Here is a 122,481-nt window from a genome sequence, read left to right on the forward strand (position 1 = left end):
CATTTGGGGATCCCTGTTTGGGGGAATGCTGGAGCCAAGGTTTGGAGAGCCCTTCTAGAGTGTGTCTACAGAAGGCTGCTGTTCTTGTCCAAACAATTTCCTGAAAATAATTGAAATAATAACAATCCTATGGCTGGGCCAGGCCCCGATTTCCCTTCCCCAAGAGGCAGCGGCTGCAGCCCGGCCTCACCACCTCCTGTGCTGTCGCAGGCACTTGCCAGCTCGAGCTCAGCAGAGGCGCTCAGCCAAGAGAGGCCCTTTCGAGTCCCCGGGGCTGCTCTGCTGGTGCTCAGTAACCGGCCACGCTGGCCCGGAGGTCCTTCTGCGCCCGCCCCCCACCCCGACCCCGGTTTTGCACGGCCGCCGTTGCACGTGACCAGGCTCCTTTTGCGCCCCTTCCCCAGGAAGGCTTCGCCTCCTCCAGCTCCCGCAACGACGCAAGCCCCCGAGCCGCGTTGCTAAGCGCCGAGCCCCGTTGCTAAGGACCGCGCCTCGTCGTCGCGGAGGCCGGGCGCCGCAGGCTCGCTTCGCCGCTGCCGCCGCCCCGTTGCCGAGCAACCTCCCCCTCCCCTCCGGGCGTTGCCAAGGCTCCGGCGCGCAGCTTCCGGGCGCGGCGGGGTGAGCGAGGGGTCGCGGTTTCCGGCAGCAGGCGGCGGCCCCGGCCCGGCGGGAAGATGGCGGCGGCGCTGGCTCCTCCCGCCCCAGCCGCGGCCCCGGGCCCCGAGGGGGGCCCGTCCCCGCCCCAGCCGGCCCCCCACGAGATCAAGAGCCAGTTCCGGACGCGCGAGGGCTCCTACCGGCTGCTGGGAGGGCCCGAGCCCCGCTCGCGCCCCGCCCCGCCCGGGGCAGCCGCCCCCTCCGCCGCCGCGCCGCCGCCGCCCCCCCTGCCGCCCCCCGGCGCCGCCCCCGGAGGGGCCCCCGCGCCGCCCGCCCCCTCGCTGCCCCCCGTGCGCCTCTCGCTGGTGCGGCTCGGCGTGGCCTCGGCGGCGGCGGCGGCGGGTGGAGGCGACGCCGGCGGGGAGGGCGACCCGGGCGGGCTGGCCGCCGAGCGCAGCCGCGTCTGCTTCAACCTGGGCCGGGAGCTCTACTTCTACTCGGGCTCCGGCGGCGCGCCCGGGCGGGGACGCAGGGTGAGCAACTAGGCGGCGAGGGCCGGGAGGAAGGGGGGCTGGGCCGGACAGCAGGGTCCCCTCTCGGCCTGGGGCCCCCAGATGTACGCCGTCGGACTACAACTCCCATTATCCCCCGTCGCAAGGCCACACCCCTCTGGCTGGGGGTGATGGGAGTTGTAGTCCGACGGCCCCTGGGAGGCCCCAGCTTGTGACCCCCGAGTTGGAATGTTTGCATGCTGCTTTCCGATACAAAGAGCCGCCTCCAAGTGGCTGGCTTTGAGCAAAGGAACCAGGCGAGGGTTCCCTGTCCCGAAGGGGCTCTCGGTCTAGGCAAAGGCACCCCCGTGTGAAGGAGAAGGTGCTGGGCTGAAGAGGGACTGGGGAGACACCTCTCTGACAGGCTGCATGCCACCGGAGGCTCACAGTCTGAAAAGAAACACAAAGGGAGTCCCACATCAGCAGGGCTGAGAAGGATGCTGTGCTGAGCAGGCTCCCTCCCTGCTGAAGATGAGAGCGAGAGCCAGCCACCACTTCAGATGTTGGCAGCAGGAGTCCATGCAAAATGCATGATATGGAATCCACCGCTCTGAGTGGTGCATCACAGCACGACTGCTGGGATGGCCCCTGGTTTTGATGACTCAAACAAGGCAATGGGACAAATTCTTGGAAAGGGAACGGAATGGTGCCTAAACGTGGCAACAAAGTGGGACCTCCATGTGCAGAGGCAGCAAGGCAGCTGGCTGGCCACTGTGGGAAACGGGATGCTGGAACAGAGGTCTGATAGAGTGTGTTGCTGTTGTGATCGACAAAAGACACTGGAAATGAGGGAGAGGAGGGTGGAAGGCAATCGGGCAAAGGGAGGATGCTGAGAATTGGGAGCACAAGGTATGCCAAGGCTAGCAGAGGGAAGTGACGGCTGTGTGCTGAGGACTGGAAGTACAAGTTGAGTACAGATGAAGAGTGTTCAGTGAGGAGGAAGAGATCAATTCAGAGTGTGGTGGGGGGATAGAGGAGGAGGTGGGAGAACAGTCTGGGTGGGGGATTGAGGTATCCACATAAGCTAGATTGGGGTGTTGGACAATCGGTGGGAAGTGGAAGAAGACAGAATAAACTGTGCAAAATGGCTGCACACAAATATGCATGTTGGTGTGGTGTGTGTGGTCTCTCTTGGCAAGTAGGGATTTCCAACCAGGCAGAAAAGCTTGGCAAAAATTCCCTCCACCCACCCCACCTTCAGGCTCCAAGGGTGTGTGTGGCAAGGGGTGTCAGTGACTAGTAACATTTTGTGGCCATATTTGCAAAGCTGATAATCAAGGCTTTTCTTGGTACAGAATTTGGATGTTTATTTTTAGCACAGGGTATATTTGCATCCCATAGAAAATGGATTAAGAACAGTTGCTGAAAGCCAAGAAAGCTGGGCTCTGTGCCCAGTTCTGAGGAGACCGTGTGGGCTTTGTGGCACCTCGCCATGATCCACCCAGCTGTGTGCAGCTCCCACCGTCTGTACGCAACGCCAAGGAGCGCAAATGGTTTTGCCGTCTCCTGAACCCGGTTGCTCTGTCACCTCCCTGGACTTTAACCCTCTTCCCTTTCCTTGCGGCGTTTGCAGTCCATTGACCTGAAGAAGCCCATTGACAAGCGCATCTACAAGGGGACGCAGCCCACTTGCCATGACTTCAACCAGTTCACGGCGGCTTCAGAAAGCATCTCACTGCTGGTTGGCTTCTCAGCTGGGCAGGTGCAGTACCTGGACCTCATCAAGAAGGACACCAGCAAGCTCTTCAATGAGGAGGTGAGTGGAAGTGTTCTGGGGAAGCAACCCTTGACAGTCAGCATGGATCACTCTGTTACTGGTTCTGTCCTCCCAAGTGGATGTGGCTGGGCTGAGGCACGAGTTCTCAAACCTGGGTCCCCAGATCTTGTTGGACTACAACTCCCAATATCCCCAGCCACAATGGCACTGTGGTTGGGGATGATGGGGTAGTCCAACAGCATCTGGGGACCCCGGTTTGAGAACCGTTAGGCTAAGGTGTCCCTTCCAGTCTCCTCATTCCCTAGGTTGCTGATGCTGCCATTTATGTTCTAGGCTGCAGGCTTTGATTGGTGTTAGCGGTCGATGAATTGATTGAAGCAGAGGTTTTCATACTGTCTTCTTGGAAAACCTGGGCTTCCTCAGAAGCTCATGAGGATTCCTCGGTAGGAAGATAAGCAGTCACAGAAACTAGTTGAGCTGGGCACAGAGCATCTTCGCCTCTAGTTTGCCGCAGCTGTTTTCTCTCCCCCCGCCCGCCACCATGGCTGTTTTCTGCCTCCTCCCCCTCCCGCCTGCCATTGCTGTTTTCTCCCCCGTCCCTGTTGCTATCTGGGCAACTGGTTGCAAACTCTCGCGAGAGCTGCCACACACGGGATTAGTGACGGGTACATCTAAGAGAAATATATAGATAGATGCTTCCCTGAAAGGCAACTTGTTCACTGATTTCCCCTGCAGTGCACAGCTACAGGGGACCATGGAGTGTGTGCTAAGCCAGGGAAGCCACAACCCCTTTTTCAGTACAGAGGGTGCTGCGGTGGGGGAAACGGATCACTCCAATGTGATGGTTGAGAGCATTCTCAAAAACACAGCAGGGAAACCTTAAAAATTCATTGTAGAACTGACTGCTTAGATTTCCGGGAATAGAAGCAGAGACATAAGTTTTGGGCGGTATAAAAATATGTTAAATAAATAAATAAATCACTAAAGTTGATGCAGGAGTAGGATGGATCAAGAATATTAAAAGGCACTTCTGAATAGACTATCCAGGGCTGAGAGGTGAAGTGAGACTTTCTTAGAATACCTTCTTTAGGTCTCTCTCCTCTCCCCCCCCCCCCCCGCTTGACCTGGGCTTGATGCTGTGTTAGGGGCCCAAGTTGATGGTCTCCCCCTAGAGATCAGTCATGGCAGTTGCACCCTCTTCTTGCTGGACGTTGATGCAGCAGCTGTGGGATGTGGTTGGTGTTTGTGGGGCATTATATAGCGCGTGTCCATTGGAGGGGCTGGGTGCTGGTGGCTTTTGCTGCCCTGCTTTGGGTTCTGGGAACCCTTCTTATTTCACACTTCTGCTTTTCCTTCCCCCCCCCCTGCCCCCGCCAGAGGCTGATTGACAAGACCAAGGTGACCTTTGTGAAGTGGATCCCTGAGACAGAGAGCCTCTTCCTGGCCTCCCACGCCAGCGGCCACCTGTACCTCTACAACGTGGAACACCCTTGTGGCTCCGCCTCGCCCCAGTACAACCTCCTTAAGCAAGGGGAGGGCTTCACTGTCTACACTTGCAAGAGCAAGAGTGCCCGCAACCCCTTGCTGAAGTGGGCGGTGGGTGAGGGGGCTCTGAACGAGTTTGCCTTCTCCCCCGATGGCCGCTACCTGGCTTGTGTCAGCCAAGACGGCTGCCTGCGCGTCTTCCACTTTGACTCCATGCTGCTGCAAGGGATGATGAAGAGTTACTTTGGGGGTCTGCTGTGCGTCTGCTGGAGCCCTGACGGGCGCTACATCGTCACAGGTGGCGAGGACGACCTGGTGACGGTCTGGTCCTTTGCCGAGGGCCGGGTCATCGCCAGGGGCCACGGCCACAAGTCGTGGGTCAACGCCGTGGCTTTTGACCCCTTCACCACCAGCACGGAGGACGACGAGAGCGGGGAGTTCAGCGGCAGCGACGATGACCTCCAGGACTCGGCCCACTTTGGCAGGGTGCGGACCAGCAGCACCCTGTCCCACCTCTCCAAGCACAGCACCAAAAGCACCCCGTCGGTGACGTACCGCTTTGGCTCTGCCGGCCAGGACACCCAGTTCTGCCTTTGGGACCTGACGGAAGACGTCCTGTACCCTCACCACCCGCTCTCCCGGGCCCGAACACTCACAAACACCTTCAGTGCCAGCATTCCCCCCTCGGGGAGCGGCGGGAGCAACCTGGCCGCCGAGTCAGGCGGAGGTGCCCTGCCCCGCTCGCTGTCGCGCTCCAACAGCCTGCCCCACCCAGCGGTCACCAGTGCCGCCAAGAGCCACCTGGCCGACGGCGCGGTGCCCTTCAGCATCGGCAAGTTTGCCACCCTGACCTTGCAGGAGCGGAAGGATAAGAACGCCGAGAAAGAGCACAAGCGCTACCACAGCCTGGGCAACATCAGCAAGAGCAATGACAAGCTGAACGTGGTGCCCAAGAGCAAGCCGGACACGGCCAAGGTCCTGGGCACGGCCCTGTGCCCCCGCATCAACGAAGTCCCCCTCTTGGAGCCCCTGGTCTGCAAAAAGATCGCCCACGAGAGGCTGACCGTCTTGCTCTTTCTGGAGGACTGCATCATTACCGCTTGCCAGGAGGGTCTCATCTGCACATGGGCCAGGCCAGGGAAAGCGGTAAGTCCAGTGGTGCCCCCTGCTGGCGGGAGGCCTGTGGGTCATTCACTTGCATTCCTAAGGGATGGGTTCTGTCCTCTGGAAAATATTTTGTGGGGGTGTTAGACGTTTGCCCAGCGGGGGGGGGGGGGCACTTGGCAGAGTACTTCCTGCTCACAGACCTTTCATTCAGGTACATTGTTTGCCACATGCAATCTTACTCTTGCAGTTTCCTTGTGTAAAAATTTGGCCCGTCGTTCATGGGGTTAGGAGGAGCCAGAAGGTTACTGAGTCTAACCCTCTGGCCTTCTTCACTTCCCCACCATGAGTTATTTTTTCCTCCATAATCCAGCTGGTGGAAAATAGGCATAGCTAGAGCAAGCGTAGGTGAAGAGAAGAGGTCAGAATCAACAGTACTTGTAACAGATCCCCACCCCCCTGACTTAACCACCCTTAATTTTGATCCAGCCGGACAATTACCCTCAGCAAAGGAGGATGATCTCAGTGTCCGCCCCCCCCCCCCAAAAAAAACACCCCTTCCTGCACTGCTCTTTGTCCCCTGTGAGTGCTTCCTCAGTTGGAGGAAACCTGCCACTGTGCTCTGGTGGCAAATGCTGTTGCCTGCCTGCCCGTCCGTGTCGCCCCCTCCCTGCCCTGGGCAATGGGTGCAGCTGGGCAGCCCACACCCCCAAGCACAGCACAAGGGACAAGGGTCCCGTTTATACGGTAGGTGGAGCCAAGCAGTAAAACCTTTCCTGGACCATTTGGACACTTTCTTATCTGAAACGTCTTCCTCTGTGTAGAAAACTAGCATGTCAAGACAAAGTCAAGCTACAATTTTTCCTGTCTTGACTTTTATATGCAAGCAAAAATCCGTGTGGCTCAGTCTGCAATACTGACTGTCATCTGTGACACTTAAACTCTCCCCACCCCGTGTCTTTCCAGACTCTGAACTCTCAGAATGGCGGCTCTCCAAGTGGCACAGTAGTATAACCCGGCGTTGACTCTCGGTCACTGGCTGATCTCCTCGCAGGTATCTCTGGCTCCTTGCCCTGCCAAGGAGGCCGCTTGGCCAAGACAGCGAAGCTCTCCACCTCCTTACTGTCTGCTGTATGTACAGGTTGTTTCCTTCCTCCTCGCCTACGACACTAACTGTATGCAAAGAGAGACACTAACAGAGTTAATATATTGAGACCTTCTATGTAGCACAGGAACCCTTTGCACTTCTCAGCTATTTAAAGTATTAAATTAACAAACCACATTTCAAGCCGAGAGCCTAGCACAGGCCGCTGGAGAGGCAGATTTTGCACAAGGGTGAACTGGGCCGACCTCCCCGCTCCCATCCCCCCTCCCCAGGATAGGGGTTCCAAGCTGCCTTTCAGCTGTGCTGCCCTGCACTTGACCACGCCTGTCTGGAGTTTCTTCTGCCCCAGCTCAGCTTCTGGAAGAAAGCAGAAGCAATCCATTTTTTGCACAGGGAAAATCATACACACACACACACACACACACACACACACATACACACACACCCCAGTTCACAAAGGAAGGAACCCTGTCTCTTGCCCGCCCCCGCCCCCCACTTCCCTTATTTTTAAACTGTATTTCAGTTTAATTTTTGTCTGTATGTTGCACAAGCTTCCCCAATTCTTCTGCTGACTTGAGGGGACAGAAACACACCCCTGCCCAGCAGGGAGTCTTTCCAGCCTCCAGCAGCACACACGAGCCACGCCGCGCAGCCAACTGGTTCTCCAGCGAGAGAGTGCTCAGCGCTCCAGATCCAACATGACACTGCCCGGGAGTTCCTACCATCCTCATTTGCCGACATCGTTTCTCAGCATTGGGCCCCAGGAAGCTGTCCCTCTGCTTTGCTCTGCTTTCCGCCTCCTCAAGTCATCCAAATACTTCTCTCCAGTTCTCTAAGAAACGAAACGGACTCTTCTCTGAACTGGCTGGTCCTTGAACCTGAAGGCAGTTTGCAGGCAACTGTCCCTCTGGTTCCCCACCGCTTTCTCCCAGGGGTCTGCCTCTTGCCTGGAGCTGCCGGCGGCATTGTGGCCTCCACAGCCCTGGTTAGATTTCCCTGTCCTCTTTCCTTTGTTTCTCCCCTCCAGGTCAGACATAGGCATGTGCTCCGTCTGTCTGACACATCCATGCAAATATTAGATAGCCAGCTAGCCTTGAGCCTGGGTTGCCAGCCCTGGACTGGAAGAATGAAATCGGTTGGCCATTTCTGCCGCTTGTGAACAAAACTTGTAAAGTTTTGAACCCTTGGTTTTGAAGAAACCTTCACGGGTTGAGCTACAGGAACAGCGGCTGGCCCCTTTTCAATATAGGCTTCAGATGGACCCTTCACAGTAAGTAAAACCAGCTGTCGCCATGGGATACTGGGGCAGAATCGCCAGCGTGGCTGCAGAGCTCATCTGCCCAAGACAGATGGTTGCCTGCATTGCTCAGCTTGGGCTCAGTGGCTTTCCTCTCATGGATGTGGCTAGTGGTTGCTGCGAGCAGGAAATGAGGTTCTTAGGATTGGACACCGTCTATATTCGCCAGCAGAGCTTGGACTCCGTGACATAGAAGAGCCACTTCTGCATCTTGGTGGCCTGGCCTGGCCGTGGGGAGCCTCCTGAGTCCATTTCTTAGGTCTGGTCTGGTCAGGTTTGGGCTGTCATGGACTCCGCTTTGACGACGAAGCCTTCAGAAGCTGATTTCCGTAGAAATCGACACAGGGGTCCAGCAGAGTATCAGTCATAGGTGACTTTAATCCAGTAGACGGCCATTTTACGACCCAATGTCCCTATTGGTTTCAAGGGCAGTTTTAAAAGCTGTGAAAACACAAAATACAGGAGTTGCATCAGCTCAGTGGGCAAAGAGTGGTTGGTTTGAGTAGGATTGACAACCGCCAACAAGCTTTTGAGAGGAGCCCTTGACTTCTGCTTTTACTTCTGCTTCTGCATATGCTCACCCCGAGGAAATGCCTCTGCTTGACAGCAGTGGTAGCGAAGAGCAGTTTTGTCTCAGGTGCAGGGTGGGGCGTGCGGAGAGGCCCGGCTGGGCCACGTGGTCACACTGGCCATTCCATTCCTCCCTGTGGGATCTGTGTCCGGCTGCCATTTCTTGCCTCGGCGACCCTTTATTTGGGGCTGGAGGGGAAAGAGCGTGGCTTGACAGGTACACGAAACATTTCGGCGGCAGCAGCCCTGAGACATCCCCTCTTGCCCTCCCCTAGTTGGTGTCTTCCCCAAGGCTGTTGAGGGAAGGAGATCCACGCCCCCAGGGGACTCAGCTGAGCAGCTGCCCGTTGGCTGCCTTGAGGCCTGAGAGCACCCTGTGAGTTTAGCACCCATTCTGGAGCAAAGCTGGGGGTTTGGGGAGACCAACCGTGGGCTGAGCTGGGACGACTGGACTCTTCTGGAGGTTGCCTGCAGCGGCGAATGTCGAAAGCAGGAAGGCTCTCTGGGCTCAGCCGCTGGGTTCAGAAGGCCCCCTCCCTTGAAACGAGAAGCTCTTCCCCGGCATCCCAGGTGCATTTGTAGGCCGGCGCTTTTGGCAGTGGTTTGGGGGAGTGGACCCCCGGTGTGCTCATCAGTGGTGGCGGCGGCGGCAGCGGCGGCAGCAACGCCACATGATGGGGGCTTGAGCCCTGGCATTACCGGAACTTGGTTGTGGCAAGTCCCACTCAGACAAAGCTGTGAGCGCCTGGGCTCCTCACAAGTCTCCATCTTTCCTTCTCCGCCAAGCCTCTGAGAGACAAGACTCTGACACCTGGGACCCATCTGTGTGTCTCCTCCATCTCCCGCTTCTCATCATGCAGAATTTGGCCCCGCTGCCAGAGAGACCCTCCCCCACTGGGGTGTATCAGCGCCTCTCGCAGAGGTGGACTTAACACCATGGGACTGCTCCCTTCCCCCAGGAAAAAAAGCCATACTGGGTCCAGACCCACTGAACACAGCTTGCGTCTGCTTCATCCCAGTCTGGCAAGAGCAACCAGGGGAGCAAGGGAGGAACTGGCTTCGTTTCAGCTCTGCTCGGATCCTTTGTGACGGGACTCCAGCACCTCGGAGAACAGTATTGGATTTTGCTCTGTGCATCTCACACACACACACCCACCCCGCTCCTGCCCTCACCCCAATGCATGTCGCCCTCGCACTCCCTGCGGCCTATGCCTGCCAGCTGGTGTCTGGCAGCCTGACACCCCCCACTGTCTCCCCAAGTCTGCAGAACACCATGCCTGGAAGCTGCCGGTGCGCCTCCCCCCCTGCCCCCCCGTGCCTTCGTCACTTTACTACCTGCTCTAAACATTTGTTACTGTTGTGTCCAAAAAGTGTTTAAATTATAGAATTGTGAACTCTTATTTATACTAAAGAGACTGTTTTCACACCCCAGCCTCCCCTGCGGAATGTTAATTCTTGGGGGTGGGCTGGGGCGGCAGCGTTGGGGCTTGTAGAGGGGTGTCTGCCCAGGTGCCATGGAGAGCCAGAGTTCCGGATGCTTTTAAGAAAATGGAGAAACGTTCTCAGTTCTGCAAAGAGCTAACCGTGGAGGCAGTGGAAGCTTAAACGGTTCTCTCTGTCTTGTGAAAATGAAATTCTGCTCCTTTGGCTGCTGTAGAGTCCGACCTGTTCCCTCCCAGAATTGCACTCCAGAACTTGGAATAGTCTGACTTTATTTCATCTCTAAAGAGGGAGCCTCCTTAACTCACATTTTCACAAATGTACAGTGTTTTCATGCATTAAACCCAATGTACCATATTACACAAGGTGGGGGGAGGAATAATAAATACAGTGGGGGGGAGAAAGGTGGAGAGAGAGAGAGACGCAGACCAAGGGGCACATAGTGCAAAAACCTCAAACTAGCACAATTTGCCCCCCTCCCCAGCCAAATCTTGTCCTGTGTGCTCCTCGTAGGAGCAGGCGCACACACCTTCCACAGGTATCTCTCCTGCTTGAGGGAGCAAGATGAACGCCACCAGCCACCATTCCAAATAAATTACTAAAGAACCAGGTGTGTGTTGCCGTGTGGAGCAAGAAAGGTTTGGTGCTGCCGCCTGGTGTCTGCTGTGTGGAAGTGCAGGTACAAGTCAGTGTTGGCACAAGAGTCGCCCCCCTCCCTAGTCGCTGCCAAGCAAGCGTTTTCACCTCGTCCAAGGCCGTGCCCAGGTCTTGTAGCCCAAACCCTGAGTGGCCCATGCTTCCTCCCACAATGCCGGTTACAGCCCACACCTCCAGTTTATTCTGGGAAGTCCTCCAGGAGGAGGAGGGGGGCCCGGCCCCCCCAGTCTGCAGGCCCTGCCGCTGAGCTGGGCAACCCTTGAGTGGCAGCTCCGGCTTCTGGGGATCTCTGAAGGCTGACGTCAGGAAGCCAGGCCTGGCGGAGGAGCCCTCTTCTGCCGGGCTTCATAGCACAGTGTCTTCCTGCAAAGCAGCCACGGGGCGTCAGGGCCCACGTCCTCCGAGGGGCAGCCTTCCCGCTGGCTCTCCCCCCAGAGGAGACAGCAGCCAGCTCTCGCCCCCAGCAGCCATGGCCTTCAACCCAAACTCCTGGAGAAGCCCCGGAGAGCTGCCATCCTGCTGCAGTTGTCACTTGGAGAACGGTGTGTTGAAAGTCAGTGGTATGTTGGCGCGAAGAGCGTTTTCTTCCCAGCTGGAGCCGGGGAGCGGTTCCCCCCACACACACACACACTCTGAGAAGGGGGGGGCTCATCACAGCTGGGATGCCTGCAGAGGGGTGTGTGGCCTGGGGCTGAAGGGCAGGTGCTAAAAGAAAGAACTGGCTCGACGGGGAGTGGTCTAATAGTGCGCAGGTGGCCGTGGGGACCTCTGCCTGTTTTTCTTGCCAGCTCTGAGCTCTCCACCCCCCCACTAGAGAATCCCTTGAAGTCCGAGAGATGGGGGGGCGGGGTGTGGTTGTGCAGTGGCACCATCTTTCTGCTGTGAAGGCTGCGGGTGAGGAGAGGGCAGGGAGGAGGGAGCCTGGGGAAGAGGCCGGCCAGGAAGCATTCAGTCTGCGATTTGACCGCTGTTCCCTCCGTGTCTGGATGCCAAAGGTCCCTCCTGGCTGCTGGGGACTGGGCTTCTCCCCCTCTCCCAGGCCACGTGCCCAGCAGGGCTCCACCAGAAACGTGGCCTCAGCAGTGGCAGGCATGCCCAGCTGCACGCCCGGCAGCATTCAAACCACTTCCACCAGACTCTGGGCAGAGGCCTCCCGTACAAATCCGCCGGTGCACAGAAGCAGGTATCCCACCTTGACAATGCAGGGCCTATGTACCTGTGAAGGAAAAACAGGCTGGTCACTCCTGGCAGGCAGGCAGGCAGGCGACAACGAAACCCCCGAGCTGTGGGGAGCCAGAAGTGGGCCAGAGGCGCAGCCCTCCGAGAGACGATGGGCTGGCACTCAGGCCAATTGGCATGCAGAGGACCCGGGAGCCTGTCTCGGCCACCACCCAGTTCGAGGCTCATCGCTGGTGCAGAAGATGTGAAGGCTCCTGCCTGACCCGCTGCCCAAGCAGACCGCTAAGCTGCTGCCGAGGGCTAACCTTCTCCTCCAGTGAGCTCCAGGTGGTGCCCCCAGATGGGGCTGCCCCCTTTCCCCTCCCAGCAGCCTTGTGAGATCAGTTAGGCTGCCCGTGACTGGCCCAAGGTCACGGAGCAGGTTCCACGGCCAAGGGGGATTTGAGCCTGGGCCTGACATGCTCATGGCGAAACCACACTGGCCCTGAGAGCAGCTCGTCTGGATAAAAACGGGCACATGGTGCTCGAAAGTGGCTACTTGTACAGGTGTTAGAGGAGGAAAGAACGCGCCTCTGTGCCTACACGGGCCACGGGCCTGGCTGTCTCCCGTGACTGGAAGGCGGCAGAAGAGGCATGCTGGAACTTGGGGAACTCCCCTCAAGAGCGTGCGAGGGGCAAGGCTGAGGAGGAGGAGGAGGCGGCGTCAGCCCTGCAGGCCCTACTCTCCTGGGGGGAGCAATCCTGCGCTTGGGCTGTGGGTGTGGGTGGCGTGGGGGCTCTTGCGATGCACAGGCCTCCTCTGCAGGTGGGAGACGGGCAGGTGCAGCCAGGCCCCTCCCCTCCCCGCCAACAGGCTTGTCTTCTACATGCCAGGAAGCGGAGGGGGTGGGGGGGGTGAGAGACAGAGACACAGAGAGAGAGAAGGGGGAGAATCCGCTGTCCCACGGAGAGGCCAGTCGGAAGCAGCCTAGGCCAGGACTGTCCCTCGGGCAGAGCCCCAGCAGCCGGACTCCCGTGGGTGGCTGCCTTGGGCAGAGAGGAGGAGCCATTTGTGGCAAGAGGCCTGGGCATGACTGGAGCAGAAGAGAGGCGGGGCATGGTTCAGAGGCAGAGCCACTGCTCCAGGAACCCCCACGCCCTGTGCAGGAAGAAAGGACAGTCCTGTGAAACGAATCCCCGGCTCCTCCTCCAAGCCCCAAGCACTCGCCTGGGAAGGAGGGAGCCTGCTGTCACTCTGCCCGAGCAGTGCTTGTGGCTGTGCTGCCTTCCGGCCAGCCTCCACGAGGGCAGCAGCTGCTTCTGCCCCGGAAGGGAGGCTGTCAGAAGCGGGGGGAGAGGCACGCATGGGCAGGAGGCGGCTGGGGGGGGGGGCTGTGCAGAGGAGGGGGCGGCGCAGAGATCGGCCCAAGCAAGCGCCCGCTCCAAGCGCTCAGGTGAAGCGAGCGGAACCAGAGGGAGAGGCGAGGGGCGGGCAGAGGCAGCAGCCGACGTACCCTGGAAAAGAGCAGCAGGTGCCGGTACAGAGGCACCACAAGCGGGTATTCACAGAGCCGAGATGCCATGGTGCCGCCTTGCTGGAAAGAGAAAGCAGAGGTCACCGGTCAGCGGGGCAGAGCACTGGGCAACGGGGTGGCTGGGAAGGACCGGTGGGTGTGCCTGCCACACACACACACACACCCCCGGCAGGCAGCACCGCCTCTATTTGGGCAGGGGGAGCTTTGCGGCCTCAGAACCTTTATGAGACCAGTTGCTCGTCCTCTTGCACAAGAGCATCCCCAGGCCTCCCCCGCCCCCCACCTGCTGCCTGCTTTTAGTCTTCTTGTTAAAACTCGAATCGTGGAAGCAAAACTCGAATCGTGGAAGCAACGTTGTAGGGAATTCTGGAGACGGGGCATAATGTGATCCATTCTGGCCCAGGCAGGGTTGGGGGGAGGGGAGAGGTGGGGGCAGGATCCACAGCGAGCGAGCTAGCCCGGTCACACACCCACGCCCCTCTTATGCCCCAGCTCCGCCTTCTCATTGCCCCCCCTCCCGCCCACCTCCCGGTGGTACGGAAAACTGCAGAGTCAGGCTTACATGAGCCGGGTGCTCCACGCAGCACAAGAAAGGGTGGGTGTGGTTGGGGGGCCAACGAGGGCTCCACCCCAGAGCAGCTGGAAGAAAAAGAAAGATGTGGGGCCAGGTTCTCTTGGGGGGGGGAGTGGGGGTCGGGAAAGAGGAGAGCACAGGCATGGCCCAGGCCAGTTTGCCAGCAGGCAGGAGCAGACGCAGAGAGCGCCAGGCAAGCAAGCACGCCGCTGGGCCATGCTGCCGCCACCCGTAACATGCCACAGGACTGTGCAAAGGCCGGGGGAGCTCTCCCCACACCCACACACACACACACACACACGGGCCTGACACGTCTCTTGTGCTCTCGCGGCCCAGCTCCAGACACCCCAAAGATGCACTAGCGAGCCAAGCAGCTGCCATTCTGGATGGGAGAGGGAGGGAAGGCGGGAGGGTGGAAGGGAGCATCTCATGGGCTGACCCCTGCCCGCCCTCCCTCCCTCCTGCCCTGCTCGGGTCCGAAGCCCAGCTGGGAAGCTGCCGCTGAAAGCCCTGACTGGGGCAGGAGCTGCCTCCTGAACCGCCCCCACCCCCGGAGGAAGAGGAAGGCCCGTTTCTCACCCTTTAGCCTAGCTGTGCCTATAGGGGTTGGCCCTAGAGATCCACACCACACACTCACCCCAGTGCAGCAGCAGCAGCAGCCACCAAGGTGAAGGGCAGCATCAGCCTCCCGTCCTCTCCTGTGCCCCACACAACCCATCACCCAGGCTGTGGTGGGGCTGCAGAATCAGGCCAAGCTCTGCCCCCCTCCCCGGCTTCACTCTGCCCCGTCCCTTGGTCATGCCAGGGCACGACCAAGAGGCATGAAGCCTAGACAGCTCCTCATTGGTTCTTCGGCAGGTTCCCAGATCCAGCTTTGGTTTGTGGCTGCCACAGTCCACTCGCAATCCAGGCGTGAACTTCCTGCGTTCTCCAAGCGGGGGCTGCTCCAGTGCTTGCATTGGGGGGAGAGGCGGCCGTGGGGCTCCTTGACGGAGCATGCACGACTCCCCACAAACCCTCTCCGTTTTAGTCAGATCACGTCCCCTGGGCACAACCTCCTGAAAACAGCAGCTAAGGGGCTTGGCACAGATGATGGGGGGGGGGGATCTGGGCCACTGCTGTGATTCCGCCTCCGCGCTCCCCCAGGCTGGATGGCCAGCAACGGATGTCCCAGGATCTCTCCCCACTTTTAAAAAACAAACGGCACCCCAGCAGTGTCGCCTGTAACGGGGATGCCCAGGTGTTGTTGAGTACAACTCCCAGCATCCCCAACTACAGTGGACTTTGGCTGGGGGTGATGGGAGTTGTAGTCAACACCGCCTGGAAATGCCTGTCACAGGGGACCCCCGCACCCCAGAGCGTGTGGGCGCTCCCTAGGCGGCTTGTGGCTGGCGGTGGGGGGAGACGAGAGAGGAGGCGGCCGAATAGAGAGGGGAGGAGATGAGGCAGGGGTCTGCAGGGAAGAGGGGCCGAGACTTGCCTTCCTCGCCGAGGGGCTTCATCCCTTCAATCTGCTCCTCCAGGCGTTTGATTTGCGCTTCCAGTTCCAAGTTGCGGGTCCCGGCTTCCTCCAGTTGGCTGGGCCGGAAGAGACAAGATCAACCGGGGCCCCCCAGAGAGCCGGGCGGGGCTGCCCCTCCAGCGCCCTCCTCCGGCCCTGGCGCCTCACCTGGCAAAGGTCTGGTTGGCCAGCTTGACCATGCTCAGCTCCTGGCACAGCATCTCCCGGCTCCTCAGCTCTGCTTCCAGCGCCGACTGCAGCTCCAGGAAAGTGGCGAGGTCCGGCTTCTGCCCGTCGGGCAGCTTGCAGGCCTGGTGGGGAGAGAACGGGGCGGGGGGGGGAGCGTCTGTGAAGCCCACTGCTTGGGGGGCTGGGAAGAAGCCCCTCCGGTCCTGGTGGCCCGCTTCCATCCTCCGCCTACCAGCTCCTCGGGGGGGTCTTCAGGCATCTGCTCCCCCGACGGGGTCCTCCTGGGGCAGTCGATGATCTCCATGCTGATGTCGCTGCGGCCTCTTTCCTCCGGCTCATTCTGTCTGAGAGGATGGGAGATTCTCATGGGCCGCGTCTCTGCTGCCCCTCCGCCCAACCTGACCTCCTTGACTGCAGGAAGCAGGCGGCCAGTTCGTTCCGGTGGACCACTAAGCACCTGAGCACTGTCAGATGTTCCCCTTTGGGGATGGGGCCACTCTGGGAAGAAGAGCACCTGCCCACTTGCAGGCAGAAGGTTCCCAGTCCCCACCCTGGCAGCATCTCCAAGATCGGGCTGGGAGAGACTCCTGCCTGCAACCTGGGAGAAGCCGCTGCCAGTCTGTGAAGACAATACTGAGCTAGATAGACCAAGAGTCTGACTCAGTTTATGGCAGCTCCCTATGTTCCTGTGTTCCACCTGAGGCTGCGGAGATTCTTGCAAAGGATGTTGGACTAGGTAGACCTTGGTTAGAGCCAACATTTCTCCTGTTCTTAAGCAAGACAGCAGACCCGGGATCAATTCATATAGGCTAGCTGTGCTTTAAGAGAGGGAGAATGAACTCTTGGCTTCCAATTTTAAATTGAATCAGTGGACTACGAGACGTAGGGGGTGTGTGTGTGTCTTACTGCAGAAAAGAAAACCACACAAGACTGAAGCCTGAGGAATTCACCGCCACAGGAGGTGGTGATGTCCACCAGCTGGGATAATTTCCAAAGGGGGGTTAGATAAATTCAGGGAGGAGGACAGGTGAATTGATGCTATTAGGCACCCTAACTGAAGAGAGCCTCCAGGTTCAGAAGAAAGAAGATGCCACTGGATACAGGCCTGTAACCAGCCTCAAAATTGCCGGGGTGGTGGTGGTGGTGGTGGTGGGTGGGGTGCAGAAATCAGGGGAGGCAGGTTATAAAATGTTTAGTGAAAACAGTCAGCGAGGCTGGGAAGGAAAGAGAATGTGTTGGTGTGGCAGGTACGCCCCATGCCCCCACCAGCTGGGCTACAGGCCTGGCTGGTTATCAGTACTGACGGTTGGGGTGTGCGGAGAGGACGGCAGGGTAAGGGGGGAGGAAAAGCAGCCAGAGGCAATGTGGCACAAGGTTTCCGGGCTCTGCGCTCAGCCTCTGACACCCACGCAGCGCTTCCCCGTGAAGAGCCCCCCCAGCAGCACCCTCCGGGCTCCTTACTTCAGTGCTTCACAAGTGTAGGAATATCCGATGAAGGGCAGGTGCACCCCGAGTGGCGAGCTCTCCATCACGTCCGACAGGGTCTCCTGGGAAAGGGGCACACAGACACACCGAATGGGGGCAAACGGCTCAGGACATCGTGCCACCTGCGCCTCCTCCCCCCGAGCAAGGGCGCCCTCCTTTTCTGACAGGGCTTCTGTGCCTTCAGAGACGCACACGGCAGAATGAAGCCGTCCTCCGCAGTCAATATGCCTCCACTCTGGGGCAGGGAGGACTCCTGTTGGGTTTCTGCCGGAGACCGAGCTGTTAAAAGCACTGGAGCCCAGTGGGGGGCGGGGCGGGGGGGGGGGAGAGAAAGGTGGCCAGCCTGCTTACGTGTGTTGGAGATGAACTCCCAGTGCATCGACCTTTTGCACCAACTGTCCTAATGACCACTAGGGGCACGGGGAGGAGAGACCGTGAGTCAGGGTCTCCCTATCTGTCCCTACTCTAAGACCCCTGAACTGACTCTGCAGCACTTCCTGTGCTGAGTCACAATCTCTCTCCTTACCTATCCACTCTGTAGTCCTTTAGATTAGAGATAGGTCTTTCCTATCGAAGTGTATTTAACCAATAACTATTTAGTGTTTAGGCATACAAGGATCTCCATGTGTTTTCTTTAAATAGCTGCAATATCCGAACCCTCCTCTGCTCCCTACTCTGTCACTGGAGCGTGTGCTCATTCCTTAGTGCTCTGCTGTTTTACCTATCGTGGGTAAAAATCAACAACCTCTAACAATGTGTCCCCCTAAACAACGTCACAGCCCCTGCCCCCGTCCCCAGGTATTATGGCCACACTGCTGCCCAACACACCCAGGCGGCTCCTGAGCTGTTCGGCGCAGCCAATCACATCCTGCCTTTTGCTCACGAACTGGCCCCCACCCCAGGCAGGCGGCCTCAACTATGAGGCATAGAAGCCTCCTCTGCCCCATGAAGGAGAGCTGGTCTTGCAGCAGTGAGCAAGGATTGTCCCCTTTGCTAAGCAGGGTCTGCCCTGGATTGAATTGGGATGGGAGACAACATGTGAGCGCGGTGAGACGCTCCCCGAGGGGATGGGGCCGTCGCTCAGTGGAAGAGTATCCACCTGCCGGCAGGCAGAAGATCCCAGGTTCAGTCCCCTAATGAAATACGATCCTCCCCATCTCTGGCAATTTTTAAAAAGCATTTCAGAACCCACCTCTTCACCCAAGCTTTTTAAATGTTTAGGTTTTAATCTGGGTTTTTAAAATCTGTTTCAATCTGTTTTTAAAATGTTTAAATTGTTTTAAGTTTTGTGTATGGTTTAACTTGTTTTATGTTGTTAACATAAAACAAGAGACGAAAGAGTTTGGGGCGGTGCACAAATTTGATCGATCAGTCAATCAATCAATCAGTCCCTGGAAACCTCTCCAGAAGCCTCTACAGCACAATGGGCTTAGGAACATAGGAAGCTGCCATATACTGAGTCAGACCACGGGTCTATCTCGCTCAGTATTGTCTACACAGATTGGCAGCGGCTTCTCCAAGGTTGCAGGCAGGGATCTCTCTCAGCCCTCTCTTGGAGATGCTGCCAGGGAGGGGACTTGGGACCAAGATGCTCTTCCCAGAGCAGCTCCATCCCTTAAAGGGAAGATCTGACAGTGCTCACAGTTCTAGTCTCCCATTCATATGCAACCAGGGCGGACCCTGCTTAGCTAAGGGGGCAAGTCCTGCTTGCTGCCACACGACCAGTTCTCCACAGCAGCCCTTCAGGGGCTTGCCAGCGGTTAAGTCCCCGTGAGAAAGGGCTCCCCGCAGGCAGAAGGCTTGGAAAACACCGTGGTGAGCCACCAAGGTGTGTGATTATGGGCGAGCCCGGGACGGTTGGGGGGGGGCAAAGGAGAGGGAGGGGAGAGAATAAAAGAAGATGACGTACCCCTCCCCCGCTCACCATGTCAGTGAGACAGTCGTCCACGACATCGAAGTTGCAGGTGTCGGTGGCGTTGACAAATTCGGGCGCGAAGGGTGGCGTGCAGTCCCGCAGGCTCTCCCAGTCCACCCCAATGAAGAAGGGGTGCTCGTGGAAGTCCCGGACCCCACTCCGCCCCAGCCGAGTCTCGCGGGGACTGATCAGCCCTTCGATCAAGGCCTGGGCTTCTGGGGGGATCTCCGGTGCCGACAGCGGGAACTGGAAATGCTCCTTAAAGCAGAGGAGAAGGCAATGGCCCCGTTAGCAACAGGAAATAAGGCCCGCCACGGAGAGGTGGGCAGCAGCAGGGTGGCTCGTGTTCTGTCGATGCACAGTGACATTTTTAGCTTGGTGTTTGGGCTAGACCAGGGTTTCTTAACCTTGGGCCCCCAGATGTTGTTGGACTACAGCTCCCAGAATCCCCAGCCACAAAGGCCATGTCTGGGGGTTCTGGGAGTCGTAGTCCAACAACACCCGGGGGCCTAAGGTTAAGAAACCCTGGGCTAGACCACTTCAGAGTGCGACTTAAAATGTAAAGTGTGCCGTCGAGTTAGTGTCAACTCCTGGTGCCCACAGAGCCCTGTGGTTTTATTTTTGGTAGAATGCAGGAGGGGTTTCCCATTGCCTCCTCCCGCACAGTATGAGATGGTGCCTTTCAGCATCTTCCTAGATCACTGCTGCCCGATAGTGTACCAGCGGGGATTTGAATCGGCAACTTTCTGCTTGTTAGTCAAGCATTTCCCTGCTGCGCCACTTAAGGTGCCTCCCAGGTGGGACTTGCATGATCGGGGTGAGGGGGTGGGGGAACAACTCTACACACAACAATTAGCATGTCCTCCCTGACACACCAGTTTTCTATCTGTAGGGGCTTCTGTACAATAGTAGTGATTCCAACCCCCACAGAGGCAGGAGGGATGCACTGAGGTAGCCGGCACCATCATGAGTGGGCTCAGGAGGACTCTGGAAGCGTAATTAGGGTCCAGAAGGTACTTGATACAGACGTTGTTCCAACTGAGAAATCAGGGCAGAGAGCGTTAACAGCAGGGAGCCGGACCATTAAGAATCTGAGTTCAGTTCTTGTGCCTCAGTATTTTGTTTAACCCTCTGGTTCAGTTCCAGTTCAGACACGAAGGTTTAAAAGTGGTTTGGTAAACGGTTTGGATGCTTTGAACCAGTGTGGTGTCATGGTTAGAGTTTTGGACCAGGACTCAGGAGACCCAAGTTCAAATCGATAAATATAACCACGTACACTATTCTGGGCTCCTTGGAGGAAGAACAGACTATAAATATAAAGATAAAATAAAAGTAAATACAAGTGGCCTCAGAATTTAGAATGAAGACATTGAAGTGGTGGAGAGCTTCTGCTTTTGAGGATCGACCGTCAACAGTCAAGGATCCAGCAGTCAAGAAATATGCCGCAGACTAGCGCTTGGGTAGGGGCTGCAATGAAGGCCTTGGAAAGGAGATTTAGATGCCGTGACGTGCCTATACCTACAAAGATTAGAATCGTTTGGATAATGGTTTTTCCCGTGACACTCTATGGATGCAAAAGCTGGACTTTGAAGAAGCAGGACAGAAAAAGTCTTGATGCTTTTGAACATTGGGGCTGGAGAAGACTTTTGAGGATACCATGGACAGCCAGGAAAATGAACAAATGGATCACAGAACAAATCAATCCAGAATTTTCACGTGAGGCACAAATGACCAGGCTCAAACTCTCATACTTTGGACACATTATGCGAAGACCCAGCTCCCTTGAGAAGTCCATAATGCTGGGGGAGGTTGAAGGAAAGAGAAGAGGACGACCAACAGCAGAGTGCATGGACTCGATTATGACAGCAATGAATGTACCACTGAAAGACCTTAAAGGCCGATTTGACACCAATCTGACAGAAATCAAATACAAGTGGAAGTTGAATGTCCAGTTATTCTGAACTGATTACAACTTGGGTTCAGGGGTTTGGTGCTGGTTCAAGGCAACCAAGAGCTTTGACATCCTGGTCCACAGGAAACTCTCTGAACCGTGTTTTGGATTTGGGTTCCAAATCAGTTCAACTTACTAAGAGTCCCTGTCTGGAAGCAGGAACCGGCCGCCCTCCCCCACATACACGCCCACCCCTCCACCTACTTTGAAATGGATGATCTTGCCGTAGGTTTCCACCACGGAGTCAGCAAAGAAGGGCGTGTGGCCGAAGAACATCTCGTAGGCAAAAACCCCCAGTGACCACCAGTCGCACTCGGTGCCGTAGGAATGAGTTCCATCTTCCACTGCTTGCAAGATCTCAGGGGAGAGGTAATCTGGCGTGCCAACGGCCACAGAAGAGCAGACCTGCCACCGTGGGAGTGGGGAAGAGAAGGGGAGAAAAACCCTGCAGGTCAGACCAAAGGGGCTCCAGCTAAGCCAGCCTCAAGTTTCCCACAGTGACCAAGCAGAGGCCTCCAAGAAGCCTGCAGGCAGGACAGGACAGCAGCCCTTCCCTGCAACTGGTATTCAGCAGCAGACTGTCTCTGATCATGGAAGTTCTATTTAACTATTATGGTGAAGAGGCCTTGATAGATCTGTCCTAAAAATGTTATATGCATGGTCCCCTTGAGAGGAATATCCTTATTTTTAGAAGCTGGTGTGTAAACCACTTCCCAATTAGTCCATGAACCAAGCCCACATATCTTGGCCACCGGTATCATCTCAGGGGCGAAGGCTCACTGTGATTTTTGGCAATGTCTGCCTCTCTAGAGGAGGAAAAATGGTTAGGGTGAAATTGCAGCCATTTTTGCACAGAGGAAAGAGTGAGAGGTCAGGGTAACCATGAACAAACGGTTGTCCTCTCTCCAGGGAGTCGTTTTTGGAGGACATTCCTGCCCGTTTTCATTTCCACCCCTCCGACAACACTGATAACACTGTAGAGCAGTTTTTGTGTTTTTCACACTTTTAAAACACGATTGCAAATTGGGCCGCTGCAGGCCCAATGATCAGGACAAGAAAAGCTTGATAACGCTCTGAAAGCTGAAAGAATGGCAATGCTGTCACCTCTTTGCATCTCTAGGGGTGGAGACCTTGTTAAAGAACACAGTGAGTGAGTTCCCCCTGATGGCACCATCACCCCAGCCAAAATGAAGAATTAAGCAAATAGCACAGTGGATAGTGCTTGGTTCAAATCCTCACTTAGCCAGGAAACCCAAACTATGAGGAGCTGATAATCGGCGGGGCGGGGGGCGGGGTCCCCCCCCCCTTCCATGCTCAGAAGCACTCTTCTTCCTTGTTATTTTACAAGTTGCCAAGTAGGGTCTTCATACTGTGATCGGGTTCCGGAGCTGAGGGCCGCCCCAGCTCACCTCCGCCCTGTTCAAGTCTCACCGTTCCGTCTTCACGGAGCTTGAGGCAGGAGCCAAAGTCCCCGAGTCGGATGTGCCCACATCGGTCAAGTAGGATGTTGTCCGGTTTGATGTCTCTGATGGGGAGGAGAGAGAGAGAGAGAGACGGGCTGGGAGACGGGCAGTGTAACTGCTGGGACTCAGCCCCTTTTGACGGTCACACCCAGTGCCAGATTGAGGCACAAGCTACAGCTTAAGGCCTCACATTAGGAGGGGAGTCTGAATTTAAAAATAAATAAATCACATTATGGAATTTCACATTATGGCATTTCATATAAAGGTATTTCTAATGCAAATAGGCTTCTTGCATGGTAACTGTTGTTGGAAGAGGATTAGTTTTTCATTACATCTTTGCCAAGTAAAAATAGAGCTTTATGATTTCTATTTTCATTGCCCCTTTCTGTTCGAATAATATCTAAATATATTTGCAGTTGCAAGGCTATTAAGCTTGACGTAGCTTAGGGCCCCAACACGTCATAATCCGGCTCTGCTCACACTCCTCTGACCTGCACATTGTTACCTACCTAATCCTGGATATTGAGAGGCGCTACTCATGGCTCCTAAGCAGTGAAGGAGGCGGACTCTGCACGTGCTCAGAGGAACTACTTCACACTTTCTCTACAGCTGACCTCCGAGCAGCCCGGGGCTCCAATGAAAACCCATTGCTTTGGTGTGCCCCCCTGCCCCCCATTCCATACGAGTCAGCCCCCTGGCCCATCTTTCCAGACCCAAGACTCTCTGGTGCCTGCCTCGGGGGTCCTTCCTCTCCCCGGCTGCTGCCAAACCCTTCCGCAGGCCAAGCGGCGGCCCCTGCCAGTGAGCGACAGCCCCCTCCCGACCCCAAAGAGCTTGTCAAACTCGCAGCCATTCGCCCAGCAGTAATGCAGCAAAGTAGGGCAGGAAGAGAGACAGAGAGAACTGGGCACCCCACCAAGATCTCTGGGGGACACTGCGGGACGGCAGGACAGGATGGGCACCAGGGCACTGCTAGCATATCCAGGCACCGTCTGAGCCCCAGAGAAGACAAGCCACTCTTGCTAGACGTGGAAAGGGGGGGGGTGATTTATGGGGATAGCACCATCTATATGCAGAGACACAAGAGAAGAGTCCCTGCCCCGAGGGTCCTACAATTACTTTAGAGAAATCTGCAATTACTTTAGGCCTCCATTTAGCGCCCCCCCCAGCTGTTTTTGGACTACAACTCCCATAATCCCCAGCCAGGGATTGTGGGAGTTGTAGGCCAACATCTGCAAGAGGGCCAAGGTTGAGCAGCCTTGCTTTAGCATGTACAAGAAGCCAGTCCCTGCCCCGAGGGTCTTACAATGACTTTAGAGTGTACAAGAAGAAGCCAGTCCCTGCCCCGAGGGTCTTACGATGACTTTCGAGTGTGCGAGGAAGCCAGTCCCTGCCCAGAGGGTCTTACAATCTCGAATTGTGGCAAAGGGACCACGTTTGGTAGTCACTGCCCCGGTCCCCTCTCCTCCTCAGCCCTGTCTCACCTCACGTGTTCTGTCCCATCATCCCTCCCTCCCTCCCCTGCGCCCCCCCCCATGGCAGCCCCCACGCAGAATCCCCTCCGCATTCCCACGCTTGCTTCAGCTGCTCATGTGGCTTGGAATGAAGCCCAGGCTGTCTTGCTCGGCCTGAGATGAATCAGGCGATTATGAATCTAGGACAACGTCTATGGCTGTTTGGGCTCAGAGAAACAGGCTGTGTGCACGGAGGCCAAGCTCTCCCCCTGGACCCAGCCCTTGGAGGTGGGTGCGGGGATGGAGCAAGGCAAGGCGCATGAGGTTTGGGGATCCCCCTCGCCTCCTTCCTTCTTTCATAACCTCCTCTGGGACACGGTGGCCCCATGGGCGTACACAGGGACACAGGAAGCTGCCATATACTGAGTCAGGCCCTTGGTCTATCTCGCTCAGTATTGTCTACCCAGACTGGCAGCGGCTTCTCCAAGGCTGCTGGCAGGAATCTCTCTCAGCTCTATCCTAGAGATGCTGCCAGGGAGGGAACTTGGGACCTTCTTCTCCTCTTCCCAGAGCGGCTCCATCCCCTAAGAAGGGGAAGATCTTCCAGTGCTCACACCTCTAGTCTCCCATTCATATGCAACCAGGGCAGACCCTGCTTCGCTCAGGGGACAGGTCATGCTTGCTACCACAAGACCAGCTGGATACCTCCCTGTCTCTTTGGAGCAAGCTGGGGTCCAGCAGAAGAGCTTGGGCGGAATCTCAGCTCCCTGCCCCAACCAGCCTGCAAAACCAGGGAGCCCCAAGAGGGTTAGTGTTTTATAGCTGCTTCCCTCACAAACACAAAGTAATCTTATATAGATTGTAATTAGACGTCTGTTCAGCAACAACTAACTTTCTTCTCCTTCTGCTCCCTCCCCTTTCCTTTCTGATTCCACACCCCCACCCCACACTCTCTACAGGATCCCCACTGGGACAAACCTCCAAATAACAAAACATGTAAGATGCTGGATGGACTGCAACCGTCCGCTGGCGAGGAGATGAGTGCAGAGTGTCCAGAGGAAGGGCGGAAGGGGGTGCATCTGGGGCACCGTTAGCCCGCAGAGGCAGAACAGGGCAGAGAAGATGGCGCAGTGAATGGCACTGACTCACTGAGGGGGGGCAGAGGGAGGGGCAGGGGCCGGAACCTGTTCTTTATCCCGGGGGGTGGCAGGCACTGAGCCTCCCCCCAAATCCCAAACCCCACTTGCCCGCTTACCTGTGCACATAGCCCATGCGGTGGATGGAGTCGATGGCCATCACCATCTCAGCCAAGTAGAACCGGGCCATCTCCATAGGGATGCGGTCCCCGAATTTGCTCAGCAGGGTCAAGAGGTCACCCCCAACGTAGTAGTCCATCACCAGATACTACAAGGAGGGGAGAAACATCCAGGGAGGGTGACTCCTGCCATAGGCAAGGGTCCTCTCTCACCTGCACACTTCAAGGTCCAGCAAACCCAGTCTAGTCCCCTCCTTCCACACACACCACTCCGGTCTTATGCCCACAGACTGCCACAAAGAAAGATGGGCTTTGGGTGGGCTCAGGACCTCAATCATGTTTTCCAGAGAGAGAAACTGATGGGAGGTGGATACAGGACAGGACAAAAAGGAAGCCCTCCAGAACTTATAATTAGATTTGTGGAACTCACTGCCACAAGATCTGGCAAAAGTTTTAAGAGGAAGGCAGATAAATTCAGGGGAGAGGAGAGGTCTATCATGCTCTCATGATGGCTCTGTGGAGACCCCATACTCAGAGGAAAACTGTCTCCGAGTACCAGTTGCTGTGGGGCACAAGGGGACTATTGCCTTCTTCATGCCTTGCTTATTGGCATCTTCTTGGCCACTGTAGGAAACAAAATCCAGACCAGAACTCTAGTTTGATCTGGCAGGGCTGCTCTTATGACCTGAGAGAGGACTATTACTTGCTCTCGTGCCTGACCAATGGCTCCCTCTAAAGTCAGAAGGAAGTTCCCTCCAGATAAGGGTTTAAAAAATTAATAATAATGGCGATCATAATTATGATTGCGATTACTGTTTAAGTTTCCAAAGCACCTCAGCTAGGTTTCTGGCACTCCCCACTGCCAGGGGAATGGGCTCGTGGTTCTTAGGCCGATCCCACACGGCATCAATCAGATCTTTATTGCGGCCACTGACCAGTATACACATGGTTTCCCAAAAACCAGAAAACCACAATAAATACAGCAGCCCAAGGAATTTAACATTTCCCCAAAATACTTCCCCTTTGGGGGAAAGCTACAATTGCCTGGTGTGATCTAGAAGCTAAGATACAAAATCTGGCTACATGATAAGAAATATCACCATCTTTATCTGCTAAAAGAAACCAAATGTAAAATGGCACAGCTGTTCCTTGCATTTTAATGGACACATTTCCTACCCTGTACTCACCAGGTAGTTTTCGTCCTGGAAAGCAAAATGCAGCTGCGTGATCCAGCGTTTGTCTCCATTCACCAGAACGTCCCGCTCCTCCCGGAAACAGGCAACCTTGAGGAAGGAGGACTGGGATTTCAGACACACATCCCTCCAGGACTGATTTCTGCACTTTGTACAGTGCCTATACAGCTGTGCCCGTTTTGTATAGCTGCGCCCGTGACTTGAGATGAACAACCTCAAAACAGTGGTACAGCTGCTGGTCGCCTCCAGACTTGACTTCTGCAATGAGCTCTATGTGTGGCAGCCAGGTTGGTCTCTGGGTCATCTTGGAGAGACCACATAACTCATAGGTTTCCGGGCAAAATACAAAGTGCTGGTTATAACCTATAAAGCCCTAAATGGCTTAGGCCCAGGGTATTTAAAAGAACGTCTTCTTCATTATGAGCCCCACTGCCCATTGAGGTCATCTGGAGAGGTCCTTCTCCAGTTGCTGCCAGCTTGGCTGGTGGCCACACAGAGATGGAGACGGGCCTTCTCGGTTGCTGCCCCGAGCCTGTGGAATGCGCTCCCTTCTGAAATACAATCCTCCTTATCTCTGGCAATTTTTAAAAAGCACTTGAAAACCCACCTCTTCACCCAAGCTTTTTAGCTTTATAAATTTTTATGTTTTAATCTGTTTTGATTTTTAGATTATTTATACTGTTTTAAGATTTTTTGTGTATGTTTTAATTTGTTTTATGTTCTTGTTAAGCGCCCAGAGACGAAAGCTTGGGACGTTGTAAAAGTTTGATTGATAAACAAACGAACAAAGAGACAAACAAATAAAAATATACAGTCCAGTCCACACCATCTGGACAGACCTGCGATATTCAGGATTTCTTCCGCAGGGAGGGAGGGGAGACCCAGCAGGGCTATTGACTGGCTTCAGAAGTTTGCAGCACAGTGATTTTATAGCACAATAAAACAAGGATGGAAGCCCAGATATGGATGTCAACAGGTGGTTGTTTTTTAAAGGAACCCCCTCCCCCCACACACACCCCCTCTCAAAAGGCACCTGGTTTTTAATGTTTTGTCCCTCCTTTGCAACAGTGCACACATGTTCACTATAATTTTTAAAAATACTTTTTTAAAAATAGGGAATGCTTTATTGATTCTTTTTCATGTGTTTCCCCACCAGGAGCATAAATGGGGGATTTTGGAAAATCCGTCACAGACATTCCAAAGTGCAGAATTCCTGCTGGAAGGGAAACAGGATGGAAACCAACAGAATGACCACAGAGCAAAACGGAAACTTCTGGGGCCTGCTTTCTGCCCCAGCCGCCAGCAGAGACCAGCTTGGCATGCTTCTTGCCACCTCCATGCCTACCTCACTGCGTTTCAGCATGTCCCACTTGTTCATTATTTTCATGGCGTACACTTGCGACGTCCGCTTCAGCTTCACCACCGCCACCTGTGCAGACAAAACACAGGACGTGGGGTGGCGGAAACCACACAACCAGACTTCCCACCGTGCAAGTTCCACAGATGGGGCTGGACACCTTGGTCCCAAACAGCGTTCTCTGTAACAGGGAATCCCAGATGTTGGCGATAACTCCCAGCATCCTCAGCCAAAGGCCTCTGCAGCTGGGGAGCCTGGGAGTTGTAGTCGACAACATCTGGGATCCCGTGTTACAGGGAACACCACGGGCCAAAGACGTATGAAAAAGAAAATGCAAAGCAGCTAAAACGGTCTCTTTTTATTTCCTCCACCTGGGGTTTCATGGAGGAATAAGCATGGATTCAGTAGCAGGCAGCTCCAGGGAAGTGTCCACACTATCTGGACTGGCCTACAATACTCAGGATTTCTTCCGCAGGGAGGGAGGGGAGACCCACCATGCGGATTGACTTGTTTTAGAAGTTTGCAGCACAGTGGTTTCACAGCACCGCCGAATCAGCACCTCCGAATCATCTCCGAATCCTGATTGTACCGAATCAGGCGATTGGCCCGTCCAGCTCAGTCCTGGCTATCCATCAATTCCCACGCATGGGTCTCCCAAAGTTGCTGGACTACAACTCCCATCATCTCCAGCCACAATGACCTTTAGCCATTGTGGCTGCTGGGGATGATGGGAGTTGTAATCCTACAACATCTGGACCCAGGACTGAGAACTGTTCGTCTCTTCTATCAGGAAGCACGGGTCCTTCCCAGCTGTGCTACCTGAGATACTTTTAAAAAATTGATTAAGTGCTGTCCCGTCGGTGTTGACTCTTAGCGACCACATAGATAGATTCTCTCCAGGAAGATCTGTCTTCAACTTGGCCTTTGGAGCTTTTTACTTCGAATCTCCCCCGGAAGGGAGTGTGTGCTTTCACACTTTGGCCAGATTCTTGCCGAAGTCCCTGTGAGAACTTTGGGAGCATTTCACACACAACATGGATTTTTCCTTTTAAGAGTTTAAGCTTAGCCCGCTTTATGCCTGGGGTAAAAAGAACCCCTGTGCTTCAGTGGCTTTTTCTGGATAACTGAAGTCAAGCTTTTGAGATGCAAATTGAAAGCTGCCTTCTGTAATGCTGCGATTCTGATTTGAAATGGCTTCGCTCCTGGCGTACTCTGAGAGCTGAAGCACTGTGTGAAAAGATGCCAGCCCAGGACTGAATTGGAGACTTTCCATATGCACAGCAGGTGGTCAGTACTGCGCTATGGCCTCCTCCCTTCTGGGGTCTTACGTTCTAGATTAAGCTGCCATATACCGAGTCAGACCCTTGGTCCATCTAACTCAGTATTGCCTACACTGACCGGCAGCAGCTTCTCCAAGGTTTGAGCCAGGAGTCTCTCCCAGCCCTACCTGGAGCTGCTGCTAGGGATTGAACCTGGGACCCTCAGCATGCAGATCCTCTTCCACTGAGCTATGGTAGCATCCCCTCAGGGGAATATCTTCCAGTGCTTACATATCGCCTCCCACCCAAATGCAAACCATGGCAAACCCTGCTTAGCAAAGGGGTCCATTCAGTGCTTGCCACCACAAGACCAGCTCTCCTCCTCCGAGCACATCCTCTTGGCAAAGGGAGAATGAATGACCCTCCGGCCCTGCACAGGTATCCTCCTCACCTCGCTGAAGGCTCCTCGGCCAATCACTTTTAGGATCTCAAAATCGTCCCGTTGCAGCCGCAGCTCTTTCAGTCTGGAGGTCACGGGCTCCGCTGGAAGGGAAGAGAAGCAGATTAATTTGGAGAGGAGGAGGAGAAGGGGGAAAGAATCAGCACTGTCCGGGCTGGAGAAGACAGCAGCAGAAGGTGGAACATCCATGTCCAGGGGCAGCATACCTGAAGACAGAACCACAGGAGCGGGGGCATGGCCTTCCTATCTGACAGGTGCACCCAGCTCTCCCTCTTTACCCTTGAACAGTGGAAACACCCACTGGCATGGGGAGAAAGGCGCACACAGCCAGGCAAGAGGCTATCCAATGGTTCAAAGGGTTGGGAGGCCAGATGGAAAAGAGCCCCCCCCCCCCGCAGGCCCCTGTACCTTTAAAAGATGCACAGAAGAGGGCATCCCAGCAGGTCTGCTTCTCCTGGCCTGTCTCCCCACTGCATGACATGCAGCACCTGCTGCAATTTCCCTGGCAGCCCCTCTCCAAGTGTCCAGCCCTCCTCTTTCCATGGGGCCATCCCAGTGATGGGGTGTGGTGGGGACTGTCCCAGCAACCTAAGGAGAGCTGACGTTTTGTGGGGAGGAGGAGGAAGAGGAGGAGATGCTCCCCCCGCCCCAAGCAGGACTATGTGCCATTGGGGTAGAAGCAGCTGGAATGTCACGGTCTTTTTCTTATTCGATGCAAGCCACCTGGAGGACCCATCTGGATCAAAAGGTGCTACAAGCGTCAGGTTACCCTCTCATCTTTATTGCATAATGATACACCGTCCCCTCTGCCGTGAAATCAAGAGGGAGCCTTGAGGAAGCCACCGTCTCTCACCCTCAACTGCTTTCCCCATCTGCAAAGTACTAGGGGGATAGTCCAGGGCTCGACAAATCCCAGGCACCAGGGAGCCATGGTACCTAGAAATGTGACCTTGGGGCCTAGACTCAGATATTCAGAGGCAGCGTTCTTTATAAAAATCTTTCTTTGTCCCAGGAAGCCCTGTTTCTCTTCTAAAATATGTCACTTGCAAGCCAGATAGAGGCCATTTACTCTCCTGCTCCACAATGCCCATCACTAGATCCAGTAATTTTGTCAAGTATACAAGGTCTGGCTCCTAAGTTTGGAGGATGGCTCCTAGATGTTTTTTAAACTCGTTGCTTATGTTTTTTAAAACCAGTTGTTCACCGCCCAGAGCCTCTGGATGGGGCGGTTTATAAATGTAATACATAAATAAATACATAAATAATAGATCCAAAGAAGAGGGTCATGACAGGACTGTTACAAGAGATTCATGAGACAGCATCTGTGGTGTGCTTTGGAGCACATGAAGTGCGCGATCATCCAGACCCTGGGAGACCGAAATGCAGGGTAGAAATATAAAGGTGATGCATCACAGAAGCATCACCTCCACCCTGTCAGCTGGAGGAAGATGCACTCCTTCTGATTTCCGTGCCTTAACTGCCTTGCGATGGACAGTAATTAGCGATGAGCAAGAAATCCACCAGGTTTCCCCTCCCTGCCCAAGGCCTGAACACATGCCTGGAAATAAACAAGTGGTCAGTTTTGTGGAGGGGGAGGATCACGTGACCCACAGCCAGTAAACGAGTCAGGTGACCTCAGCAGCTGGCGTCAACCCGATGACTCACCCGACAGACTGCATGGCAGTAATTTCTTTGCGATTCGGTGTTTGGAAAAAAGATATCCCAAGGATCTAAACGATTTCCTCACATGGCGACGGAAAGATAAAGATGCTAAAGGCGAGATGCAATCGGCTGGTGTTTGGCAGTGGAAAAGCTTCATGCAGGGAGAGGAACCGTTTATAAATAGCTGAAGGATGTGACCAAGGAGGTTGGAATGGAGCTGGCTCGGGGAGGGAACCTGGGGTCTCAGAAGGCCGGGAACCGAGTGAGGCAGCAAGGGAAAGAATTGGGAAGCAGGGCTCTGCTTCTGCCATTGCCACACACGCTCGCCTCTGGTTCCCAGCCTCTCCTTTCATGGGGCGAGGTGAGGTGGTTGCCTCAGGCAGCAGATTATTGTTTATGGGAGTTGTAAGGCTTGACTAACAAGCAGAAGGTCGCTGGTTCAAATCCCCGCTGGTATGTTTCCCAGAAACACCTCTATCGGGCAGCAGCAATCTAGGAAGATGCTGAAAGGCATCATCTCATACTGCGCGGGAGGAGGCCATGGTCAACCTCTCCTGTATTCCACCAAAGACAACCACAGGGCTCTGTGGGCGCCCGGAGTCGGAATCGACTTGATGGCACACTTTATTTACTTAGTCAACAGCTACTGGGAATTCCTGTTAGAGGGAACACTGGGGAGGACGACACTGGCACCCTTTTCTCCTCCGTGTCCCCCAACACCACTTTAAAGCTGTCAAGAGTCAGTTTTGAAAGGGGGCTGGACCCCCCGCCCCGGGGTTGTGGAGCAAAGCAGCATTTGGCACCACAAGGCCTTGGGCCTCCTCCTCTGGTGAAGAACGTAAGAACAGCCCCTTTCCCACAGTGGCCCACCAGATGCCTTGGGAAGCCGCACTACTGGGAGAGGAAGGCCTGCCCTCTCTCCTGCTGTTGCTCCCCTGCAGCTGGGAGTCGGAGGCATCATGCCCCTGAGGCTGGAGGTTCAACAGACGACGCTGTCTCTTTCACTTCAGCTCCATGCCAGGAAAGCCTGCTAAATTGATGTGGCTCAAGCTGCTGTTTAAAAGGCGTAGGAGCAGGGCCAGAGAGGAAACGGCAAAGCTGGCAACTCTACGTACATAAGCAGAGCTCAGTTTGGATGAGATCAAAGGGCCATGTAGTCCAGCGCTTCATTCCCCACAATGGCCAGCTACATGCCTCTCTCTGGACAGGGCTGTCAACCCTCCAGGAGTCGACAACAATTTCCAGGAGCCGTAGCTTCTGCCTGAAGCCTTGGAGAGCTGCTGCCAGTCAGTGAAAGCAATGCTAAGTTGGACGGACCAGTGGTCTGACTCAGTATAAGGCAGGTTCCTATGTTCCAGGTAACCCTTGGATGCAGTCCTGGAAATTTGCGTGGCTTGTTATTGTGGGGAGAATTTTTGAAATATCATTGGGGGGAAACCTCCAGGAATAGCTGAGTTAGCAATCCTACCTCCGAGAAGCCCATAAAGCAAAGCATGAAGGCATTATTTATTATTACAACAAATATTTATATACTGTTTTTCAAACAAACAAACAAAAAGTATCAAAGCGGTTTACATAGAAAAATAAATAAGATGATTCCCCAGTGACCCAGATAGATCGCAGTCTAAAAAGGAACAGACTATAGACACCAACAACAGCCACTGGGGAAGAGCTGTGCTAGGGATGGCTAGGGAAGTTACTCCCCCTCTTCTAAATATCAGAGAATCACCACTTTTACAAGTGCCTGCTCTTGGTCCTCCCCTGCTGCTGTGCTCCCCCTAGCCACTGGTGTTCAGAGGCAGACTGCCTCTGAACATGGAGGCTCCACACAGCCACCATGGCTGACACAGATGCCTCCGCTCTAGCCCTCCCGGACACAATGGAGGCCAAGTCCCCTGTGCCTTTAAGAGTGGGGCAGCCTTTTAACAGGTGCCGCCTGTCATGTTGGAGGGCGATGACCAGTTGCACCTGCTCAGGGTGTGGACGTGACCTTCTGCGCCTCATTTACGTTGCTGGAATCTACTTTCTGGCTCAACTGTGACAAGCACACAGGCGCTTCCCGCTGAACAGGCCCCACTGGCGATGCATTTTGGCAGGCCGGCTGCTTGCAAGCCTCCCCAACTCTGTGTCCTCCTCTGTCTCTGCAACCCCAGGGAGACAGTAAAACCAGGAGGAGGCTTATCAAGTCCCTGGTGGGCCAGTGCCCTTGGCTGGTGGTGGGGCTGTGTTCGGCTTGGGGTGGGGGGAGAGGCCAAGTGATGTAAGCCCAAGTGGCCGAGATGGCCACTCGCTTCGATGGCTTTAAAAGGGGACGAGGCAAATCCATGGGCAATATTCTATCAGTGGCTGTGTGGAGCCTTCACCTTTAGAGGCAGTCTACCTTTTGCTACCAGATGCAGGAGGGAGAAAGGCCATGGCCATCCAGCTCTGCTTGTGGGCTTCCCAGGGCACCTGGCAGGCCACTATGGTGGGATGCTGGACTTGAGGGACCCATTCTGCTCTGACCCAGCAGGGCTCTTCGGCCTGCCCTAACTTAGGCTCTTGGGCCTGCACGCTTCACGCAGAATCCGTTCCACGGGTTCTGCTGCTGCATCTTAAAATAAGCATCTTGGGTGCCCAGACGCTCTTGGACTACAACTCCCATCATGGCCTGCAGCAATTCTGGATGGGGATCATGGGAGGTGTAGTCCAACATCTGGGGACCTGAGGCTGAGGAGAACCCCTGTCTTAAACCACTGCCAATGGTAGAGTAAAAATGCCTCCAGCCCAAGAACACCACCTGCTGGATTCTCCCATGTCAGGCCTACAGTCAAAAGCCCCAAAACATTGGGCTCGTTCTCATGACGCAATGTAAGGTGCAGGAGCTGTGCGTCCTCCCAAAAACAAATCGCGTGGGAGGAGGCAACGTCAGGCAGGGCCCTGCGGAGTGATCGGTTGGCGGCACAGGCACCCAGCGCCCGTCATCTGACAACCGACGGCGGGGATTGCTTCTGGCACACGATCACTTCCCGGTCCTCCGCCCACACAATCCGTTCTCAGGAGCACGCATGGCTCCCAAATCCCAGCGGGCCGCTCCGCTCCTCCGCCTTCCTTTGGATCGTGAGAACCAGCCCACGAGTTTAAAAAGTGGCAACCCTGGAAATGGAAAGATGGGGACCAGGCCTTCCTTTCGTGGTTGCCTAGCAACAGCAGAAGGCCAGCCGCCACCTTCCCCGTTACCTTGTGGCACCCAGCAGGTGTATCCCAGGGGTTACTAGCCGATCACCGCATACTTCACCCATCCACCCGAAAAGACAAAAATGGCAGACCAGTGGCCCCTACGAAGCCAAGCATGCATCAGAAAAGAAAAGAACAGTAACTCCGGCAACATATTCTCCCAGGTGGCCATTGCAGGTGGCGGGGGCAATTTCTAAAAGAGCCGAAGCGTCCATATTTCAGCAACGGTGCATTTTCGAAGGTGCAACACTCGATACAAATGCACCCACTAATAACACTGAAGAACTATTGTCATCAGAGAGACAATATGTAACTATTATAATGCGGCTTCTGCAAGGCTGCAGGCAGGAATCTCTCTCAGCTCTATCCTGGAGATGCTGCCAGGGAGGGAACTTGGAGCTTAGATGCTCTTCCCAGAGCGGCTCCATCCCCTCAGGGGAATATCTCGCAGTGCTCGCACATCAAGTCTTCCATCCATATGCAACCAGGGCAGACCCTGCTTAGCTCAGGGGACAAGTCGTGCTTGCTGCCACCAGCCCAGTTCTCCTCTCCAGCTTCCTCGTAAACATGGACTGGGCTTCGAAAGTGCCTGTTCTCACCTCTTTCGAGATGGACTCTCCTCCGTTACAAAGCTGTAATGCAGGCAATCTCCTGCTTTGTTGGTGAAGGAGCTAAGGTCTTGCAAGACCTGCTTACAAGATGTCAGGAGGTCTGAGTTATGTATGTGGCTCAGGTTCTTTCCAAGTGTATCTGAACGAAACTGGAAAGGAGATAAACGTACCCTGCTTGGCTCTCACAGCTCGGCCTGCTCCGCCCCAGGCTTTATTTGTATTTGGTTCGCAGTGGAGCTCTAGTAGTGCACAGTGCTTTGCATGGCCTTCCTATCTGACAGGTGCACGGTGGGTCAGATTTTGATCAAAAGGAGAGGAGAGTGCAAAATGGGAGAAGATTGGGGATGGAGTTCTCCTGGGCGTTTCCCAGGTTATGTGCTGCAACGGTCTCGTAACGTGTTCACTAAGTGCCCCTCCATTTTGCCCGTGTTACGACAAGATTAGGGGCAGCAGGAGGGAGAAAGGCTAGGAGGAGACATTTGCCACTTCTCAGCCTGTCTTTCTCTGCCTGCATACAGCCTCATCTGCTTCCAGACTCTGACGGAGGGCTGGGCAGGCCTCTTCTCCAAAGCAACGCATCCAGCACAGCAAGCCAAATATCAGCACGTTCCACGCCTCCCCCCCCCCACAAAAAAGGCAAAAATAATTTTTAAAAACTCCCATGGAAAAATACACCAGAGCCAGCCATGTCTCTTGAGGACAACCTGTCAGCTGAGGGGATGCGGGGATTTTGCCAGCTCTCGCACAGTCGGAACTCATGCACAGCCTAAATATTGCAACAGGATGGTGAGAAACACAACTTTTCAGAGGGCCGTGGACAAAATGTAAAAACGGGCAGAGAGACGTAAATAAACCGGCATACGTTCATGAGCAGTAGCTAGCTGTTGGGCATCTCCTGCTGGAGCCTACAGGGTCTCTAGCCACATCTTCACGGTCACCATCCTGGCGGGTGTCAGGAGCCCCTGGGATTAGAACTGAAGACCCTCACCTCTGCACAACTGCCCTGTGTGTGGCTGGAGCTTGACGCTCCCCACACCTCCGGAGCGTTTGTGTGTGCCAAGATTGCCACATTTGTCAGACAGAGAATTCTTGGACATCGGAGCTGCCGAGCCCCACTGTCAAGGGAGCACTCTTTCCAATCCGAATCAGAAAAGCTGGGTTTTTAGATTTGCTGTTGAGGAAATTAAGAAATTCGGCTTTTTGACCGGGATTGGAAAGAGTGCTCCCTCGACAGCGGTAAAGTGTGCCGTCAAGTCGGTGTCAACTCCTGGCGCCCACAGAGCCCTGTGGTTGTCTTTGGTCGAATGCAGGAGGGGTTGACCATTGCCTCCTCCCACTCAGTATGAGATGATGCCTTTCAGCATCTTCCTATATTGCTACTGCCTGATATAGGTGTTCCCCATAGTCTGGGAAACGTACCAGGGAGGATTCGAACCAGCAACCTCTGGCTTGGTAGTCAAGCCATTTCCCTGCTGCACCATTAGGTGGCCTCAACAGTGGAGCTTGGTGAAATTTCACGCATTCTCCAGCAATGGGAAAATACAGCTATTTTTCTGCCACGGACTTGCAACGTCATAGCACTACATCGCAAAGGCATTGGAAATGTGAACAACACCTTGCTGTCATCGCAGGGGCTGCGGTGTCACAACACAGGAAGTATGGAAGCACACTTTGCCGATCAACTCCTCACGTGTTGGGTGACGGACATGCCGCGATGAATCGGCCTCCTTCGAGTTAAGACCAGCAAAGGCTTCAGGTTCCCTCGCGGGAAAGTAGCACACAGATCTTTGGTTGCTCAAGACACCAGGATATTTTTGGCCATGTTAAACAAACAAATAAATAACAGGCCTGCAGCTGGTGGGGGGGGGGGTTGGCAGTGGGGTGAGGCTCTCTTCCAAGCCGAACTGGGGTGTTCTCCAGACTCTGCCGAAAGCAACCGCCCCGGTCTCCTTCGAGGGGTTCCTATTTCGGGCACAAGGAAGGTTGGGAATCTCGGCTCTCAGCAATTCTCAGATTCCAGCAAAGGTCCTCGGAGACCGTGCGCCTGCCGAGGGGGCGAGGAGGAGGAGGAGGAGGGTGTGTGGCATTCCGCAGCATGGAAACTTTTCAGGACACCAACGGCCAAAGCCAAGGTGGGGCAAACGGGGCTTCGTCTCAGCCTGGCCCAGTCCCAAAGGGTTCTTTGGTGCCGGGCCTCCACCCATTCTGCAGTAGCCCCACAAGAATGGGTGCTTCAGAGCATGCACAGAATGCCGTTTTTACCAGCACGGTGACGACAGCAAGTCTCCAGGCAGCCAGGACGAGCTGTACACTTCTGGGGCAGAGAATGTGATTTGAGACTAAAAGAAGAGTCCCCCAGAATCAGGCCAAAGGTCGTTCTCGTCCAGCATCCTGCTTCCCCAGCAGCCAGCCATATACCATATATCAGGAAGCCCACAAGCAGGACAGGAAGGCAACAGCAGCCACCATGCTTGTCCCCAGCAACTGGCATTCACAGGTACACTGCTTCCAGATATGGAGGTTCCATTTAGCCATCATGATTAATACCCGGTGACAGACTAACAGCCGGCACTTTCTGAGGCCAACTTAACTGAGATGGCAGCTCCTTCTATGGCCACGTGTCCCTCAGTGAGGCCTTCGGCCTTCTTTCTCAGACGTAGGCAGACTCCTCGATGGCCAGTGGGGTTAAAGGCTCACACAGTTGCTGGCTCAGTTAAGTTGGCCTCGGAAGGTTCAGGACTACAAATCATCCAGGAGAGCTGGTCTGGTGGTAGCAAGCATGACTTGTCCCCTTAGCTATGCAGGGTCTGCACTGGTTGCATATGAAAGGGAGACTAGATGCATAAGCACTGGAAGAGATTCCCCTTCTTAGGGGATGGAGCCACTCTGGGAAGAGCAGAAGGTTCCCAGTTCCCTCCCTGTCAGCATCTCCAAGATAGGGCTGAGAGAGATTTCTGCCTGCAGCCTTGGAGAAGCCGCTGCCAGTCTGTGAAGACAATACTGAGCTAGATAGACCAATGGTCTGACTCAGTATATGGCAGCTTCCTATGTTCCTATGAATGGGACCCAGGTTCCCAAGATGGAGTTCTTACCATTCAACCTTTTTACACACACACACACATACTCATTTGGCCTTCTCTTTCCCCACTTCTGCAAAATCCGATCAAGCTGTGAGCCGCTTGAACTGTATGTCCTCACACAACCTCTCGCACAATTAAATCTTGAGGTTGCCTTTGAATGGTGAGAGTCTTAAAGGGGCCTTCCCAGAAGTCACACACAAGGCTGCACAATTCTGTGCTGCAGCCTGCACAAGACGGTTTGCGTTAATGAGGGATAAATCCGGATGGTCTTGGACAAAGAGAGGACGCGCTTTACTGAGTTTTGTAATTTCACCGTTTTGTGTGCGCAAGGCTGTGAAGCTGGTCGGAGCCTAAAATCAAGAGGATGGCGAAAAATGCACTCAAGATTCCCTCCTGCCTTGCTAAGCGCAGGCAAGGCACCGTTATTGTCTGAGTGACAAGCGATCACTCAGTGCACTCCCCAGGGGAGACAGAGGCAGCAAGCTCTGGAGGTGGGTGGGAACAGTTGCCCCAAATGGCTGACTCCTAGCCACATTGTGGAGTGGCTAACCGGACCCACCCAGTTAACAGCTGATCCCTCCCCCACAGGCCCAAGTATGACCCCCTCTTCCTATCCCACGGAAGGAACTGCATAAGAGCATAAGAACAGCCCTGCGGGATCAGGCTCAAGACCTCTCTAGTCCAGCATCCCGTTTCCCACAGTGACCCACCAGACGCCTCCGAGAAGCCCACAGGCAAGAGCGGAGAGGGGCGTGCCCCCTCTCCTGCGGCTGCTCCCCTGCAACTGCTGTTCAGAGGCATCGTGCCTCTGAGGCTGGAGGTGGCATGTAGCCATCAGGACCTGTAGCCAGTGGTAGCCCTGTCCCCCCATGAATTTGCCTAAGCCCCTTCGAAAGCCATCCAAACCAGTGGCCGTGACCACATCACGGTGGGCAGGTCCATCAGTAATCAACAGTGTGATGTGGGGCAGCAGGGAGGGGAAGACAGAGGAGGGGGTGTGGAGATGGGCCCGCCGGGTGGAAAGCAGGCAGCCTTTTAAGGCGTTGTGCAATGTCCCAGCAGCCGAACAACATCACACACAGACCCAACGGTAACAACAACGCAAGGCCAGCTCTCCCTGGGAAGGGGGCGGGCGGGGGGGGGGGGCGGGACGTGCCCATCTTGTCCACAAAAGGCAGCAGCAGTGCACACCGTGGAGGGGTGGGAGTTTTGCACAGGCTTTGTTGTGGGGCTGGTGGCGGCAGCTGTGCTGTTGTGGGAGGAGAAGCTCCTAGAACAGCCGGAGCCCACACTGACTCTGTTGTTCCTGCCGCAGTTAATAACACAGAGCTGGCAAGAGATTTTGCCACCCCCCCAAAAAGAGGAAAAAAATCCCCCCCCGCCCCCAGTTGCTGCCAGTGTTCCTGATTTGCAGAGAGGCCAGCCACGGAGGCTTGTAAAGACTCCTCGCCAAGGCCTGGCCTGCCGTCGTGTCCCAAGGACGGAGGAGTTTGTCAGTCTGTCTGAAACGTGCCGGGGTGCCCCTGCAAGGGCTCACGCCCAGGATTTGGCTGCAGTGCCAGGACTCCGCTCTGGATTCACAGGGCAGGGCAGGGGCTCCTAACCGTGGGGCCCCAGGTGGTGCTGGACTACAACTCCCATCGCCCCCCACGCACTGTTGTGGCAGGGAATGATGGGAGCTGCGGCCCGACACCATCTGGGGTCCCAAGGTTGAGAACCCCTGCCAGAAGGTATTGGCAGTCACCGAAAGCCATCTCCATTCCAGAATTAAACCCGGATAAGTGCCTTGCTAGCCAGGATTTGCTTGGAAGAGAGACCAGTACTAAAACTGTTTCCGTTTGGACCCGACTTCTACCTTTAAGAAACAGAAAACCAAACAATGACTATGCCTGACTACTACGCTTCCCTGCCACTTCAAAGAAACTCTCTCTCCTTCTTCCAGCCAACATGTTTGTACCTGGTTATTCGTGGCTGTTTGAAGACCCGCTGTGCCTCACCCCAGCACCAGTCAGCTCTTAACAAGTTGCCTCTGCTCTGTCTGAACCAACGCTCAAATTTGCAAGCTGTATTTCTGCCTTCAGGCCGATTCCTCCTAACTAAGGGTCCATGTGGTCATGTCAGTCACAAGGAAAACATAGTTTTGAAGATGAAAAAGAGAAACTTGGCCTTTCATTTCTCAGGTCCAGACACGCCTCCCCTACAAGGGACCCACAATGAGAGAAGCAAGGCACCGTAAGGAGAGAGGCAGAACCCCAGGAGGTAGCTATGCCTCCAGCCAGCAAGAAAACCAACAAATCCAAGCTTCCAGGCCTCATGACCTAAAGTGTCCTTATCAGTCTAGAAACAATGGCCAATGTCCTTGTGGACGGAAGGCAAAGATTGTCTCTTGTCACACACTCCTCCCATCACCACAAGAACACACGGTACTTAGGAAGCTGCTGTCTACTGAGTCAGGCCCTTGGTCCATCTAGCTCAGTATTGTCTACACTGACTGGCAGCAGCTCTTCGTGGTTTCAGGCAGGAGGAGTCTTTCCCAGCCCTACCTGGAGATGCTGCCAGGGATTGAACCTGGGACCTTCTGCATGCAAAGCAGGAGATGCTCTATCACAGAGCTACAGCTCCATCCCAGGAGAGATCCCACATGATTGAATGTCGAGGTCTTGATTCGTAATGGGTTATGGCAGTTAACTAAAAAAAACAACCCACTTTGTTCGGTGATCAGTTTAGTGAATGAAATATTTTAGAACTGATGAAATACATTCTCACATTCATATATATGTGAAATGATGGGACATCCCCACGCCCCACAGAGCAAAACTGCATCTTTACAACCAAAATCCTCCCTTTCATTCCGGCAAGTTAAATGATGTGGGGTCTCGTGGGAACTAGATTAGATTCTGACCAAGGAGACAAGTCCAGACTCCAGCCAAAGCCTTGCTAGGTGGCTTTGGACACGTTATTTCTTGGCATCCATTCCCCATCTGTGAAATGGGAATATTCAGAGTCTAGGTTACCCAATGGTTATAACTTCAGAGACAAGCCCCTGGGGGAGTGGTCTATCAGCCACTGTTAGCTATGGCAGCCAAGTGGAGCCTCCAGGGATAGTAGTAGTCTACCCCCCCCAAAAAAATCAAAATTATGGAGACAAACAGCGAGGAAAGGCCATCATGCTTCACTTGTGAGCCACTCCCCACAGCTTCTGAGGGCTGTTGATAGAGACAATAGGGGGCACTAGATGGGACCTTGGTCTTATCCAGTGAAGCAACTCTTCCGAGTGAGTCAGGGAAGGATCACAAGGCACTCTGGGCAAATAGCTAATGTGGATTTATCTTTACGCAAGAAGGTGCCTTAAACTGAGCTAGCCCACTGGTCCATCTAGCTGAGCAGAGTCCGCCCTAAGGGTTTCAGATGAATATTTCCCAGCCTTACCTGGAAGTTTCTCACACCCAGCTTTCCGCTCGCATCCGGAATGGAGGTGTGTCTTCACATACCGGCCCTGCGAGCTATGAGGGAGCCACTTTTCGCGTCGGGTTTGGGGGGCCACCCTCGAACTTGCAGTAAAGCCCCACAGGAAACCCGCGGTAAAGGCTGCTGTCCGGGAAAACTCCAGCAGAGATGCTGCCAGGGACGGAATCTGGGACCTTCTGCATGCCAAGCAGATGCTCTGCCCGGGAGCCAGCCTCACCCACCCCGGACATCTCTGTTTATTCACTTCATATGTTGACATCTCACCCTTCGGTACACTCTGAAACGCAGCACATCGCACAAAACAACACTGCTTAGGAAATGGCCCCAGGAGCCTTGAGTTGAAAGGTTAACAACGAGAAGTGGGTGTAAGAGAGAGTTGGGTGGAGAGCCCTTGCTTTATAAATCCCAACATCAGCCCTGTAAGCCCCCTCAGAACCCTTAAGAAGATAACAGAAGGACAGCCCTGCTGGATCGGGCCCAAGAAGGCCCATCAGCATCCTGTTTCACACAGGGGCCCACCAGATGCCTCTGTGGAGCCCACAAGCAAGAGGTGAGGGCAATACCCTCTCTCCGGCTGTTGCTCCCCTGCAACTGGTACTCAGAAGCATCCTGCCTTGGAGGCTGGAGGTGGCTTATATTAGCCCTCCGACTAGTAGCCGTTGATAGACCTCTCCTCCATGAAGTGATCCAAACCCCTCTTCAAGCCGTCCAGGTTGCTGGCTGTCACCACATCTCGTGGCAGATAATTCCACAAGTGGATTATGCGTTGTGTGAAAAAGTACCTCCATTTGCTGGTCCAAAATTTCCAGGCAACCAATTTCATGGGATGACCCCTGGTTCTAGTGTGATGGGAGAGGGAGAAGAATGTCTCTCTTTCCACTTCCCCCACTCTATGCATGATCTCCACCCATGATCTCCACCCTTGATCTACAATAAGGGAAACTAATGCTGGCCCTAGTGGTGCAGTGGGGAAATGACTTGACTAGCAAGTCAGAAAATGTCCGGTTCGAACCCTCGTTGGTCTGTTTCCCAGACTAGGGAAAACACCTGTATCGGGCAGCAGCAATCTAGGAAGATGCTGGAAGGCATCATCTCACACTGCGCGGGAGGAGGCAATGGGAAACCCCTCCTGTATTCTACCAAAGACAATCACAGGGCTCTGTGGTTGCCAGGAGTCGACACCAACTCGACGACACACTTTACTATCTTTTAGGGCTATTGTGAGAGCCAGCATAGCGTAGTGGTTAAAGTATTGGACTAGGACCGGGAAGACCTGAGTTCGAATCCCCATTCAACCATGAAACTCACTGGGTGACTCTGGGCCAGTCATGAGAAGAGAGCTGGTCTTGTGGTAGCAAGCATGACTTGTCCCCTTAGCTAAGCAGGGTCCGCCCTGGTTGCAAATGAAAGGAGACTTGATGTGTGAGCACTGTAAGTTATTCCCCTCAGGGGATGGAGTCGCTCTGGGAAGAGCAGAAGGTTCCATGTTCCCTCCCTGGCAGCATCTCCAAGAGAGGGCTGAGAGAGACTCCTGCCTGCAACCTTGGAGAAGCCGCTGCTAGTCTGTGAAGGCAGTACTGAGCTGGATAGACCAAGGGTCTGACTCGGTATATGTATCTCTCAGCCTAAACTAAAAGTGGGATATAAACGTAATAAATACATAAATATTGTAAGGGTTACCAAGATAGCATATGTGAGTACCCAGGAAAACTATATCAAATGTCAAGATGCATCAGAGCCCAGGACTAGAGGATGACCCAAGGGACACAGTGTGGAGGAACAGAGTGTCAGCTGCAGATCATCAGGAGAGCAAAGACAAAAAAGATCCTTTATTCCCGACGAATTTCAGAGGCAGTCTGACTCGAGGGGATTCCTCACTAGACTGCTTGGCAAAGACGCTGGTCTCCCAAATGCCTAAGCAGGCTGGCAGGCCAGAGTCTTTCCCGAGAAGTCTTGTAAGGAATCCCCTTGAGAAAGACTGCCTCCGAAGCAGAGCCCCTGGCGAGGAAAGGATCCTTTTCATGCAGCTGTATTCTCTTTGCTTTGGGGAGGACTTAAGGTAGCCCAGGCAGGGTCCAGCCACAGGTTCAGGCAGCCTTGGAAAACCTCTCTGCAAAACTAGTAGCCCGGGGCCATTTTTACTAGCCCGAGTTACCCACACAAGCCAACTGTCGCAATTTGTGGCTCACCAACCACCCAAGAGGAGGGAGCAGCAAGAGGCCGCAGAACCAGTGCCTCTCCAGTTTAGAAATATACTTCCCTGCCCGGTGGCCTGGAGCGAATCTCCACCCCTATGGACAAGCCTCCGTTTGGCACCCACAAAGGAAGGGATCGGAGTGGTGTGCAGACTCACCCCACTGCAAGAACTCCATGATGTATTTTTCCTGGGCCAGAGGAGATGTGCTCAGCTCGTGATGCACGCAGAGCAGAAGGTCCACCAGGCTCTCCAAGCCCACGACTCTCTGGTCCAGCACCATCTCTTCCAGCTTCTTCAGGCGCACCTCGGCGGCCATGGCGGGCAGCACCTGGGGGTCGGCAGCCACCCCAGCGGCTGCGGTGTCTCCGGCCGCATCCAGCGACGGCTGGCTGGAGCCCTCGGGGTCGGAGTCCCCTACGCCAGGCGGGCACCCCCCTGCCCCGTGGGGGGCACGGCCATCTCCTTCCTGGGAGATCAACCCGGCTGCTTTAGGTCCGCAGGCTGCTCCAGAGTGGCGCGGGGACGAAGAGGCCTTGCTGCTGCCTAGCAGCCAGGGGGCATCTGGGCAAACTCCGCCACGCAGCAGCAGGTCAAAAGGTGATTTCAAGACGGGCCCCGGACCAGTGGCACTCTCCTCTGCTGTGTGTAAAAAAGAGAAGCTCCTCGATTCACGCACTCCTTGCCACACTGGTCGCTGGCTTGCAGGCACCCAGGGTCTCAGCCTCCCTCGGGCACGCTCATCCCTGTTTCCGCCACGCTCCTGGCCAGCTGCTCTCCCCTCTCGAGCACCCCTGAGAGTCTGCGGTGCTACACCATGGAGAGGCCAATGGAGAGGACGCTCCTCCTCCTCCTCCTCCTCCTCCCTCCTCCAACCCACCTCCTTCCCCTCTCTGGTGCCCTCTTTCTCTCGCAGGACTCCCGCTCTGGGATGCCTTTCTCTCCCTGGCGAAGGCACAGCCCACCACACGCCCTCTCTCTTGTCCGCAGGCACCTTTCCTTTCCTCCCTCTCGCAGGAGTAGAAACAACCTGTTTCCACACACACACACCCTCTCTCTCTCTCTCTCTCTCTCTCTCTCACTCACACAGGCACCGGCATGTGCACCAATCTGCAGGCAGCTTCCTCCCACTTGTGCAAGGAATCCTTGCACGATCCTTCCACGCACACTTGTCCTCCTCATGGGGAAAGCACCCTCTCCCTCTCCGCCTTCTCCAGCCTGCCACCAACTCACCCAGCAGGGCTCCCAACGGAAACCACTCCCTGGCCTCTGCTGCTGCCGGCCCTTCCTTCGGTTCTGCCCAGCCTGGAATGCCTCCCTGAAGGGCTGGGCATCCAAATGCCCATTTAAAGGCCCCAGGAATGGCGCTGCAGGCCAAGCGGGAGCGAGGGAGCCGACCGCCCGGTTTTAACCCCTCTGCTCCCTCCCTCAGGCCAGAAGCAGACCCAGCCTCCCAGGGGCCTGGCTTTGAGTCGCCCTACCGGGCTGGTGGTGGGGTGCACAAGGAAACTAGCCCTGTGCTGCAGTTCAGGGCGACATCTTTGCCCTCTGTGCGAAACAATCTGGAATAGCAAACTGGTTCTCGAGCCACAACCAGCAGGGACTGAGAGAGCGGAAATACCGACCTTGCTCACCAACATGCATTGAAGCCTGGAAGGAAACTCCACCTCTGGAACAGCCTTTACCCAGAAGTAAGCCTCGCTGATTTCAGTGGGGCTTTCTTCACAAGTAAACAGGGTTAGGACTGCAGCCGTGAATGGGCTGTAACTAATCCATACACAAGGGATCTTCGCTCTGCACCTCCAAATAAAGACATGACTTCAGTGCCTTCTCGGAATTGGCAAATACTGCAAATGTCAATGCAGCAGGCCATTAAGGGAGAGTTAATTAGGGGCAAACATACTTTGAAATGAGAGGCACTTGCTGCGGAGAAGCAAGTGAGGGGACAGGAGACTGAGAAGCTACAACTTGTTACCAAAAAAACCCATACGAGAAATATGTCCACGCAGAAGCTCCAACACAGCCTCCATGTAAATTGTCATGTGTGACCCCCGCTTACACACACCGCATATAAAGAATATATGGCAACCTGAGTGTATGCGAAAACGCCACATGGGAAGAGTGGCCCACAATGCGTGGAGGAGGGTTTTCGGTGTGCCAGGCATTTTGCAATACATGGGGCCGGTTAGGGTTAATGTCTGAAGATCTTGTGCGGCTTTGGGTGGAAATGAATATTTGTAATAGTATAAGAAATAAAACCTCTGTTTCAGGAAGCTAGGGATACAGAACTCAACAAGAACCTTGCTCAGCCTGGGGATATGTTTTCTTGCTCAGGATTCCATCCTGGGACAAGAGTGCCTCTGAACATATGCAGACTGCCAAGCAACACCACTACATATCATTCATATGTGGGATTTGCTGCCACGAGGTGTGGCAATGGCCCCAGCTTAGATAGAGGCCATGCAGGAGAGGTCTACCAATGGCTTTTAGTCATGACAGCTATGTGGAACCTCCATGTCCAGAGGGGGTCTACCTATAAATGCCACCTGCTGGGGAGGGGCAGCAGCAGAGGAGGTTGTGAAAGGCAGACAGGACGGGCCTTCGGTGATCCAGCTAGGCTTTTGTGTATTTAGCAGCCGGGTAAACCAGCCAAGCTCTTCTTATGCATTCAACAGCCAGCTGATATACATTGGGGAGTCGAGGAAAGGGATGCCCGAAACCCGACGACAGCACCTCTCCTTTTGCTCTGCCACAGTATGAACCACGGGCTCATCTCGAAGAATAGCAACACCCTATAAAAATGGGGGAGGCCTGGCTAAAAAAAGGACCTCGATGGAATCTCATGGCTAGCCTCCCAAACAAGGCTTGCTTGAGGTCTGGTCTGCGTGAGTGCCACATGCCAACTGCAGAGGGTGGCCTTCTTCCCCTGGTCCTTCAGGGGTGGGGGTGGGGGGCTGGAAACGGGCTCCCTGGCCCAGAGCAGACGGGGCCCTTACGGGTCAGTAGGGAGCAGCAGAGAGGAAGAAGCCCCCTGCCCGCGCTGACGGGGGCCACCGTCTCGGCGGCTGCTGGAGCACCCCCATCCCGCTCCTGCTGCTGGCCGGTCTCCGCTGAGCTAAGTTTAGAACAACAGAGACATTCCTGGAGCCTCGATGGAGGGAGGCAGGGAGGGAGCCGCCAGGATTTTTGGCTGCCTAGAGACGGCCTGTGTCGGCTCCCTCCCTCTCCTCCTTTGTTCGCCTACATTTATATCCCAGGTCTTCAGGCTATTGGGCCAGGCTTGCTTGACTCTAAACCCGCTGGATTTTGCAAATGGCCTTCCCTCAGAAGGAACCCTTTCCACAAAATCCTGCATAATACTGTGTTGCAGTCTACCAAGGGGATGGACACACACACACACACACACACCCCCCAGAACCTAGAACAAGCCTTACTGGATCAGACCAAAGGTCCATCTAGGCTAGTGTCCTGTGCCCCACAGTGGCCAACGAGATGCCTCCAGGAAATCCACACACAAGATAGGAAGGCAATAGTTTCTCCCATGGTTACTCCCCAGCATGTGATTTTCGGGGATAGACTCCCTCTGAACATGGAGGTTCCATTTAGCTATAACAACAAATAGGCTACTCCATGAATTTCACCCCATCTCCTTGGAAAGCCAGCTGAGCTAGCGGTGATCACTGCACCGCCATATCTTGGGATGCTCATCCTGCCAACCACGGCCGTTTCTTGCCCAGATTAAGAGAAGGGGCTATTGTCAAGTACCAGTCCCCCCATCCTTGCAACAGCTGGTGACCTCCCATCAGCAGGGGTGCTGATGATGGGAGGAGGGAATGGCGGGGTGGGGGTGTCTACCAGTTCACTTGGGCCTCACCTCTGTTTCATTCCAGGGTAAACTATTTCATAGGCAAGATATGGGGTGCTGTCATTGTTGACACAACATTCTGTGGACGATCCCAGCTGCAGTCAAATGGATCTTGATTGCAAGAGCACCTCTGTTCTGACATGCCTCATATCTGCAAACAGGGGTTGTTAACCCCTGAATAACTCCTGTTGAAGGGGACTGCAAAGCAACCCAAAAAAGAGCTCGGTCCACTTCCATGTGCAACACCGACACCTTGTGGCTACTCTGAAAACTGCAGGCAATCAGATTGGGGCAGCAAAAGAGAAAATGTGGTCAGCCACGGGTTCTTCTCACACTTGGGTCCCCAGATGACTTTGGGCTACAACTCCCATCAGCCATTCAGGCGGGGGGTGATGGGAGTTCTAGTCCCACAACATTTGGCAACCCAAATTTGAGGACTTCTGTGTTAGTCTTTAAGGTGCCCTTGGATTCCATCACGCACATTTACTCTGAAGTAAACCCCATTGTGTTCAACAGGGCTTTTTCACTGCTGAATGCATTTGAGTCTTTGTACGTTTTGCTGCAAGAGACTGATGTGGCTAACCCCTTTACTAGAACTGCCTGCTTAAAATATGAATTTGCTTAATCACATGTCTACCCTGTCCTTCCTCAGAATTACATACATATTTCCCCCACCCAACAACCCTGTGAGGTAGGCTGGGCTGAGGGAGAACATAACTGGTGGTCCAAGATCACCCAAGTGAGCTTTCGGGCTAAGTAGCGATGTGAACATTAATCTCTCCAACAGAGACACTCTAGCTGCCAAATGTGCTGGTTTCCGGCTTTATTGTAACCAGAGTCTCATTACACAGGTACCTACTAGTGTTACTCATATGATAACCCATAATTTAATAAACAAAAACTGTCACCCTCTGTTAAAAGGAAATGGCTGTCAACCCCGAGAACAACAGTGCCTTGAAAGCAAATGAGCTTTAGAAAATACAGAATTGCACCTATAATTCACAGTCCCACGGACTGAAGATTTGTTCTTCCTGATTAAAACCAGTTCCCACCAAAGAATCAAATTACATCTTCCAATAAATGCTTATTCCAACCATTCCAGGTTAAAAATACAATTTAGGATGCAAATATCAGAATGTATAATATCAGAAACAAACTTAAAGGCATGGAAATATAACACACCCAGCAAAACTTTGAGTGTAAAATGAGCTCAGCCTAACTTGTGGAACTCACTGCAACAAGATGTGTGCTGCTGCAAGAGCATTTGTGCACCTCCCATTCACTTCAGTGGGGCTTGCACAGAGCAGCTTCCCTACAGCTTGTGCCTGGATGAGGTCAGATCTGTCCCCCACTCACCTTAATGACACCCCAAATCCACCGTCTGAAGCTGAAAAATATACGTTGGCATGGGCATTTGGAAGGTCTTCGGACACAGGCAGGACGTGCGCTGCCTGCAGGTACTGGTCCAGGTTCCAGGTCACATGTGCACAGCAGAGGGGTCCCACACCCAGTCACGAGCCCTAGTCATACATTGCTGATTGTCTGAATATGTACAGATCCTGTACACATGTACGTGTTTGTGTGTGAATGATTCACTGTGCTGGAGGAGAGCTGGTCTTGTGGTAGCGAGCATCGAGTGTCCCCTTTGCTGAGCAGGGTCTGCCCTGGTTTGCATTTGAATGGGAGAATGCATGTGTGAGCACTGCAAAGCATTCCCCTGAGGGGATGGGGCCGCTCTGGGAAGAGCAGAAGGTTCCCAGTTCCCTCCCTGGCAGCATCTCCAGATCCACCTGAAAGAGACTCCTGCCTGCCACCTTGGAGAAGCCGCTGCCAGTCTGGGTAGACAATATTGAGCTAGATGGACCAAGGGTCTGACTTGGTGGGAGGCAGCTTCCTCTGTTCACTCCAAAAGTAAACCTGGATACAGGCTCCCGCAAGCGCAGGGCGACTCCAGATAGGAAATGTACATGCATTGGACACGTGTGAATAACACAAGTACAAAGCTGCACACACCTTGTATGTGTGTTGAACGTAATGTGGGAATTGGAGTACAGAGAGGCCAGTCTCATGACCTATGGCTGCTCTTGCAAAGGGTCATAATCCTAAGCAGAAAAGTCATGGACGGCAAAACTCTTGCGTTTCATGGAGTTTTGACCCCACTGCTGACCTTTTCTTCTCTCCATGCCCCTGTGTGTCTTATCTGCTAACTGAGGCTTCATATATCTGACAAAGTGGACTCTAGTCCACATGAAGTGTATGCCACAATAACATGATCAGTCTTGAAAGTGCCACAGGACTCTCTGTCATTTAGAGTGTGCAAGTCAGAGAAGCCAGCACAGCATGGATTCTTTGCTGAATCCAGGTCAGGGCACAAACCTAGGCAGGCTTCCTGGGGGAGTGAATCACAGGGGGGTGTATCAGGGGGGCTTCAAAGTGTGTGAAGAAGGATTGCAGGTGAAGTTTGGCCAAGAGAGGCAGGAGCACCGGGGGCGGGGGGAGGCCCGTGCAAAGCGCCAGGAAGCCTCCTTTGAGGCGGGTGTCGCTATTCTGTGACTTCTCCCGAGTGTGCGAGAGAGAGAGAGAAAGGGATCTGGCCGCAGAAGGGCGAGGAGGAGAAAAGGAGGAGGAGGAGGAGGAGCCCGGGAGGAAAAGTAGGAAGGGCGAAGGGAGGGGAAGGAAAGTTGGAAAGTGGCGCGGGGGGGGGGAGGCAAAGGAAAAGGTCTGGCGAGGAAAGGAGGGGGGGATCGGGGAGGGGGGTCTGGAGCCTTGGAAAGCGCCGCCGCAGAGTCCCAAGGAGTTGGGCCGGCGCGGGGAGGGCCGGGGGAGTCCCCACCAGGTGCCGGGGGGAAGGGCGAAGCGCCAGGCCCGAAGGACCGTGCCCTCTAGGATGTGGGCAGGGGAGGGCGGCCAAGGGGGAGGAGACCCGCACGGCTAGCGGCGGGGGGGAGGGAGAGCAGCAGGAGGAGAGGCCGAGCCAAAGGGGGAGGGGACCGGGCCGGAGGTAGGGAAGGGGGGGACGGAATCCCGCGCCCGAACATGGCCTCCTTCCCTGCGGATCCCGCAGAGCCTCCCGGCCGAGGCCCGCCTGCAGCAGAGTCGCCGGGGGAGGACGAGGAGGAGGAGGAGGAAGAGGAGGCGGCGGCGTCGCGCAAACTTCTCCAAACTTTGGTCGCCGCCCCGCCGTCGCCAGGCACCCCTCCGCCGCCGCCGCCTCCGCCTCCTCCTCCTGGCGGCGCGGGGGCTGGAGGAGGCGAGCCGGAGGGCTGCAGCGGGTCGGGCTCGGAGGAGGCGGCGGCGGCGGCGCCCTCCCCCGCTGCTGCCCCGCCGGGGGCGGCCCCTCCGCGCTTCTCGGCCGAGCAGGTCTCGTGCGTGTGCGAGGCGCTGCTGCAAGCCGGCGACCCCGGGCGGCTGGGGCGCTTCCTGGGCTCGCTGCCGGCGGACGAGGCGCAGCGGCTGGAGGCTGCGGCGGGCGCGGCGGGCGAGAGCCTGGCCAAGGCGCGGGCGCTGCTGGCCTTCCAGCGCGGGGACTTCGGCGAGCTCTACCGGCTGGTGCAGAGCCGGCCCTTCGGCGCGGCGCACCACCCCTTCCTGCAGGACCTCTACCTGCGCGCCCGCTACCGCGAGGCCGAGGCGGCGCGGGGCCGGGCGCTGGGCGCCGTCGACAAGTACCGCCTGCGCAAGAAGTTCCCGCTGCCCGGCACCATCTGGGACGGCGAGGAGACCGTCTACTGCTTCAAGCGCCGCTCGCGGGCCGCCCTGCGCGACTCCTACGGCCGCAGCCGCTACCCCAGCCCCGAGCAGAAGCGCCGCCTGGCCCGCGACACCGGCCTCTCCCTCACCCAGGTCAGCAACTGGTTCAAGAACCGGCGGCAGCGCGACCGTAGCGGAGGAGCCGGAGGCGGAGGCGGCGCGGGCACGCCCAGCAAGAGGTGAGGAAGGACGGAGGCAGGCGGGAGGCTTGCATGGGCAGCAGCAGCAGCAGGCCCCGGAAAGAGCGCCCTTGAGCCCGTGCAGAGCGCCGCCCGCCCGCTCTGGCTGGCGGGACCCCCCGACGCGCGCTGGCTCAAAGGCGCCCCCAGCCAGCACAGGACGCCAATGCTGGGGTCTGGGAGCTCACGCTGGCTTCTTTTAAACATGTAGGTCCCGGATGGACATCCCAGAGCCAAATGCTTTCAAAGCTTCCCTCCTGGGCCTCCGGGAGATATTTGGCTGGCTGCTGTTGGAAACGGGCTAGCAGCACCCTGTGTGTGCGCAACACAAGGAGAAAGCCCCACAGAAGTCAGTGGGGCTTATTTCAGAATAAACTGGACACCCCTTGGGTTTGACGCAGTAGGCCTGTTCTGCATCAAACCAGGTTACTCCACACCCCCAGCCGACCTCTTCAAGTTCCTTATAGAGCCTGTGGGTGCCTGCCCAGCTTGTGAGATCTGAAAGACAGCCTGATCTTCCAAGACAGGAGCTCCCAACCTGGGGTCAACAGATGTTGGTTGGACTACAACTCCCACCATTCCCAGTTGAAGGGTGTTGTTACATCTGGGGAGCCCAGGTTGGGAAACACTGAACTAGGGTTCCGGATGTTGGGGAGAGAGGGCAGAACCTGAATTCCGGCCAGATTGATAGCCACAGTTCTAGTAGGAGAAGGGAAATGACCCAGTTAGGGATGCTGGATTCTCTGAGTCTCTACCAGAACTCTGATTTACAGAGAAATATGGGAAACACCTATATCGGGCAGCAGCAATATAGGAAGATGCGGAAAGGCATCAACTACTGCACTGGAGATGGCCATGATGAGCCCCTCCTGTATTCTACCAAAGAAAAAACCACAGGGCTCTGTGGTCACCAGGAGTCAACACCAACTCGACAGCACACTTTACTTTACACCAACTTTTAGGCAACCTAGAAAGTTTGCTTCCAGCTGGAGCGAAGGCCAATCTTACAGAGGAGTTTTGAAATTCTGTAGCATTCTGTAAGGAAGGGATTCCCAATCTTGGCTCCCCAGATGTCATTGGAATCCAACCCCCATCCGCAATGGCCAAAGACCATTGTGGACAGGGAATGATGGGAGTTGTAGTCCAACAACATCTGGGGACCCCTGGTGTAAGGGAGTCCTTCAGCTACTGTTCTTTAAGCAGATGGAGAATTCCAAGCATCTGCCCCTTCAACCACCTCCCCATCTATCATTCTAGATTACTACACCTTTCTCAAGAATGTGCAACTTCAGTAAAGGAGCTCGGTCCCGCACATATCCTATAGTTCCCCCCCCCACCCCAAAATAAAAAAAAATTCTACCTGCAGGGTGTGTTTTAAAGCCGAACTCTATCCTGAGTGTGAGAGTCCGGCATAGACACTGTAAGTTCCTGCACAATCCATCCTGGTTCACTAATGCAGAAACCCGGAGTTGGCGATCCACCCGGAAGCCTGCGGGACGATTCCTTGCTCTTCACCCCCTTGTCCTGGGTGACTTGGGAGAGAAGCCCTTACAAGAATGAAATGAAAAGGGTATTAGATGGCTCGAAAGATCCCAAGTCTTGGGTGGGGAGGGGAAACTCTTCTTGCTGCCTTCCTTGGAGATGGAGGAAGCGAGAGTCTGACTTGGCCAGCAAAAGGGAGAAGCCACTTATATTTGAGAAAGTTCCAGCCCGTCTCTGTTTCCAACTGGGGTGGGGGTGGTTCTGGATCAGATGCAAAACAGGCTTCCCCCGATGTCCCTGCAGCTGGAGCCCCTTCTCTTCCCTCCCTGAGCTGCTACCTAGCAGCAGCATGGAGGGGGCATCTCTGAGCTCTTCCCCTTGGTTGTGAAATGTGAATCTCCAGCTTTTCGAGGGGCCCTTCCCGCTGGGAGGGGCTGGGTCTCCTGATAAGGTTTTTGTAGGAAGGGGCTCTTGTTTATGTGAGCCCCAGCTGCAGCCTGAAGGTCTTGGAAAGCAAGGTTGTGCACTTGCCCCCTACTCAATGGGGTTCTGCTCTCTGCTTGTATTTCTTACCTGAAGCTTAATGTAGAGCTGGGGAAGGTGTAGGAGAAAAGGAAAGGGCTGGAGAGTCAATCAGAGTCCCTTCCATACAAGGAAAGGTAAACATACTTGGGACTCTTGGGGGGGGGGGGCGGGGGGGCAGCTTAAGGGGAGACATGATAAGAGGTTTATAAAATCAGGCATAGTGTGGAGAAAGTGCTTGCCCCACACCGCCCTGGCTTCCACAATTTGGGGAGGGGGCCTTCAGTCAGGGGGCAGAATGCCTGCTTTGCATGCGGAAGGTCCCAGGTTCCATCCTTGGCAGAGAGGATGGGAAAGATGCCTGCCTGAAACCCTGGAGGGCTGTTGCCAATCAGGCTAGAAAATACTGCCCAAAGGCAACTTCATATGTTCACCTTTTCCTCCCTCTCTCATAGTACTAGAACTCACGGTCATCCAGTGAAACCAACTAGCAGAAGATTCAGGATAGAAAAAATAAAATAACTTTTCATGTAGGATGTGTGGAACTCACTGCCACAAGATGTGGTGATGACCACAGGCTTGGTTTCTAAAAGGTTTAGACAATTTCTTGGAGGATAAGTCTGTCAGTGGATATTAGCCATGTGCAATCTGCTATAGAATGCCAACTGTTGTGGGGAAGCAGCAGAAGTGAAAGGGATATTGACTTTAAGCCCTGCCTGTGGGCTTCCCAGAGGCATCTGTGCGAAGCAGATGACAGGACTTGGTGGACTTTTCGCCCAGCTAAGCTCTTCCTGCATATACCGCCTGATACATGTATCTCCCGGCTGTCCTCTCTGAGGTGCAAAGGGTCACCCCAGAAGAGGGCAGAGTGGGCCTGAATTTGGTAGCGTTTGCAGGAATAAACAGGGTACACATTGTGCTGGAAAGCAGGGTCGGTCTTCCTGCTCCCTCTCTTTTAGTTTTTCTTTGGACAGTTCAGTTGCACTTTCCTGAATTGCACAATCCAGGGGTCCCCTGCCTCTCAGCTTGCCTTCCACCCCTGAGCAGCCTAGGGGTCCCAGATTACCTCTCTGTGCCAAGTCCATGAGAGTTTGGCTCAGAGGAGGCCACTCTTTGGAGCACCACCAGGGTCTTCACGGGCCACGCCGTCCAGGGCTGGCTGCTGCCTGCGGGAGCGGGTGGCCCACCTGCAGCGAGGCAGATGCTGCTCCAGTTGCTGCTCTCCTCCGCTTGGCCGCTTCCTCCCTTTCTTGCCCAACTGGTGCCTCTTTTGAAGGGCAGGGTCTGTTGGCGCTCTGGCTGCCGCTCTGGCTGCCTCCACTTCCCGTGCAGTTGGGCCAAGTGGAGCCGTGTCACGTGGCCCCTGTGGCAGTGCCGGCACTCTCTCGTTGACCTGGCTAAGCACCCGCCGTGGCCCTTGCCCCTCTGGGTGGAAAGCCCTGCTCTTCGCATTTCACAGACTCCTTGCGGCCGGATTCTTTTTCCGGAATATGTCACCCGACCTCTTCTCTCCGACAGCGAGTCCGACGGGAACCCCAGCACAGAGGATGAGTCCAGCCACGGCCCCGAGGAAACCGAAGCGGCCATGGGGCTTCCGGCGACTCCCGAAGGGGTCCCAAACTCCAGCAGCCTTTTCCTGCCGGCCGCCTGCTCCAGTGCCTCTTCCATCCTTCTGAACGGCAACTTCATCACCGCCAGTTCCCCGACGATGCTTCTCAACGGCGGCTCCGTTATCCAGACCCCCAACGGCGGCGTCATCCTGAACGGGCTGGCTCTCGGGGATAACCCGACGGTCACGCTCAGCCCTGTGGCAGCACCCAGCCCTCCCGTCCTCCTCAACGGCGCCACCACCCTGTTGAGCAGCAAAACGCCAGCGCCCAGCAGCCAAGAGGTCCCCAAAGCTCACCAGGAGTCCCTCCCGCCGGCTGCTGTCATCCTCAGCCCAGCCACTCTCCAAGGGGAGGTGAAGTCGGAAACGGCAGAGCCTTTGTCGTTTGGGGTGGAGGTGAAGTTGGAGGATGGGCCCGGGCCCGTGCCGCCTCTCTTGTCTCTCCCAGATGCCTCCACGCTTCTCTCCGACCACAAGGGGACGCTGCTGACCCCTGTCTCGATGTCTCAAGTGGTCCCATCAAACGAAGAGGCCCCCAAGGCCACTCCGCTGCCCTCTGCCGCTCAGCCAGCAGCCACATCCAGTCCCCAGATGGTCCCCCTTGCCAAACTAGTCCCCGGTACTCAGGCCCTGGCCAGTCCCCAGGTGACTGTGGCCACAGTCGGTGGCCAGGTATCCCTGGCCACGCCCGCTCCAGCCACCACGGCAACACCGCTGCTCTCCATCCCGGCATCTTCTCCAGCCCAGGCTACAGTGCTCCACGTTCCTGCCCCCTCGCTGGTCCCCATGGCCCAAGTGTCGCCCCCCTCCCAGGTGGTCCCTCTGTCCCAGCCAGTTTTGGGGACTCAGGTGCTCTCCCCGTCTCAGCTGGTGCCTATGTCCCCCACGCAGATCTACACGGTGCCACAGGGGGGCCCTGCCTCTCAGCTTGTCTCCCTCCCCCAGGTGGCCCAGGGGTCCCAGATTATCTCCCTGCCCCAGGTGGTTCCCACCTCCCAGGTAGTGACGCTGCAACAGGGCATGGGCAGCCCCATCCAGATCCTGACCAGCGCTGCCCCCATCAAAATGGGACCCGTGGCAGGAGCGCCCCAAGCAACAGTGGCCGGCGGGAACTTCACCCAGGGCAACGTGCATCTCATCAACACGAATGTGGGCATGACGGCCCTGCAGCTTTCAGGATCCCAGCCAGGTATCTGCCGGGAGCAGAAGGCGGTTGGGAGGTGAGGGGCGCCTTAGGAAGTGGAGTGCAGTGATGGACCAGAGACTCCACAAGGAGCACTTGGAGTGGGGTGTGATGCAGTGGCTTTCTGAGTGATGTCACTGTCCTGATTTGTACATTCAGAAAGCCTTGGTTGGGAGGTGGCCTCTGTGCCAAATGCCTGAATCAGGACTGTCGGTATCAGGGCTGCACAACTTTGGCCCTCCTGCAAATGTTGGACTACAGTCCCCATAATCCTTGGCTATTGGCCAAGGGTGGGGGTGATGGGAGTTGTAGTCCAACAGTGGCCAGGGGGCCAAGGTTGTGCAGCCCTGGTCGATACAGAAATAGGCCCCAGGTGTTAAGAAGGGTGTTTATACAGGTACAGTCCAAAACAACAAACTTATCAAGCCATTGTGGCAGGGATGATGGGAGTTGTAGTCCAGAAGAAATAAGGAGACTTACTTTTCTTTGTTGCTCTTCCTTTCTAGAAAAAAGCTTAGACGGTGCTAAAATGGTATTAGACTAGTCTGAGGTTCCCAACCTCCAGTCTCCAGATGATGTTGGACTACAACTCCCATCATCCCCATGCAGGGGCGTAACTACTATTAGGCAAGGGGAGGCAGCTGCCTGGGGGCCCCCACGCCTCAGGCCCCCCTCCCCAAGAGGCAAGTCGCAAGACTATATATTGTGAAGTGTGTGTGTGTGTGTGTGTGTGTGTGTGTGTGTGTGTGTATCAGCGAGGGGCCCATTTTAAAATTTTGTCTCTGGGCCCACTCCAGCCTTGTTACGCCCCTGATCCCCTGCCACAATGGCTTGGCTTAGATCTGGGTGGCAGATGCAGTAGCCAAGCCAGTGTGACAGGGGATGTTGGGAGTTCCAGCAACATCTGGGGACCCATCACCCAAGATTGGGAAAACCTGGACTAGATTGTGAAGAATGTTTCCCATCCTTGCGGGCTTCCCAAAGCCCCTAACAGGGCCGGACCAGTGAATTGACACACAAACAGGGCCGGACCAGTGAATAAGGCCTACCCAACCAACCAGTCCCCTCCTACACTGGTTGGTTGGGTAGGCCTTATTCCCTGGTCCAGCCCTGTTTACTGAGCGGGTGGGCAGGGAGAGGCAGGAAGCCAGGGCTTCAGGACTGCTTTTCTTGCCTGAAATACCAGGGGTGGGTGGGTTCTCTCTCTTCTCTCCCACACAGGGAACATCTTCTTGACCAATCCAGCAACAGGCAGTGGCACCTTCGTCACCGGCATGGCCCTTCAGCAGGGCAAACTCATCCTGACAGCCACCTTCCCAGCTGGCATGCTGATGGCGCCCGTCCTCTCTGCCCCAGCTGCCCAGACCTTGGCCCTCCCTGTCAAGCAGGAAGTGTCGGTGACGGCAGCAGTGGCTCTGGAGGGCAACGAAGGCGGTGGTGGCGGCGGCGGCAGCAGTGTGATGCTTCCGGGGGTTACTTCCATCCTGCCTTCCGGGGTCTCCCCGCTCTCAGCTCCTGACGGCCCTGGGACAGCCAGCTTGGCCTACAGCACAGACACCGGCCAGGCCAGCCTCCTTTCAAACTTCTCCCAGCAAGACAGCCTGGCAATGTCCCAGCAGTCGGTGGTGTGGTCCAGCCCTGTTGGCATGGACCTCCAAGGAGCCGGCTCCGAGGGGCTGTTTGAGATGGACAAGAGCCCCATGGAGGAGCAGAGTGGCCTGCTGCGGCTCCCGGAGGGCGAAGGCCTCTTGCTGGACGCCTCTGGTGGCGACCCCATGGATCCGGAAGCGCTGGACTCGGAGGAGAAGGTGCTGACGCAGCTGCAGTCGGTACCCGTGGAGGAACCGCTGGACTTGTAAAACCAGGAGGGGCTTCAGCAAACCTGGCTGGAGGGGAGGGCCTGGCCTTGCTTGCGGGACAGTCTTTTTTGGAACTCCTCGTAAGCCTTTGGCCCTGCTCCAGCCATCTGGCTGGGAATGTCAGAAGTGCCTTGTTAAGGGAAACCCTTTCCCACATGTGTGAACGCTCACCCCCTGCAGTCAGGGCTCTGTCCTTCAGGAGTGAACAAACACTACAGTACAGAAACGGAGCAATTTCACTCGGAGCAATTTCACTCCCCGCACCTCATAGACTCATACTCTACATTGAGTCATGTATAGCTGCCTGTCCAGCACATGAGCACCACCTTCTGGCTGCCAGTAGAGTAGCAAGCACTATCTTCACTTAGGCCAGGGGCGACCTTCCTTCACAACTGAGCTCGAGGATTAGGGTCGGGATGTTGTTCCTAAATATTCTACCGAATAGAAACTCTTCTAGTACCTTCCAAGTTGTGATGCAGCATAAAAAAGTTAGGCATTTTCCATTAAGTGGGAGATTGGGGAGCACTTATACCACAAGGAGAACTTTCCTTTCCCCTTAACCATGGTGCTAGGGAAAGGGTTTCAGTTGCTGGTCTGATATCCCAAATCCCACTTCTGAGGGGTAGGAGAATATCCTGCTTCCCAGTGCCTGTTCCAGTGACAGAGTTGCTGGGCTTGTACCCTGCTGGGGGAAGAGGTTTTGTGCTTTGTTTCTCGCCTGCTTTTAGTCCTTTATTATCTCTGCAATCCTAGAGAATTAATGTGTGTTTCCGCCAAGCAAATGTATCCCTGTTCTGTATTGGAGCGCTTTAACTCTAGAAAACAATGCAGACAGTCCTGCAGTAGGAACAACTGGTTCTAGTCCTCCAGGGCAGAAAATCCTGGCTAGAGTGGTGTGTTTTTAATGGGCCTATGCTTTGTCTGCAGACAAATGCAGTTGGGAGAACAGAAGAAAGCCAGGACTAATCACATCCGTTGTGCATTAACAGTACAGAAATCAATTTGTTGATCTGAGATTGAAATTAGCAGTTCTACAATTTCGCAGGGGTGGACAGAAGGTAGCGTGGGATTTACTGATAGATCTGTGTGGGGCTTGTAACAGGGTTTCTGATTCCACAGTAACTAAAAGATCACCCCCTGTAGTTAGATTAGGCAGTTGAAACTCAGAATTCTGAGGGGAGGGAACCAGGAGTGGATTTTTGTGTGAAAGGACTATATGAGCTCAGTTCTGGTACTGAAAACAAATTCCTGGGCTAAAATGTTCATAGGCACCCTGGTCCTGAATTCCATCACGCACACAGAAAGACAAGAGTGGCAGGTCTGTATAACCTTTCTGCCTTAACTGCGTGCTGCCCCCTTGAAATCTTGTTAACTTGAGTTCACCCCCAAACTTCTCCAGGGCTAATATTTCGTTTGTAAGCTCCAAATTCTAAAATTAGTGAATGATCTGCCTTTTTTTAGACACGGAAGAAATTCTATATATATATATTTAATAATATGTGAAATAATACCTGTTTTTAGAAGAAGAAAAGTCATTTGAAATCCACTTCCCATAATTTCTGTAACCCGGTGGCAACTCTTATTTTATGTATTTAATGGTCTTCTTTATCATGAGGGATAAAAGAAAAAAAATGAAGTTGTTATATTTAAAAAATGTATAGCGTTTTCTCACACTACATTCAAGTTGGGGGATCTTAAGCACTCTGGCAATGGATAATGTTTTCACAGATGTTGGTGGGACCCTGGAGCAATTGAAGGAGTCGAAAGTATTGGTCCTGTCTCAGTTGTGGATCAAACCTGGAACCTTTTTCAATAAAATTTGGCACCTGCCTCTGTAGGAGGGGCAGGTTGGAAATGGGAAAACATCAGCTTTCACAGAGTGACTGAGGTTCCTGAAATGACCCATCACACCTTTCCCATATTATTTTCTATAAACATCTTACTTTCCCCCCTGCATTCTTTTGAAAGACAAGGCTTCTGCTTCTGATTGCTAACCTGCTCCTATTTCAGAATTGCTCAGTCTGCAGTCCTTCCACAAAGCGTTTCACCAAGGTTGGATGGTCCATCCTATTTGCTCTCCAGCCTGTGCCAATCACTGAGTTCTGTTTTAAATAAATGGGAAGATACTATGGCTGACATCTACATGGAGAGGAATTCCATCACAACTGCAGAATTACGGATTAGCTGTTCCTTCCCTTTGACTGTCTTCTCTATGATGTTATCTACACAGAGCATTTCAGTTGTCGGAATGAGCCCTCCTCTCTCGCTCTCCCTCTTCCCAACCAGGTACTTAAAGCATCACCTCCCCACTCCCACTCCCCCACCCCCACAGTTTGTGAGGAACAATCATTTCTACAAGATATTGTTTATATCTTTTCTTCAATTTTTAATGCATATTTGTGTCTTTTATATATATATATATTTTATATATATAAATATATTTTATCCTAAAGCTCTGTAGGTGTGTGTATTCATCCTATAATTGTATCAAACTGTCGGAAACTCTCCTATTAGGTCAAGTGTGAAAGCTTGGGGAAGGAAGGGGTGGCCGTGGATGCAGCTCGTCTCTAGACCCTTGTCTTAGAGGGGTGCCCAGACAGTTCATGGGCAAGGAATGTTTCATTTCCATTACTTCAATCAAACCTGTGTCCAAGGGTGAAAATGAGCATTGGCCAAGAGAGTCAACATCCTGGGATTTACTCAGTTTAGGGCAGGCCTGCTCAACTTAGGCCCCCCAGATGTTTTTGGACTACAACTCCCATAATCCCCAGCCACAGTAGCCAATAGCCAAGGATTATGGGAGTTGTAGGCCAACATCTGCAGGAGGGCCGAAGTTGAGCAGGCCTGGCTTAGGGTTTTAGGTTTCTAGTCCTTGAGGCTGCATGGGCAGGTCTGAATGTGGGGACTACCATGTGGATAGATAGGAACATGAGAAGCTGCCATATACTGAGTCAGGCCATTGGTCTCTCTAGCTCAGTATTGTCTACACAGACTGGCAGCGGCTTCTCCCAGGTTGCAGGCAGGAGTCTCTCTCAGCCCTCTCTTGGAGATGCTGCCAGGGAGGAAACTTGGCACCTTCTGCTCTTCCCAGAGCGGCTCCGTTCCCTAAGGGGAATAGCTTACTGTGCTCACACATCAGGTCTCCCATTCATGTGCAACCAGGGTGGACCCTACTTAGCTAAGGGGACAAGTTATGCTGACTACCACAAGACCAGCTCTTCTCATAGCCACCAGATCATGCTTGCTGGGAAGTCAAAACCACATAAATATGCAATTGGAAGTAAGGAAAGATACAGAGGTAATGCAGGAGGCTGGCTTGTAAGCAGGTTCAAGGCAGGAGCATTTACAGGGTTTGAATTTAGGTTCAACACTGCTCATGTAAGCTGTGAGCTGGGCCAGATCGCCCCCATGCCCTTTCTCCTGTCCCAAATACCAGCATCTGTCCTGACCACAGCTTCACAGTGGATACAGGTACCCCAGGCACTATATTTCAAGAACTTCGAGATGCAAGAGGCTGCTTTCCACCATTGGCCTGCCTGGCTCAGTACTGACTGGCAGCAGGTCTCCAAGGTTTCAGGCAGGGGTCTTTTCCAGCCGTACCTGGAGATGCTGCCAGGGATTGCACCTGGGACTGCCAGCATGCAAAGCAGAAGAACAGCCCTGCTGGATCAGGCCCAAGGAAGCCTATCTATAGTCCAGCATCCTGTTTCACACAGCACCCCAGATGCCTCTGGAGAGCCCACAGGCAGGAGTTGAGGGCATGCCCTCTCTCCTGCTGTTACTCCCCTGCAACTGGTATTAAAAGCAGGTGCTCTTCCTCTGAGCTACAGCCCTATCCCTTGCTGGACTAGACCACAGCTTCACACTACGTTTCCTTGGAAAACTCTCAAGCAGGGCATGTTGGCCAATTCCCAATAGTTTAGCAAGAAGTAGCCTGCCTCTAAGTGTGGAGGTTCAGTACAGTGTCATGACTAATACGCATAGATAGATCTCTCTGTGAGTTTGTCCTCTCCTCTTTGAAAGCTACCTAAACTAGCAGCCATCACAGTGTGAGTCCCATAGTAGGGAAATGTTGGCAGGGTCTGGAGTTCAGGTGGCCATCAGGAGCAAGAAAGGTAGAGGAGCAACCACAGAAAGGAAGATGAGAGCCCAGGGGCTTCCCACTGAGGAACAAGGGTTTAGGGGATGGGGGGCGGGGTTTAAGATTGCCTAGACAAGGCTTGCTACCACACAAAGCTTTCTGCTGAGAGGCTGCTGTGCTAAGAAGATGTAAGGTGATGCAGGTTGGATAGTAAAACTCAGATGGTTGTGTAAGCAAGGGCTGGGGTGGGGTGGGGAGGGGTCTTGTCTCTTCAATGAGGTAGGGAAAGGTGAGGGTTGGCGCTGGGGAGGCCCCATCCCAAGCAAGATTAACTTTGTAATATCCTAGGGGGAGTTTAAGCCTGCATCTGTGGCAGAAGAGATGCAGCAAGAGGATGCTGGCTTGAACTGCTCTAGAAAGTACAGTAATGGGACGCTTGGGAGCAGGAGGGTGTGGTAACTGAGCAATGAGTAGTCGCAGGGGTGCAGCTATAATTGAGCAAATGGGTTCAAAGAACCTGGGCCCTTGAACTCCCGAGGGTCCCCCCAGCTCCACCCCTCCCTATTTTCATTATCTCCCCTCACTCCTAGGGGCCTCCAGAGAGAGGGGTGAACACGGGCCCCCTCTCCCCTAGCTACACCCCTGGGTAGTGGTACCTAGTGAGGGAAGAGGAGGGTCCAGATTCTGCCCGTATATCTGGAGGCCCAAAGAAGCTGCAAAGCAAGATGACTAAATGCCAGTTTCAGGGGAGCAACAGCAAGAGAGAGGGCATGCCCTCACCTCTTGCCTGTGGGCTTCCTAGAGGCATCTGGTGGGCCACTGTGGGAAACAGGATGCAGGACTAGATAGGCCTTGGGCCTGATCCAGCAGGGCTGTTATTTAGGTGTGGGGTGTACTCCACGGTTGCCTCAGCCACATGCCAAAAGTGGTCATAGGGAGTGCCAGTGTGGTGGGGCAGCTGGAGTGGGGAGAGCCTGCTTCAAGTTTGCACAGTTGTGAAGCTTCTTGCTGTGGTGCCTAGGAGGGAGCCCAGTGCTCTCTGGTGAGGGAAGACAGTGACATGGAGTTGCTGCTGCTACTGACTGGTCTGCCCCTACCCCACCCCCTCTAGGAACATAGGAAGCTGCCATATACTGAGTCAGACCATTGGTCCATCTAGCTTAGTATTGTCTACACAGACTGGCAGCAGCTTCTCCAAAGTTACAGGCAGGAGTCTCTCCCAGCCCTATCTGGAGATGCCAGGTAGGGAGCCTGGGACTTTCTGCACACAAGCATGCAGGTGCTCTTCCCAGAGCGGCCCCATCCCCCCAGGGGAATATCTTACAGTGCTACATGTAGCCTCCTATTCAGATGCAAACCAGGGCAGCAGACCCTGCTTAGCAAAAGGGGCATTTCATACTTGTTACCACAAGACCAGCTCTCCTCTGCAGCAGACTGAGAGAAGGTGCCATCACCACCGATGGCAGTGATGCCTGTCGCATGGTATGCTGCTAAGGGTTTCCCCAAACCGAGCGCAGCTTTGCTCTGGAACCGGGAGGCTGGATTGCAGCCCCTGTTTGCACCTTCTCTCCTGCACTTGGACCCACCAAGAACTTCAGATCCTCCTGCTTTTTCCTGAGAGTTGCCCCCTGGAGCCAAGCTTCTCTTTGCAGCCTTTGCTGGCGTACAAGGAATGCGGCTTTCTCCCAGCCACCATACAAGGCCTCTTGTTGTTTTAACCTGCAGCAGGTTATTTGTCTGGCGAATGGCTGCCAGCTTGTTGGGAAACATGATCTCCACATGCAAAGGGGCAAGGCAAGGAAACAGCCAGGACACTCACTCTGGTGGGGCGAGGTGGGGGTAGGGAGGGAGATTTGTCACCTGGCAGGGCCCAAAACAAAGGAGATAAAAGCATTCACTTCATACATCTTTGCTGCCCTGGGGAAGATGTTAAACGCCTTACAACTGAGGATATGTAATATTAAAACATGAACCAAAGTGTGTTGGCTTTATTCCTCCCTCCAACTGAAGATGTAGAGAAATAAAGAGAGATTAAACCTACACAAGAAAGTCGCCTTCTACAGAGTCAGACTGCTAATCAATCTAGTCAGTGTTGTCCACATGTCACTGACTGGCAGCAGGCCCTCTCCAGGGTTTTAGGCAGGAGTCTCCCCCGGCCTTACCTGGAGATGCCACCAGGGACTGGACCTGGGACCCTTTGCATGTAAACAGGTGCTCTACCATTAAGTTATGGGCCCAACTCTCCAGGTTTCCCAAGCCTAGTTTGAGAAAGCACTGCCCTGAAAATAGTGGGAAAACACGTTAGTATTTTACTACTGCGCTTTCAGATATCAAGAAGTTTCTAGTCCTTATGGGTGTTAAAATAGGCTTGAAGGCATGCCGAGGATGCCTGATGAGATCTCAGATGATGTGGCGGGCAGAATGCTGAGCAGGATTTCAAATTTTGAGGGGAGGTCTTCAGGACCCCACCTATTCCCTTGTCCCTTGCTTGAGATTACAGGTATGGGAGCAACACTCTGCCTTCAAATGAAGCATTGCATAGAGGTGTGCAGACCCACAAGATTTGGATAGCAAACAGGTCAGCTCAGGCAGACTGTGGGGAACAAAAAGAAACGGCAGACGTGGCCAGGAAGCTGGGCCTTTGCTCTCCAGCTTGCTCCCTCATGCCCCCCTCTGAAGGGGGCATCTCACATTTCCACATCCTGACAACCCCTCCGTAGAAAGGTTTACCATCCAAGGGTGATGTGTAAAAAGTCTCCCTTTTCTCTTACTCTTCTTGCGGAGTTGGCCAATGGCTGGCCACAGTTGCAGTCTGTGTGGGTTGGGCCTGTAACCGATACCCCCTAGACATCTACCCTGGGCGACCGTCTCTAGAGCCAGGAGTCAGGCAGCGAGAATGAGAGATAGTCCTAACGGCACAGAGGAGAAGGAAAAGGGGGACATGGCCAGCCCAGAGGGAAACTTGCCAGGAATCAAACATCTCCTCATCTTGGGCGCCCCTGCCTTAGTGGGACAGATCTGATTTCCTCTTCCAAAGAAACAGGAACACCTCCTATTATCTGCAGCAAGGGGCTCTGGAACGGGCTCGTCTCTACCGGCTTTGCCTTCCAGGTGAAACTTCTTGTAGGAGGCATTTCTACATGGACCTTCCTAGGCCAGTTTTGAAAGTCACAGAGTTTAGGAGCTCCCTAGAAAAGGGGAACTCGCTTTTTCCCTCTCCGCCATGAATTTCGGCTTCACTCAGGAGCAAGTGGCTTGCGTCTGTGAGGTCCTGCAGCAAGGGGGCAATGTTGAGCGCTTGGGCCGTTTCCTGTGGTCACTGCCAGCCTGTGACCACCTGCACAAGAACGAGAGTGTCCTGAAAGCCAAAGCTGTGGTGGCCTTCCACCGGGGCAACTTCCGGGAGCTTTACAAGATCTTAGAGGGCTACCAGTTCTCACCAAAAAACCACCCCAAGCTGCAGCAGTTGTGGCTCAAGGCCCACTACATTGAAGCAGAGAAGTTGCGTGGGCGGCCACTGGGGGCTGTGGGGAAATACCGGGTGCGGCGCAAATTCCCCCTGCCTCGAACCATCTGGGATGGAGAGGAGACCAGTTACTGTTTCAAGGTAAGTCTCCTGGGAATGGTGCTTCCCTTGAAGGGTCTCTCAGCTCTCACAGAAATCCTGTTTACAGGCAGGGGACAAAGAAACCTCACATCCACCAACTACTTCATATTTTGCATGCACAAGATTGCAAATTATTCTTGCAAACTTTCATGATTGGGATTAGCAAATTAGAAGTGTGGGCTCTGGCTGAGTTATACTCCTTGGATTATTTCCTAGGCCTATTGTAAACATTTTCTGCTGAAACAGCCTTTGCTAGACTGTCTCTGGCATTGTGTCACTCCTGTCCTGTATCTGCATAAAACTCCCGATTGTTACATTTAATATTTCCCCCACACCCCAAACCTCATATGGATATATAATGACGCTATCCCATACTGCATTAGGTTATTGGCCCATCTAGCTCAGCGTTGTATTCACTGCCTGGCAGCGGCTCTCCCGGGTTTCAGGTAGGGATTTTTCCCAGCCCTGCTTGGAGATGTTGCCAGGGTTTGAACCTGAAACTTTCTGCATGCAAAGGAGGTGCCACTGAGCGACAGGCCTCTGCTCAGCACAAGCCCATCATCTGCCACCCCATCCCTTTGTCTTCTCCACCCCCACCCCCCCGCTGCTGGAGCTCCCCTCCAGACCACCTCCGTGGTGTTAGGACTCTCCCTTCCCTTCAAATCCCTCCTCAAAGTCCACCTTTTCCTTGAAGCCTTAGCCCTCCTCATCCCCAGCTGGAAAAGGTCTAAGCAAAGTACATATAACTGTGTTTGTTCATATTTGCGTCCTGTCACTTTCCCCCTCTTGCAAGTTCCTGGGGGCAACGTTTTACACCAATGCTATAATAAGCAGCAAGAGCAACACAAAGCCTCCCCTCTCGCCATATGAAATAAGAGATTGGAATAATGGTGTGTTCATTGATAGGCTGCAGGATAACTTTTTTGTGAAGTTTTGTTGAGGTTATTTATTACTGTTTTAAAAATATTTTGTAGTTTTTTAAACAAACGGATAGGATTGTTAACATTTAAGACTAGGAGAAGCAGTGTAGAAATGGTCATAACAAACAAATACTTCTTCCACAAAGCTTTTTCTGAACCACCAAAAGCTCCGCCTTTTCTCTGCTCCTTCTCCCTGGCAGTCCTCTGCCCTCCTCTTCCTCTCACTACTATCCCATCCCTTTTACTTATTTATTAAGCCTTGTTCTGGATCCCACCTTTCTCATTTAAATTAAAAGCCTCTTAGGTGGGGATTGGATCACCTGCATAGTACATTATTGGGAACTAAATAAATATCAAGTTGTAACAACAGCAGCAGACTGTTGTCTGAGATTTTAAAAAAATGTGTGTGACCTTTGATTGATAGTGATATGGAAAGGGGAAACTGGTTTGGAACAGGGATGGGGAACATGAAGAGAAGAAAAACAATCAATCAGAGTGCTATCATCATTTCCCCCCACTGGCAGGGCTCTCCTGTGCCTTTAAACAGCAGAAATTCACCCATAGCAGCATTTCTCACTGATGTACCTGGGGACACTGCACCTAATGAATTTCTGCTGATTATTAAAAAAAATGCTGTTAAAAGCATAGCCAGAGGCGCTCTTACCCCTGGACTTTGGGGTCAAAGTCCAGGGCCTCCACACCCCCTGGGGGCCTCCAAATCCACCTTAGTCTGTCCTGGGTGGCGCTGGGGGGAGTGGGGAAAGAAATATGTGGAATGGGAATATGTTAAATTGCGTGCTGAAATGTTTCTGCTAATGCATATTTGCATAAATATGCCTGTTTTACATTCTTACATTCTTGCTGTTTGTGCCCTCTAGAACTCATGTGTTAAAAATACTATATGTATCACAGTTTGGGAGGGGGGCTCCAAAGAAGCAGGGGCATCCAAAGGCCTTTAGTTCCAGGCTCCAAAATTACCTAGGTGCATCTCTGGGCATAGCAGCACTGTTTGGAGTGAGAAATGACAACCTCACAGAGCTTCTTTCCCCAAGAAGCTTGCTGCTTTCCCCACAAAAATATTTATCCTCCTAATTTTTAATGTGCACAAACTTTCCCGTCTCATCCATTCCATCCAGGGATGTTTTGTCCATTAAGTTGCAGAAATTCAGGCAAGCCTTAGAACTTCCAAAAATTAGATCTGTAAGTGATTATAAGAGGAATTGTTGGGAGAGCAGTTAAGGGTGCCATCACCCCCTGCTGGCTGTATTGCCACATCACTATATGCCCTAATGATCCGTACTGAGAGTTGAAGCATTTATTCTATCTATCTATCTTTCTTTCTTTACATAAAGACAGAGAGCTCTTCGGGTCACCAGAAAAACTAATTAAAATGTCAACTAATGGTAGGCAAAATAGGCCAGTTCCGCAATAGTATTTTTATTTTTAGAAACAAGGCTATTATAATTAAGCCTATATAAAACTACATTAATAGCAGGATTCTATTTAGAAGACTGTGTAAAGATCTGGTCACCCAATCTCAAAAAGGGTTATCACAGGTTCAGAAAAGAGCAGCTAAAATGGATCAAGGGACTGGAACACTTTCTCTGTGAGAAAAGGTTAATGTGTTTAGGATTCATAGCAGGGGGAGATGATTAACGAGGGGCAGACAATAGCAGCATATAACATTATGACCAGCATGGGGAAAGAGACATGTTTTATTCCTTTCTAGAATCAATTTCATTTTCTGTTCTTCAAATTTACAGTTTCCCTAATTCAAACTATCTTCCTTATTATTTATTTTAGAAATGTTTATTTCATCTTCTTGACAAAGCCTCGAGGCAATAATATGTATACTGTATAAAGCTATATATAAAGTTTAAAAATAGTAATAACAAAAAAAGAAGTACAGACCATAAAATAACATTAAAATGTGTATTCAGCTTTACAGTAGGGAGCAGAATCACACAAGAGGCAACAAGCCCCACTAAAAACCCCAAAGAGAATAGGACAGATTTTGCCTGGCACCTGAAAGATAGCAGTAAAGGCACCAGGCACAGAGAGGGAATTTCACAATTCGAGTGGTGAGGGCACCCGAAGAAGGGTCTCCAACAACTGACAGTTAAGTCAGGCAAGTTCATGTGGGATATGGGTGGTGGTCTTTCTTGTTTGGTTCTGTGTCTAGTTCAATGCCCTCTGCTCTCACCCAGGAGAAATCCCGGAGCGTGTTACGAGAATGGTACAGCCACAATCCCTATCCATCCCCTCGTGAGAAGAGGGAGCTCGCAGAAGCCACCAGCTTGACCACTACCCAGGTCAGCAACTGGTTCAAGAACCGGCGCCAGAGAGACCGTGCAGCTGAGACCAAGGAAAGGTGAGGGGGCAGCCCCATTTAGGATTGGGACCCATTCCCCGGAGCTTTGTTGTAGCAAACAACAGGAGCAAACAGAAGAGGCTTTAGTGCACACATTTCTGTTGTCCACTAACAAGGCAAGGGCCTGAGGCAAAGAAAGGAAGGAAGAAGGACCCAATGCTATAAGTAACAGAAGAAAGTCAGGGTGGATGAACTGGAAGTCTAAGGGCTTTAGGCACAGGCGAGTGGGAACAGACATCCCTGAGATGTTCTGTGATCTCTCCTCACTTTTCTCTCTTATGTTCCCCTCTTCTGTACTGGATCTCTGCTCACTCTCAGTGTCCAAAAGTTCTTAATCTTTACACATAAGATACAAACATATCCACCTCAGGCATTATTGTCTTTCTGTCCTGCTGTTCACTGTCTTTGCTTGTCACAAGCTTATCTGGGATCAGCCTTCTGTGTTCCCTCATCTCTCAGTCCCACCCTGCCATACTCCTCCCTCTGTCTGAGAAAGTTTCCCCCTCCTTATACATCAAGCCATCACTTTCTCCTCCATATCCCTCTTCCATCAAGCTTTCCCAGTGGCCCATTGTAGCAGCCTCACTTTTGCAGTTTGTTCTATGACTAACTGCTTCTTTTTCAGTCCTCCTCCTTAGTGATCAGATTACAGGGGGCCCGGGGATACCATGGCCCGCTTGTTTTTGTTCCAGCCACCATAGTTACTGTTTCTAGAGGACTGATGAGGTGAAGCTAAATTGGGGAGAGCTAGAGGGTGGGGCTTGTGGATTTCATTAAGGACCCCCGCCATCAATTCTCCCATAATTTGAGCACCACCATTTCTTTTGTCTTCACCTCAGTTCTGTCTGGCTTTCTTAGATCATAAGCCTTCCACAAAGAGTCAAGTGCCTGTTCCAGTCTACAGTTCAGGTACAGAACAGTGGCAGGAAGTGACCTGCAACTGGGTCATACTCACAGCCCAACCTGAGGTGGGTCTAAATAGCCATAAATCCATGTTCTCCTTATTTAAAGGAGGAGGAGAGAGTGGGAAAAAGAAAAAGAGAGAAAAGTGGGGAGAAAGTGTGACAGAAAAAAGCCCAAACTGGACAAGATGTGGGAGATCCAGAACTAGATCTCCCGCCTTGTTCATTTTTACCTAAAAAAGCTGTGGGAGGAGGGGGAGGCTCCAAATTTGATCAGCAGTGCTGGGGGAGGGGGTTTAACTCTTTCCTACACCATCTAACCCATTTAAATTGCCTGTCTGAAGCTGCTGTAAGCCTCACAGACAGTGGAAAATACCGATTTCTAGCATCTTATCTAGTGCAGCAGCACAAAGATTAGGTGGGTGGAAAGAAAGATAGTGAGCCAAGCAGAAATACACAGAGTTTAACAATTTTTTGAATCATATCTCATGTGGCAGTTTAGTTTTAAAAGCAAGACCCAGGTCTGAAAAGGTTGAAAGCTTCTGGTCTAAAACCCTGGTTGGCACACATGGAATTGGTTAGCCAAAAGACCCTGTTATCCTAGAACTCATTGCTCTACTTGGGGGACCAATTCCTTAACAACCTGGCACCTGGGGTGGTGTTTTCTTCTTCCTGCAGGGAGAACAGCAAGGGTGGCACTCTGAAGGAAGGAAGGGGTCTGCCACGAGAGAGACATGTTATCCCCAGCTCCGACGATGAGAGTTCTCCCATTGACAGTCCTGCTGCTCATGCATCCAGCCCCCCGCTGCTCTACCCTGGCTTGCCTCTCTCAGTGCCCACAGGAAATACCACTCCCATTGCCCAAAGAATGGATTTTCTGCAGCACCAGCCCCTCCACCACAGCCTCCTGGGGCCCCTCACTTCCACTCTGGTAGATCTGGGGTCCTGAAAGAAAAGAGTGGTTCACACACCCCTTTCCCAGTGGGCTGCTCTTTGGTTCTAGTCCTTCCATACTTCTGGTGCTTTTACCTTCCAGCCAAATGCTAGCACAAACACCATGTGTTACATATTTATTTTCCTGACTTAAGGAGAGGAGGAGCACAGTGATGAGAGAGTGAGGCCCACAGGCACCCCATAATCCAAACTTCAGATTTGTAAACACAGAGACTATGCTATAATCCTCTCGGATTTCTACTTTTGTATTTTAGAAAAGCGGAACTGATAACGCTATGGAGAACAGCACATTTTCCAGGGAAGTCAAGAACCACTGCAGTGGGATAGGGGCCCTAGCTTCCTTATCTCAGTTATAAAAGAGCAGGCTGAAATGTATATGGGGGCAAAGCAAGGGCAGTTCTGTTCCAATGGAACCATGCAAAAGTGAAGTAGTCACCACTGAAATTACCAAAGGAGTTGAATTAGGAGTTTAAAAGATGTGTGCAGATACAACAGCCTCTCTGTTTAAACTGAAGAGTAGAGGAGCATCCAATTAAGACGGTTAATTGGGATTTTAGCCTGGACAGCTGAGCAGGTGAGAACATGGATCCTCTGGAGACAGTGAGAGCAATTAAAGTGCCTTGCAAAGGTGCCAAGAACCTTGAGGACTTTGATGAGTGCTTGGTAAGGGATGGTTTGAGGGCATTAAATTGGAACCAAGGAGGGGTCCAAAGTTGTGGCCTGCTCCAATCTAGTTTACTTGCAGTCAGGTTGGTAAACTTACCTAGCAGGCAAGTGTTATGACATGGAAGTTCCTCTTTTGAGGAAGATTCAGCAAGAAGAAATTGCTGTATTTGAGAGTTATACTAGTTCTGGAATGTGTATTGTGAAGATGGCGGGATGCACCATTCATGGGCACAAAAGTTTGGAGCATTCCCAGGTGGGGCTTTTAGCTTTCTTCTCCGCCAGAATGGAGGATGTGTGTTCACACATCGGCTGGATTCGCACCGAAGTCAGTGCGAGATATTGGGGAGTACTTCACACACAATTCAAGTTTTTCCTTGTGCATTGGAGTGGAGCCCGATTTATGTCTGGGGTAAAAAAAAACCACTTTTTGCATTGGTTTTTTGGGGTAAATTCAAGCCTGCTCTTTGGGAAAGCTCCTACTTTGGTTGGTTGTTCCTGCTAGATCTTTTTATTCTAGCCCAGCAAGCCAAGTTATTCTGTTTTGCCAATTTTCTAATAAATTAAAAACTGCAAAGGGCAGTGTCCTCTTGTATAATGGCCCCTTTTCTCTCAGATCCAGACCCATATTTACAAAATGAGGATAATACTACATATCCATTTTGCAGAGTTTTTATAAAGATTACTGAGATAATGTATTTGAAGTGCATTGAACATACTCAAACCATAACTGCTAAGTACAGCAACTGAATATGATGCTCCAGAGCTAGGGCCTGGATAGCAGTTCTGCTCTCTGAGAAGCAGCTTTCAGAAATAAGTGTCCAAGACTCCATAAATGTTAGGCAAAGAAAGTGTTGTTTAGGAGGACGCCGTGGGAGAGACACAGCAAGTTAGTATACATGGTTTAAGCTGCTCAAACACAACCTTTTTGAAAAGACAGATGGCTGCTCCTCTGGTTGCCAGCACTGATAATTTGATATGAGGACTGACACTCCAGCTCCTGGACCCAATCAAGACACAATCTGAGAGGAGCTTGTGTCTCCCCTAGCAACTCCCTGCACCTCCCATTGTGGGGGCAGAGATCTGCCTCATGTTTTCAGGGGCACTGATTTTTAGATCTTAAAGTTCCATGGGAAGGAGCGGCACACAGGCACCAAAACCACTGAAAAACTTTAAAGGTAGCTTTTATTTTGAGAAATAAATAGAGGCGAGGGGGGGAACTGCCAATAAATATATAAATACATAAATATAACCATGGAAAAATCCATTCAAGTCTCTAACAGAACTTTCAAATGCAAACTGATTGCAAACAGAATGCCTCCCCAATTAGGTTGTAAACCAACCAGAAACACTGTTCGGAAGCCCTGGTCAATGCCCTTCACAGGTACACTATTGCTTAGAATCAAGTGAGTCTTTGAAGCCTTTGTCTTTGCCCTTTGAATCACAGGACAAATCTATAGGGCCATTCCTTTTTCAAGAGCCTCATGTACAGGCCCACGTATAATGGTTGGTGGAAACAAAATGCTACTCTGAGCAAACTTAGAACTCATTAATTTGCACCAGGTAAAAAGCAAAGAAACACACAAAGTAACTAAGCATGAAACAAAGCCTCACGTTTGCCATAGAGGGAGTGAGACCACATGGATGTCAAAAACTGCATTTCATATTGGAACAAAATGTCCCATGAAGCGAAGGCACCAGGAGTAAGACTGGCTGGGTATGATAAAACCTACTCCCTGAGTTAAGCTCAGGCAAGGGGAAGAGGACTAGGGATGTGCATGGAACCAGTTCGGAGGCCCTTTGTGGACCTCCAAACCAGTTTGAAAGACCGATGGTTCAAAGGTGGGGGGGGGATAACTTTAAAGACTGAGGAGGGTGCTCTTACCCCCCCGCCCACGTTTCCCCCACTGGCGCCGTTATTACAATCGGTCCCGAGGGGCAGAAGCGTACCTCCTTGCTGCCCCAGTACACTGTGAACTGGAAGTGGTTGGAAGTGTCCGCTGCATGTGTGCACATTGCGCTCGCTCGCGCACATGATGTGTGCACGCGCAGTGGTCACTTCTGAACACTGCCAGTCCGCAACATACTGGGGTGGCAAGGAGGTACGCTGCCACCTTGCAGGACCAATTTTAATGACAGTGCCGGTGGGGGGAAAGCAGTGGGGGATAAGAGCACCCATCCCAGTCCTTAAAGTTATCCCCACCACCACCTTCAAACTGGCAGTCACCAGTTCCTTGCACATCCCTAAAGAGGACCTCAATACTTTGGCAATAAATAGGGATTTTTAAATGTGAGTACCCAGCTTTCTGCCCCATTAGACTTCTTTTGAGAAAAGGTACAGTTAAAAATGAGAGTAATAATCCTTTTTTAAAAAGCAATGCAGATCCTTCCCCCTTCTGCAAGGGGATCCACAGATCGTTCCCCCTTCCTCACCGTTTCAAATGGAGTAACACTCTAAGATCAAGGCCCACGCAAACACCCAAACTTGCATACTCTCAAGTGGCTTATCATGGTGCCATTAGCCAGACCTGTGGACTTCTCTCCTTTTTGCCAATGATGTTGCCACAGTGGCTGCCACCATACCCTGCTTTGGGTCACAAGTTGGGGAGAACATTGAGCACATGGTGGTTAGTAGGCAATCTGGAAGTACCAAAGGGGCACATCCATCTGTGATTTTCCTTTCCCATAGGAAGCAGCTTTTGGTAAGCTTGAGGAGTAGCAGCGGACAACACCGTGGTAAGGCTGGGATATTTGCAAGCAGTAAAAAGCAGCAGCAGTTGGGTGGGGTTTGTGCATCGTTGGTGGTAAAGGCCTCCTTCCCCTTTCCTACCCTCTACACTACTGCCCCTTAACAGTGCCAGAACCAACAGGGTCTAGAGAGACTCCATCACCTGGTACATTGCTGCAGAGAGGAAAGGTAGGTGCTACATTGCAGACTCTTTCCAGAGGGAAGCTTCTCAATCATCAGTAACATTCAGTGTGTGTGTGTGTGGGAGACTTTCCAGGAACTGATACGCCATTACCTTTTACTGTGCGATGAGTCAGGGGATAAGCTCTAGCAAAGAGTAGTCACCAAAGTTCTGAGCAACAGGAAATGATTTCTCCGCGAGCAACAGATGGAAAGGTTTGAGTGGTTCTGGATCCTCTTCTCCACTGGAAAAGTCATCCCTCACAATGCGATTGTTCAGGCGGCTGAATCTCCGAGCTTTCTTGCTGGGGTGGGAGGGATATATGAGGTAAGTTTATCACTTAAGGATTATTTCCTATGAAAACTACCTGTAGTAGCCATACTGCAATAAGCTACTTTATGCAACCAAGCTACCATATGATAGCTGCCATTGCCAGGTGATTGACAAGCTCATAGGGATGAGCTTGCAGAGGGAATTCACATGTTAAATTTAACTGCTTCCCACAAAATAAGAGATTATAGCCAACCAATCACAACTCTACTCTCATCACAGATCAATGAATGCTTATTTTCAGGAAGGTGATATGAAAAGAGAATGGTTGGTGGATGTATATGGTTGGTGGACTAAAAATTCCAGTTGACTGAACACATACTAACAGCTTCACCATGTGATAAAGGAAGCAATACATGATGGCTTATTACATGAAAACTGCTTCTAAACTGCTATAAATGTTCAGGCTATCAAGTGACAGATGCCATTTTTACATGAACTCGGCTGCAGAAGGTCCCTGACTCTGGGGTCAGGGACTATGGGGAATGAAAGCTGTTTATTTTCATGGTTAGGATGCTGAAAAGCCAGAAGGGAACTCAAAACCTGGTCTCTGTCATCTCAGTATCCTGGAAGAGTGGGGGTGCATTGCATGAATTACTGTGCTGGCCCAAACGCTGGCCTACAGGATGACTGATGACCTGCCAGGGGCCATGTCTGTTGTGACCAACACCAGACGTACCAGTACGGCTTCCGTTCCTGCTTCGTCATCATGCGCCACAGCTGGGCCAGCTCTCTTGTGGCAGCTGTGGAGGCCATGCCTGGGCAAGCGCTGCCAAGAGAAAGAAAACCCAGTTTGATCACTCAAACTCACGAGAAGCGCACCCAGGAGGCTTTGCCTGTGTCCCCTCCAGGCCTTGAGAGAATAAGGTTGCCATGGCAACCCCTTGGTGACCAGCCTTTCCATAAAAAATGGCTAGCAAAACACACACCTGAATGAAACCTAACCCATCTCCCCCTCCCACACTGAGCAATACATGCACTCACATGCTGTCTCAGCTCATGGATACTGGGATGTTTTGTGAAAGAAGATATGCAGTCTTAGAGGCACCTGCAGTGTCGATCATGGAAACAATAGGGAAGTACTTGGTTGCACTTCTCCTAGGCCAGTATGTTTGCCTAAGCATTGGGCCAGACGTCTCCAGGCACCGCTCAAGATGCTATGTTTTCTGCTCCCTGGCTACAGGTCTTTCGATAAAATCATTAGACTCAACTTTCATAGATGGGGAATTAAAAACAACAACACACAAACACCAGCCTTCAGGGTTGCTGAGAAACACATATGTACAACAGTCATCTAGCAGCATGAACTCCTAGAATCTGGGGCTTTGAAACAAATATAAAATTGTTGGACCAAAAACAAAACAAAACCCAAAACACAACCCCACATAATTGCAATAAAGAGTTCTGCAGTACAGTTGGCAGATGCAAGAATGACTGGGGTGAAGAATGATATTTTCAGTGGCTACCTCCCCATCCTCCCTCACTGCACCTGGGCATTTCAGAAGAATGTTGATTTCCCAATTTAAAATCCTCCCCACAACTGCTATTACCCTCCATTAGCAATAGAGAAGAAAACATACAAGCACAAGTTTTCCCCTCTTGTGGCTAATAGTAGTTTCTTGGAGGCAACTTAAATGAGGGAATTGGCCTGGGAATTACAAACATGGAGCTGTCACCTGACATCTATAACTGTAAGAATACTGGCCCACTCTATAGGGCTGTTATCTCCCATCCTTATAACATAAAGGGAAAAGCTATTGTCAGTGAAGTCTGTATGTCTATGTTTATTACTGCTACCAAGTTCTGAAAACAAATCAGTTAAGAAGTGAGGGATTGTGTGAAGAACTGAGAAGGAGGATGGTGGTTGGACATTCTGATTAGGTGGATCCCTCCACAACATTTTGGCTCTCCAGTTCTCACCGGATGTAGTGCTTGCGGTTCAGGCGGCAGAACATGATGAATCCATTGACACATTTCTTCTTCAGCTGCAAGGGAGCCGAGTTGCTGCGTTTCTCACGGCGCCGCTGCCTCCTGCCCACTTTCTTCTTCTTCTGACAGGCTGCCTGGGGTAGCTTCACTCTCTTGCATGGTGTCCAGGTGCTGTCGCTGTTCTCATCACTGGAAGACACTGGATACTCGCTCTTGATGGTGGAAGCCTCCTGACAGGGCAAAGTGGAGGCATGTGAAATCTTGTTGTGTTGGGTACCAAAATACTATACAGAGCCTTATTATTATTTATTATCTAAGTGAACTAACTTAACCCTCCTGGTCTTGTAGAAAATCCTTCACTACTCTGACACAGAGGTCAATTAAGACAACGTTTAAAGAACCTTTTAGAGGGGTAGTTGTGTTAGTCTGCTGCAGAACGAACAAAGTTTTATGGCACCTTAAAGACTAACTTTACATCTTGAATTTAAAATGCTTCATTCCTCCCATTTACCTAAATTAGGGTCTAAATGATCCTACAGGAGAGCTGGTCTCATGGTAGCAAGCATGACTTGTCCCATTAGCTAAGCAGGATTTGCCCTGGTTGCATATGAATGGGAGACTAGAAGTGTGAGCACTGGAAGAGATTCCCCTTAGTAGGGGATGGAGCCGCTCTGGGAAGAGCATCTGAGGTTCCAAGTTCCCTCCCTGGCAGCATCTCCAAGACAGGGCTGAGAGAGATTCCTGCCTGCAACCTTGGAGAAGCCGCTGCCAGTCTGGGTAGACAACACTGAGCTAGATAGACCAATGGTCTGACTCGATATATGGCAGCTTCCTATGTTCCTAGTAACACATTCAAATTTTAAAAAACCAACCAAAGCAGGCATGTGGGTTTGAAACACTACAGAACAATCAAGCCCCTTCTTTTAGAGGGGGAAACTTTAGAGGAAAACTTTTTACATATTTTAAATACCACTTTGTGGTCAATGATGATCCCAAATGTGCTGTAGGATTAAAACCAATAATTTAAGCAAACGTAGCTCTGGTAGTGAACTAAAACTGTTTCAAGACAAGATTACTCTCACACACAAATAACACACCAAGTCCCTGGCCCATTCTCCTTCCCACCTCTGAAAAGAATTGTTTGTTCCATGAAGAGGTGCTCTCATTCACTCTTGACATGGGGCTGGAATCACTTTTAACCGTTTCGCTGTAGGAAAGGTAGCAGTGATCCAATGTGAATGCCGACTGGAAGAGATAGAAGAAGAGATCAGAGATACTGGGGACTTGAGAGCGAGAAGGCATTGCTACTTTCCACACCGACACCTACAATTAATCAGTCTAAGAGCAGGATTCCTGAATTTGCAGCCATCCAAGGGGCGAATGTAGCACTAGTTTAGCACTAAAGAGCAGGCTGCTGAGTGCTGGTGTGAATGATGGAGATTTTGGTTGAGACATTATAACCATGGGCTGATGATTGCCCTCCACTTCTTTTTGGCTCATCCTGAGGCTGGACCTGTTTACTGTAAGCCACACCTATGGTTACCTCTGGCTCTCTTCTCTCCCCTCTGTCTCTCCCCCTAGCCCCAGTGGGCAGCAGCTGGCATTGCCTGGGGCAGGGACCTTCTGTAAATGGAAGAAATGGGGAAGAGGCAATGTATGGAAGGAGAAGTAGAAACTGATGTTTCAAAAGGGATTTTGTGCACCTGTATCCAGCCTGCTGAACAGAGCTGTGTGTAATCTTACTGTGTATGCATGAGGCACACACTGTTGGCACAGATTTCAGCATTCTAAGAATCTCAGCAAAATATGGAGGACAGATCCATCAGTGGCATTAGCCGTGACAGATGACTGGAGCCTCCTATCTATCAGGTGCTGGAGACAAAGAATGGGGGCTGGCCATCACCTTCACAGCCCGCTTGTGTGCCCAGAGGCTTCTGGGCGGTCACTGCAGGAAATAAAACAGACAGACACAGTTCTTACTATGCAATTTTTCTTACTCCGTATGTTTACAGGCCACAAAACCCAGTCTGTCTTAATATAGGAATTCTGTTACCTTGGCACAGAATTTTGACTCTCCCACAAAAAATACTGACCTTTCTTAACAGGGTTCCTGAAAGGGTCTGAGGAAAACTATTAGACTGGGGGGAAAGATACACATCTTCAAACAACACTGAAAGGGAACAAAAGAAGTTTAAAGCTTAAGAAAGCATGATTGAAGTAGACCATCCACCTCCCCTCATTTCAGCTTGAGAAGACTGATAAATTGTAGTCCTACACTCGGGAAAAAGCAAACCTAAATACCACTTTTTAAACTAACTGGCTCTCAAGTTTTCCTTTCCTCAGCTTTTTCATATATCACATTTACCTCAATATATCCCATCCCAAAGCAGTCTAACTCCATCGGTATATTGCAGGTGTAGCAATGTCTGACTTCTATGATCTACCATACACAAGGCTGTGTTGCAGTCAAGGCCACATTCAATCCAATGGGACTGTTCTTGATTTGCATCATGGAAATATCAAATGCATCAGAAACCAAAACAATTTCAAATGATACAACTCAGTGGTTTTCATTTTCTACCTTTAAATAACCCTTTTCAAATCATTTTGCCCTGTTCATATTTGGGGAATGGGTGGTGGTGGGTTAAAAGAGACTTTCCTTTGTGTCTCAGCTCTCAAGGGAGCAAGTTAGTGAGCTGAGTTCAAAACTGCTGGTCCTCACAAACTAAATTCAGAATATGGCCCTTGTTAAATAGTTGCTGATTGGGGAAAGAAAGGCTTCTCTCCTGCACTGCCACATTCCAAATTATTGTTATTTATTCAACATATGCTTGATATTCCATGAAGCTGTACGTCAAAAGATATGAATGACTTCTGGGGTTACCCTGCATTTGCGGGGGGGAGTGCATATATCTGTTCTCGCAGGGAAGGAGATGCACCTACTCTACCCATCCCCTTCACAGGGACAGGATGTTGAGTCACACAGGTCATGGCTTGTGCCTCACTCCAATTATGTTTCTCCCTCCTGCCACTTTACCTGGAGAAAGTTCCTCCTGGCTGCCTTGCAGGATGTGCCTGGGGAGCAGTCGAGCAGGAGAGGAGAAAAGTGAAGGGCTCAACCCCAGATCCAAGCAAGTGTTGCTTTGGGCCTCAGCCCCAGAAGAACATAGCTGCAGGGTCCCTGCTTAAAGAAAGAAAAGGAGTGCAATTTAGAGAGAGATTTTGCTGCTCTTTTTCAGGAGGATGCTGAGCAGTGGCAGGAAGAAACCTCAGTGGACCATGTCAATTGGCTGCTTCTCAGTGAAAACTTGAATTTGAAGGGCCTTTCTGGTCCTCAGCTTCCCAGTATCAGGCTCCTCCCCTCCCAGCATGCCTTCTCCTGGGTCTTTCCCCAGATTTGCTTGCAACTTACCATGGGAAATGCCCACAGGGGACTGGGTTGAGAGCCAAGGGCTTGTGCCAGGTCCTTCTTCCTCTTCTTCCTCACAAGAGGAATAATAATACACTAGCTCCTGCCTGAAAGTACAACTGAGATGGTTACCAAGCCAGGCATCCTCTCCAAAGGGTGTTACTGGGTAAATTTAAGATGTCAGCAATAAATACAATGGCACAGATTAAGCAATGAAGAACTCAGGGACCCAAAATCCTGATTTGGCTTGTGGTATAGTTTTCAGCATCACTCAGTGCTAGACAAGTTAGCTGCTGGTGGTCTACATTAGGGATAGACAACCGATAGTCCAGGGACTCAATCTGATCCCACCCCCAGGGATTTCTCATCTGGCCCCCATATGCTCCCTGAGGTCCTAATAACCACTTCCCCCACTTTCTGCAGCTTAGCCAATTTCACTCATGTGAACAGTTTAAAGACACAGGTAGAGAACTCCTTGATGTCTGCATAAATTTAACCCACCAACACTTGTAAGCCAAGACACAGGCAAATGAGCAGGAGCAGCTGAAATGAGTAGGAAGGGGTTTAAAAGTTTTTTGCCTCTGTCTCAGCTTCCCTAGGAGTGTGCCCAAGAACTGAGCCACTCCTGTTGGCCCTCCAGCCTCCTGTTGGCCCTCCAGCCATTTCCAAAAGTGACCCCTATTAAAATGTGTTACAGACCAGAGGCCTAATTCAAATTCATAATCACATGGCAACCTGACTTTATACTCCCAAAATACAAATTATCCACTCTCCATTCCTACCCCATCAGTGAATGTCCAGGCCCTTCAGTGTATTGGCGCAGTTCATCATAAGCCACTTGTGCCGCGCAAGCAGAAAACACATCATCACCCTTGCTTGCCTCTGGATTACTACACAAATTCCAGTCTGCCAATAAAGGTTACAATGGAAGTACAAAAACAAAACAACACTGTTAAAACGTTTCAGAACCAGTTCATTTCACAGAAGGAAGGTTTTACAATGGTTAAGTACAAACAGGACCAGCACACAGAGGACAGTGTTCTGAGGTCCTATAAGGCCTGCAGAAGCAAGCACAAAATGGCTGATATGATACAAAGAGGTCAGCCTCTATCTTTTGTCAGACCCGTTAAAGGACAGCAGACTTAACTGAGGTCAGTCTGCTTACTGTCAAAGTATGGCAGGCCTGATGAGAAAATCTATTTCAAGTGTCTGAACACATTTGCATTCATAATAAATTATAAATAAATAATTCATCTTGCTCCTCTATGTAATCAACAACTATAACTATATTCTGCCTCATGAAGAGTTCTGTGTAACCCGAAAGCTTAATTGTAACCTGAAAACTTTCATCCAATTAAAATGATTGGCTATACTTTCAGGACAAACAAAATAAAGTACCTTTTCACACAATGCATAATTAACTTATGGAATTAACTGCCACAAGATGTAAGGATGGCTGCCGACTTAGATGTGTGGGATTTTTTTTAAAGAAAGGGACTGACAAATTGATGAGGGAGAATAGTAATGAGAGATAAATAGAACTTCCATGTTTAGAGGCAATATACCTCTGATGCTGGGAATGAGAGTCAGGGAATGGTCATTGCTTGCAAATCCTGCTTGTGAACATAGGAACATAGGAAGCTGCCATATACTGAGTCAGACCATTGGTCTACCTAGCTCAGTATTGTCTTCACAGACTGGCAGCGGCTTCTCCAAGGTTGCAGGCAGGAATCACTCTCAGCCCTATCTTGGAGAAGTCAGGGAGGGAACTTTAAACCTTATGCTCTTCCCAGAGCAGCTTCATCCCTGAAGGGAGTATCTTGTGAATGCCCTCAGACTTCTGACTGCCTGCTACTGGAAACAGACAGACCTCTGGACTAATGCAGCAAGGTTCATCTGATGCTCTTATGTTCCTATGCCAACAGATGTCACTGTCCTATAGATAATACTGTATTTCTTGCTTTAGTTATCCCCCTCCCCTCCCCACCCTGCACTCTTCACAGAAAGGTTTACACAAAGTGCTAAAGAAACCATACTGCAGTGTGGAACAGGACTCCACCTTTGGTGATGTCCAGAAAGGCAGCATTTGCATGTTGGAAAGATTCTAGTACTGGAACCTGGAAGCCAGAAAAGAAAGAGGACTGCTTCTGGGAAGGCAAAAGAACCGAGGATGCATCTCCCATGGTGGGCAGGTTCTCCTTACTGCATGCATCAGTTTGGGAAGTGTCCTTTCCAGCCTCGAGAACAAGACACTTGCATGCCTTCTTGCTTGCCCCTTGCTGCTCTGAAAAACCAAGCAAAGCAGACATTCTTGAGGAGGTATCACAGTCACCTGCCAGTTTCAGCAGGAATATAGTGTCCTTAGCAAAGACAAGGCTTTTACTCCCTGAAACATGAGGAAACTTCAGACAATGTGTCAATTTGGGCCCCACATCTCTTTTTGCTCTGTGCCTAGCCCTCACCCTGGCTCCAGGGCATACACCTGTGTGCATCAGACCTGTGTGCCCTGAGAGGATGGCTAGAAAGGAAGCACCCAGGTCAGGGAGCTCTTGTCCTCAGCTCATGAAAAGACCACCAACAGCCTGAGACAATACTACTTTGTAAATTTTATGTATGTTTAATTTTAATATTGTAAACTGCTTTGAGTGGCTTGGTCAAGGCAGTACAAAAATGCAACAAACAAATAAACAAATGATACCCACATGGTAGGGATGTGCACAAACCGAGGGTCATGCAATGGTTTGGCATCGAACTGGTTTGGATAAGGTCCAAACGGGTTTGGCACCACAGGGAGAGGAACAGGATCTTTAAAAAAGAGAGCAGATCCTTTCCTGTTCTCCGCTGCCACATGCAGCTTAAGAACATAAGAACGTAAGAACAGCCCTGCTGAGGAGGCAGTTGTCCCAAGAACCCACATGAGGCACTGGGACACATATGTCATCCATGCCAGGGATGTGCAAATCAATTTGAATTTGAATCGATTCGACTCAAGTCTGGGTGATTCGAGTGATTCAAATTGAATAACCCCTTAAAAGGGCAATTGGATTCAAATTTGAATTGAATTTCCAGAATTCAATTCCAATTCTATCTGAGAAACATTTGGCACCTTTTAAAAACCATTCAGGCCCCAATTGGTTTTTAAAGGTGCCAAAACAGGGTTAAATCTATTTGAATTTGATTCGAATCAAATTTCTGGGCAGATTTGAATTCGAAATGAATTTTCAGAATTCATAGGAACATAGGAAGCTGCCAGATACTGAGTCAGACCATTGGTCTATCTAGCTCAGTATTGTTTTCACAGACTGGCAGTGGCTTCTCCAAGGTTGCAGGCAGGAATCTCTCTCAGCCCTATCTTGGAGATGCTGCCAGGGAGGGAACTTGGAACCTCAGATGCTCTTCCCAGAGCGGCTCCATCCCCTAAGGGGAATATCTTACAGTAACTCATACATCAAGTCTCCCATTCATATGCAACCAGTGCAGACCCTCCTTAGCTATTTGTTTCATGCACATCTCTAGTCCATGCACCATTTGCATGATCAGCACCATGCTGACCACACATGATAATGTGTTCTTACACCATCTGTGTAAGGACCTGCTCTCCTCTTTTTTAAAGATCCCACTCCCTGCTTCCCTCCCTGTGGCACTGAACCAGTTCAGACCTTGTCCAAACTGGTTTGTCGCTGAACCAGTGCATGAACCTCGGTTCATGCACATCCCTACCACCCGGTAACCTGCTTTCCTTCTTAACCAAATGTGGTAGCTTCCTCTCTCCCAACTCAACATTTGCACTGAAAGCAGTTTGTTGTAGCCCATCTACAACTGCCTTGCCTAACTTTGGTTCCTGCCCTCAGCAATGCGGGTATGGAGTGTGTGTCTTCTGAGGACTGAAGCTTTCCAAAGTTGTGGGGTGGGAATCACAGACATTGTGCAGCACTGATCGTGAGAAGATGGAAAGAAAGGCCTACAGGTAAACACTCTTGAACAACCCCATGCTTACAGAATCCTTCCCCAACCTGATTTACGGGTGCGCCTTCTCTTCCTTGGTTTCTTGCATACACCCAGTGGCTTGGCTTTCTTTGCCCGTGGAGTGCTTTCTCTTCGCCCTCTCTTCAGAGCAGATGGCACTGCCTGCTCAGACCCTCCTGCTTGTACACAAAGAAGAGCAGAGATTGTCATAAATATGTTTCTATCATATGCGTCTTTTCTGTTTTCTATGCTGGTTTCTTCTTTTTTGTGTTCTAATGGTTTAAATTTCTTCTATTGACTTTCAAACATCGACATGCCCACGTGCACCTGGTACTTCCGGTCACTTCCGGCCGAAGAGGGGGAAGGGGCGGCAGGGAGGTCCACTGCCCCAAAGGCTTTTATGGGTAACGAGCACCAGCAAGGGGGAGGGGTAAGTGCACCATCCCCCACCCTTAAAGTAGCACCCCCAACCCCCTCGAGCCACCCCCGCCCGGTTCTGTGCACATCCCTACCTGTTGTCCGATGAAGAGTCAAATTACATTCTCTATCTGCATCCTTTTGCCCTGCCTTAAGAACTCCCTGTCTCCTGACATCTGTCTGGCTCTTTTCATCAATCTATTTAAACACCCAACTCAACTCTCAACTCTTCTGTCTCATTCTCTACTCCCCATTCCTCATTCTGTTTATTGTAAACCTGGAGAGAGGGATCTATTTATTGTCGACTTGCAAATAATAGTCCACAAAAATATTTACTAGCCAGCCTGCCCAGAAAAATCTATATTAGATACTTGTGGCCCAAAAGAAATAAAAGAGCCAATTTTTGTAGAGATTTCCTATCCGGTTGCCCAGAAACCATTTATACTTGCCACAGCTGACCAGGAGAATAACTAGTTACAAACCCAGGTTAGAAACTGACTTGTGTCATTCCAAAGTCATATACTCTTTGACTTCTAGGCACAGCCACCAGAAGGAGGAAGGTGCCTTGGGTAGCCACAGGGACATAACGAGGTTGCCGGCAGCTGGGGGATATATCGGAGCTATGGGGCCTCCGTCGTGTGTACAAAGCGTGCGTGCACCCCAGTGCCCAAGCCACACACCCTGCACCTGACATCAGATGCAAGGGGCGGGGCAACTTAACATACACCCCAAGCCTTGCCCTCCACTGGCTCATCTTCTGTGCAGAGTGGGAGGGTGGCCAGCAGCAGTGCCAGCTTGACGGTGTGGAGCCGAGCTGGGCGCGGGGCTGCCGTCCTCCATTGGGGGACGGAGGCAGCGGATCAGAGCCGGGCAGCATGGTTGTGGTGGCCAGGAGCGTTGAGGGCAGTGAAGGGCATTCCATTGCCTGGGAGGAGGAAGCGTGGAGGGAGGGAGGGAGGGAGGAGAAAGGAAGCCCAGCCTCAGCATGCTTCTCTTCTCATCATACTCAGAAAGACTGTGCACGCCTCAGCTGTAGGTCACCAGCACTGGCAAGGAAAGGAAGGTGACGACGGGGCCACCCTTCAGGCCAAAGGGCATTTGTCCCCCCTTGTCCAATAGACCCTACGCCCATGGGCAGCCACTCTCACATTACTTCCCCACCCTACCTGAAAAGAAAAATCACTGTCTTGGATTAATTCACCTGTTAGTGGCTACATGCTTCACTCTTAAGTCTTGCTCCTTCTCTGCCTCCCTTTGGCATTGAATTACCTTTTTTCTCACCACAATGGACCGGGAGCAGCGATCTGGCTGTATCAATGCTTGCCTGCAAGTGCTCAATGTAGCGGAGGACTCGGAGAAGAATTTCTTTCTGTTGTAAGGCCAAGAGTGCAAACCAAACAAGAAGGAATAAACAGAGGATCATTCACAGTTTTCCTTGTACAATTTTATAACAGCAGCACCACAGGGCCATGTGCACCACAAGCTCAATTTTCAGCTTTGCAAAGGAGAAATTTTCAGAAACTCTTTGAATACAAATGGTAAATGGTGTGGTACAATACCTTTGTCAGCCTCTTGCAGCTAGTTTGCAAAGGGATGGGCAACATCTGAGCCAGTTCTTTAAGTGTGCTAGTATAATTATTGCGTTTTCTTCTGCTGAGAATAAAAAATATGTGAGCGTTAAATACTTCATTCCAAAGTCAGTTGTTATAAAGACATATTTTATAAAGCAGGTGCTTGCTATCTTGTATTTCCTAGGACTAACATGAACACATATGACTGCATTCTGCTGCTCAAGCATACAGCTCAGTATCCTGTGAATCTCAGGGTTCGTTTAATTTTTTAAAATTTAAAAACAAGTTTCTAATCCTTAATGCTGCAGAGACAGCCTGGAAGTGATTCAGTGTTATCCATAACTTTCTGTTGTTCCTCAGAAATGGGGGGGCGGGGGGACCTCATATGCTTTGACAAAGAGAAGTAGGTTTTCTGCATACACACAGGCCTTCAGATCTGAGGGACAGACAATACACATCAACATAGCAAATAATTATTGGCCTGACCCAGAATGATTATGAAGCATTGCCATTCTGCTATAATTCTGAGCTGCTGTTTTTTAAGTAGTTTGTTTCCCCTACTCACCTGTCACCAGAATTCTGTTTGTAATTCCTGCTGTTTGGCTGCAGTTCCTCAGGGCAAACACGTCCCGTTTGGTCCCACATCTATAACGGAGAAGGGCAGGGGTAGAGAAATTCTGTTCATTCCTGGCTCACAAAGGATATAAAAAGAAAAAGGAAGTGAAGAGTGTGAGGAACATTAAGCTACATGAAAACTAAGCACTGGAGAAATAGACCTAGGAGGCAGATTCCCCAGTGGAAGAAACTTAAGGTAAATTACATTTGCTATGTAAAGTGGCAAAGGAACCAGTATACCCCACTACCCTGCAGGGTGGATACAGAATTGCTGAACCTAGGCCTACACAACTTGCAACCCACAAAGCTGAGAAAGGCTCACAGGAAAATATGGTGAACCCAGAGACCTGTTTCCCCCACCCACCTGCTGAAGGCTGTGAAAGACCACAATAAATGGTAGGTGGGCTGCATTTGGCCCAGCAGGCCACAAGATGTGCGGACCTAACCTAAAACAAGCCTTTATCACAGAACTGTAAAACAAAAAGGGGAAAAACAGGAAACTGGGAATCCTGTGTGAGGGGAGCAAGAAAGATAACTTTCCATTAGGAACATAAGCTGCCATATACTGAGTCCGACCAAAGGTCCATCTAGCTCAGTATTGTCTACACAGACTGGCAGCGGCTTCTCTAAGGCTGCAGGCAGGAATCTCTCTCAGCCCTCTCTTGAAGATGCTGCCAAGGAGGGAACTTGGAACCTAGATGCTCTTCCCAAAGCGGTTCCATTCCCTAAGGGGAATATTCTACAATGCTCACACATCTATCTCTAGATTATAAGGAGACTTTGCAGGTAATTTATGGGAGTCTCTCTACATTTAGTGGGAGCAGAGCTGGATGGGGAGTGGGGGCAGTTCCTGCCTTTTCGTAGGAAGGAAAAGCTCTTATTGGCTTTATGGCCCATGGGGAGATACCTGGGTGCAAGTGGCTGAGGAGCAGCAGTAGGAAAAATGCTTGAGGGGGTTAATGGGTGGCTCGTCAGGTGGGAACTATTTGGATCTATATGCGATTTTGGGAAGGAACGCTTGTGAGTGAGAAGAGGAAGCAATTATTGAAATGTAGTATTTTAATATTTTCCTGAACTGCTTTTTGAAAAGAAAAGCAGGCTGCTTTTATTTATGACTAACATGGAGAAACCAAGAACCATCCTGGATGTGGGGAGCTGAGGAAATAATAAGGAAAACGATTCTTATGTTTTTTTGAACTGAATATACAGCAAGAGAACAGAAAGATGTTGGTGTGGGGTATTTTTTGCTTTTTAAGGGGGGTGTTTTTTGAGATTGAATTTCAAATTTTAATTTTTGCTTTCTTCTTAAGCAAGACATTAAATATTTAAAAATAAATAATAATAAAACAGAGAAACCAAGAACCGTTGCAGATGTGATGGCCAGTTAAGGGGAAAGCAGTAAAGAAAAGGATCTTTGGGTTTATTATGTACTGAATATGTGGCTCCTCAAGGTGGGGGGGGGACTATTTGAGGGCTGTTGGGGGTAGGGTTGCCAACATTTCATTGCCAGAATGAGGGACCCAAGTTTGTGGGGGCTGGCTGGGAGGTGTATGCAGTGGTAATCAAGAGCATGAGTTTCACTGATGTATATGTAATAGAATTATTATAGATTGATTGATTGATTGGATTTCTATACTGCCCTTCCAAAAATGGATCAGGGCAGTTTACACAGAGAAATAATAAATAAATAAGATGGATCCCTGTCCCCCAAGGGCTCATAATCTAAAAAGAACATAAGACAGGCACCAGCAACAGACACTGGAGGTACTGTGCTGGGGGGTGGATAGGGCCAGTTACTCTCCCCCTGCTAAATAAAGAGAATCACCACGTTAAAAGGTGCCTCTTTGCCAAGTTAGCAGGGGGATATGAATTATATGCTATTATAGAATTATATGCCACTGAATAAATGAGGGACCAATGAGGGGTGAATGCTGTCTCTACAGGCACCAACATTCCACCCCTGAAATGAGGGACAGTTGGCAACCCTAATTGTGGGGCGGGTGGTATTATTTCCTTAAAATTAATAGGGACACCGAGAGGGGTGGTATATTCAATGTGAAGAGGAGGAAAAAAAGTTGACCAAAAGGGAGGAGAAGTCGAACTGGAGTCCTTTTGGGGCTATGTGGCTATCCTATTTTCTTCAGGGAGAGCGCTCAGTGAGAAGGGAAGCTGCATCTCTCCAGTCACAGGCATCCCGGAGCTTAATTAGGGGAGGGGGGCAAGCAGCAGCAGCCCCCGGGGCGATCCCCTCAGGTGTACCTCCGCTCACAACCCAGCGAGGCAGAGAGTGGGGGAAGGGCGCGCGCGAGCCCGCCTCAGCAGCCCGGGGCCCGCGAAATCCAGGGGCGCGCGAGGGGGCGTGGCCTGGCGATGGGCGGGGCGTGCCGAACGGCGGGCGGATCTTCTGATTCGGTGAAGTTAAGGGGGCGGAGCCGAGTGAAATGCTTGATGTTAAAAGAAAAAAAAGAGAGAGAGAGAGAGATTAAAAAGCGCGTTGGGGGGACTATTCCTCCCGCGCATGCGTCGGGTCGCTGCTGACGCCTAAAGGGACTGCGCGCGGCCCTTAGCGCTCGCTTGGCCTCAGGCGGACTAGAGGCTTGGGCTTCTGCTAACTTTCCCTTTACACATATGTAATTACCTAGCTAACCTTCTTCTTCTGGTGCCTCTAATAGCGTCCCATCTGGGCTCCTTGGAGGAAGAGCGGGATATAAACGTAATAATAATAATAATTATTATTATTATTAGTATTGCGAGGTCTCTTCCCTGGGTCGCATTGTCTCCATGGAGGCTGGCTGGCTGGCTGCTAAACTTTCCCAGACTCCATCTGGCAGCAGCTGAAGGCATAGGAGCAGAGCAGTCAGAGAAAGGTGGCAACAGCAGCACCTCTAACTCCTCCTGAGGGATCTGTTTTACGAGAAAGTGGGGCTGACTGGTGGTCAGTGGGCGTTGTAAGCCAGCAGCAGCAGCAGTGGGGAAACCAAGCTTGGGGGGGTCTCTGGTATAAATGGAACTTGCAGCAGATCTTGTCGTTTTCTCTTTTTTGTCAAGAGATCCATTCTGAGGCCTGGCATTATGCATCCATTATGAGCCCTGGTGTGCCACCCCGTGTGCTACAGTATGGGAAAGCAAGCAGATGTGAAGCCTGCCTTACCTGGAGATGTTCAGCTCAGCTGCTCCTTTTTAATGTGGGGCCCAGCCCAGGCAGCGGGATAGAGTGTTCCTAAACCAGAAGACCCAGCTCCCTTGAGAAGTCCATCATGCTGGGAAAGTTGAAGGAAAGAGAAGAAGAGGATGGCCAGCAGCAAGGTGGATGGACTCGGTGACGACAGCAATGAGAGACCTCAAAGGCCAAGCTGAAGACAGATCATCCTGGAGAGAATCTATCTGTGTGGTCACTAAGAGTCAACACCGGCACTGAATCATGAATCAATGTTATCAGGGGAAACAACTGTTGGCGTAAGCTTGATGACATCCTCCAGTTTCTTCACCAATAAGTGAAGTGATGCCAATTAGTTTTCAAAATGCTGGAAGCAAGTGTTTGAGGGTCCACCCCCCTCCTCACTTTTTATTTAGCAGTTGCCTTTTGACTTTGGTGAGTGCCCAAAGCAAGATAAGCGGAATCCTTCTGTCAAACCATTCTCTACTTGCCAGTAAGTTTGTGGTGGGACCTGCACCATCAGGACCCAGTAGAGGGCTTTGTCCCAGAGGCCCCCCCCCCCCCGCCACAATAAGATCATAGAGAGCTGCTGCCTTATACCAAGTCAGACCTTTAATCCATCTCACTCAGTATTGTCTGCCCCAGAAGCTCCCAACCTGCCATCCTCCAGATGTTGCTGACCTACAACTCCCAGCCACAAGACTGGGGAATGATGGGAGTTGTAGTTCAGCAACATCTGGAGACTAGAGCCACTGGTTGAGAACGCCTGGTCTACACTGACTGGCAGCAGCTTCTTCAAGGTTTCAGGCAGCAGGAGTCTTTCCCAGCCCTATCTGGATGCTGTCAGGGATTAAACCTGGGACCGGCATGCAAGCAGATGCTCTGTTACTGAGCTATGGCCCCAATCTGGCTGTATCTTTTGCTGCTGCTGCTGCTACTACTACTATTAATATTTATATACCACTTTTCAACAAAAGTTCCCAAAGTGGTTTACATAGACAAAAAACAAAGATCCCTGTCCCCAAAGGGCTCACAATCTAAAAAGAAACATCAGATAGACACCAGCAACAGCCACTGGAGGGATGCTGTGCTGGGGATGGATAGGGCCAGTTGCTCTCCCCCTGCTCAATAAAGGGAACCATCACTTTAAAAAGGTGCCTCTCTGCTCAACTAGAGTGGGATGCAACCTTAACACTCAGAATTATATTATTATTAAAACCTAAATAAGCCCTTTTATTGTTGGAAGACTTCCTGAACATCCTTTAAAGATCAAGGCAAGGCCTTTGTCTTTCAGAGTGAATGGCAAGATCAAAGAGAAGTGAAGAGGGGGAAGTGTTTTCCCCTCTCATGATACTAGAATTTGGAGACATCCAGTGAAACTGGTGGGGCAGGAGATTCAGGATGGACGAAAAGATGTCCTTCAACCGACACAGGATTAACTTATGGAATCTGCTGTTCCAAAATGTGGGAATGGCCACCAAGTTAAGTGGCTTTAAAAGAGGATTAAGGTAAATTGATGGAGGATAAGAAGTTTATCACTGACTCATAGTCACAATGGCTCCATGGAGCCTCCAGGTGAAAGGGCAGTGTATCCCTGAATACCAGTTGCTGGAAGCAAGCAGTAGGAGAAGACTCCTGTTTTCATGACCTGCTTGTGGACTTCTCAGAGGCATCTGGTGGGAAGCAGGAGGCTGGATTTGTGATGGCTTTTTGGCTTGATCCAAAGCAGTACTTGGGGGCAGTGAGGGAGAAAAGACCTATGCAAAGACATGGTGTCTATTCTTTAAATACCTTTTGAAATCCCTCCCTTGCCTGCCCTACATCACACGTTATGTTTATTGAGTCAATATTTATTTAGCTCTCCAAGGCAATAGAACAAATCACCTAGGGTGGGTTTTTCCTTTCTTTCTCTTTTTGGAACTTGAATCGGGTAGTGCAACAAACAGAAACCCATTTCTGAACTTCCTCGTGTAAGAATAAAAGAACCCGAAAGCACCAGCTGCCCGGGAATAAAAGAACCAAGAAGGCCATCTGAGGGTGTTCTTTTGTGGGCACGAAATCAAGGTGCACCCCATGCCTCTTTGACCCTGCTCACACCTCGCAGGCTGCACTCGTGTTCTTCTCCAAGGAATGTGTGTTTATCCATTCTGTACGCACAGCTGTGCTTGGCTCTCGACATCATTTTTAGCAGCTTAACCGGTTTAATGAGCCATCCCTCCGATAAAAGCTTTTCACTGTGGCTTTGACTTTTTTCATCAACCACACACCCAGATAAGAGATTTCTAGGCTGGTTTGACGTAAACAGCTAAAAAACCAGTACAAATAAGAGGCCTGTGTTGCTGACCTTTCCAGTACAGAGAGCGAATGCATCACACACAACTCTGCATAGCCATCACTGGAGCTGCCAACTTTTTTTCCTGGCAGGGCTCCTCTAACGTTTTCACCTGCATAATGGGCCAGAGAAAGAAGTCAACAAGTGAACATTGCCTGTCACGGCTATGAAAATGTTTACCTGTTGAATTTCCATCTGTTGAACACCTACTGAAGCTCCCAGGAGCTCAAACGGGGAAAGGTTAGCCATCTTGCTGTTTCTTGTGAGGCCTGAAGGAAAGAACAGGCCAATGTGTGGAGGAGGAAATGTCTGGTTATTAGTAATGATGGCTAAATGGAACCTCCATGTCCAGAAGCAGTGTATCCTCTGGATTGTAGTTGCTGGGAAGAGCTCTTGCCTTTAAGTCTTGTTGGTGGGTGTCCTGGAGGCAAGATGCGGGGCCAGATGGAGCCACTTTTGTTTTGTCTAGCAAGGCTTTTATGTTCCCAAGTGGTGTAGTGGTTATTTAGCCTGCTAGCTGGGTAAAAAGCTGCTAGCACCTTTTGTAAAGTGGTGGCTCTCTTGTGTTTAGCAAGGGGAGAGCAACCACCCTCATCCAGCCCCAGCACAGCACCCCTCCAGTGGCTGTTGCTGGTGTCATCTTCCTTGTGTTTCTTTTAAACTGCAAGCCCTATTGGGGCAGGGAACCGGTTGCTTATTCTTCCTGCTATGTAAACTGCTCTGGGGAACTTATTTGTTGAAAAGTGGGGGTACAAATGTATTTAATAAAACCGTGTGAGCTGAATAGTACTTGGTTGTTCAGAGGCTGTATGCCAGTGGGTAGGAGTCAACAGCCAGAGAGGCCTCTTAGGGACACAGGAAGAAGCTGCCTTATACAGAGTCAGACCATTGGTCCATCTAGCTCAATCTTGTTCTACAGTGACTGGCGGCGGCGGCAGCAGTTCAGGGCTTCAGGTAGATGCTACCAGGGAGTGCGCCAGGGACAGTCAGCATGCAGGTCCTATGGTGAACTAGTGTCAGGACATCCAAAAATGAATGATGGGGAATGCCCCCTGAAATGCACTGGTCCCTTCCAGATGGCCTTAGCAATAGCAATAGCACTATTAATAGCACTTACATTTATACAGTGGTCCCTCGACTTACGAAGATAATCCGATCCGAACGCACGTTCGTAGGTCGGAATGTTCGTAAGTCGAAAAGCGCATCCACGGAGGTCCGGAACACTTGTAAGTCGAGGAAACCGCATCTAAAAATTCGTAGGTCGAGGAAGCCGCATCTAAACCGGCAACGACTTCCGGTATTTTTTGTCGTTCGTATGTCGAAATCTTCGGATGTCGAGTGCTTCGTAAGTCGAGGGACCACTGTATACCGCTCTATAGCCGGAGCTCTCTAAGCGGTTTACAGTGATTTAGCATATTGCCCCCAACATTCTGGGTACTCTGGGAACATTCTGGGAATGCATTCCATGGCCATTTGGAAGGAACCAGTGCATTTCAGGGGGCATTCCCCATCATTCATTTTAGTACATTGCCTAGAGTCTACATGACCAAATTCATGACGTCAGCCTATTGGACTAGGAACATAAGAACAGTCCTGCTGGATCAGGCCCAAGAAGGCCCATCTAGTCCAGCATCCTGTTTCACACAGTGGCCCACCAGATGCCATTGGAAGCCCACAGGCAGGAATTGAGGGCATGCCCTCTCTCCTGCTGTTACTCACCTGCAACTGGGACTCAGAGGTATCCTGCCTTTGAGGCTGGAGGTGGCCTTTAGCCCTCCGACTAGTAGCCGCTGATAGACCTCTCCTCCATGAAGTTATCCAAACCCCTCTTAAAGCCATCCAGGTTGTTGGCTGTCACCACATCTTGTGGCAGAGAATTCCACAAGTTGATTATATGTTGTGTGAAAAAGTACTTCTGTTGGTTGGTCCTAAATTTCCTGGCAATCCATTTCATGGGATGACCCCTGGTTCTAGTGTGATGTGAAAGGGGGAAGAATTTCTCTCTATCCACTTTCTCCACACCATGCATGATTTTATAGACCTCTATTATGTCTCCCCACAGTCATATTGTTTCTGTTTTTATTGAATTGTTTTACTCTTGTTGTTAAATACCCTTCGTCCGATTTAGTAAAAATAAACCAGGTGATAGTATTCTAGCTGTGACCATGCCTCGATGGACCTTCTTATTTTCTCCTTCTCTTGCAATGGCTAGAACCAGGGGTCATCCCATGAAACTGAAGGCCGGGAAATTTAGGACCAACAAGAGGATGTACTTTTTCACACAGCACATAATTAATTTATGGAATTCTTTGCCATGGGATGTGGTGATGGCCACCAGCTTGGACTGCTTTAAAAGGGGCTTAGACAGATTCATAGAGGACAGGTCTATCAGTGGTTGGCTACTAGTCTGGTGGCTATAGGGCACCTCCAGCCTCAGAGGTATGATGCCTCTGGATAACAGTTGCAGGGAAGCAGCAGCAGCAGGAGAGAGGGCATGCATATAGCTCTTGCCTGTGAGCTCCTCAGAGGCATCTGGTGGGCCACTGTGTGAAATAGGATGCTGGACTAGATAGGCCTTGGGCCTGATCCAGCAGGGCTGTTCTTATGTTTTTCTGCCTTGATGGACTTTGAGAAATATCCTTCGGCTTGGCTTGGCTGGTCCCTTCCCATGGGGCCACCTGGAACGCATCTCTCAATGGCTTCTGCCGTTTGTTTCCCCACTCCTCTCCCTGCCTCCACTTCTGTTGCAGACAAACATTCCCTGCTCCGCCCTTTGTCCATCCATTTCCCTGGAAAATGCAGGTGCTGGTGTGTGCTGACTGCCACTTATCAGATCTTGTTTTTGCAAACGTCCGAAGGCGGAAGTGGCAAGGAGCGAGTCACAGATGGACCAGGCAGCTCTACTGGCACAAGATGTGGCTTGGGGGGCCTGTGAGCTGGCTGCTGGGCCCCCTCTCTCTCTATGACACCTGTTTGCATCTGGAGATCGCAAGTGGGGAGCACAGGAGGCGATACTTCTGGGTGAGTCATAGATATCTTTCATCTCCCCACCCGCCAGCTTCTGTGCTGGCAAGCATCACTTTCCAAACAGAAAGACAACTGTTGCCCCACTAGACCTAAACCTGGGTCTCTGAAAACAAGCTTGCCGCTTCATGCTCCTTAATACGGAGCCCTGCGATTGCTATTCATAAGCAAGTAACTTATATGCATCAAGAGATGGGGAGAGGGGTTAGCAGAGCTGTGAGACAGACAGGATTGGGGGTTGGTTAAAAGGGCTGAGAGAGCGGGGTGTACAAAGCAGGGCTGGTCCTGGGCCAAAGGACACCCCAAGGAGTGGCCCCCGCCTCCAATTTGTTCAGTTCTTGAATACTTAAAAAAAAAAAATAGATAGCATTTGCAATCCCTTTCATAACTTTGATGCACAATTGGTCTTCTATAATATGTTTGCATGCAGGGATTTGTCAGTCCATATTTATTTCTGTAATACTACAGAAGCAAATTTGTTCCATTTAATTTTATAGAAGCTTTTAAGTATTAAAAGTAATTGGAATGTCCAGTTCCCAACCCCCAGCCTGGTGGCTCGGGTAGTTCCCCTGGCTCATCTACATCTAAATGCAGCCCTCGGGCAAAACACGAGTAGAGGGGAGAGAGGGTTGGAAAGGGCCTTTAAAAATATTTCATATTTTAGGGGTGATTCCCACCCTTCTGTTTCCCTAGAACTGCCCATCCCTGAAACTTGAGAAGAGAGCTGGTCTTGTGGTAGCAAGCATGACTTGTCCCCTTAGCTAAGCAGGTTCCGCCCTGGTTGCATATGAATGGGAGACTAGAAGTGTGAGCACTGGAAGATATTCCCCCTCAGGGGATGGAGCCGCTCTGGGAAGAACATCAAGGTTCCCAGTTCCCTCCCTGGCAGCATCTCCAAGATAGGGCTGAGAGAGACTCCTGCCTGCAGCCTTGGAGAAGCCGCTGCCAGTCTGTGTAGACAATACTGAGCTAGATGGACCAAGGGTCTGACTCGGTAGAAGGCAGCTTCCTATGTTCCAGTGCTAGAAATAATAAATTAAAACCCAATACTCCTTTAGGAGGAGCTGGGGAAATCCATAATCTGTGTGCTACAGTTTATTTTTATGCCTTTATATAAATTATTACAATTTTACAGCAGAGTGAATTTGGGCTGAGTATGGGGAAATAGTAGATGTTACTGAATCTTTTGGGGAATGGTTCCATTTCACAGTTTCCTGGAAACTGTCCCCCAGGCTTTGGAGTAATGGGCGAACAATCTGCAGAGGCTAGAAGGCCTGAAGAGGAGGTTTTGGGGGATGGACTCGTCATGGCTGATGCCCCATGATGGCTACCTGGGAGAATTCTTCTTCCCTGCAACGGTGCCATGGAGCAGTTAATGCCACTTCTCCAGTGCTGAACATCCCCTATATTCTGAGCGAAAGCGCGGCGGCTTTGTGCTCCATCGTGGGCAACCTCTTCATCTGCACCGTCATCCTGCATAACCGGAAGTTGCGTGTGGTTGTCACCAACTACTTCCTGGTCTCGCTCGCCATGGCAGACCTCTTGGTCGGCGCCGTTGCCATTCCCTGCGCCCAGTTCACCGACATGGGGTTGCCACGGTACAGGCCTCAGCTGTGCCTCTTGATGCTCTGTACGATGCTGGTGTTAACACAAGCCTCTGTGTTCGGGCTGTTGGCCATCGCGGTGGAGAGGTACATCTCCATCCTGAAGCCTTTCCAGTACAAGTCGCTGATGTCTCCCCGGAACTCTCTCTTGGTGATCTTGGCCTGCTGGGTGTTGGCTATTGTCATTGGCCTTTTCCCCATGATGGGATGGCACGACCCCTTGCCAGCCAGCGGGGAGTGTCTGTTCAACAGCATCATCCGGAACACTTACATGGTCTATTTCAACTTCATGGCGTGCATGCTGCTGCCGCTGACGGTCATGATGGTCCTCTATGCACGCATCTTCCTGGAGGTCAGGCACCAGATCCGCAGAGTGGCGGAGGGGGAGGTCAACGTCAGCGCCCAGGAGCGGCGGCGGATCGTAGTCCGCAAGGAGCTGCAGACAGCCACCTCGCTCTTCATCATCCTCTTCTTCTTCACGGTCTGTTGGCTCCCAGTCCACATTCTCCACACCACCATGCTTCTCTGTCCCTCCTGCCACATCCCAAGCCAGCTGATCCTGACCACTGTCATTCTGTCCCACGCCAACTCTGCCATCAACCCCGTGGTCTACGTCTTCCGCATCCGCTCCTTCCGGAAGGCGCTTCAAGGAGCCTTCTCCTGCTTCTGCTACTCTACCACCGTGAGCACGTTCTCCAAATCCGGGATGATGTCGTCCCATGTCTCAGAGATGCCACTGCGAAATACCTCTTTGCCTGGGAATTGAACTCAGCTCTTTCTGATGTCACCCGAAACCTATTCTTAATTGAAGGCGGGCATTTCAGACCCATTACAACCATTCACTGTTATACTGCTCAGAGAAACACCGACGGTTGCAGCACCAGTAGCACTCCCTGCATGTGTGTAAACACGGGTGCCGTGCTTCAGGACCATACTGTCAATGGGGTTTGCGTACTTGCAGCTGCACTGGCTGTGTGGCAATGGTTAATGTTCCCCTGCACAGTATGTGTAAGGACAGACCTGCACATAGTGCCCAGTGTAAGGACTGGACAGGTCAAATCTTTGTCACTCTAGGCAGGGCAGACTGCAGAAGCTTATAAAATGTAGAGTACTGCTGATATATATTGGGTAAATGCTGTCTGCGCAGGCCTAGTTTAGACGTCATGGCCAAACCATGGTTGGCTGTCCAGGACGTCATGGCCAAACCATGGTTGGCTGTCCAGGCTGTTTCTTGAGGATTCCCTCCTCTCCCTGGTTGTGTGCCTTGGTTCCCTGACTTACTGTTTGAATTCGGGTTATTACAAAATAAAGAGGGGAATTCAAGAGCACGAGGTGGGAGTGGGAGCATCTCTACAGCCCAGCCATGGCTTCACCTTGACATCAAAACACTGATTTGGAAGCAGACTCCGCTTTGTAGTAACCATGGTTGACCCAGCTTGGACACCCCGATTGGAATAATTGTATATTTTTTCCTTGTTTATCCCTGCCTCCGCTTCTAAGCAATTTAAATTCAGCATTAAGATACCGCTATGCGAAACAGTTTGAAAAGCGTGATATAAATGGAGAGTATTGGGATTGGTGCCATTTTCTTTCTTTCTTTTTTAAGCTATCCAAGGTAGTGGACGTCCCTAAGAACATAAGAACGGCCCTGCTGGGTCAGGCCCAAGAAGGCCTATCTAGTCCAGCATCCTTTTTCACACAGTGGCCTACCAGATGCCTCTGAGAAGCCCATGGGCAAGGGGTGAGTGATATCCCTGGGTCTTGTGGTAGTGAGTTCCACATATTAATTGTGTATTGCATTAAAAAGCACTTTCCTCTGTCCACCCCTTTGATAATGTTGGGAACACATTGCGGCCTGAGAGGTGTGCATTTGCCACAAGAGGGCACTCTAAGATTTCCTGTATTTGTAAGGAGGTGCCTGTGCTTCCTCCTCCCTACCCCACCACCCGTTCCTAAAAAGAGAAGGTCTATCACAGTGCATACTAACTAGAGTGGCTGACAGGTCACAGAGGCAGAGGAACTTTGTAGGAGCCCTCTGCTCCTGTTGCTCCCCAACCATTGGTCTTGAAGGTACACTGCCTCTGAACCTGGAAGTTCCACTTCCCATCATGACCAATGGCCTAAGAGCTTGCAGTCCACCGGGAACTTATACAATCCCCATTGAAGTGAGCAAGGTTGAGGAGGAGAGGAGAGCGCTGTTCTGTGTCCCAGTGTGCATTTCCATAGCACAGCAGAGGAGAAGCCCGATTCCCACCCTGCAATCAATGCTCTCTTCCTCCCGTGTTTTGGGTTTCAAGCTCCCAGCTGGTGCTACACTGACGGGTCCCGGCTCTGGCACAATCTCAATCACACTTCCCCGTATCAGCTACAGCGCCGGCCCTCTCCTCTTCTTCCTGAATTAATCATCAGGGCTCTGCTGTCGCCCCGTTTCCTGAGCAGAAGTTGTCACCTCTGCAAAATCCTCCAATGTGCCGTAATCCGAGCCCCAGCCTGCCCTGAACCTGAGCTGCCGTATTGAGCTGGATCTTCTCTCCTCGATGCTGGTGGCAGGCTCTGGGGAGAGCAGAGGAGCTGGGGTCTCCGCAGCGCACGCCTCTCTCTCCCCTTTGCTTCCAAAGCGCCCTGGGAAAGTCCTGGCTAGCCAGGGCCACTTCACGCCTCACAAAAAGGCTGGAATTCATGTGCCCCTAAGCGGAGCGATTGTCCTGCAGGACGGTCCGAGATACCTGTGAGATGCAGCAAGAGGTGATGGACCCCAGCACTCCAGATTACGGACAAGGAGCACTTCGCTCAGGTGCTTGCAGATACTGAACTACAACTTCCATAACCCCTTGGCGGTTGGCCACTTTGGCTGGGGATGATGGGCGTTGTAGTCCAAACACAGCCAGGGGGGCCAAGATTGTGCAGCCCTGACTTACTCTACATGTGACCAGATGTAGTCAGCAGCTTGATAATGGGGTCCCTGTGCCCACTCCAAAAGTGTCTTCCTTGCAAGTCCAGCAATTCCACATGCTCCATGTTTGTTTTGGTCCTGGGTGAGGTCCATCTTGTGCCTCAGGACACACGATAGATGCAGCTGTCTTGCTCATGCTAAGCAGGTCTGAGTCTGGTCAGTGCCTGGATGGGAGACTGCCTGGGAACCCCACGAATGCTGTTTTGAGTCCCACCATGGAAGGAAGGTGGAATATAAAGGTAGTGAACTGAGGCGGGGGCAGATTTGATACTGGGGACCCAAGCTGCTAATTGCTTAGTAGGGAAGTTCCCAACTTTGGGTCCCCAGGTGATGAAACTGCTGGTTCCCCAACATGGGAAGATGGCACTAGGATAGTGATCTATTTATTCAAACCGGTGCTTAAGGATCCAAACCATTTTCTTTTTCTTATGCTACACAACTGGGTTCACCACAAAGAGATTTTGGAGCACCCAAAGAAGCCAGGACAACTCCTCTGCTAAAAATCTTGACAAGCCATCCATCTGTCCCCATATAAGATTTCCTCCAATGTGGCAGTGGGTTGCGCTGCACCCAGTCCATTGATTGGCCCCTGGGGGGTAATCGATACTTTAAGTAAATTTGTTTTTAAGCGATGCAGCAGCTCCGTCAGACGCGCGAGGCGGTAAAAGGTTTGTCCTGTTTCAAAGCAACACAAAGTCACTTTGAGAGGCCGGGGAGGGGTTGAGTTTCAGTGGAGGGGGAGGAAGACAGCTGGGACTAAGAAATGAGCTCATGCTGACACGGGGAGAGAGAGACAGCGGCGAGGAATAGATACCCGGCAGAGCAGTCAGCACGGAAGACAGGCAGGCAGAAACAACAGCAGAGACTGCCTTGGAGCTTAGGGGCTACAGCCAGATGCACCGTTGTTTCTGCTCCAAGAGATCAGCCCGTTCATAGTTAGCCAGAGAGATGCTCTTCCTCCTCCTCCTCCTCCTCCTCCTCCTCCTCCTCCTCCTCCAAGGGTCTGTGTTTTATGCTCAGTTGCATAATTCAACACTTGCTAGCTGAATTCTAAGAAAGAATATTCTAATTCAGGTTTATTTGTAAGATGTTTATAGGCTCTTGATCTGAACAATTCTCACTGTAGCTGCTCTTAGTTCTAGACAAGGGAGAATGAATGCTTCAACCTTATTGCTTTAGATGTTAAAAGATTGTTTTAATGCGTCCTTCAGGCATTGGTGGAGAGGCCATAACTCAGTGGTGGAGTACCTGCTTACCATGCAGAAGGTCCCAGGTTCATTTTGGGGCACATTACTGCTTAAAGCAGGGGGTCTCTCCCATCCGGGGGTCCCCAGATGTTGTTGGACTACAATTCCCATTAACCCTAGCCACAATGGCCCAAGGTTGAGAACCGCTGGCTTAAAAGGATCAAGGTGAGGATGACCAGGGTGGGAACCGGAGGTTTTGATGAAGGGGCACAGATAAAGGGTTGCTTTTTTGCAGTGTTGTAAATGGGGAAGTGACAGAGCTTGGCAGGCACCTAACTGCATACATGGAGCAAAGGGTCGAGAGGGAGCCCAAGAGCAAGCCAGGGCTTCAAGCCTGTTCGGCTGGGTGGAGAAAAGAAGCTCCACAGACCTAGGGAGTGTGTCCTCCTCACACTTCCGACTTCCTTTGGGCTGGGCTGCAGCTCCGGATCCAAGCATACAAGCCACCGTGGAGGAAGGGCTCAGCCACACCTCCAAGCCCCATGGCTACCTTCAGCGGCACATCTCCCACCCCCTCATATACCATTAAAAAGCTCATCAGGTAGGAAAGGCTGTGTCAGGGGGAAAACTAGATCAAGACATTAAACAAAAACATTTATTACCCAAAAAAGGAGGTCAACAAGCCACACAGAAAAACATAGCCATGTGTTGGGGGGGGAATAAGACTATCCATCCTTAGTACACAAGCACTGTTTATCGGAAAGGCCCATTGGCATTTACTCAGTCTCTTGGAGGCGACCCTGAAGAACACATCCTGTTGGTCAGGCTGTGAAGCATCCACAGCCATTGACAGCCCATTACTTGCCAGCAATAAGGGGGTTCCTCAGCACCACGATGACTGAATCCCCACGCAGGAACATCTTGGAGATGTAGCGGTCCTTGTTGACAGGTTTAGATTTCTTCTTGCCTTTCCCACTCTTCGGCACCTCTGTCCACATCTCCTTGACATTCTCCAACACCATGTTGCAGTGCCTGGTAGGAAGAGGATGCCATAAACAAGATTCCCCTGCTTACGAACAGCAGTGCATCATCAAGGACCGGTGTTGCCTCTAACAGGGATTCCCAGATATTGTTGACCGCAAAAGCCATTCCAGATTCTGGGAGTTGTAGTCAATGACACCTGGGAATCCCTGTTAGAGGCAACACTGTACATGAGATAATATTATTCCTATACAAAGCAAACATTGTTGGCTACGAGTTTGTTTCAGGCCCAATTAACAGTGCTGGTGTGGACCTTTAGCGCCCTAATGGGTTACCTTAGGAACAGTCTCCTTCCATATGACCCAGCCCAAACAACAGCTCTGGAGGCTCCATACTCTAATAGGTGCAGTGGGTAGACCCAAGGGAACAAAGCCTTTTTAAAAAATACATGCTCTAATTTAAATAATCACAATATGACAATGGAAGATTAGACAGGAAATTGGAACAAAGAGAACATGATGAATTACAACAGCGCTGTAGAGCTAACTTAGAAATAAATAACAATCTGCAACAAAGATGGAGAATGCATGGAACCGGAGACAATGCAGAGAAGAGTTCCTGAGCACAGCCCATCAATCAGTATTGTTCCAAGATTATCTTTCTAGAAGGATTGCTGTGTGGATGCTAGATGGTAACGCTCTGGTTCTGGAAAACCTTTCCAACATAATTCCACCTGGCTCTGTCTTTACTGGCTTTTAGGCATGGAGTGAAGACCACCTCATTTCAACAGACCTTAGGGTCCTCTTACTAAAGTCATTTAACTGCTTTCTGCATTTTTGTGTTTATTGAAGCTTGTTTTCTTGCAAGCCATTCTCCTTTTGACAGAAGGGTAAGAATACTAGGAAATAAAAAATAAACACAGTGGGAGAGGAGGGGAGTAGAAAACCTCCAGCACTTCTGGTAGCAAGCAACAACTCCGTCCACTACGGAGAGCTCAGAAGAGCTTCAGACTGTTGCACCTAAATTCTCTGCCCTCAAGGAACCTTGTTCATAACCGAGCCATGCAGGAGCCCTTACTGAGCTGGCAAGTTGCACCCTGTTTGCAGGTCTTCATAAATTGTAGCACAGCCTGTTTTATGAATAGAGGCAATGTAAAGTAAGGTTAACAAAACACTCTGCTAGACTGGATTGTTACACCGGAAGGGTAGTCACCTACCTATCAAATGCCTTGACACGCCCTAGAAGCTTCTTATTGTTGCGACAATTGATCAGCACTTGAGTATTGTTTTTGACTGACTGTGTGAGGACAGAAAGGGGCCCTGTGTTGAACTCTTCCTCTTCTCGCTTCTGCAACTCCTCTGGGGTCATCTCACTCTTGGGTTTGTTTAAGAGGCTCCTGAGAAGAAGGGAAAGAAACAGCCCACGTTATAAGCGACAGATACGCCTGTTGGCCTATTAGAAGTTCAAAGAGCTACAGTCTGGTGATATATACGCGCCGATCAACCAAAATGACACAAAACTGCATGGGTTAAGCTTCAGAGTCTAATAAGCAGCAGTTAGCCCAGTTAAATGGCATTTGTCTGCTAACACGTTACTTAAGGGTTTAAGACATTTGGGATGACCCCATATACGGATGGGCCTGCAGCTCAGTGGCAGAGCATCTGCTTTGCATGCAGAAGGTCCCAGGTTTGAGGCCTGGCAGCATCTCCAGGGAGGGCTGGGAAAGACCCCTGCCTAAAACCTTGGGGAGCGGCAGCCAGCCAGTGTAGGCAATACTGAGCTAGAAGGGCCAAGGGTGCACAGAGCAGCTTGCTCTCACGCTGCGATGGGAATGCGGCCTAATGGCTTTCACTACATTTGGAAGCCACTTTGGGATCCGGAGATGAAAGGCCTGTGCGGAGTGGAGATAATACAGAAGTGTCCCTGTCCCTGTTAGGGAGAGAGAGCTGGTCTTGTGGTAGCAAGCATGACTTGTCCCCATAGCTAAGCAGGGTCCACCCTGGTTGCATATGAATGGGAGACTAGGAGTGTCAGCACTGTAAGATATTCCCCTTAGTAGGGGATGGAGCCACTCTGGGAAGAGCATCTAGGTTCCAAGTTCCCTCCCTGGCAGCATCTCCAAGAGAGGGCTGAGAAAGATTCCTGGCCGCAACCCCGGAGAAGCCGCTGCCAGTCTGTGAAGACAATACTGAGCTAGATAGACCCATAGTCTGACTCAGTATATGGCTGTTTCCTATGTCCGGCGCCATCACTGGCTGGTGGTTACTTGGGGGCAAAAATGAGCTTCCTTCCCGCCCATCGGGGCGCTCAAAGAGGAACAGGTGAGGCGCCCTTCCAAGAAGTAAGTCTATATGGATATTTACGGTAGCCTCTACCCTCTTTCCCCGCCACGGAATTCGACATCGCCACCCCCACACACACACACACCCGCCGCCGCCGCCGCCGCCGCCGCCGCCACCCCCCACACACGCCCCGCAGCCGCCTCCTCACATGACGCCGCCGTTCCCTTTCCCGTCGCCCTCCGACTCGCGCGTGCAACTATTCCGCGGCGGTTCTTTCCCTGGCCTTCCGCTTCCGGGTTACCCGAATCGTGTTTGTGTCCTTCCGGCCTTCCCGAGCGCGCTTCATAGAGGTAAGAAAAGGATAGAGTACAGTACAGTCTTTGCTTCCGGGAATATTTCAAAAGCCGCCCAAGCTAAGCTCTTTGTGCGCGCCGTAGATGTAATGCCTTTTTTAAAAAAGCTTCTCCCCCGCCACACACACACACACACACACACACACACAGCAATAAGACCCGAGTGAGGAATGAGTATGAATTCCTGAATAGTTTGTGGGGAGGCAGGGTTGGGAGGGGATCTCTTAGTTCTGCAACAGGGAAGGAAAAAAAGGTTGTGTGTTTAAACCCGGAAGCCCCCTTTCAAGAGTAGGCAATCAGCCCCTCTGGTGTTTTTACAACCTCTGGGTCCCCTCCATAGGACGCGCACGGCTGCTGCTACGGAGAGCGGGAGGAGGCAAAAGACACTCTTTCGCGCACCTTGCCAGAATTGGTCCCCATTGGTCCGTGCGTTGCAAGCGAGCGAGAATTAATACGTTCTATAGACAGGGAGAGAAAGGTTGAGAAATCTTCAATATCTGAAGATTTGTTTACTAATTTAAATCACAGGTTTCAAAACAAAAAAAAAAGAACAAAAAGAATAAAATAATCCTTAACAACATAACAAATAACAAACAGAATTCGAAGCTAGTTCTAAACATATCAAAATTTCACTTTAAAAAAAAAATCACCTTTAACAAAAAAACCAATTAAAAAAAATCAAAGCACGTTCTCGTGCTTGAATTTTTTTAAATCACTCTTTAATTGCTTTTTTAAAAATAGAAGCTCAATGCATAATAGACAATTTGGTTGTTTGGGGGGAGGAGAAATATGAATCGGAGTCATCACCATCCAAAAACAAAATGCAGAGGATTGCGAATTTAAAATGTCAGGAAACATTTTTACCCCTTTCCCAGGCTTTTTTCTCAGTGCCTTTTGAATTTTATGTTGCTTCTGTCTATTGCTTTAATTGTTCTGTTTTTGTTTTAAATTATTATATGTTATTCATTCTCATTTTAACTTTATGTATGTCTGCCACCCTTCAAAAACCTTTATTTGAAGGATGAAATATCATTTTAAAACAAATATATAGCTATGTGATGTTTTTAATGACTGGTTTTCATATTCTTTTATGTGGTTTTCCACTCTAAGCTGCCTTGTGGGTCCTAACTGTCCCAAAGAATGGTGCAGAAGCACTGAAAATAAAAAACAATACAATACATTGTCGTTATTATCTATCGCATTTGTATCCCACCCTTCCTCCAAAGGGAAAGCCTATATGGGATGGTAAAGGGTGCCATCGAGTTGGTGCCGACTCCTGGAGACCCCAGAGCCCTGTGGTTGTCTTTTTGGTAGAATACAGGAGGGGTTTGCCATTGCCATCTCCCGCACAGTATGAGATGATGCCTTTCTGCACCTTCCTATATTGCTGCTGCCTGATATAGGTGTTTCCCATAGTCTGAGAAACATACCAGTGGGGATTCGAACCGGCAACCTCTGCCTTGCTAATCAAGTCATTTCCCTGCTGCGCCATTAGGCGGCTATGTGCTGTATGTATGACCCTATATTATCTTCACAACATGGGGGCTGGCCCAAGATGGTCATGGTCATGCAGTGAGTGGAATTACTCAGGCCAATATTAACCACGGCAATGCACTCATTCTCAAAGAACAGCTACTCCCAACGAATCCTGGGGAATCGTGCTTGATCACACAGTTAGATTCTCGGTTATTAATCCTTCATTGTCCTTCACAAAACTATAATCTTCAGAGCTTGTTGAAACAATGGAAGGAAGGCGTCATGACAAGTTTCTGCTTGTCGGATAGGCTTCTTTGCACACATGTTTGCAAGTGGTGGTGGGCCACTGTATCTAAGGGGCACGGATGGGAGAGATGCGTGGATGTGTTGAGGACCATAAAAGTCAACAGGCGCCAGCCCCCCCACCGACACACAACACACACACAGGCCTTGTGTTTAATCGACAGAAGCTTCTGGTTACCATCAGCTGCTGAACCATCTCCCCGTTATGTCTGCCTGTCCAGACAGCTCCCTTTCTGGACAGGCATCTGCTTTCTTTGTATCCCTTGAATGCCAACTGGGTTGGAACTGTAGGGCACTCAAGGGTTTGGTGGAAATCCAGCTGGCCAGAATAATGGTTTTGCTTGGTCTACTGAGCCTTGTAGACCCAAAAGTGGGTAAAGGATTTGGATGGGTGTTTCTCCAAAATACCTTCTGTAATTGACTTGATTAGCAATAGCAAGCCAGAGGTTGCTGGTTTGAATCCTCGCTGGTATGTTTCCCAGACTATGAAAACACTTGTATCAGGCACCAATGTTACAGGGAAATTCTGAAAGGCATCATCCTATACTGTGCGGGAGATGGCAATGGTCAACCCCTCCTGAATTCTACCAAAGACAACCATAGGGCTCTGTGGGCTCCAGGAGTCGACATCGACTCGACGGCACACTTTACAATTTTTACAACAGTGACTATTTCTAAGAGGCTGGCTGGTTTTTCAAAAATAAGTTTTAATTAACATATTTTTATTCTATTGCGTTTCATGTCATAATCCACCTTGATGTGTCCAATAATGGATAGTAAACAGAGACACCCTGCCAGCTTGCTGTAGTTACTAACTTGTTTCCATCCCTTCAGGTATCTTCTGCCGGTTTCCCCTAAAAAGGAATCAGTGCACCATATTGGAAACCAAAGGTGTAGCCGCAAATCTTGCAAACTCTTACCCTGGCCTTGATGTTTGCCTCAGTGATGGCGGAAAAATGAAGTGCAAAATAAAACACCACCACAGAGTTTGGGGAAACACACTGGTGAGTACCTTTATTGAGTTCTGTAGGATTGATTCATATAGGGATAATTAATTTGCTATATCAGAGGTTTAAGGTGCACTCTGTGAAGCTTCTCTCCCCTCCATGCAAGAAGCTGTCTAACACAGTCTACCGTTTACGTGGTTCCTGCACATCATTGTTCATGTTTACAGAGTTGATGTGTGGGAGGCTTGTTTAATGGGCTGCGCCTTTATTTTTCAGTTTCACACCAGCAGTTTGTAAATAATACAGTTAAACACATCACCTTCAAAAATAAGCCTGTGTATTTCAACATCCCCATTAAAATAGTCAAGGTAATGATGAAGATATCATATAAACATTAGTTTTATTCTGTCTTAAACATATCATTCCCCCACTCCTTGTTTCTTTGCCATATTTTAAATAGAAATGCATGCAAAATTAGAAACCAGAATTCTTGAGTTGTATAAATGCACTTTGTTCCCTGAAAGTGTGGTTTTTGCAAGTTAAGGTTTTGGCTGTAGGTTAAGGATTTGTTTTTGTTGCAAATGGAGAAAAAGTAAACATACTCTATAACAGTTAATTAACTATGAAAACCACTGCAAAAGTTAGGAATAAACATACTAGAAGTTGATTGCTGCTAAATTCGCTTTTGAACACACTGCTCTCAAACATAGCACTTATATCAACAGGACTTGATTTGATGAGTATATGTGTTCTTCAGGATTGGGATATCAATCTGCAATTAAAAACATGCTTCCTCTGAATTAAGTTTAACAGAAATTAGTGGATGCTAAAGCCTGACCCACCAACCCATTAATCTGAAGTATTTGGAAACAGTTTTGTGCATTCCAAAATACAGGATCTGGACACATCCCATTGAGTTAGGTCAATGCAGCTGCATTCAATGTTGATCATTCCAATGTCTGCAATCTTAATGTAGCCCCAGTTATGCTAATTTGGATGTGATGTTTCCAAGACAATTGTTTTCTCACTCTCTTGCTTTTAACACTAGACTTGGGGGCAATCAAATGCAATTGATTAGCAAGTTCCAGACAAATGAAAGGAAATGCTTCGCATCATGAACTTCACATCTGGACTGTCCTTTGGGCAGGGCAAGGAGGGCAACTGCCCCCCTTCTTGTTGCTGCCATTAAAATGAACTAGAAGCCCCCTCCCCAAAACTGGTGGAGGATTTTCCCCAGGCTTGCGTTGCATCCCACTAGCACTCTCTAAGGACAACCCTACTACACATAACTGCTGTATGGAATTTGTTGCCATCATTTAAGGTGGTGACCACTGGCTTAACTGGTTTTTTTAAAAACGGGATTAGACAAATTCTGTCCATGGGCATTTGATCTAACGATTCTATATTCATTCTCTACCTTCAGAAGCAGTATGCCTCCAATTACAAAATGCTGAGACAACAAGCAGGAGACCTATCTTTGCCACACGGTGCTTGGCACCGTCATTAGTTTTTGTGGGGCATCTTTTGATGACGGGGCCAGCAAAAAATACTGTCCCTGTTGCAGGAAATTCCAACAAGCCAGCATTTTCGAAAGTCTGATCATTAGGAAATCCTACTGGTTGGGGAAATGGACAAGGTGGACTTTTAGTTGCTGCTAGAGAGGACCAGCAAGACAATTCTGCTATTCACTGCTGATCTCTCCAGTACAGAAATGTGTGTGTGTGTGTGTGTGTGTGTGTGTGTGTGTGTGTGTGGTGTGGAGGTCATCATCCTGAGAAGGTATATGTGACCCACAGGAATAAATACAGACTGATGCTCTGGGGGTGTTTGGTGGGGAAACATACCTGCAACATACCTCTTTCTCTGCTCTGCATCAGATCCAGATGAGAACTGGTTTGAAATGAAGTTTAATGTAACAGCATCTGTTCTCCTTAAAACTATGTTACTCTCACTTCTTCCTTCCATCCCCTCCCTCTGATGTTTCCCTGCTCCACCAAAATTTCTACTGCAAGCTCCTTGGGACAGACAACTGGCTTTTTTTAACAGAGGGAACACTATCAAGTTTTAGGTCCATTGATGTCACTATTAATTCATAACAACCGTTAACACCAGAACTTGATGCTCCTATAACATGCCCTTCCTGCATCTGGCTCTTCCCTTAGAGGCATAGACTTTCACACTCTCAGTGGTCTTTCCTTCTAAGCAAGCGTGCTCAGAATCATTGCCCAAGTGATGGGAATCGAATTACAAAGAGAAGCTTCCTAGCTAAATCACAGCTGAGCTCAAGAAGAGCTTTCCTGGGTGGTTGTGCAGGTATTTAACTTCTTCTTCTTCCTCTTCTTTTTTTAAACAAACATCCCAAATTAGAAAAGATCTAGGATCCGTAAGTGGAAACAAATGAGCACCTCTGGAGCCGGTGGCGTGTTAATGTGTGGCTTTGCAGGAGGTTGACCCTTTGATTCTGAATGTTAATCAAGAGTGTGAGAATCAGCAGAGATGGAAGCAAGTGCACTATGCACAACTTATGGAGGTTGTACTGAACTGGCACCCGCTGTGGCTGCTCTGTCCCAACAACCTTGGAGATCCACCCTCTGTCCCAATGCAACCGCAAAGAAATATAAAAATGCAGACCTGCAGGGGCCAAAGACATGGCCTCTCCCAGTTCAAAATACAAGGAAAGAAGCATTCAAAGAGATGGGCTTGTGTTGGAACACACAAATGGGTTCCCTTGTCTCTTGCCCAAGAAATGACAGGAAAGAAACAGAAGGATCACGGTGGAGAAGTCGCCCAACTCTCTCCAGAGTTTTTAGGGATGGGAACCCGTGCAATGCATCCGACTGTACTGACCTTTGGTGCAGGGAAGCAATATCAACGAGCAAAGTGGCCCTTCTAGTGAAGAGACTGGGGAGAAGGGAGGGGGTATAATCAAGGCAGAGTTGGATTAAATGGAACACCTGCATTCGGAAACCCAAGGTAGCTTGAGAACTCCGGAGAAAACCGTCCCGGGAAGGTGGTCGGAACTCCACCAGGGAGCTCTCCGGTGCATTTAGAAGGGAGGCCAACCGGAGGGCTCATCGGCAAGGTGTGGTGGTGTCTCTGGGCGAAGATGTAGCTTGCCTGCCCTGCCAGGAAGTTGACAGAACAGGTGTTCAGACGGTCAGGCATGGAGAGGCTGCAAGGTAAGGTTGAAGCCAACAGGACGGTGGCGTTGTTGTGTTGATGGTTGCCATAAGGGCCATCTCCTTCCATCTGTCTGGGTGTCCCTGGAGGAGGAGTAATTGCCTGATGGGAGAAAACAGAAGAGAAGGAGCTGGGGTGTTGGCCCAGGAAGGCAGAGGAGGCGCCATAGAGAGAAGGCAAGGGCCAGTAGAGCGATCCAGTGACTGTAACCCCGGCGGAAGCCAGCCGAGCCCCTCTTCGGAAGGCCAGCTTGGCCCGGGAAGCCGGCGACCTCCTCCTCAGCTTGCCGGTGGCACCTCCGATGAAGACGTCCTCACTGGAAGGGTCCAGCATCCAGTAGTTGCCCTTGCCGGGGTCGTCGTAGTGCCGGGGGACCTTGACAAAGCACTTGTTCAGGCTGAGGTTGTGGCGGATGGAGTTCTGCCAGCCTTGTGTGTTCTCTTTGTAGTAAGGGAAGTTTCCCATGATGAACTCGTAGATGCCGTTGAGCGTGAGGCGCTTCTCTGGGCTCTGGCGGATGGCCATCATAATCAGGGCATTGTAACTGAAGGGGGGCTTCTCGTGTTTCCCTCTCCTCTCCCTGGAAAGAGCCTCTTTCCTCTCGCTTTCTCCGACGGCTGCCGCTGTATCCCCCTCTTCCCTGGACGGCGATGAGAGAGATCCCTTGGGAGCCTCACTGGAGGACACATCTTGCAGGAGGTTGGTGATGCTGAAGGGAGATTTCAGGACCCAGCTGTTTGTGTTTAACCCTTCCATTGCTGGCAAGAGGAGGTGGACGTAGCTGGGTCTTCTTGGGCCCATGCAATAGTCAACAGTCCCGGGCACCGAACGTGTCCAACAAATCGACTGGGTGTTGTGATTAATGCTGGGGCTGATTAGCCACTCCCACGCCAAGCCCAGCTGTTGCCTCCAACCAAGTTCCCTCTCTTTTTAGCCAATCAGGGTGGGGCACTGTCGGACTCTTCAACCAATCCTGTCTTGCTGGATTTGGTGACCACGCCCCGCTTCTGTCCCATTCACCTGCGGGCAGTGAGATGGGCTGCAGTGCTCCAGCTTTGGCGATAAAGATGCTCATTGCACTTTCTGGTGGGATTAATTGTTGTAGACATCACACTTGAGTGATTCATGGGCCCAATCTCAGTCGGGTGGAATGAGCATTCTGTGGCCCCACACTGCATGGCCTAAAGGCATATGATGCAGCCACCTTGCTGAAGCTAAGCAGGTAACGGTGTGATCAGTGCCTGGATGGGAGACCCACGTATGCCGCAATGGTAGAGCCTCTGCTTTGCACGCAGAAGGTCCCCGATTCAATCCCTGGCAGCATCTCCAGGTAGGGCTGGGAGAGACTCCTGCCTGGAACTTTGGAGAAGCTGCTGCCAGTCAGTGTAGATAATCCTGAGTTAGACAGAACAAGGGTCTGACTCAGTATATGGCAGCTTCCTATATTCCTGTAACCCTTTACTGGAGTCCCCGAACCACGTCATGATTAATTGCTGCTTCTAACGCATTGATTTTCCGTAGCTATGATGAGTTTCTCCTTTCCTCCCACAAGGTGTAAATATTACATCTTGCTCTGACTTTTACAAATATTTCACAAATACAAGGGGTGCTGGTTCTTATCTATAAAGCCCTAAACAGCTTAGGCCCTGGGTATTAAAGAGAACGTTTTCTTCAGCATGAACCCCACCACCTGTTAAGATAATCTGGGGAGGTTCGTCTGCAGTTGCCGCCAACCTGTTTGGCAGCTACTCAGGGGACAGGCCTTCTCCGTTGCAGCCCCTGGGCTTTGGAATGCGCTCCCTGTTGAAATAAGAGCCTCCCCATCTCTGGCAACTTTTTAAAAGGCACTGCAGACACATTTATTCACCCAGGCTTTTAATTAGATTTATGGTTTTAATGTTTAATGTTGGTTTTAAATGATTTTAATGTTTAATGTTTTGTTTTATTGTTTTAAATGATTTTAATTGTAAGGTTTGGGTTGGTATAAAATATTTCAAATACAAACAAATAAATGATAAATACATATGTATATAAGGTGTTTTAATTTCATGTTATCCTTCCTTCAAGGAGTTCAGGGTGGCATACTCTCCCCAACTGTATGCTCACAACAAGATAGATTCGGCTAAGAAATCATGACTGGCCCAAGATCTTGGCCAAGCGGTGATCTGAACATGGATATAAGAGCTGGTGTCATGTTTAAGAGATCCAGGACTTCCCTGGTTTGAATCTCACTTCTGCCATGAATGCACAAGCTGGTCTTAGGCAATCGTCTTAGCCCCTGCCTTTTGTAATAGGAGACAAATATGCTTACCTTGCAGGGTTGTTGTGAGGATTACAGCACCATAATCCATGGAATGTGCTTTGCACACTTTAAAGGAGGGGTTCTCTGACTTGGGTCCCCAGGTGTTGGACTACAACTTCCACCATCCCCAGTCACAATTGTTGGCTGGGGATGATGGGAGTTGTAGTCCAACAACATCTGCGGACGCAAGTCGGAGCACTACACAGTGCTAAGTATTTACTATTATTCGCCACATTATAGTGTTTCATCTCAACTAGATCTGTTTCTCGTTTGAAATTGTAATTAATAAAGGGAGCAACAGACTAGTGGTTGGTATACATGAATTTTTGATTTTCCTTCCGATTACTGACTGTATCAGTAATTATCACTAAGATAATCTCAGATGGCAAAACTGCAGTCACATCCTTCTGTGACAGTACAAAGATCTGTGCTGAACAAAATCCAAACACTCCTGCAGATCCACTAATATAATTGCATACAAAACCCAGCAAACTGAAAGTTGTGTTTTATTTGGGGATGGTGGTAGAAAGAACTGTTAGGATGATGATTTTTAAAAACTGGCGAACAAGACAGCGTCTGACAGTCTTTGCTTCCCAACACCCGGGAAGAGATTGAATCCATTTTGCAAAATATTCCACAGCCTCACTTGCCTTAAAACAGAGTGAATAATTCATTGCATGAAATCCGACCAAGGTCTGCTGGGTACTTTTATGCTTTCCCAAGAAATGTGACCCAGTATATTTCAAAATATGACTTTAAATTATGACTTTGCTGTTTTTAAGATTATGTATGCATTTATTGACATTTTAATCCGCATAGTGGTCCCATCCGGGATTCCTCCCTCCATGCCCCTGCTGTCGTGGCTAACAAGAAATCTATAAATAGATTAAACATACAGTTAAAAACTGTTGATTAAAACAATACATGTTTTTTACAGCCTGCAGTTTCCATGTAGTTTGTTTTCATTGGTTTTTTAAATTATCTTTTTAAAATTCATTTTTTCTTGTGACTGGAAAGTGTGATCTTTTAAACAATTTTATAATTATTAGCCGTTGTGGATACCCTGCAAAAAAGCAGGATATGAAACAATAATAGTAATTATTATTATATGCAACATTAACAAAACAATAAAAATAATAATGATGATAAATTTGTTTATATTTTAGTTAGCCCTAATAAAAGTTTTTTTCCTGTACTGAAGCTTTTAGATCTTTCTTCTTCTGATGGACTGACATGGCTGCTTATAATTTTTGTATATCTCCTTCAAATAATTCAATAATTCAATGAAGCTCCTACATTTTAGGACTGTAACCCAGCATGGTTATCTGCTCAAAGGCGGTGGGGGGGGGGCAGGGAGAGCAAATCCAAAATGTATTTATTTATTTTTAGATTCTATTTAATTTTTGAATATTTTTGCAATCCTAGTTCGGAAGTCAGTGAAATTCCTGATGTAACTGTCCTTTTCTACTAATTTTAACTGATATTTTAAAAGAGAATTTTATTCTAAGAGAGGATTAGGATGTTAACACACTCGTCTGCAAACATGCATTAGATAGATTGGTAGACAAAATGTTCTTTTAGGAAAAAAATTAAGAGTCTAATACACAAATAGCAGGGAATACAGATTCTGCCTTAACCCTATTGCTGTTTCCACAGACAAATTCTCATTAAAACTTCTTCTTCTTCTTCTTCTTCTTCTTCTTCTTCTTCTTATTATTATTATTATTAGTGTGCTTGCAACATAATCCTCAGCTTTCTAAAATGAAAGTAACATAAATTTTTGTAAATCTCAACATGTTAAATTCAACTTCATCATCTGTTTGCCTCATATGCAATGATAATTCAGAACCTTTCTTCCTATCTGCTGTTATTCTTTATCTCTTTTTTTACAAAAATCGGTTGCTTGGGTCCCCGTACCCGCCCCTCTCCCTCAGTGTTGTGAACTGTTTTTCAGGCATCTACAAGCTCCTTGCCTTTTCTTTCAGAGGGTCCCTATGTTACAGAAAACTACATGCCCAGCTACAAATAACATTAAATTAGGTCTTTGCTGTCACCTTCAAACAATATAGTCCCTTTAAAAATGAAATGTGGAAACCAATTATTTATTATTATTTATTTATTCATTTAAATATTTTTATTTTATTTTATTTTATTTTATGTATTCTTATACCGCCCAAAATTTACGTCTCTGGGCGGTTATTGTCCAACACTTGTGTCGTTGGGTGGTTCACAATTAAGATCATCCAAACATTAAATCAACCAAACAATTAAAATCATCTAAACATTAAAATCATTTAAAACCCAACATTAAAAATATTGAAACTATAAATCTAATTAAAAGCCTGGGTGAATAAATGTGTCTTCAGTGCCTTTTAAAAAGTTTATCAGTTATTCTGATTCTCTTATTATGACGATCTCTAAACACATCTGGCAACTCTGTAAACTGAGAGAGAAAATGAAGAACTGAGAGACAAGCAGAATTTGACTTTTGATCAGCCTGTCGTTTTTCAGCCCCAGGGTTGACAACCTATCATTCTGACATAACCAGCTTTATCCAATCATAAACACTTAGGAATATAATTTTATTCTTGCTTTTGATCTGGAGCGGGATGGAGGACACATTCTTAATGCTCTTAAAAGGGGAGATTATTAGTCGCCTTTAAGGATGCTCTAGATAAATCTTCCCCTTCATTTCATCATTTGCAGGCGTATCTTTTTCTGGTGATGCAGAGATACACCCGAGAGGTTATACAGATGATGTGGAAGAAGACCCTTGTACACAAATGGGGCAGTTTCTCGACACCAATTGCTATACAGCCTGTTCACTCCAGCAAAGCTTGCCCCAGAAAAGTTTCCCTCTGGGTTGTGTGGCTCATGTTAATTTCTGTGTAAGCGATGGTGATGTGGCTCTTCGGCTCTTCGTTCCCCCTATTTCCAACACATCAGTTCTTTTCACTTCCATTAAAGCCTTTACTTTGTCATGTACCTAATCACACACACACACACACACCCATCCTCTGCTTCTTTCATCCCTTCCCTCTCCTGCCAGACCCTCGATGTCTCTCCACACTTGGCAGTCTCCATCCCTCCCTCTTGGTCCCATCTCTCAGCATCTGGGCAGCTGAAGGGACTTCTCTCAGCTCCCTTTCTTTGGCCGGGATTAGTCTCCTGACATACAAGACTTGCAAAGACTTTGGAACCCTTCCTGCGGCTGCTCCACCTTCTCCCCACTATCCCAATATCAGACACCCTAAAACCTCTTTAATTTTGCTATTGGCACAATAACAAAAAGGAGGAGGTGGCATTGCCGTAATGGCATCTATTTATCATACGTTGCTCCTCTTGGTGATGGGCTTACAAACAGGGCTGGCCCCAGGCACCCGCTCTGTCCGTCTAACTTTGGGATATTTATTTTTATTGCATTTATAGCTCCTTTCACAGCTTTGATGCACTGTCTGCAGACGTCATTTCTCTTTGTCTTAGAAGGTGATAAGTTTGTCTGCAGGGATATGTCACTCTATTATTCATGCCACGCATAAGCACAGGGTTTCAGTGGGGTTGTCCTCCTCAACCCTCCAGGAACCGGCATGAGTCTCGTCTTTAAACCAATCCTGGATATCTGGATGGTTTGATACTGTGGGGAAAATGGGGCAGTGGGGGAAAATCTCCCAGAATGGTTTCAGTCAGAGCCAGAAACCCTGGGTTCTGGGCCTGGGAGATGATGGGCATTTCAATGGTTTCAGAATTTCAAATGCTTTCGTAAGATTACATTCAAAAAACCTGCTTGTACTTGTTTATCTGTGGTGCAAATGCATACAGAGTTACAGATCCCTGCGTGCAAACGTTTCATCTTATATGGCAAGGATAAGTCATACCCACAGATTGAAGTTATGGAAGGGGTTACAAAGCCAATAAAAAGTGTGTGTGTGTGTGTGTGTGTGTGTGTGTGTGTGTGTGTGTGTGTGTGTGTGTGAAACATTGAACAAATGGACGGGGTCCAAAGATGTTCCTCACTTGGGGTGCCATTTGGTGTTGGGCTGGCTCTGATTGTGTCCCCCACCCCCACCGAAGCACCATCACAATTTCTGCCCTCCCCCAACTAGACACATTCTGTCCATCTGCAATACGTTTTCGACTAAATATAGACAGAACTCCGGAAACATGAACCATCCATAAGAATTCCAAGCAGATGGCAGCCCTATTGATAATATTCCAGCCTAGTCCACCTAGCTTCCCCCCCCCCAAAAATTGTGTCTGGGATCCTGAGCCAGACAAGGATGAACAAAGATGTTCGTGCCAATCTTAATGCACAGAAGAATGGAACTTGGAAAACTGTCTACGGGTGGGCATTTATTCTTAGAGTGCCTATCTGACTGGAAAACCTGTTGTCAAAATGTGATGATAAGCCGGCATGGACACTCGCCCCATCTTTTGAAATAAATTATGATCCGGATTGCCAGCCATGTGCAAATCCTTGTACAACAGGGGTCCTCCAACCTGTGTCCCCAGATGATTCTTTTTCTTTTTACATTTATATCCCGCTCTTCCCACAAGGAACCCGGTGAGGTCGGTTAGCCTGAGAGGATCATGACCAGAGTCACCCAATGAGTTTCATGGCTGAATAGGGATTTGAACTCAGGTCTCCCCAGTCTTAGTCCAAGACTCTAACCAGTACACCACACTGGCTCTGATGTTGTTGGACTTTGATGGTCATTGTGTTTGAGAATGCTCTGGAATGTGGGTTTTCATGGATGGACCTTTTGATGGCTCTGGGCGCTTGGTCAGTGCCCGAGTTGATTGCCACTGACACCAGCCCTGCAGCTAAGAGTTTCAGAGTGGATTTGCTGAAACGGTGGCATGGTGAAGCCCCCCACCCCCCGCCCTGGAGATCTTCCACCTTGTAGGATTGCCTCCCATTCTCCTCCATATATGCAAATATATATGTTCCATGCATGTATTTGTAGATAAAGCAAATATTACAAAAGAGACCTAAAGTTTCCAGCACACTCTCATCCAAAGGAAACAAACAATACAACCTTTGGGTGTTTACTTGGATGTAAGTCTCACTGGGTTCAGAGGGCCTTACTTCCAGGCAAGTGGGAGCCTAAACATAGTAGCGCTGTCCCTGGAACTCCCCACCACTTGAAGAAGTGGGAAGCATATAACAATGACAAGTGAAATTCTGGGCTCCTATGCAGCAGCTCCCAGCTCAGCAGTCTTTTTATCTTTGTCACACACCACCGAAAGATCCCCCCCGCCTCATGGCAGTGATTTCCTCTCATCCCACTACGCCCCAAGGAGCAATCACTTAACCCCACCACTCCCGCTGTGTCTGGTTACCATTTTCTGCTAAAGAGTTTTATTTCAACGCTCTCATTAGTTAAGTGAGAAGCCAAGAGACATGATCCGGCTGCTTCACTGCCCCTGGTGAGAACGGAGGAGATGTATCCGTCAATGAGATATTCCCATAAAGCCGGCACCTGATTTATGGTGGTGCAGTGCAATGAATCTGCAGCAGGGTCAAGGGACAGATTGCAAGCCTGTGGTCACGTTTTTGGTGCCAGACTAATCACTCAGAAAATAGTGCTTGTGTAATGGGAGGATCTCTCCCCTGCTGGCCTATTATCTGGATTACTGGCCCCAGGTGGCAAAAGTGCTACTTCACAGGGTTGTTGTGAGGATAAACTTAACAATGTAGTACACCGCTCTGGGCTCCATGGAGGAAGAGAGCAGGATATAAAATGTAAAACAACAACAACAACATCTTGGGGAAGAGGCACCTTTTAATGTGGCGATTCTCTTTATTTAGCAGGGGGAGAGTAACTGGCCCTCTCCACCCCCAGCACAGCATCCCTCCAGCGACTGTGACTGTGACTGCTGTCTGTCTTATGTTTCTTTTGTGAAACAGATTGTGAGCCCTTTGGGGACAGGGAGCCATCTTATTTATTTATTCTTTCTCTGTGTAAACCACCCTGAGCCATTTTTGGAAGGGCGGTATACAAATTTAATAAACAAACAAACAAACATACCCAGACTGGCAGCGGCTTCCCCAAGGCTGCAGGCAGGAGTCTCTCTCAACTCTGTCTGGAGATGCTGCCAGGGAGGGAACTTGGAGCCTTCTGCATGCAAAGCAGATGTGGAATGCACTACAAAGAATGACTGGGAATGCCCACTGAAATGCACGAGTTCCTCCCCAATGGCCTTAGGAATGCATGGAATTTCCAAATGGCCACTGGCCATTCGGAAACTTAATGCATTCCCTGGCCATTTGGAACAGAGGAAGCTGCCATAGACTGAGTCAGGCCCTTGGTCCATCTAGCTCAGTATTGTCTTCACAGACTGGCAGCAGCTTCTCCAAGGTGGCAGGCAGGAGTCTCTCGCAGCCCTATCTGGAGATGCTGCCAGGGAGGGAACTTATTTATTGTATTTATTTGTCAAATTTGTTTACTTGGAACCTTCTTGCTCTTCCCAGAGCAGTCCCATCTCCTCAGGGGAACATCTTCCAGTGCTCACACATCACATGAACACTGTCTGGGCACTATCTGGGCAAATAGCAGACTTTTGTGGGTGGTGAGATTTCATCTGGAAAATTGTGTGCCTCCACAGGTTTGATCTGGATCCCTGCTCTGCACCATACCTGCTGTTTACAACAAGAGTAAAGCAAGGGAAATACATTCATACTCCTCTTTCATTGCATTTACTTTGCATGTCCCCTTTTCTCTACTTTTGCTATGCTTTTTTGGGTGTGAGGGGGAAATCAATAGTAGGAGTGAGTTTAACTGCACATGAGGATCAGGCCCTTTCCCTCTGGGTCTAAGTGACACTGGCAACCTTTGCTGTCCACATGGTGAGCCACCACTGCTCTCTGGTGGACAGTGGGGGTATAGTCTTTTATTGATTATATGCATACCTTGTTCTTATACATTACATGGACCTCCCACCCAGATTGCTAATCAGACCCATGCTTGCTTAGCTTCATACGACAGCATCTGGTGATGTTCTAGAGAGGAGGATGTTTGGAGGCGGGAAGAACTGGAGAAGTCAGTGGGCATGCAGAAGGGAAAGAGCCAGCTTAAGCTTCAGGCAGTCCTGGGTTCAAGTCCTGCGACTGTCAGAGATTCACGGGCCTGCCTTGACCAGTCATTCTTGGCTTCAGTTCCCACTTTGTAAAATGAGGCTGAGTTGTGAGGGCAGAAACAAGAAATAGTACAAAAGAGGGGCAAATAAAGCAAGTAAAGTGTGCCGTCGAGTCGGTGTCGATGCCTGGTGACCACAAAGCCCTGTGGTTGTCTTTGGCAGAATACAGGAGGGGTTTACTCCTCCCGTGCAGTATGAGATGATGCCTTTCAGCACCTTCCTATATTGCTGCAGTGCTGCCCGATATGGGTGTTTCCCATAGTCTGGGAAACATACCAGCAGGGATTTGAACTGGCAACCTCTGGCTTGCTAGTCAAGTCATTTCCTGCTGCACCATTAGGTTTCCTCTGGGCAAAGAGGCACCTTTTAAAGTGGGAGGAGAGCTAGACTTGAGGTAGCAAGCATGAATTGTCCCCTTGTTAAGCAGGTGTCTGCCCTGGTTTGTATTTGAATGGGAGACTACATGTATGCACTGTAAGATATTCCCCTCAAAGGATGGGGCCGCTTTGGGAAGAGCACTTGCCTTCTTGCTCACTCGCAGAAGGTCCCAAGTTCCCTCCCTGGCAGCATCTCCAAGAGAGGGCTGAGAGAGACTCCTGCCTGCAACCCTGGAGATGCTGCCAGTTTGGGTAGACAATGCTGAGTGAGAGGGACCAATGGTCTGACTCAGTAGAAGGTGGCTTCCTACGTTCTCTTATATTTAGCAGGGAGGGAGCAACGGGCCCTATCCAGCCACACCGCAGCATCGCTTCAGTGGTTGTTGCTGATGTCTAACTTGTCTTTCTTCTCAGGTTGTGAGCCCTTTCAGGACAAGGCATGATCTTATTCTTATTTATTTTTAAAATGTAAACCACTTGTGAAGTGTTTCTGTTAAAAAGCAGTATACAAATATTCATTTACGTGTGTGTGTGAAACTTGGTTATGACAATCAAATAGGTTCCAATAATAAATAATTAATAATTAATAATTAATAAATAGATGCAGAGCAGAGAGGATGCAAGAAAAAAGCAAGCAGGGCCCCAGATTGGAGATAGAGCATTGATGGGTGACACACACCCTCATTCAAGAGTTGCAGGTGAACGTTTGGCTTCAGGGAGCTCTCAGCAAACTGTCCTCCATGGGGATGATGGGAGTTATTTTTTATTATTATTATTATCATCATCATCATCATCATCATCATCATCATTATTATTATTATTATTAATTTCTTGTTTACACAGTCAGACAGGTGTTATTGACTGGTATGTTTTATCCAGACATCGAGTCCTTCCCAAGGACCTGGGATGGCTGAATTTCATCATCAATACTGTTGGTTATTATAGATATCGTCGCAAAATATAGGCTGTTCCCAGTAAAGATGCTTTTTGTAATTGGCTGATGGTGATTTCTGTGGCCCCGATGGTGTTGAGGTGCTCTTCAAGGTCTTTTGGAACTGCACCCAGGACGCCAGTTACCACTGGGATTATTTGGGTCTTATTCTTTTTACGTTTATATCCCGCTTTTCCTCCAAGGAGCCCAGAGCGGTGTACTACATACTTGAGTTTCTCTTTCACAACAACCCTGTGAAGTAGGTTAGGCTGAGAAAGAAGTGACTGGCCCAGAGTCACCCAGCAAATATTTGGCTGAATGGGGATTTGAACTCAGGTCTCCCCGGTCTTAGTCCAGCACTCTAACCACAGTTGTAATCCAACCACATCTGGGTCCTTGAGGGTCCCTGGATGAAACCAAATAACCCACTGCATCAAATGCCCCTACCCAAACAAGCACGAGCAGCACAACCACTCGTTTCAGACCCTGAAAAATGTTCCGTGCAAAACATGAGTGGGCTTTGCCACGAGCCCCACCACCCACTGAGATCACCTGGAGAAGTTCGCCTGCAGTTGCCTTGAGGTCGGCTGGCTACTCAGGGAGGGGCCTTCTCCGTTGCTGCCACAGACCCTGGAATGTGCTGCCTGCTGAAAGTGGAGCCTTCTCATCTTTGATAACTTTTTCAAAGGCACGTCAGGAAAAATTTGTTCACCCAGGCTTTTATATTTATATTTTAAAAGTCTTAATACTGGGTTAAATTTTAAATTGTTTTAATGCTTTACTGTTTTAATTTGGTTTTAATTTGTACTGTTTTTATTGTAAACCATCCAGAGACCCACGTTTTGGGTGGTATATAAATGTTGGTTAAAAAAAACACCCTTTTCTCACCACACGGGGGCACATCTACACAACCATTCTAACTGCAAGACGTTTTAACCTCTGTTAAATGGTCGTGTAAATTTGGTTTCCCCACGTTCTGCAAAGCAAACTAACTGCAGAATCAAACAAGCCACTTCTGTTTTGTGTGGAGTGGGAGAATCTGCATTTACACCGAAAGCAGAGTCTGAAATATGGTTTGTTTTAACTGTTTTGATTTTATTTATTGTTGCTTTAATTGTTTGTACACCACCCAGAGACTGATGTATAGGGCAATATAAAAATGTAATAAATAAATACACACATACATAACCAACCAATCCTGATCACGGAGGAGAACGCAAAAGAAAATATGAATCTACTCTAGATTTGATTGCAAATCCGGAGTCATTCTTATTCTGTTGCAGGCTTGATATCTATCTTGATATCTTTTAGTGGACTAAATCAGGATCACACACTATTATCAGAGCTAGTTTCAATATC

General features: G+C 50.6%; 8 protein-coding genes across 31 annotated transcripts; 4 read left to right on the forward strand and 4 right to left on the reverse strand.

Moving 5' to 3' along the window:
• Positions 1-615: 615 nt before the first annotated feature.
• DMWD (DM1 locus, WD repeat containing) lies at positions 616-9,857 on the forward strand. 3 transcript variants are annotated; one of them, XM_053268567.1, is made up of 4 exons: positions 616-1,130; positions 2,722-2,904; positions 4,243-5,496; positions 6,421-9,857. In XM_053268567.1, exons 1-4 carry the CDS (start codon positions 675-677, stop codon positions 6,466-6,468), a joined length of 1,941 nt encoding a protein of 646 aa, XP_053124542.1. In that variant the 5' UTR covers positions 616-674; the 3' UTR covers positions 6,469-9,857. The 3 variants fall into 3 exon arrangements, with proteins under 3 accessions (XP_053124542.1, XP_053124543.1, XP_053124544.1); XM_053268568.1 differs by lacking the exon at positions 616-1,130 and adding an exon at positions 1,336-1,887; XM_053268569.1 differs by lacking the exon at positions 616-1,130 and adding an exon at positions 1,833-1,897.
• Positions 9,858-10,121: 264 nt separating this feature from the next.
• DMPK (DM1 protein kinase) lies at positions 10,122-52,806 on the reverse strand. Of its 11 annotated transcripts, none has more exons than XM_053268565.1 (16): positions 52,658-52,806; positions 43,663-44,145; positions 29,264-29,355; positions 27,542-27,625; positions 26,191-26,286; positions 25,004-25,152; positions 22,263-22,356; positions 21,036-21,236; positions 18,875-19,138; positions 16,942-17,027; positions 15,713-15,824; positions 15,460-15,602; positions 15,271-15,368; positions 13,779-13,855; positions 13,196-13,272; positions 10,122-11,739 (listed from the first exon to the last, which is right to left on the reverse strand). In XM_053268565.1, exons 2-16 carry the CDS (start codon positions 43,820-43,822, stop codon positions 11,472-11,474), a joined length of 2,001 nt encoding a protein of 666 aa, XP_053124540.1. In that variant the 5' UTR covers positions 43,823-44,145; positions 52,658-52,806; the 3' UTR covers positions 10,122-11,471. The 11 variants fall into 11 exon arrangements, with proteins under 11 accessions (XP_053124540.1, XP_053124532.1, XP_053124531.1 ...); XM_053268557.1 differs by lacking the exon at positions 52,658-52,806 and adding an exon at positions 45,129-45,148 and having other exon boundaries at positions 18,890-19,138; positions 43,663-44,142; XM_053268556.1 differs by lacking the exon at positions 52,658-52,806 and adding an exon at positions 45,129-45,148 and having other exon boundaries at positions 43,663-44,142.
• On the forward strand, positions 50,340-60,408 carry SIX5 (SIX homeobox 5). Its single transcript, XM_053268555.1, has 3 exons — positions 50,340-51,297; positions 54,820-56,099; positions 57,315-60,408. Exons 1-3 carry the CDS (start codon positions 50,405-50,407, stop codon positions 57,950-57,952), a joined length of 2,811 nt encoding a protein of 936 aa, XP_053124530.1. The 5' UTR covers positions 50,340-50,404; the 3' UTR covers positions 57,953-60,408.
• A 4,818-nt stretch (positions 60,409-65,226) lies between these two features.
• LOC128333280 (homeobox protein six1b-like) lies at positions 65,227-70,993 on the forward strand. The gene is made up of 3 exons (XM_053268583.1): positions 65,227-65,640; positions 68,768-68,931; positions 70,512-70,993. The coding sequence occupies exons 1-3, from the start codon at positions 65,257-65,259 to the stop codon at positions 70,780-70,782; spliced, it is 819 nt and encodes a 272-aa protein (XP_053124558.1). The 5' UTR covers positions 65,227-65,256; the 3' UTR covers positions 70,783-70,993.
• A 2,536-nt stretch (positions 70,994-73,529) lies between these two features.
• MEIOSIN (meiosis initiator) lies at positions 73,530-86,626 on the reverse strand. The gene is made up of 13 exons (XM_053268570.1): positions 86,547-86,626; positions 85,970-86,063; positions 85,680-85,779; positions 84,041-84,169; positions 82,087-82,311; positions 80,810-80,933; positions 80,031-80,134; positions 79,656-79,802; positions 78,712-78,788; positions 77,744-77,863; positions 76,610-76,848; positions 75,369-75,458; positions 73,530-74,663 (listed from the first exon to the last, which is right to left on the reverse strand). The coding sequence occupies exons 1-13, from the start codon at positions 86,624-86,626 to the stop codon at positions 74,492-74,494; spliced, it is 1,701 nt and encodes a 566-aa protein (XP_053124545.1). The 3' UTR covers positions 73,530-74,491.
• A 2,324-nt stretch (positions 86,627-88,950) lies between these two features.
• Positions 88,951-98,288, forward strand: LOC128333277 (adenosine receptor A1-like). 12 transcript variants are annotated; one of them, XM_053268571.1, is made up of 4 exons: positions 88,952-89,309; positions 89,645-92,325; positions 94,836-95,106; positions 96,320-98,288. In XM_053268571.1, exon 4 carries the CDS (start codon positions 96,430-96,432, stop codon positions 97,477-97,479), a length of 1,050 nt encoding a protein of 349 aa, XP_053124546.1. In that variant the 5' UTR covers positions 88,952-89,309; positions 89,645-92,325; positions 94,836-95,106; positions 96,320-96,429; the 3' UTR covers positions 97,480-98,288. The 12 variants fall into 12 exon arrangements, with proteins under 12 accessions (XP_053124556.1, XP_053124546.1, XP_053124547.1 ...); XM_053268572.1 differs by having other exon boundaries at positions 89,645-90,246; XM_053268575.1 differs by having other exon boundaries at positions 89,645-90,246; positions 94,944-95,106.
• Positions 98,289-101,494: 3,206 nt separating this feature from the next.
• SNRPD2 (small nuclear ribonucleoprotein D2 polypeptide) lies at positions 101,495-104,476 on the reverse strand. Its single transcript, XM_053266713.1, has 3 exons — positions 104,325-104,476; positions 103,051-103,230; positions 101,495-101,885 (listed from the first exon to the last, which is right to left on the reverse strand). Coding segments are annotated over exons 1-3 (357 nt in total). The 5' UTR covers positions 104,327-104,476; the 3' UTR covers positions 101,495-101,710.
• Positions 104,477-110,120: 5,644 nt separating this feature from the next.
• On the reverse strand, positions 110,121-111,176 carry LOC128332889 (forkhead box protein G1-like). Its single transcript, XM_053267664.1, has one exon. It carries the CDS (start codon positions 111,174-111,176, stop codon positions 110,121-110,123), a length of 1,056 nt encoding a protein of 351 aa, XP_053123639.1.
• Between the last annotated feature and the right edge of the window lie 11,305 nt (positions 111,177-122,481).

The sequence above is a fragment of the Hemicordylus capensis genome, chromosome 7, assembly GCF_027244095.1.
Source record: "Hemicordylus capensis ecotype Gifberg chromosome 7, rHemCap1.1.pri, whole genome shotgun sequence".
NCBI classification, from domain to species: domain Eukaryota; kingdom Metazoa; phylum Chordata; class Lepidosauria; order Squamata; family Cordylidae; genus Hemicordylus; species Hemicordylus capensis.

What these genes read in the sequence shown, in the direction of transcription:
- MEIOSIN (XM_053268570.1), bottom strand. Translation starts at nt 86,626, where the DNA reads ATGTGGGACCAAACGGGACGTGTTTGCCCTGAGGAACTGCAGCCAAAC. An exon ending in CCCTGTGGGCATTTCCCATG is followed by an intron (nt 79,803 to 80,030) that starts GTAAGTTGCAAG and finishes TCTTTCTTTAAG; the next exon opens with CAGGGACCCTGCAGCTATGT. An exon ending in AACCGCAAGCACTACATCCG is followed by an intron (nt 75,459 to 76,609) that starts GTGAGAACTGGA and finishes TTCTCTTGGCAG; the next exon opens with CGCTTGCCCAGGCATGGCCT.
- LOC128332889 (XM_053267664.1), bottom strand. Translation starts at nt 111,176, where the DNA reads ATGGGCCCAAGAAGACCCAGCTACGTCCACCTCCTCTTGCCAGCAATG.
- DMPK (XM_053268556.1), bottom strand. An exon ending in CATGGAGTTCTTGCAGTGGG is followed by an intron (nt 29,356 to 43,662) that starts GTGAGTCTGCAC and finishes CTTCCCTTCCAG; the next exon opens with CGGAGCCCGTGACCTCCAGA. An exon ending in TACACTTGTGAAGCACTGAA is followed by an intron (nt 15,825 to 16,941) that starts GTAAGGAGCCCG and finishes CCATCCTCTCAG; the next exon opens with ACAGAATGAGCCGGAGGAAA.
- LOC128333280 (XM_053268583.1), top strand. Translation starts at nt 65,257, where the DNA reads ATGAATTTCGGCTTCACTCAGGAGCAAGTGGCTTGCGTCTGTGAGGTC. An exon ending in AGACCAGTTACTGTTTCAAG is followed by an intron (nt 65,641 to 68,767) that starts GTAAGTCTCCTG and finishes GCTCTCACCCAG; the next exon opens with GAGAAATCCCGGAGCGTGTT. An exon ending in GCAGCTGAGACCAAGGAAAG is followed by an intron (nt 68,932 to 70,511) that starts GTGAGGGGGCAG and finishes TTCTTCCTGCAG; the next exon opens with GGAGAACAGCAAGGGTGGCA.
- SNRPD2 (XM_053266713.1), bottom strand. An exon ending in CGTGTCAAGGCATTTGATAG is followed by an intron (nt 101,886 to 103,050) that starts GTAGGTGACTAC and finishes TCTTCCTACCAG; the next exon opens with GCACTGCAACATGGTGTTGG.
- SIX5 (XM_053268555.1), top strand. Translation starts at nt 50,405, where the DNA reads ATGGCCTCCTTCCCTGCGGATCCCGCAGAGCCTCCCGGCCGAGGCCCG. An exon ending in GCGGGCACGCCCAGCAAGAG is followed by an intron (nt 51,298 to 54,819) that starts GTGAGGAAGGAC and finishes TCTCTCCGACAG; the next exon opens with CGAGTCCGACGGGAACCCCA. An exon ending in GCTTTCAGGATCCCAGCCAG is followed by an intron (nt 56,100 to 57,314) that starts GTATCTGCCGGG and finishes TCTCCCACACAG; the next exon opens with GGAACATCTTCTTGACCAAT.
- LOC128333277 (XM_053268581.1), top strand. Translation starts at nt 96,430, where the DNA reads ATGATGGCTACCTGGGAGAATTCTTCTTCCCTGCAACGGTGCCATGGA.
- DMWD (XM_053268567.1), top strand. Translation starts at nt 675, where the DNA reads ATGGCGGCGGCGCTGGCTCCTCCCGCCCCAGCCGCGGCCCCGGGCCCC. An exon ending in GCAAGCTCTTCAATGAGGAG is followed by an intron (nt 2,905 to 4,242) that starts GTGAGTGGAAGT and finishes TGCCCCCGCCAG; the next exon opens with AGGCTGATTGACAAGACCAA. An exon ending in GGGCCAGGCCAGGGAAAGCG is followed by an intron (nt 5,497 to 6,420) that starts GTAAGTCCAGTG and finishes GTGTCTTTCCAG; the next exon opens with ACTCTGAACTCTCAGAATGG.